The sequence below is a fragment of the Panthera pardus genome, unplaced genomic scaffold (genome assembly GCF_024362965.1).
Source record: "Panthera pardus isolate Hobbes unplaced genomic scaffold, ASM2436296v1 HiC_scaffold_17, whole genome shotgun sequence".
NCBI classification, from domain to species: domain Eukaryota; kingdom Metazoa; phylum Chordata; class Mammalia; order Carnivora; family Felidae; genus Panthera; species Panthera pardus.
In genome coordinates this window covers 106,083,089-106,224,420 of record NW_026526732.1, presented here as the reverse complement: position 1 = coordinate 106,224,420, position 141,332 = coordinate 106,083,089, and the positions used below count along the sequence as shown (strand labels likewise).

The following is a 141,332-nucleotide window of genomic DNA, read 5'->3' as shown; positions in this document are numbered from 1 at the left end:
TAGGGGACGTTGTGAGGGAGGAGAGTGCACTGGAGGGCCAGCATCCTGCACAAGCCACCTCTCCTGTTCCAGAAGAGAGACTGGCAGTACTGGTCTGATGGCTTCGAGGAGGAAGTGCTGGCCCTGGGGTAGGGGGCAGTAGAGGGGGAGCCCCCGCCCCTCCACCCACCTGAGAAGATGTGCCAGCGGGAAAGGGCTGAATGCTGGGGACCAGGTAGGGGTTCGGCATCCAGGGTGGACTCTGTCTCTGGGACTGGACCCGAGGCAACACTGGGGCTGGGTCCGCACGACCCTCTGGGGACAAAGAGATGGATTTCTGGACTGGTGACAGTGGGGGGCGAATTCTAGAGGGTTCCCAGCTTGATTTGTGCGTCAGGGTGGTAGCCGAGAGCCTGAACACTTGAAGGCGTGGTTGCTGTGACGTGGAACCAGATTTGTAATGTCGCGGAATTTTCAGTAACCACCAAAACTGACTCAGTGCCACCCACACACGTCTCCACTAAAGGCAAGCGTACTGATCGGGTAGGACTATATGTAACTGCAATCATTGGATCTGGATTGAGGTCCGCTGGTGTAAAATATATACCAGGTTTCAAAGACTCGGTACCAAAAAAAAAACCCCGAGGGGTGCCTGGGTGGCTCAGTCGGTTAAGCGGCCCACTTCGGCTCAGGTCATGATCTCACGGTCCATGAGTTCAAGCCCCGCGTCGGGCTCTGTGCTGACAGCTCAGAGCCTGGAGCCTGTTTCAGATTCTGTGTCTCCCTCTCTCTGACCCTCCCCCGTTCATGCTCTGTCTCTGTCTCAAAAATAAATAAATGTTAAAAAAAAATTTCAAAAAAAACCCCCGAGATGCTAAAATATTTCATTAATATCTTAAAAATATTGGTTAACTGGTTGAAATGGTAATATTTTGGATATATTAGATTAAATGAAATATTTTATTACAATTAATTTGGCCTGTTTCTTTTTTATCTTTTTAATGTGGCTACTAGAAAAAAATGTTAAATCACATGTGTGGCTTGCATTATAATTCTAAATTACATACATGGCTTGCAATATATTCCTAAATTATATATGTGGTGCTCATTCTACTTGTAAATTGCACACACGGCTCACATATATCTCCTGGGCTGGGCGGGCAGACAGCTGTCCTGCCAGGTGGCCAGAGCTCCCGCCTGTGACCAGGGCTCTCCCAGGAGCAGTGGGCTGGCAGCCAGCCCTTCTGGGCCTTCAGGGAGTCAGTCAGCTTCCTGACAGGGCTCAGCTGCTCCCGTGAAATTACTAGTCTCTTTCCCTTCGCTGCCTCCTGAGCCAGCCAGTTCACCCTGACAGGCGGACATTCTCCTGCCTTAGGACCTGGTGCCTGACAGGCGGACATTCTCCTGCCTTAGGACCTGGTGCCTGACAGGCGGACATTCTCCTGCCTTAGGACCTGGTGCCTGACAGGCGGACATTCTCCTCCCTTAGGACCTGATGTGGCAGCCGCTTTTGTCCTGTGACAATTGCTTGCTTCGCGGGTTCTGGCTGGGCCTGTGCTCAAGGAAGCCGGACACTCAGCAGACGAAGGGGTGGCCTCACAGGTCCCTCCAGTGCATGGGTTCCATTTTCCGATTGCATTGAGTTTGCACTGGGGACCATGCCCATCAGTGTGCTGGGGCGGACCTAGAGGGAAGGAAAGGCGAGGAGGAGGAGGAAGTCATTAAAGGACTTGTTGTGTGCTCGGTTTTACTTTTAGGTTGTTTATATTTTATGATTTTCGCCTTTGAGGACCTCAGTACCCAGTACTTAGTATCTAAGGGTCTAGTGCTCACATTTCCAGGGGATTTTCAGTTTGTAATCTGCTTTCCCACAAACCCACAAACCCCCGGTAAAGAGGCTGGTGGGTTTACAGCATCCTCATTTTCTAATGGGGGAGCCTCTCTCTAGTTAGTGGGGAGCTGTGAGGGGCACAGCTGGGTCCTAACGATGGTATTTCTGATTCTATGGCTGGCACCGGTATCCCTGGGTGGAGGAGACTGAGGCAGGAATACAAGACTGGATGTGGAAGGAGCTATACCCTGACCCACTCAGCCACCATTCTCTCTGCCCCTCCCAGCCTGCCCCTCCAACACCGCATCCCGTCCCAGTCTCTGAGTGTCCATTAGGGGGCTTTTCCTAAGTGGCCAGTGGGACAAGGGAGCCCCTGGGACAGGGAGACAGGGGGACCCACAGCCAGTTCTTCTACCGTGAAGACCTTAATCCTCTCACCTTCTTTGGACGGTGGCTTTTTCCTTTTCCTGAAAGTCCTTGAACCTGTGACATCGGCCCTGTGGGGAGAGAGTTTGGCAGGTGTGCCTGGAGCTCTCTGGGCTTCATTGCAGCGTCTGACCTCCCAGGATGGTGCTGAGCCTCACCAGGGGGAGTCCGGGGCCATTGCTAGCAGAGCCCCCTTGACCCACAGGCAACGAATGTTGTCAATTGTAACTAATTCGTTATGGCTAATGTTTGGACAGTGGTTTGGGATTACTTGGAACCTCCACAAACTGCCCTCATTTATCACACCAACAATCTGGAAGGTTGCTCTGGCCCCACGTGCAGGGTGAGGTGCTCCACTCTCGGGGAGGTGAAGCGATTCCATGAAGGTCACACGGTGAACTCAGGAATCTGAACTCGAGCCCAAACCTTCTGACTCAAAATTCCACGTCCTTCCCATTCTCCATTATGCCTTGATTTCAACAGGTCTCAGTTGTCTAAACTCTGACCTGTGAGCCGTAGAACCTTGGTCTGATGGGGGTTGGGGAAGGGTTAACTGGTTTTCCTGTAACACTGGCTGCTTCTACCCAAACTGTGTGGTCCTTGGACACGGCACACCTAACAGAGGAGCTTCTGGTGTTTGCCCAGAGCCTGTTCCCCCAGCCCCGGGGGCAGTCTGCCTTCCTTGGGGATTTCCCTCCTTCCCTACTGAGGGTCTGCGCCCCATTTTTGGTTTGGTCTGTGTTTCCTCCTGCTTCTCAGCGCTTCGCTGATCCCCACTGCCCTCCCATGTGGCGTGTCTGGACGAGGAAAATAGCAGCCTCACCAACCCTTCTCCTGCCCTCTGTGTTGAGGGAAAAGGGCCCCAATCAGAGCAAGAGCCAGAAGCCGAGGCTTTCAGAGATGTTATGAAAAGGGAGAGAGAGAAGAGACCTTAATCCTCTTAAACCTTTGAGGTTTAACTAAAGCATCTTAACATCTGTATAATATTTTACAGTTGAGACTCACCCTAACTTCTGGCCCCTGGAGGCAGAATTTAACTTTTAGACAGGTTTTGCTTGACTGGTATCATGATTTTAAAACTAATAATAATTTGAGGGGTGCCTGGGTGGCTCAATCAGTTAAGCTTCCCACTTCAGCTCAGGTCATGATCTCACAGTCTGTGAGTTCAAGCCCCGTGTCGAGCTCTGTGCTGGCAGTGTGGAGCCTGGAGCCTGCTTTGGATTTTGTGCCTCCCTCACTCTCTGCTCCTTCTCTGCTCATGCTCTGTCTCTCTCTCTCTCTCTCTCTCTCTCAAAAATAGATAAATGCTAAAAAAATTTTTAACAAAAAATAAATAAAATAAAAATAAAAATAATGATAATTTGGGGGGCCACGAAGGCCCGGTCCATTCAGCATCAGACTCTTGATCTCGGTTCAGGCTGTGAACTCAGGGTCGTGAGTTTGAGCCTCATGTTGGTCCACACATTGGGTGTAAAGCCACTTAAAAAAATAAATAAAAATAACGATAATTTAAGTGCCTTTAGAGAAGGTGGCTATTTTCCTCATGACTCCCTATTACCTCTTGTCTGCCCAGGCCCTGAAGGCATTTGACTTTTTTTCTCCAGCTTTATTGATATAATTGACATATTATATCCTCTAAGTTTAGGGTGCACAACGTTACGATTTGATACACGCATATATTGTGAAATGTTTATGACAGATTAATTAATGTTCTTCACCTCACATAATTAGCATTTTGTTATTGTTATGGTCAGAACACTAACAATGTACTGTTGCAGCAACTTTCAGGTATAAGGTAGATATTGTTGGCTACACTCACCAGCTGTACACACATCCCTGGAATTTACTCATCTTCTTTTCTTTTCTTTCTTTTTTTTTTAGTGTTTATTTAGTTTTGGGAGAGAGACACCGACAGACTACGAGGGGGGAGGGGCAGAGAGAGAGGGAGACACAGAATCCAAAGCAGGCTCCAGGCTCTGAGCTGTCAGCACAGAGCCCGATGTGGGGCTCTAACCCATGAACGGTAAGATCATGGCCCGAGCCAAAGTCAGACGCGCAACCGACTGAGTCACCCAGGTGCCCCTACCCATCTTCTAATGGGAGGATTGTACCTTCCCACCGACATCTTCCCATCCCCCGGCCCCGACTCCCAGCCGCCAACCACTGCCTCTCTGTTTCTCCAAGTGTGATGTTTTTAGGCTCCACATCCAAGTGAGACCATACGGGATTTCTCTTTCTTTGTCTGAAATTTCGCTCAGCACAAAGCCCTCAAGTTCCATCTACGTTGTTGCAAATGGCAGGGTTTCCTTCTTTTTTAAAATGGCTGAATAATATTCACATATACACACGCATGTAGGTCATTTTTTTCGAGAGTTCTGTACATTTTGCAGTGCTCACCGCTCTAGGTATAGTCACCGTGTGTCACCACACAACGTTTTTATGGTGTCATTCACTATGTTCCCCATGCTGTACTTCTCGTCCCTGTGACCCACTTACTTTATAACTGGGAGTTTGTGCTTCATAATCCCCTTCACATTTTGTCCATCCCCCCACCTCCCTCCTCACTGGCAACCACGAGTTTGTTCTCTGTATTTATGTGTATGCTTCTGTTTGTTTTGTTTTTACAGCGTGTAAGTGAAGTCATATGGTGTTAGTATTTCTCTGACTCCTTTCACTTGATGTGATACCCCTAGGTTCATCCCTGTTGCTGCAAATGGCAAGATCTCATCTTTTTAGTGGCTGGGTAACATTCCATCAGACACACGGCATCTTCTTTATCCACTCATCTGTCGTGGACACCTGGGCTGCTTCCGTATCTTTGCTATTGTGAATGATGCTACAGTAAACGTAAGAGTGCGTATGTCTTTTCCAATGACTGTTTTCATTTTCCTAGGGTAAATACTCAGCAGTGGAATTACTGGATTGTATGGTGTTTCTATTTTTAATTCTGTGAGGCACCCCTGTATAGTTTTCCACACTGCCTCCCGCCAACATGGGAGTCTCCTGTAGGCAGCATTGATCACTGGGTCTTATTTATTGATCCAGTAATGCCACTCTGGGCCTTTTGATTGAATAATTTAATCTGTTTCCATTTAAAATGATTGTTGATAGATAAGGAGTTAGTATTCCCATCTTGTTAATTGCTTTTTGGCTGCTTGATAGCTCCCCTTTCCCTGTCTTGCTTCCTTCCTCTGTAAACCGATGATTTTCCACAGTGGTACACTCTATTCCCTTCCCTACTACAAGTTTTTGTTCTGTGGCTACACTTAGGCTCACTTGAAACATCTTATAGATGTAACAGTCTAGTCTGTTTCATCTTATAATATCAACTTATTTTTGATATTTTTTAAAAATAACAACTTATTTTTGTTCACATACAAAACTCTACCCTTTACTCCCCCCTTCTATGTTTTTTGATGTCACATTTTGCATATTTTAATATTGTGTATCCATTAACCAGTTACTGTAGTTCTAGTTATTCTTTAATACTTTTGTCCTTTTTAAAATTTTTTTAAAAATTTTCTTTTTAATTTTTTTAAAATTTACATCCAAATTAGCATATAGTGCAACATTGATTTCAGGAGCACAGAGCCTGATGCAGGGCTCGAACTCACAATGCGGGGTTTGAACTCACAAATCATGAGATTATGACCTGAGCGGAAGTCAGACAGTCGACTGAGCCACCCAGGTACCCCAATACTTTTGTCCTTTAGGGGCACCTGGGTGGCTCAGTTGGTTAAGCATCAGACTCTTGGTTTAGACTCAGGTCATGATCTCACAGTTTGTGGGATCCAGCCTCATATCGGGCTCTGTGCTGACAGTGTGGAGCCTGCTTGGGATTCTTTCTCTTCTCTTTCTTCTCCACCCCAACTTGTGCTCTCTGTCAAAATAGATAAACTTAGAAAATAATACTTTTGTCTTTTAACCTTTATGCTGGCGGTAAGTGGTGAACACACCGCTGTTACATTGTGAGGATATTCTGAATCTGACTGTGTCTGCATCTTTCCCAGTGTGCTGTACGCTTTCATATGTCTTCATGTTACTCACTAGTGGTCCTTCCTTTCTGCCCTGGGGGACAAAGCCTCTGGTCGAAAACATCGGTTCTGTATTTATTCATATGGCAGGTCTCAAACAGTAACAAGCGTGAGGTCATTTATAGACATCTACAAACACACCATAGGGCCGTGGTTTCATGTGTATGCATAGGGCCGTGGTTTCATGTGTATGTGACGGAGGCACAGGTGCATGCCCAGGCAGGCACATGCTCAGTGCGCAGGTGCGTTTCCTCTTGGGGACAGAGGGAGAGGAGCAGAGCCTCCAATTTATCTCTAACATTTCATTTTATTTGACAAAAATCTAAAGCAAATTTGGCAAATGTTTACATTTGTTAATTCTAGCCTATGGTTACAAGGGTGCTTATTACTATTTTCTATTCTTCTCCATATTTTTTTCCAAAATAAAACAATTTAGTTAAAAAAGAAAAAACATAAGAAATGAATACAGGATATAAATATATATTCAAAGCAATTCTTAAATTTTAAAATAAAGAAGTTCAAACTCCCTACTACTCAGGAAAATACAAACAATGAGATATAGACATAATAATGAGATAAAACTTTGCACTCCCCAGATTGGCAATTTTTTTTTTAAACTTCCAAAGCTGTTAAGGATGTGGGGGGAAAAGGGCCCTTCATACATTGCTGGTAGGAATGTGAATGGTCACTGTCTTATATCAGAAAGCATGAAGGCAAGTGATATAAAATGCAATCAACTGGCAACTAGAAAGCATGTTATCGGAAAAGTAAAATGTAAGCCAGATTCCAAAAAGGGTTTCAGACTCCAGGTAAGTCAAGGACTGTGGAGTAGTAATAAGGTAAGAGGACAGAGACACCCTGCACCTGGTTTCCCTAGGAGAGAGAGATTGTGCTTAGCTAAAAATAGGAATTAGAAATTGAAATAAATAAAAACATCTCTGTTTAAAATACCTTGATGATTAAAATGACTTGGTAGATTGAGTGAGGTTATCATATGACCCCGCTTAACAGGAGTACAAAGTTTAAAGTCCTCTACAAAAACCAGGCCTGTTAAAACAAACAACAGAGAAAAACAACCCTAAAAATAAATGCATGGAGTAATGAAGTCCATTTGTAAGTAATAGTTAATGCATGCTATACAACATGGGCCTGAATTGCTCACAAACAAGATCAATCATGCGATTAAAAAAAATCCAACAAAATGTGACGTTCCTTTTACTCCCTTGAGAGACCCATTAAAAGATATGAGCATAAACGTAGGGGCGGCTGGGCCAGTGCAGGTGGGGAGACCTCCTGGCAGGCTCCCTCTTGCTGGGAGAAACCCCCAGCTGCCTGAACCCCCTGCCCCAGGTGCAGGAGTGGGGCGGGGGGTGAGGGGGAGAATCCAGAGAGACCTCGTCCTCACTTGACTCATTTGTTCATTTTTATTTTTTTTTCAGTTTTTAAAATTAAGTGTTTTATTCTAATTCCAGTTAGTTAACATAGTGTTATGTTATGTAATATTAGTTTCAGGTATACAATACAGTGATTCCACATGTCCATACAACACCCAGTGCTCATCACCGGAGCATCCTTAATCCCCATCACCCATTCCCCCCCATCCCCCCACCTCCCCCCTGGTCACCACCAGTATGTTCTCTGCAGTTAAGGGTCTGTTTCTTGGTTTGCCTCTCTCTCTTTTTTTCCCTTTGCTCATTTGTTTTGTTTCTTAAATTCCCCCTATGAGTGAAATCATAAGAGTTAGTATCTAAAATATGTTAAGAACTTATACAACTCAATACCTAAAACCCAAATAATCCAATTAAAAATGGGCAGAAGATGGGGCACTTGGGTGGCTCAGTCGGTTAAGCATCCGGCTTCAGCTCAGGTCATGATCTCGCAGTTTGTGGGTTCGAGCCCCGTGTCGGGCTCTGTGCTGACAGCTAGGAGCCTGGAGCCTGCTTTGGATTCTGTGTCTCCCTCTCTCTCTGCCCCTCCCCTGCTTGCACTGTGTCTCTGTCCGTCTCAAAAATAAATAAACATAAAAATTTTTAAAAATGGGCAGAAGACATGAACAGATATTTCTCCAAAGAAGGAATATAGTGTTTCAATCATTGGATTGGCCTACGTGAGGGCCTGGTTAATTAATTTCATGTGTCAATTTAGCCAAACTTCAGTACCCAGATATTTGGTCAAGGCTAGTGTAGATGCTGCTGTGAAGATACATTTAGGTGAGTAAAGCAGATGAGCCTCCCTAGTGTGGGTGGGCTTCATCAATCAGTTGAGGTTCCCCTGGAAAAGAGAATTCTGCCTCCAGGCGCTACATCAACGGGTCCTGGGGGCTCCACCTGCCGGCCGGCCCCACAGAATTCCAGCCTGCCAGCCCCACAGTGGTATGAGCCAGTCTTCTAAAAGCTCTCTCTATGCATCCTGTTGGCTCTGTCTCTCCGGAGAACCTGAACACAGTCTGCCTACCCTCCATAATTATGCTATTTGTGCAATATATGACATCAGAGAAAAGTGGTCAGAAATATAAATATGATTGCAGCTGAGGATCTAAACAGACCCCTGTCAGAAGACATCGGACTGGTTTAGCTTTTCGTACCACAGAATTGCTGTGCCCGGATCCCAGCACAGAGACCTTTGTAATTCCCCACTCTGAGAGCCACATCTTGACAAAGACACCCACAGACTGGACCGCCTTCCAGGAGGAAGCCAGGACAGTAGCTGGAAAATCCTGTGGCGGGAGGTGTTAGCGGAGGGGACTCAGGTGTGCAGGACACCTGCCTTCTGAACGCTAGGCTGGTGCCGAGGCCTGCCTCTCCCACGGCCTCCACACTTCAGATCTTTTGGGGCTGAAATGCACCTGGTGAAGCCCTAACCCTACTACTTCTCCATGCAGCCACCATCTGGAGGCATAGTAACACCGCCAGGGTGGGCTCTAATCTGGTCTGAGTGGTGTCCTCACGAGCGAGGATTAGGACACAGAGATATCAGAGATGCCCCGTACAGAGCAAAGTCCATGTGAGGACATAGCAAGAAACTGGACAGTGGCAAGCCAAGGGGAGGGGCCCCAAACCACACTGATCATGGACTTGTAACCCCCACGGCTGTGAGACAGTAAGTATGCCGCTTGCACCGCCCAGACTAACTCCTGTATGGCTCGGGAGCCATCCTCTGTCTCACCCCCAGCTCTGAGTTCCCAGGTCCTCGCCAGCGTGTGTGTGTGTGGGGAGGGGTTCTCCCCACCTCTTGCACCTCCCTCCAGACACATCACAAACTCTCCATGCAGGCAACTTCACGACCCTCAGGTGGGCGGGACCCTGGCAATCTCTCTGGGCTGCGTGCCGGCAGCTCGTGAGAACATTCAGAGAGAATGACTGTGCACCTGATCACAGGTGTTCAGCATTTCCACGTGCCAGACGCAGTTCTAAGCACTGGTGACATCACCCACCAGGGACAGCCAGACTGGGCTAACCAGACGCCATGCACGTTAGAAGATAGTACGGATCATGGAGGAAAAGTAGAGCAGGAGGGGGTAGGAGGTAGGGGCCCAGTTTTCAGTAGAGCGTGAATCAGGCCCAGCGGGTACTAACTACGCGACACCCTGCGGACAGTTAAGAGTCAGATGTCACAGCTGTCCCTGCTGCTTGGCGGGTGCACAGCTAACCTACACTCTTCTGTCCTGTCCATGTATATTGCAGTTGGCACACTTGCTTTTACAACTAGACAAACCCTCAATATTACCGAAAAACCAAATCACCTCCTATTTCCTCCAGGATGGAGTCTGAAGTTCTGCTGGTGTTTACAGGCCACCCGGGGCCCCTGCCTCCACCTGAACTCCCTCTCAGGACACACTACCTTCTCCAGTCAGACAGATATTCTGGACCCACATTTGACAAGTAGGCTTGCCAGATCTTGCACATAAAAGCACAGAATGCCCAGCTAGATATGAATTTCATGTAATAGTGCAATTATTTGAGACACACTTATACTAAAAAATTATCTGAAGTTCAAGTTTATCTGAGCATCCTCTCTGTATTTTATCTAGTGACACTAAGTAATCTTCCTTCCCCATCGGCTGGAGTCATCTTCTCCACCTTCCTGAATCTTAGACAAGCTTCTCTGCACGGTTGCCTGGGGGTGGGGTGGGCATGGGGGTAGTTAGGGGGCCTCTCCTGACCTTGGCCTGGGACTTTCCTGTACATAAAGAATGCATCTTGGATCAGACGCCGCTGACCCTGGAGAGTCAGGTAAAAAGGTCAATGTTTCCAAAGGGTCTGAAATTCTCCCCGGAAAAGAAACTCTTCCAGCTATCTTGAGGTCAAATGTCATTTGTCAATTTTTTTTAACCCAAGTGTCAAAATTTACATTTTATTGGTTTGCTTTACATGTTGGATAATTTAGGGGGGCTTTTAAAAGGACAGCTTCTGTTGCAAACAAGAATGCCTCCCTGTTTGTCTAGCTTACTCTTCAAAAAAATTTTTTACTGTTTATTTTTGAGACAGAGCATGAGCAGGGGAGGGGCAGGGAGAGAGGGAGACACAGAATCCAAAGCAGGCTCCAAGCTCTGAGCTGTCAGCACAGAGCCTGATGCGGGCTCAAACTCACAAACCGTGAGATCATGACTTGGGCCAAAGTTGGACGCGTAACTGCCCGAGCCACCCTGGCGCCCCTGTCTGGCTTATTCTTGGCTTCACAGTGTCCTGGTACCCCATTCATTAGCTCCCTAGGGACCTGATTGCCCCTTGCTGCTAGTCCCAGGTCAGTTTCATGGTCCAGTTTATGAAATCAACTTAAGACTTTCTGCTGAGTCTGCAGGGGCAGGCTGACCCTCCCCCTCCCCCTCCCCGGTCTCCAGTGATATCTCTGGCCAAGGTAGCACGGGACAGCTGCTGGCCCTGGCTGCCCAGACACTCCCAACTTAACATCCTGCATCACACCAAAACGTGGGAAAGGTGGCCCGGCAGCTGTCACAGGTGGGGAGGCAGCCACACACCACACACAGGGTGGCAGTGTAACCCTGCCCAGAGCCCAGTCCTGGGAAAGTTCTCCCTTTAACACTGAGCATAAAGGTTCTCACACGACCTTGTTTCCCCATCTGGCCATTGTCAGCACCCAAGCTAGTGCAAAATCGCTAATTTTTGTTGCTATATTAAACTGAGACATTTTATAGAGGCTTTGTGTGTGCAGGTGACAAAAATCTTCAGGCTATATTCTTAGGTAAAAATACAACAGTGTTTACTGTGCAAATTTTCCTTAATAAAAGGGAGAAATACAAATATATACTTGATTCACTCCTTTTATAAAGACATAATGAGAGGACACACAGGAAACTAATAAACGTGTTTCCCTGTGGGGCAGGGAGTGGGTCATGGCAGAGGTGTGAACAGAGACGGGGTGGTTGTAAATTTTTTGATGTACATCTTTTCATGTACTAATTTTTTAAAACATTTAAAAAGTATTTAGAGAGAGAGAGACAGAGGGAGAGAGGAGGGAAGCGCAGAGAGAGGGAGAGAATCCCAAGCAGCCTCTGTGCTGTCAGTGCAGAGCCCAATGTGGGGCTTGAACCCATGAACTGTGATATCACGACCTGAGCCAAAATCAAGAGTTGGTCACTTAACTGACTCAACCACCCAGGAGCCCCTTGTGTATTAATGTTTGAATCAAGTGAATGTATATAACCTTTTAAAAATTAAATTACATCGTAAAAATTACATTGCATATTTCACTTTTTTGGTTATATCATTTTGTCGTGAGAGAAGCTGAACTGGAAATAGTCAGCGACTCTCTCCACGAGGCTGTGATCTTTCCAATTCCTGGTCACAGATGCACCAGCAAGGCCACCACACCCCATTCCCATGACTGTATGACTGTCGTGCCCAGCACGGCCTCAGTCTTGCTCCCCTCGCTAAATCTGCTGTGCATCTTGTTGTAATTCCTAGTTCTCTGCTGGATCTTTCCAGCTTGGCCTTTATGTCCTCCAATATAGCACCGTCCGTGTCCAGTGACCCCAATGTCTTAAGTCCTCTGCGGGTCTCCTTTCTTCTCTCATTTCTGCTTCCCGTCCTGCTGGTCTCTTCCCCTCTGGGGCCCGGTGATTTCCACCTGTGAGCTAGATATGTGAAAACGTATCTGTATAAATACTAGGCCTACCACACTGTTCCTTTCTTCCCAGAAAGATGTCGTTTTTGACACTGGCAGTCTAGAGTCGCCTTAAACAAGTTCAACACGACATTTTAGGGCCTGAGACTTCACTTCTAGCTCCTTCAAAGGCTGCCGAAAATACAGCTCGGGAAGTCCACAACCTGCAGAACCAGCAAATGTCCCAGAAGCAGCCCCAAGCGCCCGGCTCACCTCTACAGTGCCCTTTCCTTCCCCAAACTTTCCATTTTTGGAGTACTCTGAAAATATTTTATCCAGATTCTTTAGTTGTCTGCACTTACAGGAAGCGGGAGGTGCTCAGCGCACCCCTGGCGGCCGGCGGAAACGGAAACGCTTCTGATCCAGGCCTCGGTTTTCGGGCGCTTTGTCCTCCTGTGGAGCTTCCTTTGGAAAACCTGTTTTCTTCAGCAGTCAAGTCCGCAGGGACTTTCCTTGTGCACGCCTATAGCCCCACCCCCACCCCGCACCCCCGTCAGGGCTGGGACTCATTTCTTGCTTCCAGAAGAGCTGGGCTCGGAGATGTCCTCCTTCCCAGGCTCAGTGCATAGGCTGGAACCCAAGAATTCTAGCTTCGGTGCAACACCAGCATAAGGGGATGCCCTGTGGCACCAGGGCCCCTGATAGGTCTCAGTTTGCAGACCAGGACGCGACGCGGAGATGGGAGCTGAGCCAGCTCTAGAGGCAGAAAGAGGAGCCAAACAGGACACACGCAGTGGTGATAATGATGCATTAAAAACCTGTAAGTGAACAAAGATTTCCGCGGGCTCCGCGTCTGAGCAAAGCTTTTCCATTCCATCGGTTTGGACCCCACGGTTCCTAGAGCTCTTGATAAATGGGCCAGAACCGGGGTGAGTTGAAAGGCTGAGGTCCTGCAGGGCAAAGTTCAGAGGCCGGTTTCTGAGGCTGCCTCTCTTTGTGGGAAATCAAGTGTTAATCTTTTCCAGAGTCACTTACGGAACTTGCTTGGTGACCACCCTCAGGGCGCTGGGGGGCGAGTCTCTCCGTCTGGAGGGTCGAGACCCAGCTTCACAGGCCTGCGGCGTCGGGCGGGCCGGGGGCTGCTGGCCCGTCCGGTGAGCGGCAGAGTGTAGGGTGGCCGGGTGGCCGTGGTCGGGTGACCGTCTGTCGTTGGGGGGCTAAGGTCGGGTGGCAGTTGGGAACGTTGGGGTTGTTAGGGCACGGACCGCGGTTGGGCGCGCGCGGGAATGAGCCCGGAGCGCGCCCTCCGCGCGTAGGGGACTGAGTGCGTTTAAAAAAACACAACGGATTTGGGGGCGATCCTGACTGTATTGCCCCACTTTCAGTGGAGGTAGAGCGTTGCCTGGAACTTGGCAGGTGCGCGGGTAGGACGGAAATCTGCGGGGAGCGCGGGCCGGATCGTGGTGCTGGGGGCGCACCTGCCTCTGCGGACCCGCCACCTGCCGCCGCACGTGCTGCAGCACCTGCCTCTGCGCACCCCCACTGCACCTACCCGGCCGCGCCGACCCCGCCCCCAGTTCTGCGTTAGGGCCTCGAGTCCGCGGTGCTGGCTGCGTGACACTCACCATCTCCCGACCGTCGTTGGGGCGGGGGGCGCCCCAGGTTTGTGCGCTGGAGCTGACACATCGTTGGGCCCTTTCCAGAAAAAGGATCCAAAAATGAGAATATGTAAAATTAGGAGCTAAAGTACATATTTACTCGCAATGACGACAAATTACAAATATTAAAAAGCTGACCACAAACATCAAAGCATCCACAAAAATGCTTCTAACTGCCGACCATGCCTATATTTTCTGTATATTTTTAACTCTATGCCTTTCGATTCCATCTTTATTTAACAACAGTTTTGTAATACATTTTCCCTGACGATTTCATATAGAAATATCTGAAATGTAATTTCATGTTATGCTCGTCTGTAGGCTGGACGTGGGCCTGACAGCCCCCAGGACTAAGACTATATGGTTCCCCTGGTTGAACTAGACATTTGGTGAGAAATGTCAGCAGGCTTTGCATCCCTGATAATTATCCTGCAAATACATGTATATTTTATGAGACTTTTGTAATCATGGTTTTTAAAATTTAAATTCCAGTATAGTCAACAGTGTAGTATCAGTGTCAGGTGTGCAATGTAGTGTGATTCCACACGTCCACCCATCACCCAGTGCTCCTCACAACAGGTGCATCCTTCTTCCTCATCACCCACCTCCTCTCTGGGAACCACCAGTATGTTCTCTGCAGTTAAGGGTCTGTTTCTTGGTTTGTCTCTCCCTCTCTTTTTCCTTTGCTCATTTGTTTTGTTTCTTAAATACTGTACCTGAGTGAAATAATATGGTATTTGTCTATCCTGCAAATATATCAAAGCCTGGAAATTAGTACATGATTCTGTCTTTCTCTTCCTCCTTCCCTTCCTCCCCCTTCCCTTCCTCCCCCTTCCCTCCCTCCCTTCCTCTCTCCCTCCCTTCCTTCCTTCTCTCCCTTCCTCCCTTCCTCCCTTCCTTCCTTCCTTCCTTCCTTCCTTCCTTCCTTCCTTCTCTTCCTTCCTTCCTTCCTTCTCTTCCTTCCTTCCTTCTCTTCCTTCCTTCCTTCCTTCCTTCCTTCCTTCCTTCCTTCTCTTCCTTCCTTCCTTCCTTCTCTTCCTTCCTTCCTTCCTTCCTTCTCTTCCTTCCTTCCTTCCTTCTCTTCCTTCCTTCCTTCTCTTCCTTCCTTCCTTCCTTCCTTCCTTCCTTCCTTCCTTCTCTTCCTTCCTTCCTTCCTTCCTTCCTTCCTTCCTTCCTTCCTTCTCTTCCTTCCTTCCTTCCTTCCTTCCTTCCTTCCTTCCTTCTCCCCCTCCCTACCTCCTTTAGTGGTTATTTTTATCCTATTCAATTTTTTTATCATAAAAGTTACATATTCTTGGTGATACATTCAGACAACACTGTAAGGTGTGAAGTAAAAAAAAAAAAAATCTTCCTGTTTCCCGGAGGTAACCATTGTTAGTTTTTTGTGTATCATCCTTCCAGAAAATTGTGTGTGTGAATCTACTCTTTGGAACACACACACACACACGGATTTTCTAATTTTTTTTCTAACTCATTTTTGTCATCTAAAAGTACATGTTGGAGGGGTGTCTGGGTAGCTCAGTGAGTGTCTGACTTTGGCTCAGGTCATGATCTCACAGTTCGTGGGTTCGAGTCCCATGTCGGGCTCTGTGCTGACAGCTTGAAGCCTGGAGCCTGCTTTGCATTCTGTGTCTCCTGCTCTCTCTGCCCCTCCCCTGCTCGTGCTACCTCTCTCTCTCTCTCTCAAAAAATAAATAAAACATTAACAAAATTAAAAAATAAAATAAAAACTAAAAGTACATGTTGGATATTTTCCCATTTTTCTATTAGTACATAAAGATGAATTCTTATGAATTCTTTTTCAACAACCACATGGTATTCACTTCTATGAGTGAACCACGAATTGGCAGACATTGAGTTATTTCCAGGTTACTGCTTTGTTTTGCGATCACATGGAATGTTTCAGTGAATGTCCTCCAACGTACGTCTTGGAACGTCCAGGATACATTTTGGTGACAATGTGATGTAACTTCCAAGTTCTGATCATTTTTTCCCACCACCTTTTCTCAAATAACCCAGAGTTCCCCACTGATTTGAATGCCAGCCCCACAGTATGCTTTATATTTATATAAATGTGCATATTTTCTCAACTATTCTCCTCTGTTCTTCTGTCTGTTCCTGCCTGTGTGCCAAACCATCTAAACACTGCATCTTTGTAATGTTTTAATGTCAGGTGGGTCTTAGAACCCTCAGGATACTCTTGTTTTTTAGAATTTTCGTGGATATACATTGTGCTTATTTTTCCCATTAGTTTTAGCATGATTTTTACAAACCTGCCCACCCTCCAGCCCCAATCCAGTGAGCACTTGCTTGGATGGAAAATTGACGTATTTTCACTATTGTGCCTTTCTTTTTTTTTTTTTTTAATTTTTTTTAACGTTTATTTATTTTTGAGACAGAGAGAGACAGAGCATGAATGGGGGAGGGGCAGAGAGAAAGGGAGACACAGAATCCAAGCAGGCTCCAGGCTCTGAGCCATCAACCCAGAGCCCGACTCCCCCCCCTCTCCCCCTCTCCCCCTCTCCCCCCTCTCCCCATCAACCCAGAGAAGGAGAAGGAGAAGCCATCAACCCAGAGCTCGAACTCATGGACCGCGAGATCATGACCTGAGTTGAAGTCAGACACTTAACCTACTGAGCCACCCAGGCGCCCCACTATTGTGCCTTTCTATCCAATAATGAAAGATGAATATCCAAAACCTTTTGCACACTTGACTTGTTGAGAACATGTTATAATTTAGGGTGAGGAGTCCAGATTGCAGGTGAAGGTGGAGAAATCATGCAGAAGCCTGAGGCCAGGTCTCAGCTGCCGACACTATTTCCCGTCCGTGCAGAGCACAGGGAGACCTCTCCCACCTACTGACCAGCCCGGTGCAGGATGGAAAATCTGTTCGCTCACCAGTGGCCCGTTCAGCTCCGTGCTCTGTGCAGCGTGCCGTGCTGGTGTAGGAAGTGCAGACATGATTCAGAATCCTCGCCCTCAGGGTGCCTTTACATTAGGACAGGAAGCCTGAAGTAAATAATAATGTTTGTTCACTTGCGAAAGACAAATAAGTTCCTAAAGTGTGTTAAAAATGACACCATATTCTGGGAATAGAGTGAACAAGACAGATGCCGTCCCTGCTGCTGGGGCCCTTGCAGCTTGGGGAGGGAGACAGACACAAAAGCTAGTGTTTTCTGAGCTATGAGGAAAGCAGACAGGGGTCTGAGATGGAGTCATGGGTGACCCACATTAGCACGGTTGGTGAGGGCCTCCTGGAGAAGGTGACTCCCAGCTGAGACCTAGAAGAAAAGCCGACCAATGGGAAGACCAGGCGTGTGTGCAAGTCCGGAAAAGCCTTGTTGTATTTGAAGAATTCGTAATTAGAGTTTGAATTTACAGGATGTCCCAATAGCACGGGGGTGGATGAAGGAAGGAGAAGGAACAGAGAGCAGGTGAGAAGGAAGCATCGGGTCATGTAGGACAAGTTGAGTGTAAGCTGGGTGTTAGATTTGCAGTTGGGTATGAGACGCAGGTCTCCAGAGAGCCTGGGGTAGAGTCCCCAGGACCCAGCACAGGATCCACCAAATGAAGTGCAAATTCAAGGAAATTGATGTGATATTCCCAAAGAGTGTCTAGGGAGGAAGAGCCTGCAGGATGAGGTCTTGAGAAGAGTTCCAGATGCTGAGAGAGAGAGAGAGAGAGAGAGAAGAAGGAGAAGGAGAAGGAGAAGGGGAAAGGAGAGAGAGGGAAGAGAGAGAGAGGGTAGATGTGGCAGAGTGGGTCGGACAATGCTGAGTGCCAGGCAAGGGCAGGAGAGGGTCAGCGTGGGGGTTGTTCTGGGACAAGGTACGCGTGAAGGGTTCGCCTCCTTAGTGCAGCAGGGACAGTGTTTGCGGTGTGGGGTGTGCAAGGTGTGCAGAGCAAGGAGGAGGATGTGTGTGTAGCTGAGGGAAGAGACGCCAGGGAGGAGTGAAGGAGGACCGGCAGGTGTATGGACCCCAGTGTGAGCGGTGAAACCAGGGATTCCGTGTGTTCATAAGGCCAAGTGAGGACGGTTTGTCCAGGGATGGGCTTGTCTGGAAGGGGCAGCCGCAGAGGCGGGATAAGGGATCCCAGCAGGGCCTGGCTGTTTGTGGGCGTCCTTGCACAATCCTGAAATCAGGCTTCACTGTGACTCTCACCTGTCTCTGTTTCTTTGAATGACGTTTTGTAAATTAAACAGAGACGGTGACCGCTTCCCTGTGCGGTGTCCGTGCTTGCTGGAGCCCTTGACGGCCGCCGGACTGTGAATATTGTTGGTGAGGCTTTAATCTCCAGGTCGACACACGGTCTGCACTTCACCCTGAAACCAGGGCACCGATGTTACGTGATTGCATCAAAGTAGTTTGTTCTTCGGGTAACAAACTGTATTTGCTATGTCTAACTTCCATTCTTCTTATTCTGTTTATTTCTTTTCTGTTTTATTGCGTTCTGGGGGCAAAAATTTTAGAAATTTGTATTTAAATCAGTTCTATTCTTTTAAAAAATGTCATCACCGTGTCCTACCCAGAAATTCATCTCAATGATTATACTGTTCTGTTTCATTTCATTTTAGAGATTAGTCAACTCTTGGGTTATTTGGAATCCAACACACTGTGTTATGTGACTTCATGTTAATTCTTCTTTGTTCTGGTTTCCAGCTGTCCCCGAATCGTTTCTGCAATAGTGGGTCTTTTCCACATCCATAGTTTGGCATAAACTAAGTTTTTATAGTAGCAGGATGTATTTTTTTGTTCCAGCCTGTTGATGATTTTTTTTTCTGTTCTGAAGTGATTATGTAGTTTTGATAATTGTTGCTTTATGGCATTTAAAAAACTCCAGCAGCATCTTTTCGTGTACTCATCCTTCGTAGATGGCTTCCCAGCAGAGGAGTTTTCTGACGCGGGCTGGCAGGTTCACAGAGAGACCCTCACTGCAACTGGCTCTGCATTAACCTGTTTGCATCAAGAATTATGACTTTTGAGGCCTCGTTTCACCTTTGCAACTAATAGCAGGGTATGTTGTGAAGCGTTTTCCTTTACGTTTCTGAATCAGATGTTAAATTGCCTTTATTTAAACCTTATATTGGCAGTACTTGTACATCTTATAAGGTTTATTTTTAGGCAGTTGGTGTTTGCAGATTCAAATGAGAGTCTGTTAAGCTTGTATTTCCCGGAAGCTAATTTCCTGACATTTTTCTAGACGCACGACTCTGTGGACAGGTTTCTTCATCAACACCTTTTCCCTCATAAAACGTAATGAGTGATTTCATTCTTTAAAAATTTTTTTTGTGTTTATTTATATTTGAGAGAGAGAGACAGAGTGTGAGCAGGGGAGGGGCAGAGAGAGAGAATCCGAAGCAGGCTCCAGGCTCTGAGCTGTCGGCCCACAGCCCAACTCGGAGCTTGAACATCTGAACCATGAGATCATGATCTGAGCCAAAGTTGGACGCTTAACTGACTGAACCACCCAGGTGTCCCCATGGGTGATTGCATTCTCATCCATATGTTGGGACACTTTTGGCCTCATAAGGAGCATACTCTTTTTTTAAAAAAAATTTTAATGTTTATTTATTTTTGAGACAGAGAGAGAGAGAGCATGAATGGGGGAGGGTCAGAGAGAGAAGGAGACACAGAATCCGAAGCAAGCTCCAGGCTCCGAGCTGTCAGCACAGAGCCGGATGCGGGGCTCGAACTCATGGACTGTGAGATCATGACCTGAGCCGAAGTTGGACGCTCAACCAACTGAGCCACCCAGGCTCCCCAGGAGCATACTCTTTGGAAGTTGTTAGTTTGTTTTGGCTAGTGTATCAGGGAAATGTACCTTTGGTCTGTTAACCACTTCTTCTGTTACACATTTTGTGAGTAAACCTTTTGGGAAGGAGGTTCAGTATTGCTAGGTTCTCATTTTTCATTACTATTCAAGGCCCTTTTCAGTCAGTTTTTTACTGTGAAGCCACATTTTATCTGATATCTGGTAGGATCACAAACCTTTAAAAAATATTCAATGTGACAAAAGAGGTGTAGCACTAATTCCTATATTTCAATCTGTCCTTTTCTCTCTGAGGTATTTTTAGGAAAGCAAACATTTGTACAATTTTGATTTTGATTTTTTTAAGTTTATTTATTTTGAGAGTGAGTGAGTGAGCAGGGAGGGGCCAAGGGAGAGAGAATCCCAAGCAGCCTCCTCACTGTCAGTGCAGAGCCTGATGCAAGGCTTGAACTCATGAACCGTGAGATGGTGACCTGAGCTGAAATTAAGAGTCAGATGCTTAACTGACTGAGCCACCCAGGTGCCCTCAATTTTGATTTTTAATTATAATGAATGCATATTCATGTGACATTCACCCACTAAATATTTATTTTTCTTTTTAAAATTTATTTATTTAATTTCAAGTTAAATAGAGTGGTATTGGTTTCTGAAGCAGAACCTAGCGATTCATCACTTAAGCATTACTTTAATGTAAAAATTGGATGGTTCCATTAAAAAAAAAGAGAACTTTACCATATCCATTTGAACATTATAAATGGTAGATCTATATTATCTTTGATTATTTCATGCATTTATCTTTATTACTATCTTTGCTTCCTGTTTTCATTCATACAGTGTTTGTACGTGACGTCAGACTCTATTAAATTTAAAGTGCACCAGGAGGAGAGACTGTGGCTTTTTGACCTGGACCTTGGGGACAGTCAGGCGCGATTCCAACAGGGAGGGGCAGATAGTGCTCCTGGCGGAGGGAAGGTGAGGCCACAAGAGTGTGTTCAGGCAGTGCACACAGTTCCTGTGGTTGGTGGGGAAGCACTGGGAACGGACGTGGGGGCAGGCAGGTCCCCGAGAGCCAGGCCGTGGGGTTAGGAGCTCTGGCTTATCTTTGGTAACGAGAGGCCCTTTGGAAGAGAGGATAACTCGGGTCGAGATGAAAATGGGACTGAGGTGTCAGGGACGATGGCAGCAGATGATGAGTCCAGGGACAGAAATACGGAGACCGCACAGCACAGCAGTGGGGGCGATGGCCTGACCGATCTGAGCCCCCCATGGTGCCTGAGAGACTTAGCTCTCGGCTGGAAACATGGGGTTGACAGTTTGGGGAATCAGGATGAAAATGGAGGGCATAGGCTGGAGATAGAGAAGCCTTAGGGAAGCAGCCCAGGAAAGCCTCCTTTCCCGGAAAGGTGAAGAAGGAGCTGGGCAGTGCTGGGGGGATGGGCGTGTGGGGGCAACCGGGTGGGACAGGGGACAGTCACCTCCATGAGTGGGGAGGCCTGGGAAGGAGCCCCCGGGGCCCTCATTCCCGGGGAGCCCGTGACCTTTGAGGCAGAGGCTTTGAAAGAGCGTCTGAGGAGGTGAGGCCCAGAAGGTGGGCTGTGAGGGTGGCCAGGGGAAGGTCTGCCGGCTTGCCGGAGCTTTCCATTCACACGGACCCCTCCCCGCCCACCTCAGCTCCGCTCTGCCATCCGCGGGTGACACCCAGTAACATCCCAGTCACCTCTGCCCACTGCCATTTTCCGTCTCCCTGTTTGGACGTCTCTGCCGACCTCTGGCCCTTGACCTGGATTTCACCCACAGACTCGGGCCGAAGTCACCTCTGAACTCCCACCCCCACCCGCACATCCCTTCTTCACCAACGCAATGAGAGTTTACAAGAAGAAATGAGGCCAAAAGAAAAAAAAACAGTAAAGATAAAAGACATTCCTCATAAACAGGCGACAGGAACAAAAGAATCTAAAATCTATTTTTCTGACCTCGGTGGGAGGATGTGGTAAATGAAGCCACACTCTTCAGTTAGCAGCACACCCTTATCTCCAGCCCACAACTGTCGTCTTGTTTTACTTGTTTTTCTGCTTAATTACCGTCCCCTGCCCGTGGCAACTCTTTGCTGGATTTTTATTTGTAGGTGGCTTGGAAAAGTGTACTTTTGCGTGGCGTGCTGAATTCACAAAATACTGCCATAGGCTCACCTATCTCTTGTGTTTCCACTCTGCACACTATTAGGGTCAGCCCACGTTCTGCGTGTCACATGGTCCCTGTGTCCACGAGCATCTGTCACCTTGCCCTCCCCCGTTCCCAGGGCTGGGCTGGACATGAACCCATGTCCCTGGTACCACAGTGATGCTGCCGTGAGCCTAGGAGCTCCCGGGACATCTACCCAGAAACCAGCCCCTGGGCACAGAGGGAGGTGTGTGCAGGGCAGTGCCCTCACCAGCACAGCTGTGCCCAGCCTGCTGGGTGGTCCATATGTCACAGATGTGTCCCCACGTCCCCCGTTATTCAGCTGTCTGCTCTTTGTTAGTTTTGTTGTGTTAGTTCCCATCTGTCTAATCACTGGTGAGTCTGCGTGTCCATTCACACGCACGTGGGCATTTCCGGGCGCTCCTCTGTGATTTAACTACTCGTGTTCTTTGCAAACTTTTCTGTCGGGTTCCTGCCTTCTTACTGATTTGTAGGCTTTCCTTTTTATATTCCACACCTGAGTCTCTTTGGCTTCAGACGTGTGGGTATCATCTCTCAGCCTGGCCTTTCCCTGTTAGCGTTGTCCCTGCTGTTGTCACTGGACCGCAGTATTGAATGCTGATGTAATCAAATGACTCCCTCATAGTTTGTGCTTTTGGGGTTCCTTTTCAGACATCTTTCCCTACCCTCAGGCCACAGTTTGTTCTCTAACATTAATTTCTACAAACGTTAAGAGTTTCACTTTTACACTTGGGTCTTTAACCCGTCTAGACGCTACCTTCACATATGGCTCCAGGGAGGAACTGGCTGGATGTTTCTCTATTGTTGGAAGCCAGTTTTCACAACATGGTCTTGTCCGGATTCTGTCACTTCTCTCACTGATTTATGTCCTAAATTCAACCTCCTTTGTAAACATAGGTCTGTCTGCAAGCTCTGCCTTCTTCTGTTTTCTGTGTGATCTTGTCCCAGTACCATACAGCATTACCACCACGGTTTTGTGGGTCTTCTGTGCCTTTGGTAACCGATCTAAAAAGGGTTACGAAAAGCATGTTTCCAGAGCCCTCAGCGACACCCCCACCTTCTCCTTCTCCTTTAATTCTTAAAGGCCTATGTCGATATCAGCACCAGATTTCTTCATTTTTGTTTATCAAAAACCTGGAAGCAAACTTTTTTAGGAACAGAAACCATTGAGTATGTCCCAAGCTTCAGGGACACAGGGACCCAACGAGATGCTGATTTAAGATTCAGACAGAGGCTGAGCCTCCTCAGGCTGTGGGTCTGTGTCCCACAGAGGCCGTGGTGTACCATCGCCAGGACCAGGGCGGCAGGGGGTACCTGGCACCAGAGGCTGCACAACTGCTAAGTCAGTCCCGCAAGACTGGCTTCCCTGGGGTGAAGAGTCTCGGGAATCAGCACATGGCATTTAGGTGTTGGGAGAATAACACCCTGAGTCAAGGGGAAAATGTTCTGTTACTATGTTCTCTTTGTGTAGTAAACACTTTAAAAAATTACCCACTGCTTTTTCACACCGTCCTCCCCTCAGTGAGCTCTGCTCCCTTCACCCCACTGTCCTCCACTCAGTGAGCTCTGGTCCTCTCACCCCACCATCTTCCCTTCAGTGAGCTCTGGTCCTCTCACCCCAAGCTTGGCGCCTCTAGGACTCTCTGGTTTTGGGCAGAATTTTATTCTTCCTCATCCCGGGCTCAGGGCCCCCATACCTGCCCCCTCCAGCAACCTGTCTCTCTGGGGCTGACACACAGGTGTGCACATCTCTCTAGAAGTGGTTCCACCATAGGAACCTGAAGCTAGGAAAAGTTATGGCGGAACATCATTGGCTAAGGGCACAGGAAGAGGAGAGACTGTCTGCAGGTCCGGTGAAGTTCGTGGAGTCTGGGGAAGGGCCCCCTCCAAGCATCAGTAGCGGGGGGTCTGGCTCCCTGTTCTGGCCCCTGTGTGTCTCTGGAGCAGCCTGGTGTGTGTGTTGGGAGGGGTGCTGTCCTGGGGCTTGCTGGCTGTGAGACTTGGGTCACATCATGCCCTCTGACCCTCATGTGGTGTCTAAGCATTTAAGGTAAACCTCTCTGACTCTTGCATGGCATGGAGTGGGGGCAGGGAGTAGGGGACCTGGGGCAGGGGCCTGAGAAGGCTCTGGTGTGGATGTTCAGAAAAGAGAGGGGACAGTGACTTGGCAGGAAGCTGTAGGAGTCAGAGGAACAGGAGACCTGGAACCAGGGAACAGGACGTTAGCCAAGAGCAGCCCTGCAGGTGACGCTGAGAACACCTGCATCATGGTTAGGACTAATGTCACACAGAATTGTCCACAAATATCCCACCAGGGCTGGGAAGAGGCTGGAGGCCTCAGGGTCTCACTCCCCCTGCAGGTGACTGCCCGGCTCTCTGTCCTCTACTGGCCCGACCAGCAGAGGCACGGCCAGGCCAGCCTGTGGGGTGAGGGATGATAATTCATTGCTCATCAGGTTCTCCTGGAAATTCAAAGTGGGACCATGATGAACATGTCACTAGGCACCGGAGGAGCCGTAGCGGAAGAAAGCAGAGCACGCAGCCACGTGTTGGAGCAAGTGTGGGGACACGTCCTGCTGAGTGGCCCCAGGGTCGCCCTGTCTCTGGGCCTCGTGTCCTGTTCTAGCAGTTCCAGACACACAAATGCAGTGTTGGGTGGTGGCCCTGAGCGTGGACGTGGAGCCACATCACCTGAGCCCTAGTGTGCGCCATGGGATGTGCCTGCTTGCCCTTAGCCACCTGCTCGTCGGGGACGGTTGTCAGCCGACCCTGCAGGGTTGTGGTGAGAGTCAGCATATAAAATACTCAATGTGGTGACAGGCCAGAGGGAGGGCTGCGTGTGTCTGCTATTATTATTATTATTAGCAGTTTAAAATCTCTAGTCCTTGCTCTGAGGCCTGGTTTTGTGCTCCCAGCGCCCCGGCCGTACCTTCCCATGAGGCCTGGGGTGGAAAATCCCATTTTCCTTATCTGCATGTCTGTTTTCCTAGTATTCTGAACTAACTTGAGAGAGCCTCCATTCTTGGTCGTGGAGTGGAGTGTAAGTTGTGAAAACTCAGGTGCAGACCTGTGGGGTCCTGGAGGAGGTGATGCGGAGCATCAGCCCTTCAAGGGGGGACCCCGAGAGCAGATCTGTGACTAGCAGAGCACGGAGCTTCACCGAGTCACCGTGTTTCAGGATCTACCCTCTTCCCCTGCACGGACACCACCCTCCAGGTCAGGTAAGCGTCACCAGCAGGGGTGAGGGGCGGATCGGCGGCGTGAGCGTTTTCACGCACGAGTGGTTGTATTTCTCAGCATGAGAAATACGTCCTGTCGTCCTGAGTCCCAGTCGTCATGCGAACTGTGGCCGCACCGACGCGCTCACTGGGACCCACCGCACCTGTCTCAGAACAAGGCGGTGCCGTGTAGGGGTTAAGACCCGTTAGTCAGACGTGGATTACGGCCCTGGGAGCACCACCTCTGCTGCACACACAGCCCAAACTCACCAGGCCTCGGCTTCCTTCCCTTGAAGACGGGACACGAAGGGGATGCGCCTTGTGGAGTGGCCAAGGTTAGGGGGCGTGACGCACGTCAGGCCCCCCGCAGGTGCGGACCCCGCTAACACCAGTAAAAGTAAACAGAAAAACACAATCCGCTTTCTGGTGGAACCCCGGGAGTTGGGGTTTTGGATGTGTATTATCATCATACAGAGACTTGTTATGTGTCCGTTGTTTTGAATATACAACACTTTATATGAAACACTATGAATGCGCCCGGAGGGAGCCATCAGTCCCCCCGCAGTTCCAGCTCCCGGTGCCCTCGCCTCTTCCACCTGCCGACCTGGGCGCCAGTGAGGAGGTGGCCCAACATTTAGTTGGTGTGGAAGCAGAGCAAACACAGCTAACACTAAGAGGTTGTGGTGAGGGCTATGTCCAGGCAGAAAGGAAGACAGTGACCAAAATGCATGAAGGCAATGCTTTTATTGCACACAGGAGTTAACATTCCACCCGGGGCGACTGAAGTCCTTCTCCACACTCTAGTGCTCGTGCCCGTCCCAGGTCCGCACCGGACGGCATCCCCCGTACCACGCGGCCCCACGCGGCCTGGTCTCTCCTGGCGTCCTGCACGTGCCCTTCCCTGAGCTGGCTCCCTCCTCTCCCCCTGATGCCTGGAGCTGCGTGAACTCTGGTGCAGTTTACCCAGCACCCCGCCCCCCCACCTGCTATTCTGCACCCCTGCATCTTGACTCCACAGCTAAGCCTCACCCCTGCCCACCCTTTCCAGGCCCCAGGTGGCGATCAGCAGAGTGGAGTAAGATTCTCTGTAGGGGAATGTAGGGTCCGTGGGTTATGGCCTCGCCTCCCAGCAAGGCCCACACCTTGGTCTCAGGCGAAAGAGCCCCCCCGGCGGAGGGAGGCCTCAGTGGCGTCAGGGTCTCACAAGGACCGCGGCCCAATATGGCCCGGGCCACCAGTCAGCCATCCCTCCTTCCCCCTCTGAACACACTCATCTCTCAGAGCCGTCCTTTCCAGAAAGCCCTCCCGGGGGGCCAGGCCCCATCCTCTGAGCTCCCCAACCGCCAGGGCGGCCCATCCCCAGCCTCTATCACTCCCTTGTCCTCTGTCTGGTGTGTGAGTTTCTTCAGATACTGAAGTTTTTCCTTTTCCTTTTCAGACCGCCAGGGGTTGCCATCCTGCCTGGTTCACGGTCAGCACACACTAAATGATTCTGGAGGGTGCGAGGGAACGAACCCGATGTTTTTGGGAGAAGACGTGACATAGGCCTGTGCCCTGCCTGCGATCACACAGCCGGTTGGTCTCAGGCTGGGGTAGAGCTCCAGACCTGGGACTCGCCAGGGTCCGCCCCCCGCATGCACTGGCCTCTGCTGGGGGTCCCAGAGAGAGGTGGGTCAGCAGACTGCAGGGCACTCCCCTGGTCCTTGCAAAGTCCTCAGCCGACACATTTCTGTTCCCCCTGGTGAGCCTGGACTTGGAGGAGGGCGGCCGTGCCCTCTCAGGAACTCAGGGAGAAGCTGGAGCCTCGGCCCCAGAGCCCGAAGAAGGGGAGGACCTTCTGGGTGAAGGAGGCAGTGAAGGTGTAGATGGGCTGCTGGCTGACAGCGTTGGCGAAGGTCACCCAGCCCACCTCGTAGTCCAGGGACACCCGCACCTGCCGGGGCTGCTCCTCCAGGGCCAGCCGCGTGGGGAAGGAGCCCAGAGCAGAGACGAAGCCCCAGGCCAGCCTCACGGCCCACACGCCCTCCTCGGGCCGCTGCCTCAACTCCCCCTTCCGCCGCACATCCTCACGGGCCACACCCACCGTGCAGCTGCCCCCGTGGGCCAGGTCCAGCTTTACCAGCCACGTGTGCCGCCCCCCCGTGAAGCCACCGCGGGCCAGGACGCAGGTGGCCCGGTCGAAACGCTCCGGGTTGTCCGGCGAGCTCTGCCATTTGTAGGAGAACTGAGCCCGCTGGTGGTCCTCAGACAGCAGGAGCTTCGGGTGCGAGGTCTGGGGGTCCAGAGAGAGGCACGCTGCGGGGAAAGCCCGGAGGGACAGAGATGGCCGCTCACTCAGCACCTCCAGAGAAGACCTGAGAGCCCTCCCTCCCACCTGCTGGAGTCACTGTGCACATCAGGCACAGCAGTGTGTGTGTCACCGGGTCACTTGTTAATTGTAGAACCAGATCAGAGTCCCGTCATCCGGGAAGCCTTCCCTGATACACCTTGTCCCAGTCCCATATAACCTTTCTCCCCCCCCCCCCACGTGTGGGCAGGGGACTCTGGCCGTGCCCAGCGTAGAGCCCTGCAAAATTTTCCGTTTCGATTTCAGATTCCCCATGCCCTCCCGTTCTGACACCCGCTGCTCACCTGGCTCATAGTCCAACTCGAAGCAGAGTTTCTCTGTAGAGAGGACACGAAACAGGATGAGATTCCCTTAGTCTCACAAAACCACAGAACATTTCACAAAGAGGAAACTGAGCCCCAGAGAGAGAAGGGACAAAGGTTTAGTGGTTCAAAACCTGGCCTCAGATCCCTGCAGCGCTTGCCAAAGCCTGACTGCGACTCGGACGGCCGAGGACATGGGCTCCTAGCAGGATCCCAGGGTGAGGTCGTGGGTCACCGCCCTTGCCCTGGGTGGACCTCACTGAGCTCAGGACGTGTGAGGTGCTCCGGAAACGTCTACTCCAAGAGCAGATAAGGGGTTAATTTATTTCTTGTTTTCCTTGTAAATGATTTCTGGAATAGGCAACGGCCAGCCTTTGATTAGGGTAAAATGCTCTTCATTGCCAGCCCTCTGGGCGGACTTGTAGGATGGACTGAGTGCAGGCCTCTTCCGGGCGGGCCATTCAGAGACCAGGGGCAGCGTTCCTGAGGTCCTGTGGGTGTGGGCTGAGAGCCACAGGCCTGACCCGCTTCTGAGCATTCACACCTTTTCTCGTCACCACAACCTTTCTGGGGTCTCCCACCCGTGTGCCCGGCCGTGTGGGAGGAAGGGGAGGGAGACAGGTCAGCCACGCAGGGCAGAGAGAAATAGTGCTCCTGGTTATTAACGAACAGCGTTCAGCACCAAAACCTTATGCAGAGGAGCCTGCATGGCTCAGTCAGCTGAGCCTCTGACGCTCATGGTTTGTGAGATCGAGACCCACGTCGGGCTCAGAGCTGACATCTTGGAGCCCGCTTGGGATTCTCTCTCCCCCCCTCTCTGCCCCTCCCCCGCTTTCTCTCTCCCTGTCTCTCTCTCAAAATAAATACATAAGCTTTATATAAGAAAAACTTATGCAGGGCACCTGTGTGGCTCAGTCAGTTAAGTGTCCGACTTCGGCTCAGGTCATGACCTTGCAGCTGGTGACTTCAAGCCCCACGTCAGGCTCTGTGCTGGTAGCTGGGAGCCTGGAGGCTGCTTTGGATTCTGTGTCTCCCTTTCCCTCTGCCCCTCCCCCACTAGTGTTCTGTCTTCCTCTCTCTCAAAAATAAACATTAAGAAAAATTAAAAAAAAACTTATCATGCATTACAAATGCCTCTTTTTTAAAGTATTGAGAATGACAGGTTTTGTTAACCATTATTTTTTATAGTGGTTAATGCCAATAGATCAGATTTATTTAATTATTTTTCAAATCAGTTAAATCTTTTCAGAAATCTTCATCTTCATTATCTCCTCTCATTGTCACGTTATCCTGACAAGCATATTTTATTTTTAATTTTTTAACGTTTATTTATTATCAAGAGACCGAGAGAGACAGAGCATGAGCAGGAGAGGGGCAGAGAGGGGGAGACACAGACTCTGAAGCAGGCTCCAGGCTCTGAGCTGTCAGCACAGAGCCCCATGCGGGGCTCAAACTCACGGACCGTGAGATCATGACCTGAGCCGAAGTCGGACGCTTAACCGACTGAGCCGCCCAGGTGCCGCTGACGAGCATATTTTATAAAGATGTGCGGATAAGACAGGAGAGGGGTATAAGCCTTGCCAGACATCACTCGAGCATGGGGCAGGGCACACGGAGGGCATTCCCAGCCCAGGCTTCACGGGTCCTCTTACCCAGAAACAGCTTCACCTCCCTCTGCAGTGGGACGGCCTGCTGCGGGAAGTCCCGAATCCTCTGGCCCAGCTCGGGGGACACAGCCTCTGGTCTCCGGCACTTCCTGGTCTCACATCTAGGGGCACACGAAGGTCGGGATTTGGGAATCGTCCCCCATGGCAATGTCCCCAGACTCAGCCAGCTGCCTGACGACCAGGCGTGAAGGTGCAGTTCCCATGGGCAGAGCTTCTTCCTCTGGGATGGACCCCACTACCTACTCTCGGCAGCTGCGTGTGGACATGTATTTGAGGGCTTTCGCCCCTGACGTGAGGGTGCCGTGTGTAGACATGGGGTGAAGCGTGCTTGTGCGCAAGCGGGAGTGGGGAGGGCAGCCCACGACTCACCTGAGCAGAGTACTTCTGATGTCCTGCGAGAAAGAGGGGAGAGATCAGTCCCCACTTCCTTATACCCAGAAAAGACAAATACTGTGTTCCCCGGTAGGCAAAGGGCCCCCGATCCCAGAGTCACAGAGCTTTAGGGTTTACAAGGCATCAGGATCCCAGACACCAAGCCCTGTATCTTATGGATCCATGCAGTTAAGCGACCTGGCTGCCGGCTGGAGGTGCTTTCTCAGCACCCCCAGCAGGGAGCCGCGTGTCTTCCCTCCTGTGTGCGGAAGTGAAATGCACCGGGAAGAACTTCCGGACCGGTGGGGGTGACATGGCACAGGATGCCCTGGAAAGAGCTCCTGGTACCTGCAAAGCACTCGATGCTTAGTGCCACGTCCAGCCGCACTTTCCTGTTGGACCCTCACAAACCACCCGAGAGGTCGGCACGAACAGAGCTCTCCCTGCCGATGGGCAGTGGGATGAACAGTCAAAGGCCTGTGAGGGAGGGGGTGCAGGTGCAGGGGTTCAGGGGCGAGCACGTGGGACCAGGCCTTACCGTCAGGAGCCCTCGCGCTGGCCTCTCATTCTTCTCCTCCAGTTCTGAGATCAGGCTGCCAAAGCGGCACATCTCCTCACTGACCAGCACGTCGAACTCCTCCCGTTGCCTCAAGATGTCCGCATCCAGCGCCTCCAGCTGGGCCAGGAGGACGCTTTGCTGTTCCTCCAGGAACTGGCTCAGATACGCAAACTCGAAAATCACTTTCTGCCTCTTGGTGGCCACCTGCGACTGAAGGGGCAGGAGGAGAGGCCGGGGGGGGGTCATTTCTCTTCCTTCTTTCCCTTCCTCAGCTTTCTTTTCCTTCCTTGGTTCACTGCCTTCTCCCTCTGGCCCAGGTTCATGCCCTCCAGGGTTTGGTGGAAAATCAGAGCCCCAACCCTCAGGTCCCTAGACAGTACGGCGTCCCTCCCGCGGCTGCACTGATCCCCCAGCATGGCTGTGGCCCCGTCCGCCGGGGCTTCTACGCGCACACGTGGCTGAGGGGAGGTGATGAGGAGGTGATGGGGACGCCCAATCCCCTGCCCTTCACAACACGCACTCCATGCACGGCACTGAGCTCATTATACACACAGTCTCATTCGGTTCTATGGCAATTCCATGAGGTCATGACGACTTTAATCTCACAGGAAGATAAATTCGGGACAGAGATTTGCACGACGGAGTCAGGGTTCACACGTAGAGTGACTTGGAAGCCCTCCGTGCCAGGCCACCTGGGTCCGGACGGAGGAGAGGGGTCTGGGAAGGGACACGGACCTACCAGCAGGACTTGGGTCCTCTGGTTTTCTCTTGCCTGGATTCTTTGAATCTCTTCTCTCTCTTTTCTTAGACACTCAAGACACTTCTGTATCTGCTCCTGGAGAGAAAGAGCATGAACCATTTACGACGGAAACATCGACTTGTAAAGAGAGGTCATCCCATCCAACCCCCTGCCTCCAGTAATGAAGCAGCCTGAGGGAAGTCATCCAACCACCAGGGGTTGGTGGCCTGAGGGGTCTTTTTCTTCTTGCTTCGCTTTCCAAGAATTGTGATCGAAGCTGTCCTCTTCACGTGTGCCAGCACCCTCTGTGCCTTGGTTTCCGCCCCCCCCCCCCCCGAGCCTTCCTGTCTTCAGGATAAGCACCCCGACTTTTTTCGTCTTTGGTAAGCTGTCTGTGGGACTGTCTTGAGCTTGACAAGTCCTTCTTTGAAAGTATTCCCACTTTCTCCCTGATCTTGAGGAAACGAATTCAAACAACTTTTTCTTGTGAATACAATCAATTTCCTGCGTATGATTCCGGAAGGGAGAGGAAACTCGGCTGATGTGAAAATAGTCCGTAATTGTTTTAAACATTGCTTGCTCTAGAACAGAGTTAGGTAGAGGTACACACACGTAGGTGTACGTTCGGAAGTACAGTTGGGACCCTCACCGTCCAATGCGTGCAGACACCCACGTTTGCTGAAACACAGTGTGTGAGTGACTCAGAGGTGCTCAGATTTAATGAAAGATAAAGCTGCACCCCACATACGTTTACCCAACCTGCGTGCAAACATTCATTTACTCACAGACATGACCACTCCCACAGTACACTTACACACTCAGTCAGCCGCCCCCCCCTTCCCACGTGCACTGGTGAACACGCAAACACTCCTACCTGTTCCGTACTGTTTGGGCCTCATTCCCTCACATACAAACCCTGTGTCCTGAGGCCCTGTGTGCAGACACACACTCTCACGTCATGGCCACTCCGTCGCTCAGTGCACGTTCACCGAGCCACATGTCGGCCGTGAGTGAACGACTCAGAACGTGCGGACGCACAAACACCGACCCTGCACCCGGAGCTGCCTGCATGCTGACAGAGTGGGGGAGACAGACTCCTACCCGGTAGGGCCCGGCTGCGTCCTCCAGGAAGCGCACGGTGTGGGCCCGGTGCGCCCAGGCCTCGCGGCACAGCACGCACAGCTGTGTCTCATCATCCTCGCAGAAGAAGTAGATTTTCTCCCCGTGCTCCTTGCACACGTCCTCCTCGTCCAGGCCCGGCGTGGGCGCCAGCCTGAGGCGCTCGATGTTGTCCACCACGCTGGCCAGCTGCCAGTTGGGCCGCAAGCCCGCCGGGCGGAAGGGCTGCTTGCAGAGCGGGCAGGCGAGGGACTCCTCTGGCTCCGGGCCCGGGACCTCACAGTAGCGGGTCAGGCAGCTGCGGCAGAAGTTGTGGCCGCAGTCGATGGTGACCGGCTCCCTGAGGGTGCCTTGGCAGATGGGGCAGCTGACCTCATCCACCAGACTGCTCACAGAGGCGGCCGAGGCCATGGTGCTGCTGTGCCCACTCGCTCCTCAAGGTCGCCCTCTCTGCTTGGCTGGGGAAGCGGTCAGGACACACGGGCACATCTCACACACGCACGGGCACCCTCATGGTCACCTGCACACACACGTGCCCAGAGGCAAGGCATCCGCCTACACGCCCGGGGTCTTCTGTCCCTGTCCCAAAGCCACAGATGCGACGGTCCGAGACAGACGGACAAGCAGCAGAGGAGAGGGGGGACGAAGAGCCCGCAGCTCCAGAGGTGACCCCAGTTACTCTCTGGGCTGGTGTCCGCAGCCTGGGGCTCAGCATTCCCTCCTGTTCATCCACACGCACGTCAGTGCTGCTATCTCGGCTGCCCACACTTGACAGATAGGTCCCTCCTTTGGGGGTGGGAGGGAGACTGAGTCAGAGAGCAGAGATGCCAGCCCAGCCCCTGCAACGTGGCCAGCTGTGCCCAGGGAGATTACAGGTATCAGCGGGCCCAGGGCAAGCAGTGGGCAGGCAGGGGGTGTCGGGACCCAGATAAGGCGGTGCTCAGGGGAACACAGCCCAGACGGCTTCCCCAGTGATGCCCCCAGCGGCCTGCCACAGGCTTCCAAGGAGGCTGCACCAAACCCCCCGTGGGGGAGACAGAGAAAAAGAGCAGCAGCCAGCACTCATTTATGGTGACTGCACACCCCACACTCCTACCCCCCAGCCCTATGACACCCATGCTGTCAGCGTGGAGCTTGGGCAAAGCTGGGTTATTCTTGCCCAAGGCAGCAGGAGGAAGGTGGACGGCCATAATATGCACTCAGAGCTGTGTGTCCCGCATAGAAATACAGCGTGAGCCACAGATGCAAGCAAACTTCCTTAGTAGCCATATTCTAAAAAGTGAAATTAATTTTAATGTTTTGTTAACCCCAAATACTATCATTTCAACATGTGATTGGTCTAAAGATAAGAAATGAGAGATTTTGTGCTCTTTCTAACTGGTGCTAAGTCTTTGAAATCGGGGTGTATTTTACACTGTGGCACATCTCAGCTGGTACTGGCCACACTTCCAGGCCCGGCCATCGCAGGGGACTGAGGGCTGCACCCTCCGGAGGGGGAAGGGGTGAACAGTCCGTGTGACAATGGGAGTTTTCTTTGGTTTTATCCAAGGATGCAGGGGATCGGATGAAGAACCATGGTTGTTTGACTGTCACCTGGGCCTGGGGCTCAGGAGGAGCACCTGTCTGGAGGCCAGGAGAGGAGGCTGGGAGAGGAGGCCAGGAAAGGAGGCTGGGAGAGGAGGCTGGCACTGGAGGCCAGGAGAGGAGGCCGGGAGAGGAGGCTGGGAGAGGAGGCTGGGAGAGGAGGCTGGGAGAGGAGGCTGGGAGAGGAGGCTGCGACTGGAGGCCAGGAGAGGAGGCCGGGAAAGGAGTCTGGGAGAGGAGGCCAGGAGAGGAGGCTGGGACTAGAGGCCGGGAGAGGAGGATGGGAGAGGAGGCTGGGAGAGGAGGCTGGGACTGGGGGCCGGGAGAGGAGGCTGGAAGAGGAGGCTGGGACTGGGGGCCAGGAGAGGAGGCCGGGAAAGGAGGCTGGGAGAGGAGGCTGGGAGAGGAGGCTAGGACTGGAGGCCAGGAGAGGGGGCTGGGAGAGGAGGCTGGGACTGGAGGCTGGGAGAGGAGGCTGGGAGAGGAGGCCAGGAGAGGAGGCCGGGAGAGGAGGCTGGGAGAGGAGGCCAGGAGAGGAGGCTGGGACTGGAGGCCAGGGGAGGAGGCTGGGAGAGGAGGCTGGCACTGGAGGCCGGGAGAGGAGGCTGGGAGGGGAGGCTGGGAGAGGAGGCTGGGAGAGGAGGCTAGGAAAGGAGGCCCAAACTGGAGGCTAGGACTGATCCCAGCCCCATAGCTTCCCAGCTTCGTGACTTCACATGTCTTCTTCGTAAAAAGAGAGTAATCATCCCTGTCCCAAAGGGTTGGTATTAGATTGGACACAATAATATGAAAATACTAAGCCAACACAAATGTCTGCTACCTTTGGGGCTGGGTTTTGTAAATTTTATCAATACAAATCATTCATATTGCAGTTTCTCGCCTTCTCTCACCTGAAGTTAGAAAGTAAAATTGAAGCACAACGTGACCCAGCGTCATCCTGTTGGGGACACTGGCTCTGGGGCTGGCAGGGCGCACAAGCCAAGGAGGCCAGCCTGGGCAGAGGAGGGGCCCCCGAGAGCACCTCGTGCCCCAGGATGGACTTTGCCGCCCCGGACACACCTCAGAGCCGGAGGTTTATGGCTCCCACCTGCTCTGCTGGACAGGAAGTGGAGTCTCTTCCCAGGTCTCTCCACCCTCCGTGGTCCAGGGAGTGGTTCCAGGAAACCGTGCTCGGCTCCCCAGCCCAGGAACAGAGAGCAGGCTGACCAGGCTGGGAAATGCTGGGTGATTCGAGCCATGCTGGAGTTTGAACCCACTCAGCTGATGGGTGGTTCCGGGGAAGCACACGTGGCTTCCCTGTCTCAGCCTCCCGTGGTCTTCCCTCAGTGACTCACGCAAACGTGACTCATTTTGGGGAAGGACATTCGTGTGGCCTGAGGTAGAGGCCTCAGTGGACAGGCTGGGGAAGGCACCGTGATGCCCTCAGCCCCTTCCCACGAGGAGGCCACCAGTCCGGCCTGCAAGAGGCCCCACAAAGGGCCTGTGGACACAACTCCTGCTGGCCGTGCCTCATCTGCCCTCTGGGATGGGGGCCCAGCCCTCCTGCAAGGTCCTGCTGTGTCCATGGTGCAAGGAGGAGGGGCACACAGACCCTGTCACAGTCCCCGTGCCGCTGGGCACTCTGGAGGAGATGCATTGTGAGGAACACGGGGAGAAGGTATGTTTCTTCTGCGGACATGATGCTCAGCTCCTGTGCATGCGCTGTCGAGAGGGCCCCTCCCACCACACCCACGCCGTGGGCTTCCTGGACGGGGCCTGCCAGCCCAACCAGGTAAGAAGCACGGCTTTACCTCGGGCCTTTGGGGGTGGGACAGTGTCTGGTCACACGTAGTGGAGGGAACGGGATAGGGGTCCAGGTTAAGGCCCTGGCTGGCACATCAGGGGACTCCAGCGTAGGGACACGGGGGACACTTCCAGATGGAGAGGGCCATGGGTCACTTGGATGTGTGGCTGTTCACAGTCTTGCAGGAACTTCAACTCCAGCCTCAGAGGCCCCTCGGTGATGGATGCCAAGAACCGTAAGCATGAGTTGGCTGCCCTTGGGACAATCCACCCACTGTGTGCAGGCTGAGCCAGGCCTCCCGGGACCCAAACTGGAGACTTCGCAAAGCCCTGGCTGCTGGACTCAGAGGGATGAGGCGGGAGGGGCCAGCAAGGGCGACTGGCAGGCAGGGCTCCTCCCTGTGAGAGTGGGCATGACCTGGCCCATCCAGTCTCAGGGAGGCTGCCCCCTCTGTCTGCCTCCAGATCCCTCCCACCATCCAGTCACCAGGTCTGCAAGCGATTTCTCAGAGGCACCTCTTGGGTCTTTAACTCGGCCTCATCCCCACAACCGCCACCAAATCCAGGGCGTCAGTGCTTCACCCAGACATTGGACGGCCTCGGACGTGCTCCCTGCCTCCACTCTCTCTGTCTCCGATCACCCTCCAACCCTCCACGAGGTACATCTTCCGCAAACGCACAGCAGACCACATTGCTCCCCTGCTCAAAACCCTCCTGTGGCTCCCTCGTGCCCCTCATCTCCCAGCCGCCCCTCCCAGGACCTGAGCATCCAGCTGGACTGGCGGCTGGGCACCTGCTCCTTCCTGCTTCCGGCTCCTTCTCACGTAGCTACTTCCTCCGACACTGCTCTCTCTCCCCCAACTCCTTTTTAAACCATTTCAGCAATTTCCACGTGTGCAGTCCAGGGACACACAGTACACTCCACCTCTCTAGACCCACTGTACGTGCTTTCTGTCTCTGAGATCCCCCCCTGTGCCCTTTGTGTTCCCACCTCGGCTGCCAGTTTCGTCGTGACTGACTCATCTCAGGTGCTGGTCTGTTCAGGTCAGCCCTTTCCACTGCTGAACCCCTCAGTGGTCAGCCGTGTGCCTGGGACCCAGCAGACAACTTGTATCTGTGAGTTAAGCCACCCCTTTCTGCCCATTCTTCTCCCCACAGGACGGTGTCAGGACTCAGTTGGAAGCCCTGAGGGTGGAGGGAGAAGAGATTGAGGACATAAAGAGTCGGGAAGACCAGAAGTTCCAAATGCTTCTGGTAAAGAGCGTCTGGGCATCTTGTCTTCTGGGGGTTTTCTTAGCAGACTGGGGGCCTGGCAGGTGAGAAGAGGCAAACTGTTCTCATTCACTTCCCTATGTGTGCACAAGGGCATTTGGGGTCAAGGTTTTGGAGTCCCAGAGCATCACAGCTGGAAATGGTTCTGACGACTTCTAGCCCAAGATCCACTTATCAGCCACTTTACAGAGCAGAAAGCTGAGGTCCAGGAAAGTGATGCTCCCAAGGCCACACAGCAAAGCCCACGTTCACGCTGACATGGCTGTAGAACCTTGGCCCTCAGCAACCCTTCCCATCCCAGTCTCAGTGCCTGAAAGCATCGCCTTCAGATGGGAAGCTTGGGGCCAGGAAGTGTATACAAGGGTCTGCTCTCTAGTCTGGCCGTGAGGCTGACCCTAGACCATGAGGGTGTCCCTGGGCATGGTAGGTGAATGGTGGGGCTCCCTGCTCCCAGCTACATGGTTATTTATCCAAGACGAAAGCTGCAGTATGAGAATTTCTGGTACCCTGACCAAGAGACAAGTTTTGGGACAGGAAGGGATCTCCAGCATCCTTGTGCCCCCCTCAGAGTGTGCCCCACAGGAGGCAATGTCGGAGACCAAGACCAATGCCACACACTCTGCGTTGCCTGTAACCTCACTTGCTTCGCTTGCGTGGCTCTCCGATTAATGACTACTGCCATCTCCCCTGGGCCCTAGGGGAGGTGGGGTGAGGTTAGTGTGAAAGTTCAGTGTGGCTCAGAGGATATAACATGTATGACAGGTAGAATCTCCAGGTAGGACAAGAACAGAGCCCTCATCACGTTAAGTTTACCCTGAGACCCATCATATTATACGAGAGACTTAGTTAGTCCTTATCACTCTTAACAGTAAGAATACCGATGACCCTCCTGGAACCCAGCTTCTGAGCTTCCTCCTGGCCACGTCTGTATTTTTGCCTCTCACAGACTCACATCGAAATCAGGAAGCAGCAGGTAGAAGCCGTGTTTGAGAAGTTGCAGCAGGAGCTGAGGGAACAGCGGGGCCTCCTGCTGGCCAGGCTGAGGGGGCTGGAGGTGCAGGTCTGCGAGGAGCGAGAAGACTACATCTCCAAGTTCTCTGAGGAGGTTGCCAGGCACAGAGCCGAGGCCAAGGAGCTGGAGAACTGCCAGCAGCTGGCAAGTGTCCTGCTACATGTGGGGGGCTCTCCACAACCTGCCTCGTGGGATGGGAGAGGGATTGCTCATGCAGGGACAGCAGCTGAGGTTGGGAGATGCTGCAGAGGGGCAGGAGAGGGGAGCAGAGGTCTTCTGCTAGGAGGGACCGGTAGCTGTCGGGTTTCTTCAGCCCAGAGACGCTACAGAGGGGCAGACTCCGGAAGGCTGGATGACTTGACCCCGCACTGCGGTCGTGTCAAAGACTCTGGAATCAGCCGTTCTTGGGTTTGAGGGCAGGCTCTTCCAGCCGTGTGGCCTCAGCGAGCCTTGCGCCCGCCTAAACATGGGGATAACAGTAGCACCTCCTTCCTAGAGCTCCTGCAAAGACGATAAACAATCCGTGCCAAATGCCTCACATGGTCCTGGTTCACAGAGAGAACTCCATGGTGGCATCTGTTTCGATGGTCCTCACGTTACCCTGTGTCACATCAGGTTCGGCTGGTAACTCAAGGCCTGGACCCTGTTCTCCACCATCTCTCAATCACTGGAGGCAGAACACGCTCCCAAGATGAGGCTAAGACAAAGAAGTGAGCTTGAATGATCTGGCCAGAGTCCCACATTAGTAGGGAGGCATGGTGCAAAAGAATAGTCTGATGGGCAGGTAATTAGACACACAGAACTTTCTTCAAGAGGAGAACTTTGAGCCAATGCGTTAAGAAGAACGGATGTGCAGGCTCTCCGGCGGGAAGGACCTGAGGACACTGAGTGCATGTTCTTTTTCTTTTGTAGGATGTGGGCGTCAGCCAGAGCAGGTAGGGCCTCCTCCCAGTCCTGCTTCCTTCACACATGGGGTGTATACTTTGTATCCGTCACCTGTGTCCGCTGGGCATGGACATTGGGGGTCACTCTGACCTCGCCCTCCAGCGGGCTGCGCGGAAACACAAAACTGCTTTGGCAGACACACACACAGGCAGCCTCCACTCAAAGGTTTGTGTCCTAAGAGTTCATTTTTAAAACTGATTGTTTGGTATCAGGGACACATTTTCCCCTTAAAAGTGAAGAAACAAACAATAATCAGGTTTTTAGGCTGATCCAGGAACATCCATTTAATTCCCGAAATTATTAGTACTCGAGGCAGTAGTAAACACCACGTAAAACGTAATTCTGAGGGGAATATCTTCTATCAAATACAGTCAGCACGGAACGTGGAAAGACCGGCAGCCTGCCTTCAATCATTTCCCCCCTCAACTGCCCCATTTCCTTCAGAATTTACAAACACTACTTTCAAGGGGCAGCTGCTGGAATTGTGAATATTAGCTCCTGTCCCTTCCTCTGCTCCAAGTGCCTGCGCCTTCCCGGTGCTCTGCTAGGGAGCAGCTGTCACAGCCATGGGTCATGCATCCACAGGGGGCTGAACCCCGGGGGGTCTACCCTGGGGGCCCATGGGCCAAGAAGCATCTCCAAACATACTTTTCAAGTTGTGTTAGAGATTCCGATCTAGATGGGCTTTGCAGGCCTTCTGGTCTGCGGAGGAAGCTGAGACCAGGAAGTGGGGGAAGGGGTTTGGGGGGTTGAGGGGTTGGGGGAGGGGGTAGGGGTGCTGTCAAGGTCATGCAGCGGGTGACCCGCAAGGACACATTTTCTTCCATCCCGCTGTTCTCCCCCATCCCCTTCCCCTAGTAATGAGCAGCACACAAGTCACAGAGGAGTTTAAGCGCCTTCTCCTTTTCCTAGTGACCCTGTACTGTCCTCTAGAGGCAAACAGGGTAACGACCTCTTGCAGCCCCCACAAGCCCCAAACATTCTCCTAAAGGACCTTCCTCTAATTCTGGAGGAACTGGTTGTAGGTGTGAGAAGACTTTTGTGAGTCCAGAGACCATTTCTCCTGCCCTTGTCAAGAAGATCCGAGACGTTCACAGGAAAATCCTGCCCCTCCCAGAGATGCTGAGGACCTTCTCAGGTAAAGGGGAAGGGGTAACAGATTTCCCCATGCTGTTCCCTCCCCCCTCCACCGCTTGCCCTTCTGCCCACCCCCCCATCCCTCTCCACCTTCCCCTGCCTTCCAAGCCTGGCTCCAGTTGTCTTCCGCCCAAGCCTTCCCTTAGTGACCCTGGCTCTGCTCAGAGGGACCGTTCCTCAGAGATCTTCTCTCCCCAGGGACATGCACTGGCAGGTGGGGGCTGCTCCTGTGCCATTAGAGCACAGCAGGAGGCATGGAGCAGATGCCTTCTCCTCCTTCCCCACGGGGTCCCCAGGTCTGCCCTGGGGAGTACCTGTAAGAGATGGCAAGTCACATACCTTTCTATTTCTGCTTCGCTCAGAAAGCCTGGTGCATCATCTGGAAACAGACTCAGGTAAACAGCTGGGGGTTTCGGGAGCCTTTCTCTCATCCACCCACTCAACCCAAGGCAGCAAACAGAGCAATTAAATACACCAAGTCTGGAGCCTGGTTACTGGGCTCTCTGCTCCAGCTCTCGCTGGGTATGAGGCATCCGGCAAGCCATTAAGCCTCTTTGTTCCAGTCTCTTCACTGGAAATGGAAAGAGACAATGGAAAACACACTGGTTCTAGCCCCATAGGTAGCCACCAGGTAAATGAGGCAGTAGATGCAAAAGCCTTAGTGTAGCACCTGGCACATAGTGAGGGCTCAATATTTGTTGCTTGTGTAGGCATTATTTCCCCCCAAATATTTATGAAGTTCTTGGTTGTGTGTGTGTGTGTGTGTGTGTGTGTGTGTGTGTGTGTGTAATGCCCGGCACTGTGCCAGACTCTGCTGACTTGAACAGATACTGTATAATTTAAAACCTAGCATTTACTTTGAGATGGGTGCTTAAAGAAGAAACTATTTACACAAATATCACCACATTCTGCTTTTCACACTTAATGTGCAAGAAAAACCACCCGGGGGATCTTGTTAAAATGCAGATTCTGGTTCAGTAGGGATGGGGCCCAAGATTCTGCATCAAAAAAAAAAAAAGTTTATTTATTTATTTTGAGAGAAAGCAGGGGAGGAGAAAAGAGAGAGGGAGAGGGAGAGAGAGATCCCAAGCAGGCTCCACAATGTCAGTGCAGAGCCTGATGTGGGGCTTGATCCCAGGGCCCTGTGAGATCATGACCTGGGCTAAAACCAAGAGTCAGACGCCTAACCGAATGAGCCACCCAGGCACCCCCAGGATTCTGCACTTTTACAAGCCCCCTGGCGAGGCCGTTCAGGGGCTGCACTTTGAAAACCAAAATCTCACAGCTGAGCAGCACTTGCGTGTTGGGTAGCATTGCTCCCGCCTCGGTCCTTACAGAACAGAAGGGGAAGCCGAGGTTCAGGACAGAAAGGCGCTGGCGGGTGGCACCTACTGGAGCGCTTTTTGCCCCGCCCCGAGCGGCGCATGCGCCCCAGGGCTCCCCTCCACGCCCTGCTCTCCTCCCCCCAGGGGCCGGGACCCGGGACCCTCCGGCCGCCAGCTGGAGCACGGCCCTCTCCGAGGACAGGAAGCCGACGAGGTTCACCCGGGACCAGCAGGACCTGCCTCACTGCCCCTGGAGCTCCGAGGGTGTCCCCTTGGCGCTCGGCTGCCCCGGCGCCACCTCCGGGCGCCCCCGCGGGCACGTGCAAGTGCAGCCCAGAGCCCGCCGGTAGGCGGTGGGCGTGGCGGGCGCGTGGGCGGGCAGCAAGGCGGGGGGTGGCGGTGGGGGTGGGGGTGGCGGTGGGGGTGGGAGCGCCTGAGCTCGGCCGCGCGCTCACCGGCACCAGGCCTCCAGGGCTTCGCACCTGCTGCACCCAGCGCGCAAGTGCCCTGCCCCGTCCCGCCCGCCGCGGAGCGCGACCCCGCCTTCGCCACCTCCTTCGGTCGGTCGGAGCTGTCTGGGAAACAGGCTCCTGCCCGAATGAAGGGCCGAGGGGGGAGTCCGAGGGGCGCTGGGGCGGAGAGCGGCCGAGCTTTCGGGAGCCCAGGGGCTGCTCCCGGACACACGCACGGCTCGGGGAGTCAGCGCGAGTTTGAAAAACGAAACCAAACACCAGTACAATAGAAACTGCCAAAGCTTCAAAATAACCGTCGTGGGGAAAAACAACGCCCTTGGGCCTGCATTAATTTGTTCCGTTGACATGCGCGCAGACATGCTCCCGTCTTTGCGGGGCGCAGGGTGGACCCAGACTGCCTTCGGTTCTGACATTCGGGTCGTTTCTTTCTCGTAGAGGGCGTCCTGATACAGTGTACGACGAACCAGCCAGACGCTGAAAACTTGAAAGGCAACGGAATCTGTGACCGCGACACAAGCCTGTCCCTCCTTGTAACTCCGAGTTTCCTGATTTACCAGACCCCACTGTTCAATAAAGTGACATTTGCTTTCAGGTCCAACTAACCTCTCAAATGTGTATTATCATCCCCGTTCCTGTTGGATGATGAGGCTTTGTCTCACTTCCCCTGCACTCAACTCGTGTTCTGGGCAGGCCAGGCGTTTTGGCCGCGTATGAAGTTGAGAACACAAATGAGCTGCTTACACTGTATTTCCACGTCTAGTGCTGCTACTCTCACGGTGAGTGTCCAGTGATTTAGGCTGTGGGTATGCATCTAGGGAGGCCCTGGGCCAAAATTAAATTGCCCTGCATAAGGAAGAAAGTAGGATTCAGAGGCTTCAGGGGAAAGTTGAGTCTGAGGACTGGAGCTGCCTCGAGGGAAAGAATCCACTCGGTGGCCCCACTGGAAAATCTGAAAATATTTGTGTTGCAATGTTCGTGATGTAAAACCGGCCTTTATCGTCTGCACAGGAGCCTCAGCCTAGTTGACCTTGGGCTCGATGCTTCTGGAAGCCTTGCTGGGCTCCGGGAATCTGGAATGTGAGAGGCTGAGCACTGTTCACTACCGGGCAGGAGGCAGAGACTCCACAAAACAAGTGTGTGTGGCTGCTGGTTTACGTGAGGAGCTGTCACACACTGGGACGTGCCCCTGAGGACCAGGGCGGCCCAGGTGGAGTCTTTCCAAAGCCCAAGAACAGTAATTACAGCAGGCAGGATGTGACAGACACCCAGGCCAGAGCACTGCCTCTGTGCCCTGGTCGTGCTCCGCAGGCTTGCTGGCTTTCCTCATGCCGTTTTCCCCACGCATCTCCGTTCTTTCCTTTTCCTTGGACCCCAGTGCAGACAGCTGACTCAGTCATACTCCATGGTTCCGGGTGCAAAACCGTGCAGGGTCTTCTTGTTTTATTTATACTTTCTCCCCTGTCTCCAAGTCCCATTCCCATTCTCTTCACCCCGTGGGCAGTGGCTCTCGAATGTTCTCACATACCATCGTATACAGAGGGGTCCTTGCACACACAAGTAATACAGGATTGTTTCTTCCTTCTTTAAACCTAGTACCACGGTTTTAAGATCTAGTCATGTTGCTGTATATACATCTAGTTTATGGCTTCTAATCGCTGAATAGTATTCTGTAGAACACGTCAACCACGTTTACTTTGCTTTCTTTTGGCAAAGAATGTCTGGGTTACCTCCGTCTGCCTGTGACAATGAGCAACATTGATGATGAACAGCCTCATGCTTTTCCCTTGTGAACCTAAGATATACCCCAGGAGGGGATGGCTGGCGTTTGCACACTTAATTTCCTTAAGTACCACCAGATTGCTCCCCAAGATTGCTGTACCCACTTATACTTCTGCTGGAGGGGCACAGAAGTTCCTGCTTCCCAGCCCCCCCCACACAAATGGGTGCCATCAAACTTGCTCATTTCTGCAAATCTGATGACTGTAAACTGATAACGTATTTTTAAAATGTTTGTGTTTTTCTTCCTGTAAAGTGTGCGTTTCTTCTGGACTTTTCTATGCTGTTTCCCTATCTTTCAGGTTCCCCTCTTCCTTTCATTGACTTCCAAGAATCTCTTACATATTCTAGATGTTAATCTCTTGCTCATCTTAGGCTTGAAAATACCACTCATTTATTAACTTTGCTGGTGGTGTTACTAATTAGATAGAAATCCTGAACTTTCATGATAAATTTAATAAATTTTCACTTTGTGATTTATGTTTTTGAGATCTTTTTCACCACCACAAGATCATGTGTGTGTTTATATATATTTCCACTAGTTTTATAACTTACTGTGCACATGAAATCTTTAGTTTATCTGGAGTTAGGAGGACGCCGCCTTTCTCCATAGAGTAAGCCAGTTCTTCCAACTCCATTTACTTAAATAATCCATCTTAGTCCTACTGACCAGTAGGGCCACTTCTGCTACACCAGCTTCCCATGAATGAAAGAGCTGTTTCTGAGTTTTCTACTCTGTTGTCTCAATCTATTTGTCTTCTCCTGGGCCAGTTCATGCTGTTTTTTTTTGCGACAACCTTGTAGTGCAAGTTAACGTCTAATAGGACGGCTCTACCCCCTTTAGCTTCTTTTTCAGATATATCTCAGTTACCTGTAGACATTTATGCTTCCATATGAACTTAGAATCAATTTGTCAGATTCTTTAAAAAAATGCTGGTGCTCTTTTAACAGAACTTACATTGGCATTGATTGAAATTTTATTGAATTGGAGGATTGAGGGAAATTAATTTGGAGAAAATGCACATTGTCATCCTATCCATAAACGTGTTCTCTCCCTTCAGCTGTTTGGATCTTGTTTTGTGTCTTTAATGGGATTTTGAGATTTTCTCCAGAGAACAGTTTGGCAACATCTAGTAACATGCCTGTCCTTTGACCCGAAAACTTTCCCTCGAGAGAAACGTTCACACAAATATGCAATGAAACACCTCATGATGGTTTGTCACAGCACAGTTTATTTATTTATTTATTTTATTTTTTTAAATATATGAAATTTATTGTCAAATTGGTTTCCATACAACACCCAGTGCTCATTCCAAAAGGTGCCCTCCTCAATACCCATCACCCACCCTTCCCTCCCTCCCACCCCCCATCAGCCCTCAGTTTGTTCTCAGTTTTTAAGAGTCTCTTATACAGCACAGTTTAAATTACAGAACAGATAATCAGCTGTGGTCTATTCATATAATACAGTACCATACAACAGTGAAAATGAATGAATCATAGCTACACGAATCTGTATGGATACACTTCAAAAGCACACCTGGGCACACACCAAACCCAGCCAGTGGGTCTTTCTGGTCAGGAAGGCAGGAGGTTTGTGATTGGAAAAGGACTGTGCACACAGGGCCTCTCAGCTGTATGTGTAATGTTTTATTTTCTGGGGGGTGGGGGGGGGAACTAGATCATGTTCATCAAGGGATAAGAGTTTGATGGAGTTGAGTGGTGACTATTCCTTAGGTTACTTAGAACACTTTTCTGCAGATCTGAAATACTTCATAAGGAAAACCAAAACTTGCTCTTCCTAAAACTTGTACCTTTTGGGGAAGCTATGATATTTACAAGGCTCACATTGCTATTATAAAACTTTCCTTTAAAAAATTATAATTTGTCTTGGTTATTGCTGATATGAAGGAACAATATTGATTTTGATAATCATTTTAGTAATTTTGCCACATTCTTATGAATTCTAATAGTTTGTTAATTCATAGGGTCACTTACATAGAAAATCGTTACTATTTTATCACCTGAAAATAAATTTTGACTCTTTCCTTCTAATCTGTGTAACTCTTACCGCCATTTTGCACCCTGCTGTGTGGGCAGGGGACCTGCAACATGCTGCTGAGTGGTGTTAACAGAGTCCACCCTTGGTCCCTTTTTAACATGAGAATAAGCTCTCTAAGCTTTCTCCGTTAAGTATACTGACTGTGGATTTCTTGGTAGAGAGCCTTCATCAAGTTAAAGAGTGGTTTTCTATTCCTGGTTTTCTTAGAGTTTTTCAAATAATACCTGGGGTTTAAGCTTTATCAAATACCTCTTTTCACGTTTTGAGATAAGCGTTGTGATTTTTCTGTCTGTCCATGGATGTGGTCATCCCACGTCAGATCTTCTGATGTTAGGCTATCATTGCCTGTCAGAGGTGAACTCTATGTGATAACAGTGTAGCCCATTGTTGAAGTGTTTCACAATCACATACACATTCTTTAACCTGCGCAGGACCCTCTGGGCTGAGCTGCCACCATCTACCCGCCCCTCCCCTGCCCTGCTTTGCAAACTTTAGTGTTTAAACTAAACACTTTAGTGTTGACTTGTTCGAGTGCAAGTTCTGATTCACAGGTATAAGGAGGACTCTACTCTAGCTAGGGCTTTAGATCACAGCTGCCACCGGCAGACCGAAACTTCAAATCCCGAACTCCTGAGAGGCTCTGGTCGTCTCTGTACTGACTTTTATGCCAGATTGCAAGTCACTAGCCTGTGAGTGTCCGGTGACCCTTGAAAATGACCTCAGGGCTGATCATGTGGCCGGCAGGACCTGGTATGGTTCATAGCCCTTTGGCTTGGTTATTAGGAGTTCAAATCCTAGCTCAGCCAGAAGCAAGTTACTTAATTTTTCTGAATCTTAGTCTCCTCATGTGAAGAAGAGATCAAAATCCCTATTCTATAGGACTATTGTGTGGTTTACATGGATTGATACATGTAATATGATGCTGGAACCCAATCCCAAAGTAGGTACATGGGTTTTCCTGACACCAGCTCCAATTATCTTGACCCCAGCTGGGTGTCCCCCAATTCAGCCCAATTCTGACACTATCTACCCAGATTGCACAGGGTAAGTCAGTGCTAATAGACTGTCCTCCACTGCAGACGCCAATCACAAACCCCGGTTGACACCTATGCTTCTGACTCACTGGCCGTAAATCAGAAGTTCCCAGGGTACCTGGTGGCTCAGTTGGTTAGGCTTCCGACTTCAGCTCAGGTCATGGTCTCGCAGTATGTGAGTTCGAGCCCTGCGTCGGGCTCTGTGCTGACAGCTTGGAGCCTGGAGCCTGCTTCAGATTCTGTGTCTCCCTTTCACTGCCCTTCCCCCGAAGGCTCTCTGTTTCTCTCTCTCTCTCTCTCTCAAAAATAAACATTAGAAAAAAAAAGAAGTTCCTATGACCCTCTCCTTGGGCTCAATTAATTTTCTAGAGTGGCTCATAGAACTCAGGAAACCTGTTCACTCACTAGATTATTGATTTATTGCAAAGGATATTAAAAGATCTGAATCAACAGCCAGATGAAGAGCTGTATAAGTCAGGTCTCAAACAAAGGGACTTCTGTCTTTGTGAAGCTTGGAGACCAGTATGGTAGCACGTGGGAGCATAACTGATTAGATCACCGGCCATCAGGGACTGGAGTCAGCTTCCAGCCCCTCCCCTCCGCTCCCCAGAAATGAGGTTGCTTCCTGATTCATGGTTCTTCCCTCTGGCAAACAGCTCTTGTCTTTACATGCTTCCCAAAAGTCCCTCATTAACAGAAGCCCACTTGTGGAGGAAAGGGGCCTGTTATCAACCACAGGACACCCATTTCTCCTTTACGACTCTGAAGAGATTTCAGAAACTGAGCATAAGAGAGCCACCATTGTAACAAAAGATGGCTCAGGAAATTGCAAGGTTTGGGGAGCTGTGAGCCAGGAACTGTGGACAAAGACCAAATATATATGAGAACTCTATCTTGGTTGTATGACTGAATCGCATTATCACAACATGTAATGGGCTTGGTACCATGTTTGGCATTTAGTAAGCATTTAATGCCGGTGTTTGGACTTGGGACAAATTCTTCTAGGATGAGACCCTGCCAGGAGGCTCAGTGAGTGGTCTTCAGAGTCAGGGTCAGACTGGTGTGAACCTTTAAATGTGCACCAAAAAGGACCTATTTAGGAGCAGGGAGATCTCCACTTATCCATTCTTTTTCTCACATGTAACTGAAAAGTCCGTGGTCAAAATAAAAAATCTGGCCTAAGTTAGTCCAGGCAACACTCCAGACGGAGAGAACTGGGTAGCAGAGCTCACAGCCCCACGGAGGAAGGAGAGAATGGGGCCAGGGGTGGCCATGCCCAACTTTCCTGTGTCTCTGGGTCTGGTTATGTCCTGAATTCAAAGAGCGGTGCGGCTTCACTGACTGAGAGTCATAACAGGGAGTTAAAAACGTACTCAAACCTACAGAAGAGCAAAACCATTATAGTGAGAACTGCTGTGTACATTACCTTTGGTTTGGACTATGTGGCCTTTGCCAGTGAGTATTATCTTTGTATATTCTCTCCTTCCCGCCCCCTTCAGAAGGAGGACACAGAGCTAATTATCCTCATGACAATAAAGCCATTGCCACCAGTGTCATCTGCTCACAGAAGTCTCTTTGTATAGATTCCTGAGAGTGGCTGGGTGCCCCCGAGAAGCATGCAGAAGTGACGGTGAGTATGCACACAAACCAGGGTGCCTGCCTGGGGATGTGAGGGCCCTGCTCCAGGCTTGATGATTCAACCTCAGGGATGGATCCTCCCATCTGCCCAGGGCCTAACAACTAGAGGATCCCTCCCATCTGTGAGTCTTAATGCCTATCATGGAGCTGTGCACTTTAGGGCCTGAGGAGTGGGCCTCTACCCCCTAAAGTGCCACCTTGCTTCTCCTAGGACTGGGGACCAAGTTCATGCACTTTCACCCAGGTCCCCTGGCGAAGCAATGACCTCATACCTTTGTGCTCAGTGGAAACCATGGGCTCTAGAAACAGGGAGACCCTGGTTCAAATCCTGACTCACGTTTTACTGGTGTGAGCTTAGGGAGGTTTACTTAATCTCCCTAAACTTCTACTCTCCATGTCTGAAAACTAGGAACAAATGCCTACGTTAGGGTTGTAATAAGGAGGGAATGAGACGATACATGTGCAATGAGAAATGCAGATTTTTCCTTCTATGGAGAGAAGCATGCAGCTTTTCCCTACCTTGAGTCTCCGTCCTACTCACATGTAACAACTCACTTCTGGCCACCAGGTGTGTGGAGACTTCTCCCTGCATCAAACAATTCTGTGCGACACCAGCTGGGTGTCGTATAATTTAACTCAATTCTGATCCTCTCCACCTGGAGACAGCATCAGATCCCACAGGTTAGGGGAGGGCTCAGTCCCGCAAGACTGTCCCTCCACCCCCACTTCAGATGCTGAGATTATCACCTGTGCTTCTGACTGACCACTCCTTGGGTCCCATTAATTTGCTAGAGTGGCTCACAGAACTCGGATAAACACTGATTTGTTTGCTAGTTTATTTAGGGACATGATAAAGGGTTCATATGAACAGCCAGATGAACAGACACAGGGAATGCATGGGGTCCTGAGCATGGGAGCTTCTGTCCCCATGGACTTGGGGTGCAGCACCCTCCAGGTGTGGGTGTATTCACCAGCCTGGAAGCTTCCTCAACCCTGTACTACTGGGTTTTATGGAGACTCCCTCATGCGGGTAGGATGAATTATTAACTCCATTTCCAGTCCTTCTTCCCTTTCTGGAGAGTGCGGGATGGGTCGAGGATTCCAAGCTTCTAATCATGGTTTGGCCTTTCTGGTGACCAGCCCCCACCCAGAAGCCCACCCAGAGTCCCCTCATCAGAACAAGAGGTGCTCCTAATGCTCTTTGCACTTAGGAAACTGCGAGGGTTTTAGGAGCTCTGCGCCAGGAACTGGGGGCAGAGACCTATATATATGTGTCTTACTATCTCACCACACGTGATGGTGCTGGGCACACTGCCTGGCTCAGGGTAAGACTCGGCGATGCTGCTGCTGCTGCCGCCAATGTTGTCTGGCAGCTCAGAACCGGTAAACATGAGCAAACATAAAGAAGCATTAATTCTATAGACCAGCGGTAACAGGGACTACTTGGAGGCATTCAAAACAAAGAGTGCACACGACTGTTTTCAGGTAAGTTACACATCAAAGTGTGAGGGAAATGCTGTAAAACGTTTACAAGGTAAGACAGGAGAATATCCCCAGGACCTGGGGGTAAGGGAAGATCTCGTAAGACCAGTAAGTAAATAAGTGAATAAAGCACTCACCACAAACGTACAGATCTATCAATTCCCCAGCATTACCGTTAAGAACTTCTGATCATGACAGCCGATGAGAGTGAAGAGGTCAGTCATAAACTAGGAAAAGACACTGACTATATACATGTAACTGACAAAAGACTAGAATCCAGAGTAATAAAAACTGCATGTCAAGATGCAAGAGAACTGCAGAGAAACATACAAAAGATGTGAGCAGGCAGAACCCAGAGAGGAAACCCAAAGCCACCATCTTTAGCAAACCAGGAAGCGCAAACGACAACCACAGTGAGATTGTTACACCTGCCGCTGGGCACAGGCTTCCAGGGCTGATGCTACCAAACACGAAGAGCAGTGAGGAAGTTCAGATACCAGCGTGAGTATGAACTAATGCAACCACTTCCAAAACCACTTTGGCATCACCTTGGTAAAGCCAACATACACCTGGTAAAGAAAACATACCACATTATGGCCCAAATTCCACTTATGTGTATATCCAGATAAACCCTTGCATATACATCCGGAGGGATGCAGAAATATACTTAGCGGCAGTGGTTTTTTATTTTATTTTATTTTTATTTTTGAGAGAGAGAGAGACAGAGCCTGGGCAGGGGAGGGACAGAGAGAGGGAGACACAGAATCTGAAGCAGGCTCCAGGCTCTGAGCTGTCAGCACAGAGTGGAACGTGGGGCTTGAACCCACGAACTGCAAGATCATGACCTGAGCCAAAGTCAGACACTTAACCGAGTGAGCCACCAAGGCGCCTTTTTTTTTTTTGTTTGTTTTGTCTTGAGAGAGAAAGACAGGGTGTAAGTGAGCGAGGGGTAGAGAGAGAAAGAGAGAGAGGGAGACAGAGAGTCTCACAAGGGGGGGGGGGAGAGAAAGTGGGGCTCACACAGGGCTCCTGTTTTACCAGAAATGGGGCTCCAGCTCACCCAACGCAGGGCTCGAACTCACAAACTTGCAAGATCATGACCTGAGCGAAAGTCAGGTGCCCACTTAGCAGCACTGTTGTCACAGTGCGAGACTTGAAACAACACAGATGTGGGACAAAGCTGTGAATCATGTAGATGAAGGTGTGTTCCCAGTTAAAACTTTCCAAGGTCTTCTGTTGCTGGAAGGACAGAGGGACATTGATATGCTTTATTTTTTGTTAATTCAAGTATGCATGTAAAATTTTACAGATAAAGAGAAAGAAAATATGTAACTTCCAAACCAGGAGAGGAGAAACAATGGAATAAAGAAAAGTTAACCAACCCAACAAAGATAAAAAAAAAAAAAAGTACAAAAAAAGATTAAAAATAATATACTGGGCAATGATAGTGATGGGAAAGTTGATGTAACTGTATTACTATCAGAGAAAACATACTTCAATGCAAGAAGTATTATTTGGTGCAAGAAACAGGGACACTGCATTCTGGTAAAAGGAACAATTTATCTGGAAACTAACAATTCTAAGCTCTAACACATCTAACAATTCATGGTCAGTTACAAAAAGAACTTAATAGCAGATTTTAAAACATATTTCTTTCAGTCACTGATACTCAAAGGCAAAAAAAATTGTAAAGATATATAGAATATTTGAGGCACAAAATAAGATTTTTGGAATAAAGATACAGTGTATTGGAATAACAAAATAAAGTTCATCTAATGATCACATGTGGAACCGTAGACTTAACAGGAAACAGTCTTTTTGAACATTCGTGGAACATTAGGAAAAGAGTGACGAGGACCTAGGTACCAAAGCCAGACATGAGTATCATTGTCAGAGCAAAACATTGCATGCCTGCCCCCCCCCCCCCCAATTTGTTTCAAACTTTTTTCCATGTCTAAGTTCTGACCTTCTCTTTCTGCCCTGTTCCCCTGCTCCTAACCTGTGGAATCCTCGTGCTAGGGCTTGGGGACCTCTCCTGCCTGTTCTGAGGGGGGTCTGGCCATGGGTGTCCACGGCAACATCAGCATTCAGGGTGTGGGGCTGCAGGGAAGCCTCTAACCACGACCACGCGCTCTGTGCTCTGCTGTCGTAGAGCTGATCTTGCCAATGTTGGCCGTAACAAGGCTTTCTTCCAGGGTTCCTCAGCTCCAGCTGTTACGACTGCAGTCTGTAGAATCTGGTGAGACTTTTAGTCTGTACAGTGCCTGCTTTATTACATGATTTTCTTGCCAGACAATAACTGCTCGGGTAATAACTGAATAATCATGTTTTCTAAAAGTATAAATGCCTGAAAGGTTTATTTATTAATCCGAAGCATCTAACCTCTCCAGTTCCACCTGCTGCTTCGCTGGGCTCCTTCTCACCTGGCTGGCTACTGCGTCCTTCCTCTGCCTGGCCCTCTGGCAGGTGCTGGGGCACCCCAGGGGCCAGCACGGCCCTCCCCCATGCTGACTTCACTCTCACCCAGGGGTCAGCTCACCCTAGGGTCAGCATGGCCCTCCCCAGTGCTGACCTTCACTCTCACCCCAGGGGCCAGCACGGCCTTCCCCGGTGCTGATGTCACACTCACCCCAGGGGTCAGCACAGCCCCTCCCCAGTGCTGACTTCAGGCTCACATGGTCCGACATGAGTCGCCTCTGCTGACCTCTCCCTGCTCTCCAATATCACACTCCAGACACCCCATCTTTCTGTGCCCAGCTTGTCCCTGCCTTGTGACTCTGGCTGGTGCCATCCTCGAATTCCTTCTCAGAATTTGGATTTCAGCTTTAATGCCACCTTCTGAGAGAGGCGCTGACCATCTGGCTTACTACACATCATCCTCCTATCTCAGGTCTCTGCAGGGTGCTAACTGCTGTTGTATTTTCTACTCTCACTCACTGCCCATTACCCTCCACTAGAATATCAACTCCATGCAGGGACTTTGTTTACTTTATTGCTATTGTAACCTAGACACATCCTGGCTTCTCACAGGCACTCAGTAAATGAATTCAGGAGCTATACGAAGGCGGCAAAGAATAGACTTGAGAGAACAGAGAAAATGAAGGAGAGAAAAACCATCAAGAAATAATTCAGTAATGTTTCCCAGAACCGAAAGCTTATGAATTTCTAGAATGACAGGGTCCACTGAGTTAATTAGCACCATGGTGGGGGAAGGTTGGACACATACATCCCGACGTTTACATATTCAAAAACTCAACTTACATGCCCCATTTCTCAGGAAGCTAGGGGGTGATGTTTCATCAGAAGGAAGTAAATGAAGAAGAGGGAAAAAATAGGATAAGAAAACGAAACCAAAGCCAGGGTTCCAATATGGCAGAGAAGGGAGAGCCAGGAGGCTGGGCACAGGTGAGGGGCAGCCATCCCAGACTGAAGGTCAGGAGGCGGCAGAAACAGCATTGAGAAGAGAACCTGGGAAGTGGGCACCCTGAGGGACCCTGACGCCCAGCCAAGTCTTTGGGGTTCAGTTAGTAACAAGGATGTAGGAGATGAAGCAAAAGGGGAGAAAAAGGCAATTACAGCAGGGAAGACGAAGCCGCACAGGAAGGAAAAGCAGCCACGTCTGCCAGTGGTCCAGGCGTGAACTGCTTTCACAGACACCGGACTCAGCTGCCTGAGCTCAGGGTGGGTGGGGATGGGAGCCCAGAGCTCGACCCCCTCCTGCCGTGGGGGGTGGGGGGGCAGGCAGTGTTCTTTCTCCTTTGTGGGAACACGGAAGGTAGATTGGACCACATGTGTAGTCGCAGCTCACGTATAAAAACTACTTACAAAACAGAAAGGTTCAAGAGAACTTGCTGAGTAAGTACCCTGCTGGTAACTTTCTGTTCTAAGACGGTGTCACCCAGTATGCAGTTTTGTTTATGACTTTGCAAGGCCGTTTTACGTTGAGACTTGGTCGTCTACAGATTATCCTGGAAGTATGACCCTTGTGAGACTCGGTAAAGCAACAATGACCTGAAAGCATTCATATTTTGTTCAAATGGAAATGTTCCCTATTTAATAACTATGCGCTTTTAATTATACAATGATCACCTTAAAACATTTCAGAAACCTCATTATATAAAAATTCTTTCCAAGAAAGGAGAAAAGGCATTTTGAGAATTATGAAAATTTTCCATAAATAAAAGATTAGTAGAGTATAATTTCAGGGAACAATTCACATCAATCAACAAAATAAATTTTCAAGAATTTCAAGAATATGCTGGTGATTATTGTCTCTCAGGACTCAAATGCAGATTAACTGACCTTATTATAATTGATACCGCACATTGTATGTCTATAATTGACACATTTTGCATATCTGTATTTGGAAAGAAGAGTAAAAAGAACAATTAAAATAAAAAGGGAGAACCCAAATGAGTCACAAACGAGATCTTGAAGGGGCTTTATCCCACTCTTCCGTTTCCACCTTTAATATGGCAGTTTAAAAAAATCAGAAACAGGCCGGAACCAGAGAGTTGAATGTGTCACACAGCAGGACAGAGTCTCTGCTGTATTTCCTTTGGGCACTGCTTATTTTCTGAGGAAAGATTCTGGGAGTGCCACCAATGTCACCTTCTCACGGCCCCATCATGCACTCTGCGGATGCTGGGGCTCAACCAAGGGCTGGCCCCGTGGGAAGGGAGGTAAGGGGGCTTTTGTCTGGGGGAGCAGAAATGACAGCGCGTGTGCAACAGCGTGTGAGCAAGCAGTGTGTGAGTAAACAGTGTCTGCAAACAATGTGTGAGCAGTGTGTGCAGACAGTGTGTGAGCAAACAGCGTATGTGCAAAGAATGTATGTGCAGACAACAGCGTGTGTGCAAACAGCCTGTGAACAAAGAGTGTGTGTACAGAGGACAGTGTTACGTGCAGAGTGTGTGAGCAAATGGTGGGCAGAGCTGCAGGTACACGTCCCAGAAGGGGTGGGGGAGCAAAGCCTGGGGCCACTGTCCGTGGAACCTCTCTGTAGCCAGACTAAGAAGGTCTGGGGGTATCTGAGTTATAATAAAATATGTGTAAACCCAGGCTGCTCATTCATCAAGTTTTTATTAAGCACCTACTATGTGCCCACACTGCAGGCGGTGCCGCAGGGAGTGCAGAGGAGAAGACACGGTCTCCACCCTCCAGGACCTTACAAACCTAGAGGCAGGATCAGGTGGATGTGTGACCCGGCAGCACGAGACACATGCACGGGGCAAGTCCCAGACAGTGTGGAGGCCAGTGGCTGGGGACACGTGGTCTCTGGGGCAGGCTGCTGGCAGGCTGTGGGGTTGGCCACGAGAGGGCCCTGGACACCGGCTGGGACAGGGCTGGGCCTGGGCGTATGAGGCCAGGCTCTAACCTCCTCCTGACCCGAGGACCCGGTGACCTCTCCTGTGCCCACCACCGCCCTTCTCCCAGGAGAACAGACTGTGTGTGTGGAGTCAGGCGCGACACAGGCTTCCTGCTTTGTAGCCTGCAGCAGACTTGTCCAGGCTTCCAGGGAGGGGACCGGATTCCAGGTGTGGCTTCAGCGGATATTTGCCCTGGTGCTTTTACAGGACTGGTCAAGAGGAGGATATTCTGGACGCCCTGGACAATCTGCCTCCTGTGGCCACACCCACGGGTTATATTGATCACTGGTCACAAGTGGTGAACCAAAGCCACACGTACGCAGATCCTTCCCCCAAGTCCACAGGTCCTCCAGGGGGTCCCGCCTTCTTCAATGCACACACATCAGACGCTCAGCTCTCTCCTGGAGAAGCATGGAGCCCATGCTGACCCCCGACTCCGCGGCACTCCAGGAGGCTTATTACGCAGCCCGGAAACCGTGGCGGGCTTTTGCCCTGTCCACTTGCGTGCGTGTGGGTGCTTGAGACTCTTGAGCTGGGGGGCAGTGCGGCTGTCTCAAGTGCTGGGGAACGCAGGCAGCAGAGAGGGTCTGGGCAAGCGGGAAGCATGTGGATTGGGCCTCACAGTCACCTGCTTTTTCCTAGGAAGAGTCAGCGTGGGATGCTGGACGGGGCAGCAAAACACTGCTTCTCCTCTAACTCAGCATGGAGAGTGCAGAGCTGGGTCAAAGGCAGTGGGCAGAAGAGGGGCCCCGTGGCCCTCGGGTTGGAAGTGTGCATGGGGAGCCCCGGGGGCTGGGGGAAGAGCCTGACTACGGCTGTATGGCACAGCAGCAGCACTGAGCGAGCCTCCACGGGCCCCGGCCATGGGGGGGCGGGGCCCACCTGCTCCAGGTGCGATGGCCAGACACCCCGTTCCCAGCACAGTCCAGGGCTCCCAGGGGAGGGGGGCGTCGGGGGTCATGGGCTGGGGGAGGCGCGGGGCTCAGGGTCTCAGCAGGAGGCGTGTCCCAGGCCACTTGAGCCACAGGAAGGGCACCAGGCGCCGGGTGAAGGTGGCCGTGAACGTGTAGATGAGCTCTTGTGACTCGGCGTTGGTGAAGGTCACGGTGCCCCCCTCGTAGTCCAGGGCGATGCCCACCCTCCGTGGCCGCAGCGCAGGGAAGAGCTCAGCCTCGGGGTCAGTATTGGCCCAGATGCCCGCAGACGAGAGGCGCAGGGCCCATACCCCGTCCTCTGGCCGCAGGGACACGTCTCCCTTCCTCTTCACAGAGTCTCTGGCCACCCCCACCATGCAGCTTTCCAGGACCTCCTCCCCCTCCTCCTCCTCCTCCTCCTCCTCCTCCCCCAAAGACTCCTCGTCCTCATCTGTCTCCCAGTCTTCGTACCCGTCCCCGTAGCCGGCCTCCTCCTCCTCCTCCTCCTCCTCCCCGTCCTCCTCCTCCTCCCCGTCCTCCTCCTCCTCGGACCAGCCCTCCCTGTCCACCTCCACCTCCCAGTACACCTTGCCCCAGGTGAAGCCCTTACTTCCCAGCACACCCGGCTCACAGTCAAACTGATGTGGGTGCAGGTAAGTGCTCTGGTACAGGCCGCTGTACGTCACACACTTCCAGTCCTCTGACAGCTGCAGGTACCCGCTGGCCGACTGCGGGTCCAAGGTGACACTCACTGCGGGGACGGCAGAACCAGGAGTCACCGGTAGGTGGGAGGCAGGTCTCCAGGGCTGCCCACTGAATAAGCCCAGGGGGACCAATCCCAGCTCAGGGGCATGCAGGACACGACCTGACAGCAGGGCCTGGGGCACACACGGCCTCTGGCCAGTTGCATGTCTTGCAGAGGAGGGTCAGACGATCAAGTACAGGCCTCTGTGGCTGATTACAGACACAACGCGGGGGCTCAGACCAGCAGCTGGGAAATCCCGCTGCAAGAGGGAGGGGCCAGGGACAGCAGGGACCAGGGTGCCTCTCTGGGGGGAGGGCGTTCTTTTTCTCTACAGGAGGTGAACTGGGATAGCTCTTTGGACACTCACCCGTCTTGTATTCCAAGTCTCTAAGCAGCTTCCCTGTGGAGGAAAAACACAGCAGTGACCATCGAGCCCCACACACGTATGGGCCTGTGTCCTACTAGGACAGGAATCATTTCCTGACAGGCCCCCATCACTGAGACCCAAGAAGAAAAGAGAAAAGAAGCAGCAGACCCAGGAGTAGGGCTGAACAAGGTGACAGCAAGGAGCTGGTTCCACTCCTCCAAACAGAGCCCTGGCTCCGGACTCGATCCGCGACTCCCAGCTCCTGACCCCCCACCCCCGTGCCCTCCCTGCCCGGCTCCTGACTCTCACCCCAGTGCCCTCCCTGCCCGGCTCCCGACTCGATTCGCGACTCCCAGCTCCTGACCCCCCACCCCCGTGCCCTCCCTGCCCGGCTCCTGACTCTCACCCCAGTGCCCTCCCTGCCCGGCTCCCGACTCGATTCGCGACTCCCAGCTCCTGACCCCCCACGCCAGTGCCCTCCCTGCCCAGCTCCTGATCCCCACCCCCATGCCCTCCCTGCCTGGCTCCTGACTCGATTCGCGACTCCCAGCTCCTGACCCCCCACCCCAGTGCCCTCCCTGCCCGGCTCCTGACTCTCATCCCCGTGCCCTCCCTGCCTGGCTCCCGACTCGATTCGCGACTCCCAGCTCCTGACCCCCCCACCCCAGTACCCTCCCTGCCCAGCTCCTGATCCCCACCCCCGTGCCCTCCCTGCCCGGCTTCTGATACCCACCCCTATGCCATTTCTGCCCGGCTCCCGACTCTCACCCCAGCACCCTCCCTGCCCGGCTCCTGACTCTCACCCCAGTGCCCTCCCTGCCCGGCTCCTGACTCGATCCGCGACTCCCAGCTCCTGACCCCCCACCCCCGTGCCCTCCCTGCCTGGCTCCTGACTCTCACCCCAGTGCCCTCCCTGCCCGGCTCCCGACTCGATCCGCAACTCCCAGCTCCTGACCCCCCACCCCAGTGCCCTCCCTGCCCAGCTCCTGATCCCCACCCCCATGCCCTCCCTGCCTGGCTCCTGACTCTCATCCCTGTGCCCTCCCTGCCTGGCTCCCGACTCGATTCGCGACTCCCAGCTCCTGACCCCCCACCCCAGTGCCCTCCCTGCCCGGCTCCTGATCCCCACCCCCATGCCCTCCCTGCCTGGCTCCTGACTCTCATCCCCGTGCCCTCCCTGCCTGGCTCCCGACTCGATTCGCGACTCCCAGCTCCTGACCCCCCCACCCCAGTGCCCTCCCTGCCCAGCTCCTGATCCCCACCCCCGTGCCCTCCCTGCCCGGCTCCTGATACCCACCCCTATGCCCTTTCTGCCCGGCTCCCGACTCTCACCCCAGCACCCTCCCTGCCCGGCTCCTGACTCTCACCCCCGTGCCCTCCCTGCCTGGCTCCCGACTCGAACCGCAACTCCCAGCTCCTGACCCCCACCCCAGTGCCCTCCCTGCCCAGCTCCTGATCCCCACCCCTATGCCCTTTCTGCCTGGCTCTTGATTCTCACCCCAGTGCCCTCCCTGCCCGGCTCCCGACTCGATCCGTGACTCCCAGCTCCTGACTCCCCACCCCAGTGCCCTACCTGCCCAGCTCCTGATCCCCACCCCGGTGCCTTCCCTGCCTGGCTCCCGACTCTCACCCAAGCGGCCTCCCTGCCCAGCTCCCGACTCTCACCCCAGTGCCCTCCCTGCCCGGCTCCCGACTCTCACCCCAGTGCCCTCCCTGCCCGGCTCCTGACTCGATCCACGACTCCCAGCTCCTGACCCTCCACGTCAGTGCCCTCCCTGCCCAGCTCCTGATCCCCACCCCTGTGCCCTCCCTGCCCGGCTCCCGACTCGATTCGCGACTCCCAGCTCCTGACCCCCCACAACAGTGCCCTCCCTGCCCAGCTCCTGATCCCCACCCCTGTGCCCTCCTTGCCCAGCTCCCGACTCTCACCCCAGTGCCCTCCCTGCCCGGCTCCCGACTCGATCCGTGACTCCCAGCTCCTGACTCCCCACCCCAGTGCCCTCCCTGCCCAGCTCCCGACTCGATTCGCGACTCCCAGCTCCTGACCCCCCACAACAGTGCCCTCCCTGCCCAGCTCCTGATCCCCACCCCTGTGCCCTCCTTGCCCAGCTCCCGACTCTCACCCCAGTGCCCTCCCTGCCCGGCTCCCGACTCGATCCGTGACTCCCAGCTCCTGACTCCCCACCCCAGTGCCCTCCCTGCCCAGCTCCTGATCCCCACCCCGGTACCTTCCCTGCCTGGCTCCCGACTCTCACCCCAGCGGCCTCCCTGCCCGGCTCCCAACTCTCACCCCAGCACCCTCCCTGCCCGGCTCCCGACTCTCACCCCAGTGCCCTCCCTGCCCGGCTCCCGACTCGATCCACGACTCCCAGCTCCTGACCCCCCACGCCAGTGCCCTCCCTGCCTGGCTTCTGATCCCCGACCCCAATGCCTCCCGGCCTGACTCCCATCCTAGTGCCCCACCCTGGCCCTCACCTTGGAACTCTCTTAGTCCTCGCTGCAGAGACAGCACTTTTTCTGAGAATTCTCCTGTCTTTTTTTTTACCACTCGAGCAATGGGTTTCCCAATCCAGAACTTCTTCCGCGGATACCTAGGGAAATGACACAGGGACGCTGTTACTTAGGTCCCCCTGCATTTCTTTCAATTCTCACAACAATTATGAAGTGGGAAGGACAGGTATGACCATCCCCACTCAAATGACAGAAAACCAGGGGGTTAGAGGCAGAGGGAACTGCCTGCAGCTGAACCAGGACTTGAGACCACCTACAGACTGGACATCCGTGCTGCTGTGCACTGGGCCCCTGGTCACCTGTCCCGTCTCCACCCAGCACAGCTGGGGTCACGCAGAACCCGCAAGCCTGCACTTCTCAAGGATGTGCTCTTGCTCCCCAGCAGGGAAGGTGGTGGGAAGAGCCACAGGACACGGACACCATCAATTCAAACAGGTCAGGTTAGCAGAAGGGCAGGGAGGACACAGGGCGCTCTCTTACCTGTTCAAGAAGTCCCTGCTGTCCTGGAAGGAGAAAGCACAGCATCAGTGGGATTCGATCAGACCCCACTCACAGGCCACAGGTCTGTTAGGAGCCAGGGCACCCATGTACAGTCCCTTCCCCATGGCTCTGGCACCCAGTGGCATGGCTGGTCAAAGGTTGTGGCTCATGATGTGTGTGGTGCCTCCTCCCCTTCTTCCATTTTTTTGTTTGTTTTTTTTTTTTTTTTTTAGTTTTTAAAAAATGTTTATTTATTTTTGAGAGAGAGCATGAGCAGGGGAGGGGCAGAGAGAGAGGGAGACACAGAATCCGAAGCAGGCTCCAGGCTCTGAGCAGTCAGCACAGAGCCCGATGTGGGGCTTGAACTCATGGACCTCGAGATCATGACCTGAGCTGAAGTTGGACGTTTAACCGACTGAGCCACCCAGGCACCCCCTCCCCCTATTTCCTTTGAAGAGCAGAAGCCCTGGGATCACAGTGGGCAGACTGCCACCCAGCAGAAGACTACACTTCCCAGATGACTTTGTGGTCAGGCCTGGTCACATGACTGAGTGCAGCCAATGGGATGTGAAAGGAAGCAGAGAGGAAATTTTGGGGTGCTGTCCTAGCTGAGACCCACACCCCTTGAAGCAGGTGGAACCAGCAGGTAGAGGCACCCAGCCTCCAGGATAACCTCACGGTTGGCCGCCCGGTTCCTGGAAGAAGGGAAAGTGTTCTCTCTGAGCCAGGGTATTGGGTTTGACACTGCAGCTGCCCTAATGCCCCAGTCTTGCAGACTGGGGCAGAGGGGGCGACGGGGACACAGACGGGGACACAGACAGGACACTGATGGCAGGCAGGGGAGGCCAGGCCCCGTCCTTGAAGCGATTGTCCAGAGACTAGCTGTGAGTGTCCAGTAAATCCTTCTAATCTGCGCCCCCCCCCCGACACGTACACCACGGCCAGCTCAGAGAGGCCACGAATGCACCCGCGTGGCCAACAGGTGTGCCAGCATATGGGCACAGGGCCACGGGTCCAGATTCATGGGGCAGAATCCCCAGCAGCACAGAGGCCGGCCAAGGCCATCTCTTCATACACCTGGAGAGCCTGCCTTGCTGTCTCTCCCTGAGGCTGCTGGCCCGGAACAGACAGCATTTTCCTGGAGGAGACCCTGGGGGCTCCACCACAGACACACAGGCCCAACTGCACACCAGCAAGTGAGACCATCCCAGGCCTCCTCCTGACTCGGGGAGGGGGAGGAAGATCAAGCACACCCCTCCAGAGGCCGCTGAACCCTGGTCAACGGGTGGGACTCTTCCAGAGGCTCTGAGCCCTGATTAGGGAGGCAGGACACCTCAGAGAGGCCGTGAGCCCTGATCAGGGAGGGGGCACTCCTCAGAGAGGCTGTGAGCCCTGATCAGGGAGGTGGGACACCTCAGAGAGGCTGTGAGCCCTGACCAGGGAGGCGCGACACCTCAGAGAGGCACTGAGCCCTGATCAGGGAGGGAGCACTCCTCAGAGAGGCACTGAGCCCTGATCAGGGAGGCGGGACACCTCAGAGAGGCTGTGAGCCCTGATCAGGGAGGGGGCACTCCTTAGACAGGTTCAGGAGCAGGGAGTCACAGAGTTGTTTCAGGTCAGGACTCTCCCCCTGACAGCATCCAAGCTGCCTCCTCCAGGAAGTGCTCCAGAGGCTCCCTGCCTGCTCTCTGACTTTTCCTCTGGGGGTAACTACAGTTGCAGAAAAAAACCTCGCCCATCAGTCTCCTTCCCCAGCTGCCCATCTCCTCCAGTCCTTCAGGTCCCTGAGAGGAGCTGCCATTCAGCTTGTGCTCAGCCCCCCACCCAAGCTACGTCTGCTCCAAACCACAAGAATCAGCCCCCACTGGACTGGCTAGCAGGCGGACTTGTGAACGGTAGAATTGAGGACAGGAGCAGACATGGAAAGAGCAATGACCTTCCCTTCCACTTCCACAGCACTTTCTAAAATTCTTACACTTTTTTGGTAGAAAATTTGCTTTTTGAAGTGACAGCACACGCCAGTCATGTCATCTTACACTCACCTGACTGCTGGAATACGTGGGGCAGTGGGGTTATCCTGCTCACGTTTTGGGAGAGAAAACCCAGGCCTGAGAATCAGTGAGTGTCCCTGGTCCCCCAGGTGAGCGGTGGGGCAGAAACCTAGCAGTGAGTGTCCCCAGGTCCCCCAGGTGAGCGGTGGGGCAGAGACCCAGTGGTGAGTGTCCCAGTTCCCGCAGGTGAGCGGTGGGGCAGAGACCTAGTGGTGAGTGTCCCAGGTCCCACAGGTGAGCGGTGGGGCAGAGACCCAGTGGTGAGTGTCCCCAGGACCCGCAGGTGAGTGGTGGGACAGAGACCCAGTGGTGAGTGTCCCAGTTCCCGCAGGTGAGCAGTGGGGCAGAGACCCAGTGGTGAGTGTCCCCAGTTCCCGCAGGTGAGCAGTGGGGCAGAGACCCAGTGGTGAGTGTCCCCAGGACCCGCAGGTGAGCGGTGGGGCAGAGACCCAGTGGTGAGTGTCCCAGGTCCCGCAGGTGAGCGGTGGGGCAGAGACCCAGTGGTGAGTGTCCCAGTTCCTGCAGGTGAGCGGTGGGGCAGAGACCCAGTGGTGAGTGTCCCCAGGTCCCGCAGGTGAGCGGTGGGGCAGAGATCCAGTGGTGAGTGTCCCAGGACCCGCAGGTGAGCGGTGGGGCAGAGACCCAGTGGTGAGTGTCCCAGGTCCCGCAGGTGAGCGGTGGGGCAGAGACCCAGTGGTGAGTGTCCTCAGGTCCCCCAGGTGAGCGGTGGGGCAGAGACCCAGTGGTGAGTGTCCCAGTTCCTGCAGGTGAGCGGTGGGGCAGAGACCCAGTGGTGAGTGTCCCCAGGTCCCGCAGGTGAGCGGTGGGGCAGAGATCCAGTGGTGAGTGTCCCAGGACCCGCAGGTGAGCGGTGGGGCAGAGACCCAGTGGTGAGTGTCCCAGGTCCCGCAGGTGAGCGGTGGGGCAGAGACCCAGTGGTGAGTGTCCCCAGGACCCGCAGGTGAGCGGTGGGACAGAGACCCAGTGGTGAGTGTCCCCAGGACCCGCAGGTGAGCGGTGGGACAGAGACCCAGTGGTGAGTGTCCCAGGTCCCGCAGGTGAGCGGTGGGGCAGAGACCCAGTGGTGAGTGTCCTCAGGTCCCCCAGGTGAGCGGTGGGGCAGAGACCCAGTGGTGAGTGTCCCCAGGTCCCCCAGGTGAGCGGTGGGACAGAGACCCAGTGGTGAGTGTCCCCAGGTCCCGCAGGTGAGCGGTGGGGCAGAGACCCAGTGGTGAGTGTCCCAGGTCCCGCAGGTGAGCGGTGGGGCAGAGACCCAGTGGTGAGTGTCCCCAGGACCCGCAGGTGAGCGGTGGGACAGAGACCCAGTGGTGAGTGTCCCAGTTCCCGCAGGTGAGCAGTGGGGCAGAGACCCAGTGGTGAGTGTCCCCAGGACCCGCAGGTGAGCGGTGGGACAGAGACCCAGTGGTGAGTGTCCCCAGGTCCCGCAGGTGAGCGGTGGGGCAGAGACCCAGTGGTGAGTGTCCCAGGTCCCGCAGGTGAGCGGTGGGGCAGAGACCCAGTGGTGAGTGTCCCCAGGACCCGCAGGTGAGCGGTGGGACAGAGACCCAGTGGTGAGTGTCCCCAGGTCCCCCAGGTGAGCGGTGGGACAGAGACCCAGTGGTGAGTGTCCCCAGGTCCCCCAGGTGAGCGGTGGGGCAGAGACCCAGTGGTGAGTGTCCCCAGGACCCGCAGGTGAGTGGTGGGGCAGAGACCCAGTGGTGAGTGTCCCCAGGACCCGCAGGTGAGCGGTGGGGCAGAGACCCAGTGGTGAGTGTCCCCAGGACCCGCAGGTGAGCGGTGGGACAGAGACCCAGTGGTGAGTGTCCCAGGTCCCGCAGGTGAGCGGTGGGGCAGAGACCCAGTGGTGAGTGTCCCAGGTCCCGCAGGTGAGTGGTGGGGAGAGACCCAGTGGTGAGTGTCCCCAGGTCCCGCAGGTGAGCGGTGGGGCAGAGACTTAGTGGGTGCGTGTCCCCGGGTCCCGCAGGTGAGCGGTGGGGCAGAAACCTAGCAGTGAGTGTCCCCAGGTCCCACAGGTGAGCGGTGGGGCAGAGACCCAGTGGTGAGTGTCCCCAGGTCCCACAGGTGAGCGGTGGGACAGAGACCCAGTGGTGAGTGTCCTAGGTCCCCCAGGTGAGCGGTGGGGCAGAGACCCAGTGGTGAGTGTCCCAGGTCCCCCAGGTGAGTGGTGGGGAGAGACCTAGTGGTGAGTGTCCCAGGTCCCCCAGGTGAGCGGTGGGGCAGAGACCTAGTGGTGAGTGTCCCAGGTCCCCAGGTGAGCGGTGGGGCAGAGACCCAGCGCCCTGGCCTCCCGCCCCTACCCTGGGAAGGTTGCTCACCTGCATGAGCTCTGCTGCTGGCTGCTGGGCCTTGCCCTCCAGCTCAGAGATGAGCAGCGCTAGCCGGGCCAGCTCTGAGACACCCTTGGTCTTGTACTTCTCTCTACCCTCCGTGAGCTCCTGCTCCAGTTTCGCCAGTTGGTCCAGCAAGTGCCGCTCCCGCTCCCTCAGGAACTGGTGGCTCTGCTCAAACTCAGCCACTATGTCCTGCCTCTGGTCCTGGAGCTTCTTCTGCGGGCACAAGAAGGAGAGGAGGGCATGACTCCTCTGCTGTGGGGTAGAGAATCCCCGCAGGCTCTGCTCCTGCCCCCATCCAGGCCCCCCCCCCCCAGCTTATGTCTGACGTACAAAATATGTCCCCGAGCTCTGCCTCATTGGACTGTATCCTATTCCCTCAGTGAAACCATGGAATATCTGTGTTCAGGGACTATGTCCTTTCCTGCCTCCACATCTCCCTGCTTAGTGCAGGCTGGAGTCTGGCCAGAGTCAGAACCCCTGTTGACTGATGTCCATGCACAGTGAGGGCACAGGGGCTCCTTGGACTTGGGCCAGCTCCTGCCTCACTCTTCTCCCCCAGGATCTCATCATTCACTGTGGGGCCTCCATATCCCTGCAGCACACAGCTCCCTGACACTGACGCTCCCCCAGGAACCTGGAACATGTCCTCCTGACCCGTTCCTAATCATGCACGTGCTGTGCTGCTTCTGCATTCTGACTGTGGGCAGCGGTCCTGGGACAGGACTCAGCATCCACAGTGTTCTCAGAGCCGCTCAGGCCGTCCCTGGCCTCCTCCCTCTTCCCAAACCCTCCGGCTCCCCTCCACCGTCAGAATCTCCTCTCCCTCCCCCTCTGACAGGAAGGACTCAGCCAGGACCTCGTTGGTCCCTTACACTCTGGCCATCCCTATCACAACAGCGGCAGCTGCCAGACGGGACCCACAACTATGGTGAGTCACACAGAAGGAACCTTAGCTGACACAGGGCCACTCCTGCAGCAGATGAGGACGCCAGCCCAAAGCCACCCTCCCGGCAGGGTTTCCACTGCTCACCCTCCCCTGCTTAGCCTTTGAACAGGGCCTCCCCTGCTCAGCCTTCCCAGCACAGCCTCCCCTGCTCAGCCTCTCCTACTTGGCCTCCACTGCTCAGCCTCCCAGGCAGGGTCTCCACTACTCAGCCTCCCAGCAGAGCCTCTCCTGCTTGGCTTCCACTGCTCAGCCTCCCCTGCTCAGCCTCCCAGCAGAGCCTCTCCTGCTTGGCCTCCACTGCTCAGCCTCCCCTGCTCAGCCTCCCAGCAGAGCCTCTCCTGCTTGGCTACCACTGCTCAGCCTCCCCTGCTCAGCCTTCCAGCACAGCTTTCCCTGGTCAGCCTCCCGGCAGGGCCTCCCCTGCTTGGCCTCTACTGCTCAGCCTCCCAGCATGGTCTTCCCTGCTCAGCCTCCCAGCACAGCCTCTCCTGCTTGGCCTCCACTGCTCAGCCTCTCCTGCTTAGCCTCTGAACAGGGCCTTCCCTGCTCAGCGTCCCCTGCTCAGCCTCCTGGCAGAGCCTCCCCTGCTCAGCCTCTCCTGCTTGGTCTCCCCTGTCAGCCTCCCAGCATAGCCTCCTGGCAGAGCTTCTCCTGCTTGGCTGACACTGCTCAGCCTCCCCTACTCAGCCTCCCAGCACAGCCTCCCCTGCTCAGCCTCCCGGCAGAGCCTCCCCTGCTCAGCCTCCCAGCACAGCTTCCCCTGGTCAGCCTCCCGGCAGAGCCTCCCCTGGTCAGACTCCTGGCAGGGCCTCCCCTGCTCAGCCTCCCAGCACAGCTTCCCCTGCACAGCCTCCCAGCTCCCCCTCCGCACAGCCAGCTGCCTCAGGCTTTGTGCTGACAGCCTCACTTACCAGGGCGGTGAGGATGTCGGCTTCTCCCTTTGCCTGAAAGCCCTGAATCTTGTCTCTGTCTCTCCTGAGGGTGCTCAGGTGGTTCAGGATCTTCTCCTGTGGGGAGATGGGCGGTGGGGACAGGTGGGTGCTCCGGGTTGGGGAGGGAGGTGGGGCTGCGGGGCGTGTGGGGGAGGGGCGTGGAGGGCTCACCCTGTGGGGCTGGGCAGCCTTCTCCACGAGGACGGCCGAGTGGGGCCGGTGCTCCCGAGACTCGCGGCACATGACGCACAGAAGCTTGCCGTCGTCCTGGCAGTAATAGTGCAGCTTCTCGCGGTGCCGCTCGCACAGCCTGCCGTCCGCCTGCTCCCGGGCCCCCTCTCCGGGCTGCCTGTCCTTGTCCACCTGCAGCCGCTCGATGTTCTCCACCAGGCTGGCCAGCTGCCACACGGGCCGGATACTCTCCTTCCTGAAGGGCTTCTTGCAGAGTGGGCAGACGGGCCGGCCGCCCGGGGCCGGGCGCACGTCGCTGGTGCAGACGCGGCAGAACACGTGGCCGCAGTCGATGGTCACGGGGTCCCGCAGGTAGTCCAGGCAGATGGAGCAGGTCACCTCCTCCTCCAGGCTGCGCAGTGGGGCCGACGTGGCCATGGCGTCCTCGGCTCACGGGGGCTTCTTTGCCTTGGGGAACAGACACGGTGTCAAGAGCGGGCGGGGCTGGGGCGCAGAGTGGCAGCCCGCACTGCCGGGGACAGTCAGCAGAGGCTTACCAGAGCCCACAGCATGCGGGCGAGAGGACCTCACCCACCCTCCAGGCCAGCCCCACATCGTGCACATGAGGAAAGGGAGGCCCAGAGAGGGCACTCTGGTGGGCTGGGGAGCACAGCACCAGCAGCCCAGGCCATGCTGCTGGGGCAGCGCTCCGGCCTAAGACCCTCTCCATCCCTTAGTGTGGGGAAAGTGCTCTGACGTACCGAGTGCGACAGAGTAAGACGCGTGTTAACTATGTGGTGGAAGTGTGTTGTAACACACAGAGGCCTGTGGTGTCTCCTGTGTGCACGGTGCTCCCTCAGCTGTGCACCTGCTGCACAACCATTCCTGGGGGTGCTCATGCAAGACACTGATGTGGGAGGAGTCCCCGGGTGGCTGGAGACGACACTGGTCCTGTCTACCCATATGGCCAGGCCCACCTCCTGTCTGGGGAAGGAGCCTCGGCATAGCTGATGAACAGTGGCCCCCTGCCCCTGATTCTGTGTGACAACAGAGACGCCTCTCAAGCACTCTGAGCCTCGGTCTGTTCATCCATAAAATGGGGACACTGATGCTTACCTAGAAGTTTCTACATGGGCGGAGACAAAGGATTGGTGAGGGCACAGGACACAGAGGCGGGCACAGAAGTCAGAACCCTTGGTTCCCAAACCTGGTGACAGTTCGAAGCACGAACAGAGCAGGAGAGGAGGTGAGGACGCAGCAGCCACAGTGGCACGTGCTTCAATTACAGTCCCTGAGGGGCAGGGACCAGGACAGGCTGGGGAAGACAGCCGGCCCACAGGGCACATGGGTCACCGCAAGGCTGGAGCAGGCACCTGCAGACACAGGTAAGTCACTACCACTAGTGGCTGTGTGCGGGGAGAGTGTGTCACAGCCCGGTGACGGGGAGGCCCTGCCCTGTGGTGACGAGCTGGGACGAGTTGGAGATGAACCCCAGAGAAATGACACGGGAATAAGGTCTTGTCCCCAAGATGCGATGCGACAATTACAAGAGTGCCTCATAGGCTGTGAGTACTGTGTGGACGTAAGGGATGCTCCTAATGCTGATGACCAACAGCAGCATGGATTCAGAGGCTGTGGCCTCGAGGGACGCCACGCACACACAGAGCTCACGGGAAAGAACAGACGGCTGTGTCTGGGGTGTCAGCGAGGCTGCGACAGACCCTGGGAACTGCTGGTCCCTCACCAAGAGGAAGCTGGTCGGTGCCGGGCTCTGGCAAGGGGCACCGTTACTGTTACTGCTGCTGGGGACGGAACGTGCTGTCCTTGGGGCTGGGACGTACGGTTGCAGCTTGCTTTGAAAACAGCAGACCGCAGGGAGCTTGGTGACAGCCCCTCCTGCACACCTGACCATGGTCACAGCCAGGCCCCATGCCGACACTGCATGAAAATGCCCACACACGTAGCAGATGCATGAGGCTGTCCGGGGGTAACAGAAGACCACCACATTGCAACCCGCATTATCAGTGGATGCTACAGGCAAGAAAGGTATTAGGGAACACGGTAAGTCCCATGGTGCTGAAGGCCCTCCCTGTGGATGACCTCCCAATGTGCCCTGATGAGGGGAGTATCTGGTGATCACCCCAAGCAGTGACCAAACCCAGCATCGCTCAGAGAGGTACAGACTGGCACTGGCTTCCCAGTACGGCACCATATGGAACACTCGGCATCCCCTGTGAAGGAATCCTGCCAAAAATGTTTGACCTGAAAGGATCTGATGAAGCCTGTAGACCTAGCTTCCAACATACAGAAAAGATGAGGGACAGAGAAATGAGCTAAACCACAGGATGAGGAAACAATCTGATAAATTCAGACTAAACCACAGTATTAAGAAACAATCAGATAAATTCAGAATATAGGACCTTCCACAGGACAACTGGCCCAGCCTTTAAATCAGTCAATGTCATGGGGAAAAAAACAAAAAACAAAAAACTCTTCTTGACGTAGACTGAAGAGAAATAACAGCCAAATGCAAATACCTTGACTGGATCCTGTTTGTTTGTTAAAAAATAATTTTTTTTTAACATTTGTTTATTTTTGAGAGACAGAGAGAGACAGAGTGTGAATGTGGGGGTGGGGGTGGGGCAGAGAGAGAGGAAGACACAGAAGCAGAAGCAGGCTCCAGGCTCTGAGCTGTCAGCACAGAGCTCGATGTGAGGCTCGAACCCACAAACCATGAGATCGTGACCTGAGGCGAAGTCTCAAACCCACGGACCGTGAGATCATGACTTGGGCTGCAGTCAGATGCTTAACCGACTGAGCCTCCCAGGCACCCGTTTTGTTTTGTTTTTTTTTTAAAGCTACAAAAATAGTTTTGGGACAACTAGAGGAACTCTGACAAAACACAGTACTAGGGGCACCTGGGTGGCTCAGCCGGTTAAGTGACTGACTCTTGAAGTCGGCTCAGGGCATGATCTCATGGTTCATGGGTTTGAGCCCTGGGTCAGGCTCTGAGCTGACAGCATGGAGCCTGCTTGGAATTCTCTCTCTCTCCTTTTCTCTCTGTCCCTTCCCCATTTGTGCTCTCTCTCTCTCTCTCTCTCTCTCTCTCAAAATAAATAAACATTAAAAAAAGCCCGGGTTCTGGATCATAAAAAATCATCATTAATTTTTAACAGTGTTTACTGAGGTGATGAAGGGGAACACACGTTTAGGTGATTCATCCTGCCGTATTTGGGGCTAAGGACTATCACTTTTAAATGGTTCAACAAAACATCATACAAAGTTAGAATCATTTCCTGAGGAGGGCGTTCTGGTTTTCTATCACTTTTAAAGGAATGTGTACAAGGGTCTGGAATGACCAAGGCCGCTGCCCCCTTGTGGATGCTCAGTGTGGGCACACAGGCGGTGGGCCCGGACAAACCAAAGGTGACGTGAATTGTGCGAACCCCATGTCTGTGAGCCTGGCCTGAGCAGGCAATCGAGGCTCGGTGTCTCCATGCACCGTCCCACACCCGGTTACATGGATTCCATCCCAAACACACAGCTCACGCTGCCGGTTGCACACACGACTGGATGTGTAAACTGGTCAGTCCAACAACCGAGGGTCACGTCTGGGGCCCCAGAGCCGGGTGACCAGCTTCTTGAGACACTCTTCTGGGAAACTGAGGTTCAGTGAGGTCAAGCAGTGTGCCCAGGGGCACCGGGCTACGGCGGCTCGACTGCATCCTCCTCCTCGGCTGGCTCCCTGGGAAATGCCAGGAGCTCAGGTGAGGCCACCCACATGGAAGCGCTTTGTGAGCTGCCCAGTGTGTGCACTGACCAAAAGCACAGCAGCTCAGATTCGGAGAGGGCTCCAGTGCAGGAGCCTTGGCAGGCTGGACCTGCTCACGCCAGCGAGACTCTGCCCTTTGTCTTGTGCAATGCCTCTGGAACATTCTATGTCATTGGATTCCACAGTATGGAGGGGCAATGGTCCTGCTCTGGGGCAGAAGGAACCACGGAAAGAGCTGGAAACCCTTCCAGGCCATACCATCCACCCAGTCCCCATTACCCTCAGTGAGAATTCTGACACTTGAGATCATTTCGTGGCCTGCCTGGTACCAGCGGCCACGCACCACTGCTCTGGGGTGGCAGGCACACCCCTCGCTCTGCCCCTGCCCTGGCCCAACTGCCCCTTGTTTCTTCATGGAAACCGTCTTCCGCCCCCGCAGGTCCTAACTTCCCCTTCAGCTGTCTGTAGTTCAGCTGCCCCACACTGTCCTCCCTGCCTCCCACTGCCTTGGGCTCCCGGATGCCACTGAAAGGGACCTGGAAGGCACCAAGTCCCAGCTGTGGGCTTCACGGCCCAGAGCTGCCAGTGGCCTCCAGGCTGCTTGCCAAGCCCACGCGTGGGGTGTAAACAGGAGCCCCTTCTTGCTTGTAATCACCAAGCACTTAGCTGATGGCTCCATTCCCCATGGGAATCCCATTTAAGGGCTCCTGGGGCCCCAGGCTAAGCCCCATTTCTTCATCCGAAATAAGCCAATTCTCCTAGAAGTAAACACCTGTGATGCCTTATAAATCTGGAGACGACAGAATTCGGGGCAAAACCCAAGTGATCTGGATCTGGCTGCGGAGAAGTGGCTGCATCTTGGCTGACGATGGAACCCTCAGGTCCTGCAGCCCTGGCTGTGGCTGGCAGGTGGGCCACAGTGTTGGGGGACACAGGTTGTGCGGCCAGTGCACTCCTGAGGTCACACGTGGGCTACTGTCCCCACAGGACCGGCGTCTGTGGTGCTCTGACGCGCAGTGGGGCTGGGCTGAGTTGCGCTGTGAGCAGTGGAAACCCCAGGGCTCAGGGGCTGTGGCAGCCATGGTGGTGGATGGGACCGGCTGTGACGTGCCACTGCAGGCTGTAGGTAGCAGGCTGTCATGCTTCCCCCACGTCCCGGACACCGGCTACGTGCCAGGCACCGAGGATACGGCACAGGACAAACGTGGCAAAGTCCCTGCCCTCCCAGAGCTCCGACCAAGTGATGCACGTGCGTGACCCTTTGGAAGCTGAGACTGGAGCTGACTGATACACAGCCCTGCAGGGTTTCCCAGCACCTGCTGCCTCCGCGGCCTGTGTTCTGGTCCCCCAGGCCGGCCTCCCGTCCGGCACGCACATTCCACCGCATGTTCAGATGCAGGTGTGCCCACGCGACCAGCCCGGTTAGCACCCTTCGGTGGCTTTCTTCTGGTGCCCCAGGGATCAAGTCAAAACCCCTTCCAGTCCTCCCTGAGGCCAAGGAACCTAGGCCCAGCCCTTGTCTGCAGTCTCATTTCCTGCCACCCCCCACCCTAACCCGACCCCATAGCCAACTCAAAACCCTCTCCATGTCTCCCAAAATGCTATGCTCCCTCCTGCCTGAGCCCTTAGAAAATGCTACTCTCTCTGCATTGAACGCTATTCCTTTCCCGCTTAGCTGAATGCCACCTCCTCTGGCCATTCTTTCCCGATCAGACAGACTGAGACCACAGGCTCTTTCCCTTACAAAGCCTGAGAGCGTCCCACGCTGTGCCCTGCACTTCTTTGCAGTGCTGAGTCCTGGCTAATGAGCCTCATTACATCTGGACAGAGACTGTCTGCCTTATGCCCAGAATCCAGCCCAGGGCCAGTACCTCCTAGCCAGGAGGTGAAGAAGCACGGGCACAGGGCATCTGATGCGCACAGATGCTTCCTACATGTCTGTACAAGGGCAAGCAATCGCAGCCACCTGTCCTTTCCCCTCCGCCCAGACGGCGAAGTAGCAGAGGGAGAGAGGGGTGATTTCTCCACATTCTCCACAGCAAGACCAGCAAGACCACATCACCAGCACCCTCCTGTCACGGTGCCTGGGTCTGGCTGCAGGGATGCAGACACTGAGGGAGGAGGGAGAGCCATGTCTGGGGAGACAGATGCCGTGGCATATGTGACACAGGTGACAAATCACTGCCCTCTCATCCTACAGATGCTACCTCTTCTTGCAGGGGTGGGTATCAACAGCATGTTTGTAAGGTGCATTTATGTGATTGTGAGCTGATGTCATTCATGTCCACTGCTTTTTGACACTATAATTCTACCTCTGACGAACAGGCACACCTTGGAGATTTGGGGGTTCGGTCATACACTCCCACAGTAAAGTGAAGATCACAATAAAGCAAGTCAAAGCAATCGTTTTGTTCTCCGCTGCGTGAAACAGTTGTGTTTAATAAGTCATACAGAGAAAGACAGATACCATACGTTTTCACTCTTACGTGGATCCTGAGAAACTTAACAGAAGACCAGGGGGGAGGGGAAGGGAAAAAAAAAGTTAGAGAGGGAGAGAGTCAAACCATAAGAGACTCTTAAAAACTGAGAACAAACTGAGGGTTGACGGGGGTGGGAGGGAGAGGAGGCTGGGTGATGGGCATTGAGGAGGGCACCTGTTGGGAGAAGCACTGAGTGTTGTATGGAAACCAATTTGACAATAAATTTCCTATTAAAAAAAAAGTGTGTTTACACTATACTGTCGTTTATGAGGCGTGCAGTCACGTTATGTCTAAGAAGCAACGTACGTTCCCTAATTAAAAATACCGTATGTAAACAATTCCAACTGTTGTCTGAGCTTTCAGGGTAAGTGTCCCCGCTGGTCACAGATCACCACAACAACTGTAATCATAATGCAAAGGTTGGAAATACTATGAGGATTGCCAAAATGTGACGCCAACATACAAAGCAAGAAAAGGCCGATGGGAAGTGGCACTAAGAGCCTTGCCTAATGTGGGCTTACCTCAAACTTTCCGTTTGTGATAATGCAGTATCTGCAAAGAAAACAAGTATGCATGTAGTCTGCTTCTGATGGCCACCTGGACCGTTTCCTGCTCGGGACAGTTACAAACACGGTTCTGTGAACGTTTCTGCACCCGTGTCCTGGTACACACAAGCAAGCAAACGCATCCTTAAGCGGATCAAGCCACACTGTTTCCACACTGACTGTACCACTGTATGCTGCCACCAGCAGGCTACAGGCATCCATGCTGCCCCACGGCCCTGTCGACACCGGGTACTATCAATTTCTAAACTGTTGCCAGTGTGGAGGATGGGAAACAGGATGCGTGCATATACGTGCGTGACGTGTGCATATGTGTGTGATGTGTGCATATATGCGAGTGACGCTGAAGGCAGAGGGAGGAAGCAAGACGGAGCGCAAGGGAAGCAGCATGAGAGAGGCCGAGCACTGGCTGAGGAGTCCCACCACAGCAGACAAGAGCAGACGACGGCACGGCGCTCCCTGGTCCCGGCGGTAAGTGCTGCAAGAGCTTGGTCTTTGGGCGAGCGGTCCCCCTAGCTTCCATTCTTCCTTCCTTTGCTAACTCTTCCCAGTTCCCTTCTGGGGATTATGTGCTTAGGGCAGAGCTCTCCCTCAGCTCAAGGGTGGAGCGAGAGAGTGCATGCGATGCCTCCTTGGCCACGGTGCCTGCTTCAGAGGTGAGAACATGACTCAAGGACTGATAGTCACAAGGAGACCTAGTTTAGATGGGGAAAAGATTCTGTGGTTTCTCGAGAACGTGCAAGAGGTGAGGTCATATGGTTTGGAGCTACATGAGCAATTTTGCTAAGTCTGTTTGAGAGTGAAGCCAACCCAGAGAGGAGGTACGAGAAACTGGTTCCTGATGACATCCTGTAAAACCCTGTATCAGGCTGTGCCTGAAGCTAGATTGACCCTTGAGTTCTGCCATCACGTGAGCCAATAAATGCCCTTTATGCCCAGCCAGATTGGACTTGTGTGTCATTTGAAAAAAAAAAAAAAAAAAAAAGGAATCCTGACTGATACAGCACAGGAAGTTGCTGAAGGTTACTAGGCTGAACCATACAAAGCATTTGTGAAAAAAAAAAAGAACAACCAAAAAAACAGCCTATTCATCTAGAGAAGGGCAGACACTGGGCAGCAGTTCCCTCTCTGGCCCCACAGGTGGAATACAACCTGCCAGGACAGCCAGGTCTCCAGCCTGCTCTGGCCCACCACGGCCCTTTCCCACGGCTCCTGGATGGTGCGAGGAAACACCATCGAAACCTTCTTTCACCCCGGGCTGTCCTTCTAACCAAAGCCGACAGTGAGGACTCCTGGATCAGCACGCAAACCCGGATTTTCACCCAGCTGCAGTCACTCAGATGTAGAGCTTGCGGCTACATTCTTGACCTCTACACAGCTCGGTATCTCAGGAAGACATGGTGGGGGGGAGCGGGGGGAACATCCAGGCCGCTCACAGGGCAAACTGAAACAGACGTTGGCCGAGCACAGCAGCATATTTGATGTGCCACACAAAGTCATGGCCGTTAACAGGAGCAAGCAACGCAGAATAAGCACGGATGAAAGACGGAGGCCAGGCGTCCCCTGTGCTGGTTTTCCACAATTTGGCTATCAGGCAGGAAAGAGCCAGTGACGGGTTAGTGAGATGGAGATATCCTGACCGTTCACTTCCCAGACGGCGGAGGGATCTGAGCAACTGGTGAGTGATTTACAACTTTCCGTCAAATTTCAGATGCCCGTGGCATCACATTTCAGTCTCTCAAGTGTGAACAGCAGCACATCCTGATTCAGCTGGCAGGATGTGTGTTCTGTGTGGAACATACCTAAACTGACAGCACTGACGATTTGGTGGAACGTAGCAGATGTCCTACAAAGGGCCACCAGGGCCATCCTAACACAGCTCTCGACCTGGGGCTCTCCCGCACTGCACGGCAAACAAAGCCTCCTGCAAGCTGGCCCCCCTGCCCTGAGCCAGGAACACAGCTGTGCCCTCAGGGCCCCTGCTCCCCACCCCTGGTCCTTGTCCCTGCCCCTGCTCATCCCTGAGGACTTGACACAGGCCAGCCCCTCGTGAGACCTTCCCTGTGCTCAGAGCTTAATGGCTCTGCCCAAGGACCACTCCTCGCTGACCCTCTCGGCTCCAGCACTGGGCACAAGGCAGGAGGTCTGTCGACTGTCTCTCGAGCACCACCCTCTTCATGCTCCCCCCACACTTGCCCACCCCTCCCTCCCCCTCAGATGAGACGCTCTGACCACAAACACTTCCCAGATTGCCCCTCGCCTCCCTCCACACACACCGGCTTGGGGACAAGTTCAACCTTTCATGTCTACCGATGTGGCAGGTGGTACTTCCTCCTGGATGCCACTCAAATTAAGCCTTTATTTTCCAAAACCATTATCTTCCCATTCTCCATCTTTTCTGTTCTGATCCTGGGGCCGAAGGCTGAAGTCACCCCAAGAAACCTCAGCTTGGACTACGGACTTCCTTCTGCGGTTTGCAGGGTTTTCTGGGGTGGTCAGCCCTTGTCTGAGACCAGTCTGTCACTCCCTTGCAGGGAAGTGACATCTAAGAAGTCATTCACTGCTCCTGGGCCTCAGTTTCCTTACCTCTTAATGAGGAGAATAATAATGTCTTGTCAAGTCCACTGCACTGTGTGAAGTTCAAGTGAAGCCACATAAAGTGCTTTCAACAGCAAGAAGCTCTATAAACACATGCTAGCAAGGACACAGGAGCCAACTTGACAGGGCACCCAAAAGCCAAAGCTGCAACAATTTGAGCATCAAAATAAAGCAGTATTGGATTATAACCCAAAGTATAAAACAAATATCCACGAGTCCATGCTGATACAAATAAATGACTGACTTAATAAATAAGGAACACGAGAGACTAAACTCCCCTGCAGAATTCCAAGTAATATATGTAGATACTTGTCCTCAGGGAGGAGGAGCACGCCCCCCTCCTTGCAAGTGGGCTGCACACAGTCGCTCATTTCCAGAGAGTTCAGTATGAAATGTAGTAGAGTGACTTTACACCTGAGGGGCCTGGCTACACGATGCCAACGGGTCACAATCAACAGCACGTCATACATCATGTTGACACTGTGGGCGGCCTTCCTCTGGGGTCCTCCACCCAATCACCTGCAGCCGGTCTTAGGAGAAACACATCACAGGGATTCCAGCGGAGGGGCGCCCAGAACACAGATCACCGGCAGGCAGTGAAACTGTCAACATCATCACAAACAAGTCTGAGAAACTGCCACAGCCAAGGGGGCTTTAGGGAGCCATGCTGACCAAATGTCACCTTGTGACCTGGATGGGATCATGACACAGAACAAGTGCTTAGGTGAAAACTCAGTCACTCGGAGTAACTATGGACTCTGGCCAATAAGGTATCAATATCGGTTCATCAGCAGTAGCAAATGTGCCACATGTAAGATGTTAATAGACGGGGGGAAAGGGTTAGGACCCGTGGGAAGTCACAAACAGGGGTGCACAGGCGGAGCGTGCGGTGTCACAATCCGGGGCGCACACGGGGAGCTTGCGGTGTCACAAGCCGGGGCGCACACGCAGAGCGTGCGGTGTCACAATCAACCCGGGGCGCACCGGGAATCTGGAAGTGCCTGCCCCCCCCCCCCACCCCCCACTTGCTCCTCCAGGATGAACTGACACAGCCCGTTCTCTGAGGCGACCGAGGCATGAAGTCAACCGGGCAGCGCGAACCGGCTGCAGGATGGAGTGAACGTGCAGCTCCAAGCCCGGAGCCTAACCTGGTTCATTCCGACCAAACCCTCCCCCGCCTGGCGGACGAGCAGACGGAAGCAGTCTCGACGCGGGCCCCGGGCCACCTGCCGGCGCCAAGAGGGCCCGGGAGGGCAGTGGCCCCGCACCCAGGCGCACCGCACCCCCCCTCCCCGCCGACTCACCCCACCGTCGATCTCCACGCCGCGAGCTCCGGGCCGGGGGCGCTGCTCTCGCTCGGCGGACGGTTCCGGATCGCGATCTCCGCGCGTCCCCGCCGCGCGGTCTCCGGGATCCGCCGGGCGCGGCTCCGAGATTTCTCGGATCAGCGCCCGGATTGGCTGCTGCCAAACTCCGCCTCCCAATGGGAGCCCGCCGCTCTGCTACGTCACTGATCACTGGGCAAATCCGCGGGTCTCTGCAGGGGGCGGGGCATCGGGGGCCCAGCCCGGCGGGGGGAGGGGAAAGCCTGCGCGCGGGCGGAGCCCAGGTACGCGGGGCGCGCTCCCGGCGACGGGATGGCGGGACCGGGTTCCGAAACCTGGCGGCTGGTTTGCAGGATTCCGACTGGATCCCTTGCCTCCCCCAGCGCTGGGTCGGCGTCGGAGGGGGCTCTGCGGCGGGGTGGCGCGCACCAGGCGCTCGGCCTCAACTAGGCCTCCTCGCCCCCAACGTGGCCTAAATTCGCCTCCGGAACCCGGAAGGCCCTTAGCAAGCACAGACTTAATGGGCGCTGTTTACAAAAATTAACTGCTGTTTTCGAAGCGCCTGCGACGAGTGAGGGGCCGTACACAGAATACCCTTGAACAGGACGGCGTTACTGTTCCCACCGGACAGAAGGGAACACCGAGTTTCCCAGAGCTCCGGTGCCCGGGCCCCGCTCAGGGCGGCTGTCTTCCTCCTCGGGGCTGGATGCGGGACACTCGAGTCCCTGAGACCCCGGTGGGGAGGGTCCGTGGCGGCTCCGGCGCGTGCGCCCAGGCTCCGCGCCAGCCGCCAACGTGTCTCCGCCCCTAAGGGCGCCGGAAGGTCAGGGTAGGGGTAAGAGGGTGGCTGGCGGGGTCCTAAACCTTAGCACCTGCCCGCCCCTGGCCCTCTCGCGGTGGGCCATTCAGACCTACGCGGCCTTGTTTCTCCACCTCCGTGTGCGCCCCCACCCCCACGCCAGGCAGTCTTCTCTCCCTTTCTGCCGCGGTGCCACTGGAAGCCCCTCTCTGGGGTGGAGGGGTGTTGGCCTCACCCTCTGAACAGGACGCGGGCCGGCCTGGGCTCTGGGTGTGGTCTCAGCACAGCCTGGACACTGCTGCCACCTGGTCTTGTGGTGGGTGTTGTGGAAGAAAGCGTGCGTAAAATGCTCCTTAAGTGTTTCCGTGCTACTGGTGTGTCCTCTCTCTGTCCCTGACCCTTGCCCCACTCAGAGGCCATTCTGTAGCCATAGAGGTCCCCTGCCGTGCTTCAAATTATATGATACCTTCCCTGCCCACTTAGAGACGCAGGAAGACCGTACTTATCTCTCTGAGCCACTTCTGTCTCCGTCCCTGCGCTTCAACCCCTCTGCCCTGAAACACTCTGCCCCTGCCCCTCACACAGCTGCCCTCTTCTTGTTAGCGGCTCAGTTGGCGTCTTAGACAGGCCTTCATTCTGTCACTGTCTTCATGCACGTGTCAGCATTGGAAAGCCTCTTACTCTCCTGTCGGTGTCTCTGCCCGCCCCGCTTGTGCGTCCCATGAGAGTGGACACGTTCCCTGCCTCCTTCCGGGCACCTGCCTGCCACTCAGCAAATGTATGTTGAATGAATGATCTCTGCTTGGGCGTTTCTGGAAGCTTTCTGAAGCTGTGTCAACCGGCCTGGCTGCAGTATTGGTCATGCACTTCAGCACACCATACCTTCTCAGGTCTGAGTTACAGCAGTGGAAATGCTGACTCCAGGCCTTGTTTGGTGGTTAGAGATGGATTTGTAGCAGCATAGGGTAGTACTATCCTCTCTGGCTGCTGCATGTTCAGACTTACTGGCCTCCCGCCTTTCTCGGAACACAGCCAAAATTCCTTCTTCCGGTTCTCTGGTCCGGTGCTCACACCAGAAGGAGTCCAGTGCAGTAAATGCGGCTGATTAGATGTCTGACTTTGGAGTCCAGTCTCTGTTTGGCTCTACATGCGCTTGAATCCTACTCTCAGCTACTTTTGGTGTGACTTTGGAGAGTTGCTCAAACTCTATGTGCCACAGTCTCTTTCTCTGCAAAATAGAGATGGTAGTTCACAGAGCTGCTGTGAGGGTTAAGTAAGATAATACATATTATACCCACTTCACAGAGATGCTGGGAAGATTAAATAAGATAGTACATATAAAACTTCTGGAACGGTGAGTGTTGGGAGGCCAAAGGGTGTAGTATAATTACTTCCATCTGAAATGAGAATCTTTTTTTTTTTTTTTTTTTTTTTTTTTTTTTTTTTTTTAAAGTAGGCTTTATACCCAGCACAGAGCCCAGTTCAGGGCTTGAACTCAAGACCCTGAGATTATGACCTGAGCTGAAATCAAGAGTCGGAAGTTTAACTGAAAGAGCCACCCATGTGCCCCTGAAATGAGAATCTTAAGCAACAGGATGTTGTAAGTATGTTCCTGGAGCAACCCAGGTTTAACCTCAGGAAGAACTAGGGGGTCCCCTCTAAAACTGACTTTGCACAGTATAAATATATTGAGTTAAAATGTGGCATCTGGAAATCTCAAGGCTTTAAGAATATTAGAGTGCTTGCAAAGAGGCCTCCAAACAAAAGTCCTTGAAAATATGAGGTTTCCATTGGTAAAGATGCAAAGCATTTGTCTGAATCTTTCATACGAAGGATGCCTTTGCATCAGGACCAGAATAAATGACTATCTTAAAAAGCTAGAAAAAGCTATCTAAAAAAGCTTAGAAAAAGTTAAAAGTTATCTCTTTTAACCACGGGGATTTCATTTGCTTACATCACCAAAATGCCACCATCTCACCAAGTAAAAGTATTCATGTAATCAATATTTTCAATAATAGCTTTTAGCACCCAGACTATATTCAAACTTCCTGATTTTCTCAAAGATGTCTTTTTACAATTAAGTTGTCTCAATCCCGATGCAAATAAGGGCCACACTATTAAGGAAAAAAATCCCAAACTTGGAAATGGGCAAAATGAAGACTGTGTATGCTTTCTGAGCAACACTGGAGCATTTTCCAACAGGCCCACAAAGCAACGATCTAATTCTCTAGCACAGCCCTGTTGGACTTACCATGGCAGGATTTTTGGAGGACTCTCTATGGGCAGATGTTAGCTTATGGAAAGTGACGTAGATGCAAGTGATTCTTGGTCAGAAACAATGCCAATGAATATTGTTCAGTAGAGATATAAAATACGTGCACTCAATGTGCACGTGTGCTCTGATTTTTGAAATGTCTTTGGAATAGTTCTTTTTTTACTGGTCCCCATGTCAATATAACTTTGATACATGCTCACTTTATATTTGTATAGGACCATTGTTTTTAACTTTTTGAAAATTATCCTTTGACAATATATGGCATTTTATTATTATGTCTTTTAATGTTCTTTTTATCTATAACAATCCTTTAGTTTCACACTATTAATTTGTTGGAGAAACCAGTTTATTTATTCTGTGTTTGAAGGAAGAAAATGATTTTTGCTTCCTAGTTCTGGTGTGCTCCATGCCAGGCTCCTGCAGCTGGCACCTCCCAAAGCACCAGAAACTTCGCTAACATCCAGTGTCTGCAATGCATGATGGTCAGCAAGACACAGCCACCAGCAGCTTCTTGGCACCCCCGCTTGGGTGGCTTTATATTGGAGTGTTCCTGGTGTGAACGGCTTTCTCCTGCACCCAAGACGGTGGATTTCGGGGAAGTTCCAGCAACTTCTCCTGCAGCAGAACCTCTGTGACTATTGTGCCGTCCTGGGAAACACCACACAGACAAGCCTGGAGCCATCTTGGGAGACACCACCACAGACAAGGCTGGATCCCATCCCCTCTGTTTTCTGAGATTCTGCATCCACAAGTATCCCATCTCCTGCTCCAGCATTTTCTACCTTTTCACTAACTCGTGAGCGTAAACATATAATATCTCCTGTTAAGAGAAACATTCCTTGATATCTAAGTTTTTCAATCATTTTTCCTCAGCCAGCCCTTCTCTCATGTCTGTTCCTTATAACTTGAAAATCTTGTCTGTACCTGCTCTCTGCATTTCCTTTCCTCTCAGTCTGTTAAAAACTGTGAAATATACCATGTGTTCAAGAGTATACATAATACGTTATATGTTTTAAAGCGTTAATGGTAAGGTAATAAAGTAGGCTCTGGCATTCATCTCTCATTTAAGAAGTCAGACATTCCCAGTACCTTTCACTGTGTGTCCCTAAGCAGTATTTCACTCGTGGTCTCCCCCAGACATAAGGATCAATCTGCACTTGTGTGATCATCATTCCTTGGTTTTTCTTTATGCTTCTTTTTTATACATGTTTGTAACTCTAAATAGTACCTTGTCTGGTTTTGCCTGTTTTTGAAGTTTCTGTACCTGGAAATCCCCCTGCACGTGTTCTTCTGTGACTTGTCTTTGTTTTTGAGGTTCACCATCTTGATGCATTTAGGTTTGATGCCTTAATTTTCATTGCTGTGTAGTATTTCAGATATGAACAATTTGCATTTTTTTCTTCTTCATTCTACTGTTCCTGGAATTTGGTCTGTCCCCATCTTTTTGCTATTATGGTCAAAACTGCTATAAACATCATCCCACATGTATCCTGGCACATGTACCCATGTGTCCATCAGTTTTGGACCTCTCCCCCATTCATGTATTCACACAATGGAATCCTATTCAATGAAAAACTAATCTCAGCGCAGTTCTCTGTGTACTTTTGGTAAGATCTCCAAGTACATTCCTAAGTGAAAGCAGCAAGATGAGGAACAGTGTATGATAGGCTACCTTTGTATTAAAAAAGAGGATGGAACAAAGACTCTATTGATATTCTCATAAACTAGAAGATACGCAAGAAACTAAAGAAAGATGCTATGTGTCTGAGGACGAGAAGTGAACTGCACAAATGGTGGACAGGAGCAGGGGCAGGACACTTTCCTGTCCCTACTGAGGCAGTGAGTGTTCCTTACAGCAAATGAATAAGTAGGGGAGTGTCAGCAAAGTATGGAAGCCGCACTGTGCCACACGCAAGCGTCCCAGCTCAGCAAAGTACCAAACACAGCTGAACAGAGCCGGCCACGGAAGAACAGGGCTGTGTGTGATGCTGTTCACCCCTCCTCCATCCTCCTCCCTCTTTTTGGACACAGTCCCTGTTTAAAAGTTTTTAAATGTTTATTTAGTTTTGAGAGAGAGAGACAGGCACAGAGCATGAGCAGAGGAGGGGCAGGGAGAAAGGAGACAGAATCTGAAGCAGGCTCCAGGCTCTGAGCTGTCAGCACAGAGCCTGACGTGGGGCTCCAACTCATGAACTGTGAGATCATGACCCGAGCTGAAGTCAGACACTTAGCCGACTGAGCCACCCAGGAGCCCTGATACATCCTCCATTTTGAAATGCTTACTACGTACCCCCCCTAATCATCATGCACCTTTTTTGGGAATGAGAGTATTAATATGCTGCTGCAGACCCTTCCTGCATGAGAGCAGCCACAACTCACTCTGTGCGGGCCCCCAAAAGTGCAGCAGGAAGTCTTCATTAGGCTGCCCCCCAGGAGCTCTGCCTGCTGTCTTCCACGGGAAATGTGCACAGGACGTGTGTCCACTGGAAGAAGTGACCGCTGCTGGGCAGACTACACTTCTGGGGTAAGGTTGTGTTTGGAGCTCTCTAAGCTGCTTCTTAAGGAGAGAAGGTAGCAGGACAGCAAAATGAACCCAGATGTCTTTTTTAAGCCAAACAGAAACAAGCACAAGGTGGTGAGCCAGAGCCTACCATCACTGGCAAAACCTCAACTGCTTATCCCAGAGCTGTTTTTTTTTTTAAATTTTTAACATTTTATTTATTTTTGAGACAGAGACAGAGCATGAACGGGGGAGGGTCGGAGAGAGAGGGAGACACAGAATCTGAAACAGGCTCCAGGCTCTGAGCAGTCAGCACAGAGCCCGACGCGGGGCTTGAACTCACAGACCGCGAGATCGTGACCTGAGCCGAAGTCGGCCGCTCAACCGACGGAGCCACCCAGGTGCCCCAAAGAGCTGTGTTTTAAAAGGAGGCTTCACACCGGGGACAGAGCCTGGCTCGGAGCCCACCTCATCACCCTGAGATAACACCTGAGCTGAGGCAAGAGTCACTTAACCCATTGAACCACCCAGATGCCCCTGTCCTGAAACACAAGTGGTGATGTCCCTCTGCCTGTCTCCATGAACCAGCAGCTTCCTTCTTCCCTCATACTCTCAAGAGATCTTTAGTTTTGCCTTTTATATCAGTAAAGCCCTTTATTTCATGTTATAATCTTTATCTATTAGGAGTTTAACACGTCTTTCCCAAACTGTGCTGGGAATTGTTATCATTTTGTTGGTATTGTGGTCACAGAGGTGTGTAGATTTTGAGTTGGCTGCCAAAACACTATTTTCCACTATAAACCCTATTATTTCTGGGGATGTTTTGCAACTTGTGAATTTCTTTCCCCCAGGGATACATACATAACATTAGGGCAGAAGTATCTGTAAAACTTTTTACTGTTTGTAGAATCATGTGACTACCTTGCTACTAAAATTTTTTAAGACAAATTTTAATAAAATCTCCTGAAGTGGGGGGCACCTGGGTGACTCAGTCGGTTAGGCGTCCGACTTCAGCTCAGGTCACGATCTCACAGTTTGTGAGTTTGAGCCCCGTGTCAGGCTCTGTGCTGACAGCTCAGAGCCTGGAGCCTACTTCAGATTCTGTGTCTCCTTCTCTCTCTGACCCTCCCCCACTCACGCTCTGTCTCTCTCTGTCTCTCTCTCAAGAATAAATAAACATTAAAAAAAAATTTTTTTTTTTTTTAAATCTCTTGAAGGATACAGGGACCCCAATGGCAGCCTTGTTTTACAGCAGCTTGGGCACCTCCAAAGCTTTTTGTCACCAGGGTCCTGTTCAAATGTTGCTTGCTAGGAATTTGGTGCAGATTCATGGGATGTTCTACCTCTAATATCCAAAGAGGTTAGTCAGGTTAATCAGGAGGGTGGGGGCACTTTTCCTTTCTGATTGGAGGCTATAAGACTAACCATCTAGCCTGTCTACATTGTGCAACATCTCTGTGGGCTCTATCTGCATGGTTCCTAAGAAGGACACAGGGCCCTGGATATCATCCTCCCTCAAGGACTACCCAGCTTTAAACAGGTATGCAATGTGATCTTAGTGGGTTCTTCACGGGGGCTACTTCGTGATCGTATCAGTAGCTCACATTGTGCTGAGGTTTATTTAATCCACTCTTGGCATATTACAGACTACCTTGAAACCCTGAGGAAGTAGGGCAAGAGGACATTGCATGACTAGTAACTAAAGGAGCGCTAACCCTGATGAGTAGTCTGTAGAAAAGCAGGTGTTAGGAACGTCCAAGGTTGCATCCCAAGTGTCAGAAAGGCAGCACCCACAGCAATGATATGAGGATCTGCAGGAATAAAGTTGTCCTCTGCTTGTGTGAGCTTCTCAGTCTGCTTTCCCTGGCCAGATGGGGTGGGGGCTGGGTTGTATAGTATCTCATCCACTCTAATTGAATGAAAAGGAGAATTCCCTTTTCACCTTTGGGTTCACAAATCAGTTTCTTTAAGTTTTTCTTTAAATTCTAGTTAGTTAACTTATAGTATAGTATTGGTTTCAAGAGTAGAGCCCAGGGGTTCATCACTTACATATAACACCTGGTGCTCCTCCCAGTAAGTGCCCTCCTTAATGTCCATCATCCATCTAGCCCATCCCCCACCCACCTCCCTCCATCGTCCCTCAGTTTGTTTTCCATCTTTAAGAATCTCTTATGGTATCTTTCCCTCTCCTTCCCCACCCTTCCCCTATGTTCATCAATTTTGTTTCTTAAATTCCACATAGTAAAATCACATGGTATTTGTCTTTCTATGCCTGACTTATTTCACTTAGCATAATACACTCTAGCTCCATCCATGTCACTGCAAATGGCAAGATTTCATTCTTTTTTATGGCTGAGTATATATGATTCCAGTGTGTATGTGTGTGTGTGTGTGTGTGTGTGTGTGTATGTGTGTGTGTGTGTGTACACACACACACACATACACACATATCTTCTTCAGTTGATTCATTAGTCAATGGACAATTGGGCTCTATTCATAACGTGACTATTGTTGGTAGTGCTGCTATAAACATTGGGGTGCATGTGCCCCTTCGAAGCAGGATATTTGCATCCCTTGGATAAATATCTAGTAGTGCAATTGCTGGGTTGTGGGGTAGTTCTATTTTTAGTTTTCCGACAAAACTCCATACTGTTTTCCAGAGCAGCCACACCAGTTTGCATTCCCAACAGTGCAAGAGGTTCCCCTTTCTCTGCATCTTCACCAACATCGGTTGTTTCCTGAGTTGTGAATTTTAGCCATTCTGACAGGTGTGGTGGTATCTCATTGTGGTTTTGATTTTTATTTCCCTGATGATGAGTGATGTTGAGCATCTTTTTATGTGTCTGATTGCCATCTGAATGTCTTCTTTGGAAAAGTGTCTGTTAAAGTCTTTTGCCCATTTCTTAACTGGATTATTTGTTGTTTTTGTTTTTGTTTTTGTTTTTTGTTTTTTTTTTTTGGTTATTAAGTTTAATAAGTTCTTTATAAATTTTGGATACTAACCTTTTATCTGATATGTCATGTGCAAATATCTTCTCCCATCTGTCATTTGTCTTTTAGTTTTGCTGATTGTTTCCTTCTCTGTGCAGAAGTTTTTATCTCGATAGTTCATTTTCGCTTTTGTTTCCCTTGTCTCTGGAGACATGTCTAGTTAGAATTGCTGCGGCCAAGGTCAAAGAGATTTTTGCTTGCTCTCTCTTCTAGGATTTTGATGGCTTCCTGTCTTATGTTTAGGTCTTTCATCCATTTTGAGTTTATTTTTGTGTATGGTGTAAGAAAGTGGTCCAGGTTCATTCTTCTGCTGTCCAGCTTTCCCAACACCGATTGCTGAAGAGACTGTCTTTATTCCATTGGATATTCTTGATCTAAGTGCCTGTTTTTGTGCCAGTACCATACTATCTTGATGAATACACCTTTGTAATACATCTTGAAGTCTGGAATTGTGATGCTTCCAGCTATGGTTTTCTTTTTCAAGATTGCTTTGGCTATTCGAGGTCTTTTCTGGTTCCATACAAATTTTAGGATTGTTTGTTTTAGCTCTGTGAAGAATGCTGGTTTTATCTTGATAGGAATTGCATTGAATATGTAGATTGCTTTGGATAGTATAGATATTTTAACAGTATTTGTTCTTCCAATCCATGAGTCTGGAATGCTTTTCCATTTTTTTCTGTTTTCTTCAATTTCTTTCATAAATGCTTTGTAGTTTTGAGAGTACAGGTCCTTTACATCTTTGGTTAGGTTTATTCCTAGGTATATTATGTTTTTTGGTGCAATTGTAAATGGATTGGTTCCTTGATTTCTCTTTCTGCTGCTTCATTATTGGTGTATAAAAATGCAACAGATTTCTGTATGTTGATTTTGTATCCTGTGACTTTACTGAATTCATGTATCAATTCTAGCAATTTTTTGATGGAGTCTTTTGGGTTTTCTACATAGAGTATCATGTCATCTGCAAATAGTGAATGTTTAACTTCTTCCTTGCTGGTTTGGATGCCTTTTATTTGTTTTTGTTGTCTGATTGCTGAGGCTAGACTTCCAACGCTATGTTGAACAACAGTAGTGAGAGTGGACATCCCTGTTGTGTTCCTGACCTTAGGGGGAAAGCTCTCAGTTTTTCCCCATTGAGGATGATATTAGCTGTGGGGTTTTTGTATATGGCTTTTATGATGTTGAGGCATGTTCCCTCCAATCCTCAAAGGTTTTTATTATGAATAGATGGTGTACTTTGTCAAATGCTTCTTCTGCATCTATTGAAAGGATCATGTAGTTCTTATACTTTCTTTTATTAATGTAGTGTATCACGTTGATTGATTGTGAATATTGAATCACTCTTGCAGCTCAGGGATAAATCCCACTTGATCATGGTGAATGATATTTTTAATGTACTGTTGGATTCAGTATGTTAGTATTTTATTGAGAATCTTTGCATCCATGTTCATCAGGGATATTGGCTTATAGTTATCTTTTTTAGTGGAGACTCTGTCTGGTTTTGGTATCAGGATAATGCTGACCTCAGAGAATGAAATTGGAAGTTTTCCTTCTTTTTCTATATTATGGAACAATTTGAGAAGAATAGGTATTAACTCTTCTTTAAGTGTTTGGTCGAATTCCCCTGTGAAGCTATGTGGTCCTGGACTTTGTTGGGAGATACTTGATGACTGATTAAATTTCTTTGCTGGTTATTGGTCTGTTCAAGTTTTCTGTTTCTCCCTGTTTCACTTTTGGTAGTTTATATGTTTCTAGGAATTTATCCGTTTCTTCCAGCTTGCCCAATTTGTTGGCATATAGTTTTTCATAATATTCTCTTATAATTGTTTGTATGTCTGTGGTGTTGGTTGTGATCTCTCCTCTCTCACTTGTGATTTTACTTATTTGGGTCCTTTCTCTTTTCTTTTTGATAAGTCTGGTTAGGGGTGTATCAATTGCATTAATTCTTTCAAAAAAAAATAGCTCCTGGTTTCATTGACCTATTCTGTTGTTTTTGTTTCTATATTGTTTATTTCTTCTCAAATCTTTATTATCCCCCTTCTGCTGACTTTAGGCGTTGTTTTTTCTTTTTCTAGCTACTTTAGGTGTAAGGTTAGGTTGTGTATTTGGGACCTTTCTTACTGCTTAAGATAGGCCTTAATTGCACTGTACTTTCCTCTGAGACGGCCTTTGCTGCATCCCAAAGGTTTTGGGCTTTTGTGTTTTCATTTTAATTTACATCCATGCATTTTTAAATTTCTTAATTTCCTGGTTAACCCATTCATTATTTAGGAGGATGTTCTTTAACCTACATATATTTGTGGTCTTTCCAGATTATTTCTTGTGGTTGATTTCAAGTTTCACAGCACTGTAGTCAGAAAATATGCATGGTATGACCTCAATCTTTTTTACTTGTTGAGGGCTGTTTTGTGTCCCAGTATGTGATCTATTCTGGAGAATGTCCCATGTGCACTCGAGAAGAATGTAAATTTTGCTGCTTTAGGATGAAATGTTCTGCATATATCTATTAAGTCCATTTAGTCCCATGTGTCACTCAAAACCATTGTTTCCTTACTGATTTTCCTTTTAGATGATCTGTCCACTGCTGTCAGTGGGGTGTTAAAGTCTCCTAGTATTATTGTACATTGTATATTGTAATATATATATATATATATATATATATATATATATATATATATATATGGATTTTTCAAGTTGGGGGCATAAATATTTACAATTGTTAGATCTTCTTGATGGATAGATCCGTTTATGATTGTATAGTGTCCTTCTTGGGAAGGATACTTCTTTGTCTCTTTTTATGGTATTTGTTTTATTTTTATTTTTTAATATGAAATTTATTGTCAAATTGGTTTCCATACAACACCCAGTGCTTATCCCAACAGGTGCCCTCCTCAATGCCCATCACCCACTTTCCCCCCCTCCCACCCCTCATCAACCCTCAGTTTCTTCTCAGTTTTTAAGTGTCTCTTATGGTTTGGCTCTCTCCCTCTCTAACTTTTTTTCCCCTTCCCCTCCCCTGTGGTCTCCTGTTAAGTTTCTCAGGATCCACATAAGAGTGAAAACATATGGTATCTGTCTTTCTCTCTATGACTTATTTCACTTAGCATAACACTCTCCAGTTCCATTCACGTTGCTACAAAAGGCCATATTTCATACTTTCTCATTGCCATGTAGTATTCCATTGTGTATATAAACCACAATTTCTTTATCCATTCATCAGTTGATGGACATTTAGGCTCTTTCCACAATTTGGCTATTGTTGAAAGTGCTGCTATAAACATTGGGGTACAGGTGCCCCTATGCATCAACACTCCTGTATCCCTTGGGTAAATTCCTAGCAGTGCTATTGCTGGGTCATAGGGTAGATCTATTTTTAATTTTTTGACGACTTCCACACTGTTTTCCAGAGTGGCTGCACCAGTTTGCATTCCCACCAACAGTGCAAGAGGGTTCCCGTTTCTCCACATCCTCTCCAGCATCTATATTCTCCTGATTTGTTCATTTTAGCCACTCTGGCATGAGATGGTAGCTCAGTGTAGATTTGATTAGTATTTCCCTGATGAGGAGTGACATTGAGCATTGTTTCATATGCCTGTTGGCCATCTGAATGTCTTCTTTGGAAAAGTATTCATGTTTTCTGCCCATTTCTTCACTGGATTATTTGTTTTTGGGTGTGGAGTTTGGTGAGTTCTTTATAGATTTTTGATACTAGCCCTTTGTCTGATATGTCATTTGCAAATATCTTTTCCCATTCCATTGGTTGCCTTTTAGTTTTGTTGATTGTTTCCTTTGCAGTGCAGAAACTTTTTATCTTCATGAGGTCCCAATGGTTCATTTTTGCTTTTAATTCCCTTGCCTTTGGAGATGTGTCAAGTAAGAAATTGCTGCAGCTGAGGTCAGAGAGGTTTTTTCCTGCTTTCTCCTCTAGGGTTTTGATGGTTTCCTGTCTCACATTCAGGTCCTTTATCCATTTCGAGTTTATTTTTGTGAATGGTGTAAGAAAATGATCTAGCTTCATTCTTCTGCATGTTGCTGTCCAGTTCTCCCAGTACCATTTGTTAAAGAGACTGTCTTTTTTTCCATTGGATATTCTTTCCTGCTTTGTCAAAGATTAGTTGGCCATACTTTTGTGGGTCTAGTTCTGGGGTTTCTATTCTATTCCAATTGGTCTATGTGTCTGTTTTTGTGCCAATACCATGCTGTCTTGATGATTACAGCTTTGTAGTCGAGGCTAAAGTCTGGGATTGTGATGCCTCCTGCTTTGGTCTTCTTCTTCAAAATTACTTTGGCTACTCGGGGCCTTTTGTGGTTCCATACAAATTTTAGGATTGCTTATTCTAGCTTCAAGAAGAATGCTAGTACAGTTTTGATTGGGATTGCATTGAATGTGTAGATAGTTTTGGGTAGTATTGACATTTTAACAATATTTATTCTTCCGATCCATGAGCATGGAATGTTTTTCCATTTCTGGTATTTGTTTTAAAATTCATTTTGTGCGATATAAGTATTGCTACTCCAGCTTTCTTTTGACTTAATTTGCATGACGTATTTCTCCACCTTCTCACTTTCAGTCTGCAGGTGTCTTTAGGTCTAAACTGAGTCTGTTGTAGGCATCATATAGATGGATCTTGATTTTTTATCCACTCTGTCACCTATGTCTTTTTTTAAATTTAAATTTAAATTCCAGTTAGTTAATATGCAATGTAATATTAGTTTTACGTGTACAATTTAGTGATTCATCACCTAAATACAACATCCGTGTCCTCCTTAATACCCTTATCATAACACGTGTCCTCCTTAATACGCTTCACCTCTGTTTTTTGATTGGAGTGTTTAGTGCATTTACATTCAAAGCAATTATTGATAGATATGTATTTATTGCCATTTTATTATTACTTTTGTTTTCGCTTCTGAATTTTTCTCTGATTCTTTCTTTCTTTTATGTTTTGCTTTCTTTAGTGATGTATTTGGATTTCTTTCTCTTCATTTTTTGCATGTTTATTAGTGGTTTTTGATTTGTAGTTACCATTAGGTTTGTATATAACATCTGCATATAGCAGTCTATATTGCATTGATGATTGTTTAAGTTCGAATCCATTCTTTATTCCTCTCCTCCCCAGGTTTTAGGTATGTGGTGTCATACTTTACATTCTCTTATTTTGTGTTTCTTGGCTGATTTTTTAAATAGAAATATTCATTTTACTGCTTTTGTGTTTCCTACTGTTGTGTGACTTTTGGTTTTTCCACTCAAAGAGTCCATCTTCAAATTTCTTGCATACTGGTTTAGTGGTCACTAAATTAGTGGTTTTTGTTTGGTAAACTCTTGATCTCTCCCATTCTGAATGACAGACTTGTTGGACAAAAGATTCTTGGTTACAGTTTTTTCCCATTCAGCACGTTGAATACATCCTGCTATTCCCTTCTGGCCTGCCAAGTTTCTGTGTAGAGATCTGCTGCTAACCTGATGTTTTCTTTTGTAAGTTAGTGACTTCTTTTGTCTTGCTGCTTTTAGGACTTTTTTATCACTATATTTTGCCAGTTTAAGCAAAATATGTTTTGCTGTGGGTCTGCTTTTGTTGGTTTTGATGGACATTCGATGTGCCTCCTGGATCTGATGTCTGTTTCCTTCTCCAGATTAAAGAAGTTTTTAGCTATTATTTCCTGAAATAAATATTCTGCCCATCCCCCCTTCTCTCTCTTCTTCTTCTGGGACTCCTATGGTATGAATGTTATTATGTTGGATTGAGTCACTGAGGTCCCTAAATCTATTCACGTTTTGCATAATTATTTTTTTCCTCTCTTTTCCTCAGCTTGATTACTTTTCATTACTCTGTCTCCTAGGTCATTAAGTCATTCCTTTTCTTCTTCTTTGCTGCTGTTCATTCCATCAGGTGTGTTTCTCATTTTGTTTATTGAGCCCTTTATCTCTGCTATGTTGGTCCTTATCTCTGTGTTAAGGGACTCACTCATATTCTTCACTCTTTTCTCAAGCCCAGTGAGTATCCTTATGATCATTGCTTTACATTTTCTATCAAGCAGGTTTCTTAGATCTGTTTTGCCTAGATCTCTGGCTGTGGCTTGTTCCTTTCTTTCATTTGGGGTAAATTTCTCCCTCACCCTGTGTGGTTTGCCTCTCTCTGTCTGTTCATGTGTATGAACTCACTAAGCTGTGTCTCCTGCTTTTGGAAGTAGTGACTCAGTGAGGAAGAGGTCCTGGAGTGCCTGCAGTGCAGTGTCTCTGTTCACCATGACATGGAGAGCTTTGGTCTCTATCCCATGGTGTTGCTCCTGCCCCGCTGTTACCCCAAGAGTAACACACTTTTCCTTTCTGCCTATTGTGGGCTGTGCTTCCTGTCTGTGGTGTGAGCGGGACCCAGGCAGGCCAGCCCTGAGGGGATGTGCTCACTAGAGATCTTATATTGGGCCACGAATCCTATGCTGGATCCCCTGAAGTGCTGGGTGGCTGGAGGCTGCACACCAGGGTGGCTGGGGGCAGGCAGCTGGGCACAGTGTGGTGGCTGAGAGTGGCCCTCCACTCAGCTGTGTTTCTGACATCTGGGCCTTACACTTGATGGTGCCTGGGGGTGCATGACTGAATGTGGCTCTGGGGCTGGGTGGGCTGCATGCACTGCTTTAGCAACATTTTCCCATAGCCCTGGACAAAGGTGAATAGTGTCTGTGCATCCCTGCCTCCCCCAGGTAGTCCTGTGTTAATGGGGGGGGGGGCGGTGGGAAGGGAGAGGAAAATGGCACCTGCCAGCTTCCTTGATTTTAGAGAAATCAGTACTAGCAGATATGTCTCTTGTTTGCCCCTGACATTGTGTAAACTGCTCTTTGCATATTGTCTCTCTGTGCAGGCTGCTGTCTCTTCTAGGGCGATGACCCAGCTATCACTCACCCTCCAGGCTTGCCTGGTGATGAGTCAGCTGACTTTTAAAGCTCCAGGATCCAAGTCCCACTGGCTTTAAAAACTCAGCCTGTCTGGTTTTTAAAGCCAAACATTATGGGGACTAGTTTTCCCCATATGAGCTTCCTCCCGCAAGGACCAGTTTCTCTGCCCTCCTCGTGTGCACAAGGCCCTCCATCTGCCTCCATCTCCGACCTTCCAAAACCTTCAGGTGCAGCTTCTTCTCTAATTTAGTTGTGGACTTTGTTCTCTCAGTGTTTGCATTGTGCTCTGATTTATTGACTTGGGTGTGCATGATACCTGGCTGTAAACGTGGGATGGGGTTACCTCAGGGTCCTCCTACTCTGCCATCTTCCCAAGCTCCCCAGAGTGGACTTGTGATCCAGGGTGGTCATATCCAGAGACCACTCATACCAGCTTTCATGATTTAGATTATGACAGTTGGGTCTTTGGAGCTGATGATATAGAGATGAGATTTTGAACTTGAGTTGATGATGTAAGGGCTTGAGACTTTTAGGAATGTTAGAATGGGGTGAATATATTTTGCATATGGAGTGGACATAAATTTTGGGGAGCCAGAGGGTAGAGTGTGGTAGGTTGAATAATGGGCTTCAAAGGTATCAATGTCCTAATCCCCAGAACCCGTGACTGTTCTCTTTGATGACAAAAAGGACTTTGTGGATGTGATTAAGTCAATGATCTGAAGATGAGGAGAATGGCCTGGATTGTCCAGGTGGGCCCTGGATGCAACCACAAGCGTCATTGTACGAAGAATGAAATTTGACTGAGGAAGAGAAGACTTGAGTGGTGTGAGCATGGGAGGAGCCATAAGCTGAGGGACACAGGTAGCCCTTGGACTCTGAAAAAGGTAAAGAAATGGATGCTCCCCTCAGAATCTCTGGAAGGAAGCAGCTCTACTGACATCTTGCTGTCAGTCCTATAAGACTCATTGTTATGGCTTTAAAGTTAACTGCAACACAGAATGGATGTTCATTACACACATCCAGGGATGCAGATGTATGAAATGTGCATCCCTAAAGCACATTTCATGGCAAATATTAGCCAAGGATACATACAGTAAATTCATAACAGATGTGTAGCTCCCTGTAAGTTGCATTCTGACCCTGTCACATATGTGTCATCAAAGATATTAGTGACTATTCAGATAAGCTCTCAACATCAAGATGGTGATGTTAGAGAATCTAGTATAAATGGAATTTCACAGATTCTAAATTAGGAATGATTTTTTTTAAAATTTATAATGTTTCTGTTTTTCTTTTTTGGAGAGAGCCTGAGGGAGGGATGGGGGAGAGAGCAGGAGACACCGAATCTGGGGCAAGCTCCAGGCTCTGAGCTGTCAGGACAGAACCTGACGCAGGGCTCAATCTCATGGGCTGCAAGATCATGACCTGATGGGAAGTCGGACGCTTAACTGACTAAGCAACCCAAGCGCCCCAGGAATGATAGTTTATTGGCAAAAAAAGATAAATTAAAGATAGCGTAGAGGATGTCAACTTTTCATTGAAATATTCTTCACACATTTGTTGTATTAGTTTTAGGCATACTTTGTAGTCATTCCATATGTCTATAAATTATGTTTTACTTCAGCACAAGTGTAGCTATCCTGTGAAAGCATGCAACAATATTATTACAGAATTGACTCTATTCCATTGGCTGTCTCTTGTATCCCTAGGACTCATTCGTTCCATAGCTGGAAGCAGTTGTCTCTCTCTCAAAGGTGTCAATTCTTTATCTAACCTAAATACTCTGGTGGTAAACACAATTACTTGCTCAGCATGTGTAAGTTGGCAGTCTATTTTTCTGTGGACATTGTTTAAAACATTACAAATGATGTCATTATGTTAATAAATTCTGTTTCATTCTTCACTCAAAAAAAAGGAGAAGGAAAAGATTTCTTTGTGTCCCAGGCCCTGTCACTAAGACCCTTCCCATTGTGGAGAACAGGCGGAGTTGCCCAGAGCACCTTCAGTCCCTCAGCTGAGCGGCCAGGGCCTTCAACATTGCACGAATTCCCATGGTATCCAGCAGAGAGAGCTCAAGCACCACAGACCCGGAGGGGCGGGCTCCTCTGCCTAGGCAGTGATGGCCAGCAGAGGGCGCACCATCGGCTTTTCTGTCCCAGGGCACTTCAGAGCAGGAAGGGCTGCTGTTGCTCCCAGAGGACACAGGACCTCTACCGCTGTCTCAGGACAGAGAGCAGAGCTGCGTTTCCAGCGGCTTCTGCCGCCGGCCCCAGGGGAGACCTTGGGAGCTTTGCAGCAACTTGGCATCTCCTGAGTCGCCAGAGAGAAGCTACCTTGTACTGACTGCTGAGGAGGGGGCGCTGGGTGGCTTCCCTGGGCATGATGGTTGCTAAACAGCACAGGCCCTTGCATTTTCTGGGTTGTTCCCGTGTTTCATTCCTCAACTTCCTGGACAGTATTTGAACAAGTCGTATTTTACTAAAGGATTCGTGGATTGCGGGGTTCCAAGACATCACCTCATAGATACAGTCGATGGTTTGTTCCAGATTCAGGCTTGTTTCTGGGAAGAAACCCTGACAGAAATTCAGAAGAACGGGAGCTGCACTCCATCAGGACTTGAATACACGAAATGTTTGTCTCAGGACCTTCTAGAAGAATGAGCTGTGACCCACTTTCCGAGTCCTGCTGGAACCAGTGACCGAGGTAAGGGCACAAACTGTCCCCCACAACATACATGCTTTTTTAAAAAATTTATGGTTATTTTTCCAACCTAATGAAGTGATTGAAAACTACAGAAAACCCCGTAGGTAGGTGTCTTAACCTTCTGATATCTATTACTTTAAATTGCACTTAGTAAACATACAGTGTAATATTAGTTTCAGGTGTACAATGTAGAGCAACACTTCCATGCGTCACCTGGTGCTCATCCCAGGTGCACTTCGTAATCCCCAGAAGCTGTTTCATCCATTCCCCCACCTCATTGTGGAACCCCTCAGTTTGTTTTCTAGTTAAGAGTGTTTGTCACTGTCTCCTCCCCCCCCCCCCCACTTTGTTTTGTTTTATTTCCATGTGTTAGTGAAACCATCTGGTATTTGTGTTTCTCTGACAGGCTTATTTCACCCAGCATAACATTCTCTCCATCCACCTCGTGGAAAATGACAAGATTTCATGTTTTTATGGCTGAATAATATTACTTTCCATATACTACATCTCAGTTTATTCATCAGTTGATGGATGCTCGGTCAGTTTCCGTAATTTGGCTTTTGTAGAAAATGCTGCTGTAAACTCATGGTGCATGTATCCCTTTGAAGAATTATTTTTGTATTCTTTCTGTAAATACCTCGTAGTGAAATTGCTGGATCGTAACATAGTTCTATTTCCATTTTTTTTTTTTTTGACGAATCTCCATGTTGTTTTCCGGAGTGGCTGCACCAGTTTGCATTCCTTCCCACAATGCAAGAGGGTTCCTCTTTCCGCACATCCTTGCCAACACCTGCTGTCTCATCATTCATTGATTTTAGTCATTTTCACAGATGTGACGTGTTATCTCATTGTACTTTTGAATTGTATTTCCCTGAAGACGAGTAATGCTGAGCATCTTTTCATGTGTCTCTTGGCTATGTTTATGTCACCTTGGGAAAATGTCCATTCGTGTCATCTGCCCATTTTTAATTGGATTTCTCATTTTTTGGGTGCTGTATAACTTTATATATTTTGGACAGTAAACCTTTATCAGATGTCGTTTACAAATATTATTCTGTAGGTGTTTTAGTTTTGTTGATTTTTCCTTTGTGACAGAAGCTTTTTATTTTTATGAAGTCCCATTATTTTTGCTTGTGTTTCCCTTACCTCAGGAGATATATCTACAAAGATGTTTGTACAGCCAATGTCAAATAAGATACTGCCTGTGTTAGGTATCCTCTGGGATTTGTATGGTTTCAGGTTTCACACATAGTTCTTTATTCATGTTGGATTTATTTTTGTGTATGTTGTAAGAAAGTGGTCCGTTTGTGTTTTTGTTTTGTTTTGCAGGTTGCTGTCTAGTTTTTCCAAAACCACATGTTGAGGAGACTTTTTTTATGTATTTATTTTTGAGAGAGAGAGAGAGAGAGAGGAGAGAGAGAGAGAGAACATGCAGAAAAGGGGCAGAGAGAAATGGAGAGAGAGAATCCCACGCATGCTCTGCACTGCCCTGAGATCATGATTGGACCTGAATCCACAGTCACACGCTGTGGAGCCACACATGTGTCCCAAGAGTATCTTTTTTTCCCCATTGGATATCCTTTCCTGCTTTGTTGAGAATTAATTGACCATATATGTATGAGTTTATGCCTGGGTTTCCATTCTATTGGTCTCTGCGTCTGTGTTTTTGTTGTTGTTGTTGGTTGCCAGTACCATACTGTTCTGTTCAGTACAGCTTTGTAATATAACCTAAAGTGTAGAAGCGTGATGTCTCCAGCTTTAGTTTTGGTCTTCAATTTCTTTTGGCTGTTTGGGGTCTTTGTCACTCCATACATATTTTGGGACTATTTGTTCTAGTTCTGTGACAAATGTTTTGTTTGTGTGATAGGGATTTCATTACATGTGTAGATTGTTTTGTGGAGTGTAGACCTTTTAACAGTATTTTGTTCTTCCTATCCGTGAACATGAAATGTATTTCCTTCTCTTTGCCTCCTCTTCCATTTCTTTCATCAGTGTTTCACAGCCTTTAGAGTACAGATCTTTTACCTCTTTGGTTAGGTTTACTCTAGGTATCTTGGGGTATTTGGTGCACCTGTCAATGGGATTGATCCCTTACTTTCTCTTTCTGTTAATTCATTATTTGTCTACAGAAATGCAATAGATTTATGTACATTGATTTCTGTATATTTTGATTTATCGAATTCATGTATCAATTCAAACAATTTTGAGGGGAGTCTTTCATGTTTTCTATAGAGAGCATCATGTCATTTCCAAATAGTGAAAGTTCTATTTCTTCCTTGCCAATTTGGATGCCTCTTATTTCTTTTTGTTGTCTGATTGCTGTGGCTAAAACTTCCAGTACCATGTGGAATAACAGTGGTGAGAGGGATCATCCCTGTCTTGTCCCTGACCTTGGAAGAAAAACTTTCAATTTTTTCCACATTGAGGATGAGATGAGCTGTGGGTTTTTCATAGATGACCTTTATTATGTGCAGGTAGGTTGAGTACCAATATACTTGCTAGGATGTGACATTTTGTCAAATCGTTTTCCTGCATGTCTTGAAAGCATCATATTGTTCTTATCCTTTCTTCTATTACTGTGGTGCATCATGTTGATTGATCTGTGAATGTGGAACCACCCTTCCAGTCCGGGAATATATCCCACTTGATTATGGTAAATGATTCTATTAATGTATTATTGACTTTAATTTGAAGGTATCTTGATGTGAATTTATGCATACATATTCATCAGGATATTGGTCTGTAGTTTTATTTAAATTTTTTAAAACATATTTAAAGTATTTATTTACTTAGAGACATAGGGTACATAAAAGTGAGGGAGGGGCAGAGAGACAGGGAGAGGGAGAATCCTGGCCATGCTCCACACTGTCAGCACAGGGTCCAACGTGGGACTCGAATCCATGCGCTGCAAAATAATGTCCTAATCCAAAATTAAGATTTGGACACCAAACCCACCGAGCCACACAGGAGCCCTGGCAGTTTTCATTTTTAGTGGAGGCTTTAACTGGTTTTGGTATCAAGGTAATGATGGCCTCATAAGATGAATTTGTAAGTTTTCCTTCTTTTTTTATTTTTTGTAATAATTCGAGAAGAATACATATTATCTCTTCCTTAAATGGATGGTAGAATTCATTAGTGAAGCCATCTGGCCCTGAACTCTTGTGTTGGGGGGAAATTTTTTATTACTGATTTGATTTCTTTCTGTTTTCAGATTTTATGTATCTTTCGTTTCAGTTTTGGTAGTTTGTGTGTTTCTAGGGATTGTTCCATTTTTCTCAGAGTGTCCAATTTGTTGCATATAGATTTTCATAATATTATCTTCTAACTGTATTTTTGTGGTGTTGACTGTTATTTCTCCTGTGTTATTTGTGATTTTATTTGAGTCCTTTCCTTCTTCTTTGTGAAAAGTATGCCTAGGAGGTTTTCATGTTGATTACTGTTTTCAAGGAACCAGCCCCTGGTTTCATTGATTTGCTCTAGTGTCTTTTTGGTTTCTATATTCCTTATTTCTGCCTTAATCTCTATTATTTCCTTCCTTCGGCTGTTCTTCTCATTCCTTTAGTTATAAGTTAGGATTGTTTGGGATTTTTCTTGCTCTTTATGGTAGGCTTGTACTGCTATATACTTCCATCATAGACTGCTTCTGCCGCATTCCAAATACTTTTACCAGTGTATTTTCATTTTCATTAGTTTCGGTGTATTTTCTCATTGATTTCCTGTTTGACCCATTCATTTGGTAGCATGTTATTTAACCTCCCTTTAATTGTGGCCTTTCCCCCTTAGTGTGTGTGTGTGTGTGTGTGTGTGTGTGTGTGTGTGTGTGTGCGCGCGCGCGCACACACACGTGGTTAACTTCAAGTTTCTTAGCTTTGTGGTCAGAAAAAATGCTTGGTCTGATCTCTGCCTTTGGGTACCTGTTGAGGCCTGATTTGTGACCTAGAATGTGATCAATTATGGAGAATGCCCCATGTGCACTTGAAAAGAATGTGTACTCTGTCATTTTAGTATGGAGTGTTCTGAATATATCTGTTAAACCCATCTGGTCCAGTGTGTCATTCAAAGCCATTGTTTCCTTGTTGGTTTTCTGTTTACAGGTTCTGTCCATCGATGTGAGTTATGTGTTAAAGTCCTCTAATATCGTTATATTATTATAAATGAGTTCTTTTATTGTTGTTGTTAAATGTTTTATGTACTTGGTGGTTGCATGTTGGGGGCATCAAAATTTACAATCATTGGATCTTCTTGTTTGGTTGTCCCCTTTAGTATGAGATAGTGTTCGTCTTCATCTCTTGTTACAGCTTTATTTATTTTTTAAATTTAAGTCTTAGTTGACATACAGTGCATTCTCGGATTCGTGAGTAGAATTCAGTGATTCATCCCTTACATACAACACCCAGTGCTCATCACAACAAGTGCTCTTCTTAATACAGGTCCCCCATCTAGCCCAGAGCTGACCCATCTCCCTCCATGAATCTTCACTTTTTTTTCTCTATCATTAAGAGACACATGTGGTTTGTTACCACTCTTCTCTTTTCCTGCCCCCTTCCCATGTTTTCATCTGTTTTGTTTCTTCAATTACACATGAGTGAAATGATATATTTGTCTTTCTTTGATTGACATATTTCACTTAGCATAACACATTCTAGATCCATCCACATCGTTGCAAATGACAGGATTTCATTCTTTTTGAAGCTGAGACATATTTGATTGTATATACGTATGTATGTATGTATGTATGTATGAATATATACACGTACACACACACACACACACACACGCGTATACATGAATACACAGACACACACATACACAGACCCCACAACTTCTTTATACCTTCATCACTTGTTGGATACTTGGGCTTTCTCCATAATTTAGCTACTGTTGATAAAGCTGCTATAAATATTGGGTGCATGCAATTTTACTACTAGGTATTGACCTAAAGGGTACCAAACTACAGTCTCAATTTTAAAGTTTTTTGCCCGATATAAGTATTGGTACTGGGTTTCTTTTGATATTATTGGCATGATAAATGTTTTTTCATTCCCTCAATTTAAATCTGCAGGTGACTTAAGTCCAAATAAGGCTTTGTAGGCAGCACCTAGATAGGCCTTGGTTTTTTTGTTTGTTTGTTTGTTTGTTTCTTTTCTTTTTCTTTTCTTTTCTTTTCTTTTCTTTTCTTTTCTTTTCTTTTTTTGTGTCCATTCTGTCTCCCTATCCAATGTCTTTTGATTGGAGCATTTATCGATTTACATTAGAGTAATTATTGATAGGTATATATTTAGTGCCCTACTAGTTGTTTTACCATTGTATCTTGATGTTTTCTCTGATCCTTTCTTGTCTGTAACAATTTTGGTCTTTCATTTCCACTAAAAGAGCCCGATTTATATATTCTTTACTTTTGACTGGTAGTATATTTCTTTACTTATTTTTAATATTTTTTTCTTTTTTAAAATTTAAGCCCAAGTTAGTTACCTTATAGTGGAATACAGTTTCAGGATTAGAATTTAGTGATCCGTCAATTACAAAATATATCCAGTACTCATCCTAAGTGCTGTCTCTAATGCCCATCACCCATTTAGCCCATACCCCTATTCAGTAACCCTCCAGGAACCCTGAGCTTCTTCCCTCTATTTAACGGTGTCTTATCGTTTGACTCCATCTCTGTTTGTATCTTATTTTTGCTTTCCTTTCACTACGTTCTTCAGTGTTATGAATTCTCTCATCTGTGGAATTTAATATGATGTGTGTCTTTCTCTGACATATTTTGCTTATCATAATAAAGTCCAGTTCACTAAACGTTGTTGAAAATAGCAAGATTTCACTCCTTTTGATCGCCGTGTAATATTCCATTGTATGAATATACATCTTCTTTATCCATTCATCTGTCAATGGTCATTTGGCCTCTTTGCATAATGTAGCTATTGTTGATAATGCTGCTATAAACATTAGAGTGCATGTGCCACTTGGAGTCAGCATTAATGCATCCTTTGTGTAAAAACCTAGTAGTGCAATTGCTGGGTCCTAGTGCAGTTCTATTTTTGGTTTTTGTAGCGAATCTCCATACTGTTTTCCAGAGTGGCTACACCATTTTGCATTCCCACCAGCATTGCAAAAGCTTTCCCTTTGCATCCTTGCCAACATCTGTCATTTCCTGAGATGTTAATTTTAGCCATTCTGATCGGCGTGAGGGGATATCTCATTGTGGTTTTGATGTGTATTTCACTTATGAGGAATGAGGTTGAGCATCTTTTCACGTGTGACCAATCTGGATGTCCTGTTAAAGTGTCTCTTCATGTCTTTTGCCCATTTTTTCTCTGGATTATTTGGTTTTTGGGTGTTGAGTGTGATAAGTTCTTGATAGATTTTGGATACTAACCCTTTATCTGATATGTCACCTGTAAATATTTTCTCCCATTCCATTAAGTTTCCTTTTAGTTTTCCTGATTGTTTCCTCTGCTGTGCAGAAGCTTTTTATCTTGAGGTCCCAATAGTTTATTTTGGTTTTATTGCCCTTGCTTCTGGAGAAATGACAAGCAAGAAGTTGTTGCGGTCAGGATCAAAGAGGTAGGTTGCCTGTTTCCTCCTCTAGGATTTTGATGGTTTCCTGTCTTACATTTATATGTTTCATCCATTTTGAGGTGTGTGTGTGTGTGTGTGTGTGTGTGTGTGTGTGTGTGTGAGAGAGAGAGAGAGAGAGAGAGAGAGAGAGAGAGAGAGAAGTTTAAGAACATAGTCCAGGTTCATACTTGTCACTGTCCAGGTTTCCCAGTACCATTTGCTGAAGAGACTCTTCTTTTTCCTTTGGATATTCTTTCCTGCTTTGTGAAAGATTATTCAGCCATATGTTTGAGGCTCCATTTCTGGGTTCCATATTCTGGTCCTTTGATCTATGTGTCTGTTCTTGTGCCCGTACCATACTGTCTTGATGATTGCGGCTTTCTAATGCACCATAAAGTCCAGAGTTGTAATGTCTCCATCTTTGTTTTTCTTTTTCAACATTACTTTGGCTCTTTGGGATCTTTCCTGGTTCCATACAATTTTAGGATTGTTGTCTCTAGCTCTGTGAAAAATGCTGGTGTTATTTTGATAGGAATTACATTGAATTTGTTGATTGCTTTGGATAGTATTGACATTTTAACAATATTCTTCTAATCCATGGGATTACATGGGATTTTTTTTTTCATTTCTTTGTGTCTTCTTCAACTTCTTTTATAGACGCTGTATGGTTTGTTCTTTTAATTTTTTAATGTTTATTTATATTTGAGAGAGTGAGCGAGCAAGTGAGAGCGCGTGAGCGGGGGGTGGGGGGAGGGCAGAGAGAGAGAGGGAGACACAGACTCTGAGGCAGGCTCCAGACTCTGAGCTGTCAGCACAGAGCCCGTCAAGGGACTCAATCCCACAAATGCAGGATCATTCCCAGAACCGAAGATGGCACTTAACTGACTGAGCCACCCAGGAGACCCTCTATTGTTTTAACTGTACTGATCTTTTCCCTCTTTGGTTGGGTTTATCCCTGGGTATTTTATGGTTTTCAGTGCAGGTGTAAATGACATCAATTCCTTGATTTCTCTGTTGATTCATTACTGGTTTATAGAAATGCAATCAACTTCTGCATATTGATTTTATATTCTGATACTTTCCTGAATTCCTGTATCAATCCTAGAAGTTTCTTGGTGGAGTCGTTCAGATTTTCCATGGAGAGTATCGTGTCTGTGAGCAGGGAAAGATTGATTCCTCCTAGCCAACTTGGACACCTTGTATTCTTTTTGATGTCTAATTGTTGAGGCTAAGACTTCCAACAGTATGGTGAATAACAGTGCTGAGAGTGGACATCCCCGTCGTGTTCCTGACCTTAGGGGGAAAGCTCAGTTTTTCACCACTGAAGATGATATTAGCTGTGGGACTTTCATATCTGGATATTCTCATGTTGAGGAATGATACTTCTATCCCTCCTTTCATGAGGTTTTTTTTTTTTTTTTCACCAAGAAAGGATGCTGCTGCATTTTGTCAAACGTTTATTCTGCATCTATTGAGAGGATCATGTGGTTGTTATCCTTTCTTTTATCAATGTGATGTATCACATCAGTTGATTTGCAGATATTGAATCTATTGTGCATTCCAGGAATAAAATCCACCTCATTGTCCTGAATAATCCTTTTTATGTATTGTTGGATCCGGTTTGCTACTTTTTGTTGAGAATTTTCGCATCCAGGTTCATCAGGGAAATTGGTCTGTAGTTTTCCTTTCCGGTGGGGTCTTTGTCCAGTTTGGACTCAAGGCCATGCCGGCCTCATAGAATGAGTTTGGAAATGTTCCTTCCATGTCTCTGGCCATGACCTTATCTTGTTCTTTCATTTGGGATGCATTCCTCTTATCTTGGCATTTTGGTTGAGTATTTACCTTCTCTGTTACCAAAGCTCATTATGTTACCTGCCTCTGGGATGAATGGCTTTATGAAGAGGAGATCATCTAGTGTCCAGGGCCTGGCACAACATGGAGTGTCTGTGGTGTGTGTTGCACGCACTGTTTTGTGTTCTGGCTGCACTATCCTTCAAGCCAGTTGTATGAGCAATGTATGGTCCTTGGCCAGAATGTTGTGAGACTTTTCTAGGTCTGCTCCGATCTGCTTGTTAAGTGAGACTTGAAATGATTGCCACTAGAAGTGAAGCCCTGCATAACTGTCTGGTCAAGAGAGGTGGTATGGTCATGGGCTTCCCCTGGTCTTCTGGGGAAGGGGCCAGCTCCATTGGGACTGAAGCAAGATCGAATGACCTTGAAGGCCAGTCTCGCCAGAACACAGGAAGTTGGGGTTGTCGTAAGCAGCTTAGGCACCCAGTGTGGGGATTGCCTTGGTTCCAGCAGATGGCTCTGTGTTTTTTTTGCTGGGGGGGTGTGCAGAGCAGGGTAATGGCGCCACGCAGCTCCTCTGTCCTAGCTCTTTGTCCCCTCATTGTGAGCACTGCTTCACAGGGATGCTCTCCACGATGAGTGTATAATCTCCCCCAGTGTGTGCACCAGGTGTTGTACAGATCACTGTTTCAATGCCATCTGCCTGCAAGTTGTTTGCGCTTTCTCTTCAGGAGTAGGCCAGTGCCCTCATGGCTGTATCCCAGCCAAGACTGCTAACCTTTGAAACTCCACATTCTCAGGGTGCCTGGATGGCTTGGTTAAGTGTCTGACTCTTGATCCTGGCTCAGATCATGACCTCTTGGTTGTGGGATTCTCTCTTTCCCTGTTGTCTTGCCCCTCTTTTGCATGTGCTCCCTGTCTCTAACTTGAATAAACTTAAAAAAAAAATAGTGGCATGGAATACCTTATTTAGGCAAGACTGCCTCTCTGAGGGGAATGGCAGGGATCTATCAGTTAAATTTCCAGCACTGACTAGGAAATTCTTTGCTTACTGGTTAAAGGTTACATTCCTGCAGGAATGAAATTAGGTTTAGTGACATGTGGCCTTAACGTAAGTAACTCCATGATGGGCCTGTGATTTTTCTTAACATTCCAAACCCAAATTTTTACACATACATTTTTTTCATTAAATGTATAGCCCTAAATAATATTTTAGGCATCTACTGCCAGCCCAAAGATCATACCCTGTGAAACTGTGACCATCTCCTAATCATAGGTGAAGATCGACTCTGTGGTTCTAAGATCTTTGTGGCTCTAAGTTACTTTGATCTATGTTACTAAGATCTTTGTGAGTATAGGTTACTGCTGACCTTTTGAAGTCTTTGACGCAGGGACCCCCAGCCAGGTTGCTGACCCATCACTTAGGCACAGAAGCACCCTTTACAAGTCACCCCGCCCTAAAGCGTTGTCTTTCCCTCTTGTACTTCTGGGACTTACCCTTTGGCAAGTCACATATCCTCATGCAAACATGTCAGTGTGGACCAGAGAAAGCTCCTTGCCTGTGACTCCCCCTTCATGGTCAACTCTTATCCTTCTGAAACCCTTTGAACTCCCTATCGTTCTTCCAGTCTTTGAATATCTCTTCAATTTGGAAATATTTGATTCTCTTGTATTCCTGCTAAAAATATACGTGAAAATATTAAAGCAAGGGTTCTTTACAATAAGTGAGCCAGTCACAATGCTTCATCTGGCCGCGTGTATGTTTTTATTTTTGACAATGTTCAGGCATGATGTGACGTACATCCTGTAAAATCTGAGTATCATTCATTATCTAGCATAACCACCTTTATGGAAAGCCATTCAATGACATGCTCGTTCAAGATCAGAAAAACATTTACATACCACATAATAGAGTGGTATATATACGTTATTATCTTAAAATATGTAAAGTAGATGTTTCTATGAAGTGTTTATCATGCATTCAGTTTTCTGTACCATGAATGCTATTATTTAAATTAAACAATAGTAAGAACAAGAATAGGTACATGTACATCACTAGTAACTAATACTGGAACTGGTTATGTAATCTTATGTGTAGAAAAACCATGATTACTAATAATCTATTCTTTCATGATGGGTTTCTAGTTACCAAAAAAGATTGGGAGCATAATACTGACTATCCACATACATCAGACTGTTTTGTCACTATTGATGTCATAATGGTTGGTACATGATCACAATCAATGTATCAAAGAGATATGGTAGTATGAAGTAAAGTTTATATTTGTATTCAGATTGCTTCGGTTTTAACCTCTCCTAGCCCAGACTCATCCCAGCTGGCACATTACAGTCATCCTGTCTCCTTAGGCTCCACTTGGCCATGACAATTTTTAGATTTTTCCATATTTTTCATAAGGTGCAAAGTTTTGAGGGTACGTTTGTAGAATGTATTTTGTAGAATGATCCTTGGTTGGGATATGTCTAACGTTTGTTCAAATGCTTAAGCCAGAGTTATTGTGTTTTGGAGCAGAAGATCCAGAGGCATAGTGCCATCCATAATTATCACTTCACATAAAGATTGTTTACTCTGAAGATTGGGGTCTTTTTTGGTTCCATACAAATTTTAGGACTGTTGTCGTTCTGTGAAAACTGCTGTCGGTAATTTGATGGAAATTGCACTAATTCTGTCAATTGCTTTGGGAAGCATAGACATTTTCACTATATTTGTACTTCTGATCCGTGAGTATGGAATGTCCTTCCATTTCTTTGTGTCATCTTGAATTTCTTTCATCACTGTTTTATACTTTTCTGAGTATAGGTCGCTCACCACTTTGGTTAGATTTATAGATATCTTATTTTTGTTGTATGACTGTAAATGGGACTGTTTTCTTAATGTCTCTTTCTACTGCTTCTGTATGGTCTACAAATGCAACAGATTTCTGTACAATGATTTTGCATCCTGTGACATTGCTGAATTCATTTATCAGTTCTAGCAGTTATTGGGTGGACTCTTTAGGGTTTTCTATATATAGTGTCATGTAATCTGCAAATAGTTTCATTTTGTTTGTCTGCTGGCTGTGGCTAGGACTTCCAGTAATTTGTTTACTAAAAGTGGTATGAGTAAACATCCTTGTCTTCTTCCTGACCTTACAGGAAAAGCTCTCAGATTTTCCCCATTAAGGTTGATTATAACTGAAGGGTTTTCATAGATAACCTTTATGATGTTAATATATGTTTCCTGTAAACCTACTTTAGGGGGTTACATGCATGAACGGATGTTGTACTTTGTCAAATGTTCCTTTCTGCATGTATTGAAATGACTGTATGCTTCTTTTCTTTTAACGTTTACTAATTTTGAGAGAGAGCGTGAGCAGGGAGGGGCAGAGAGAGAGGGAGACATAGAATTCGAAGGAGGCTCTTGGATCTGAGCTTTCAGCACAGAGTCTGACGCAGGACTTGAACTCAGGAATCATGAAGTCATGACCTGAGCTGATTTCAGACTGTTAAAGGATCAGCCACCCGGATTTCCTGATCATCTGGTTCTTATCCTTTCTCCTGTTGATGTATTGTATCATATTGATTGATTTGCGAATATTGAACCACCTTTGTAGCTTGGGAATAAATCCCATTTAATTGTGGGATATATTTACAGTTGTTATATCTTCTTTTGGGATTGTACCATTTACTGTTATATACTGTCCTCCTCTGTCTCTTGTTATGTACTTTTTTGAGTGTATTTTTTCTGATACAAATATTGCCACCCCAGCTTTCTTTTGACATTCATTTGTGTGATGTTTCTCTATCCTATCATTCTTGAGGTGTAAAGTGGGTCACTTGTAGGCATCAGAATCTGTTTTGTTTTGTCATCCATTCTTAGACCCTACCTCTCTAGACTGGAGCATTCACTCCATTTCCCTTCAAAATTGATTGCTATGTATATATGTATTGCCATTTTATTGCCTGTTTTGTTGTGGTTTCTAATGATTTTCTCTGATCCTTTCTTGCCTTTGTTTCATGTATTGCTTATTTTCTTTAGTGATATATTTTGATTTCTTTATTCTTAGCATATTTATGACTGGTTTTAGGATATGGCTACTGTTAGGTGTTTATATAACCTCTTCTGCATTTAGCAGTTTGTATTAAGTTGATGGTCATTTACCTTTGAACCCATTACTTTCTCCTCCCTAGGTTTTTGGCAGATGTTATTATATTTCAGATCCATTTCTCTGAGTATTTTAACTGATTTTTTTCCAGAAATGTTCATTTTTTACTTGAACTTGTCTTCTACCTCTATACTGTCACTGTTGGTCTCTCATTTCCACTCAAAGAATCCCTCTTAATATTTCTTGCAGGACTGGTTTAGTGGTACAAACTCCTTTAGTTTTTCTTTGTGAAAGTCTGTGTCTCCTTCATCCTGAAAGATAGCCTTGCTGAATAGAGTATTCTTGGCTGCTGATTTTTCCATTCAGCACTTTGAATATGTGATGTCACTCTGGCTTGCCAAGTTTCTTTTCAGAAATATGTAGCTAGCCTCATGGGTCTTCCCTTCTAAGTTAAGGACTGTTTTGCTGCTTTTATGAGTTTTTCTTTACTCTCACCCTAACTTGTAAGTTTCCTTACAATAGGTTTGTGTGTTGGCCTGATTTTGATGGGAGTTCTCTAGTTTCCTGGATGTGGATGTTTGTTTTCCTCCCCCAATTAGGGAAGTTTTCAGCTATTGTTTCCTCAAATAAATTTTCTTCCCCATTTTCTCTTCCTTCTGGGACTCCTACAATATGAATACTATTATCTTTCCTGTAGTTACTGAGTTCCCTTAGTCTCGTCTCACGTTGCAGAATTCTGTTCTCTCTCTTTGGTTCAGTGTGATTAATTTCCATCACTTAGTCTTCAAGGTCACTAGTTTGTTCGGCTGCTTCTTCCATCCCTCTGTTGTTTCCAGCAAGCATGTTTCTCCTTTATTGTGTCCTCAGTGTGTAACTATGTTATATCTTACCTCTGTCAGGGGTCTCACTCTTCTACTCATTCCACAACTCCAGTGAGTATCCTTATGATCATTGCTTTAAATTCTGTATCAGGTATGTTACTTATATGTCTTTGGCTTAGATCTCTGGCTGTGGCTTTGACTAGGTCTTTCACTGTGGATAAACATCTCTGTGTGTCCATTTTGTCTGTCTCTCTGGCTCTATTTCTCTGTGTTAGGAAAGTCAGCTGTGCCTTCTGATCTTGAAATTAATGCCGTTATGAAGAAGAGGTCCTGGAGTCCTCAGCAGTGCACATCTCCATTTATAGAACCTGGACCTTCAGGAGGATATCGTATGGGTATTGCTCACTCCCTGCTGTTGTGTCTGGGTTACTTTTCCTTTCAGTGCGGAGGTCTGCACTGAATGCGTGCCTGTTGTGGGCTGTGCTTGCTGTCAGTGGTGTCAGTGGGACCCAGGCAGGCCAGCTGAGTCAAGAATCAAGAATCAGCACGAATACATGTGTCTCCTGTGGCCTAAGCATTGTGTGAAATGCCATGTTTACGTTGCCTCTCTACACAGGCAGGGACCTGGCTGTCACTCATCCTCCTGGATCACCCAGTGCTGGGTCAGCTGACCTCCAAAGCCCAGGATCTAAACTCAAGGGAATTCAGCCCCCCTGGGTTTTAATGCCCAATGTTATGGAGATTAGTCTTCCCTGGTGTGAGGGCTCACTTTTTCTGCCCCTTCTGCAGGCAGCCAGACTCCACCTTTCTGATGCAGCTTCTATTTAGGTGTGGAGTTTGTTCTGCCAGTCTTTGGATCGTTCTCTGGTTCATGGACTTGGATGTGGATGTTATGCAGTTGAAAACATGGGACAGTGTGAGCTCAGGGTCTGCTTAGTCTGCTATTAATTTTTTAAGGGTCTTATTATTTTGGATTTTTGAGACATGGGCAGACAGACTCATTTCACCCATGCACTTCAGGATTTGAAAGGAACGTTCCCACATTTGCTTCTAGTATTTTGTGCTTTGAAACTCTCTTTAATGAGGTATAATTTACATATAACAAAGAGCCTCAAATTAAAGGGTATAATTTGATGAGAATTGATCTCATGGATACAGCACCATGAAGTCACATGCTTTCTCTCTAAACCTTAAATCATGATCCCTTTGTGTCTAGAGCTAATGTTGCTTTTGGAGTAAGGACTTTTTTTTTTTTTTTTTTTTTTTTACATTTTCAGATATTGCCCAGGTGTCTGAAGGCCTGCACTAGGGTACCTACCTCCTTTTCTGATAGACTGTATTCCCGAAAGTATTGCAGTCATTCTACCTTTGGACTTTATCCTGTGTTGTATCTTTCAGTCTGTTCACTTAATTTTGTTGGAGTACTTTAATGCTGAGGGATGCATAATTGGATTGATTTTCACTAAATGGTATGAGCTGCAGTTCCAATCATGACAGAAAGCACGTGCTTCCTGTGTTAGGTACTCAAGAGCAAGGCAGATACCCTGGGCACTTGAGCTGAGTATGTCATTCTGTCTTTTTGCCAGCCCTCTTCCCTTCCCTGGGAGACAAGCGGCTCATTTTGGTCACACAAAAATGTAGGTGAAGTCAGCAGAGAAGGGTCCCTTCTCTTCTCTTTCCTGTGTCTCTCAAACTCCCTGTTGCTGCCTTCTGCCTGTCCCTTTCCCTGACTCAATCCCCCAGGCCCACTGCTCCACTCCAGCCATGATCAGGGTGTCCTCCAGCTGCTGTCCTTCTGCTCTGGCCATCGCTCAGTGAGGAAACTGCAGGATGATTATGTAGTCCATGGGTCTGATCAAGAAATCTCTGCTCCTCAGAGTCCTCCTACACGTGGTGCTGTCTGTGGACACCTGGCATCCTGGGCATGGGTCTGACCCTCACTCCTCTACCACAGTCACTGCTGGTCCCTCATCCTTCTCCACCATTAGATCTCAGCCATTTCCTAAGGACAGATACCTATCTGACCCGAAGGCATCATGGACTCAGGGAATATTTCCAAAATAAATGAGCATAAGCACCTAGATATAGGAAGGTCCCATCACCCCAGAAAACTCCCTCCACCATTTCCGGTACTTTGTTACCTGTGTGTACAGGAACCCCACTGTGTGCACCAATGGGGAGTGAGAGTAGATGGTCCTAGAAGCAGACGCTGACACAGAGACATAACGATGAAAGGTGGATTAGGGGACAGTAGGAAGGACAAAGTGGAGGGGACAGGATGGGCATGGAAAGCATTCAGGTAGATCTGACACATTCTTAAAATGTATATACAAACATGATAGTCTGTCACCATGCACAGTCCTCTTCAAATTTCAAAAGAGTTGTCCTACAAGGCAAAGAGATTTGGGTTTATTTCCCTGTGATCTTATGTTTTCCTACATGCATTCTGTCTTCTGTAGTTTATCTGTGGCTGTGGCCTCAGATGAACACTGTAGTGTGTGGCTGCATCTGTGAGATTATGTGTAATAGAAAATGATTGTCTTCAGATCTAGGTCTCTGAATGTACACATTCTCATAATTAGATTTTTTTCACTGTGTGGCAGGGCCCGAATTCTAATAGAAAAACGAGGGACATTGTCTTATTTTTTAAAACCGTGATTCCCACTCCCTGGGCTGAGTTGTTAACAGTCCTAGTTTAATGAACTCCTGTGACCATCTTTTTTGGAGGATCATTGTGTGGAGATATCTTAACTGAAACTGTGAGAAGCGTGTTCCCAGAGATTTTGCAGATGCTTTATACACTGAATGTCTTCTTTTTCTCTTGTTCTTAGAAACAAATATTACCCCTGTTTTCACAGATAACACAGCTGAGGCTCTGTGTAGGTCCCACTGAGAACTGTTATTAGGGCTGAGACAGCAGGAACACAGGCAAAGCCTCAGGATATTGTGAGAGAAGTTTGAGGAGATGCAAAGCTCTAGTCAGGGTGATGACAGGGGTCCAGCAGGGGTGGCATCTGGCCAGCCCTGAATTGTAGGATGACTCAGCTGATCTAGAACCTGTCTCCACTTTTAGTCTCACTGAGGGATATGAACTTGGGCATACAGCATTTTCATAAGAACAAGTTAAATTCCCCATATCTCCAGGGCTCTTTTCCCCCCACAAATATGTAGAACCTTCAGGAAAATCCAGGGAGACAAGAATCTTTTTAGGTGATTACCTGCGTGCACTTTGGCAACACACTGACATTTTGGAGATGAACAGTGCATTGTGCACTGAGAGCGGTCCCACATAGCAGCTCCGTATGGACCTCACACTCCCTGCTCAGGCTGTGGCCAGGAATGACCTCCAGCTGCATCTCACTGACCCCCAACACCCTCCCCTCTGCACCTCCTCAAACTCTGCTTACTGTGCTCAACTTCCCTTCTATTCCTGTATGATTCAAGTCTCCCCCGGTTTTGCACTGGATCCTTCACTGGTGTTTCCATCATGGTGATCACAAGGTCTGCATCGTTTAATGAATGTCCCTCTTTCACACAGGACACCTGATGCTCTAAAAGTTAGAGAACCCAACACATTGTGTCTCCAACATACGCCCCAGTACTGCTGATACGTCTGCTTTTGTGTAAAAACTCCTCTTTCATTTGACAAGAGAAATGTATAGCTCACTGTATTACAGGGACATGACACTGCCCATTGTATGTATGTCCTGAGAAACTTGAGATATGCTACGGTGTCCTCAGGCAGTTTGTAGTTGGATTGCCAAGACTCACAACCATCTCTACATCATTGCCACAAAGTCAATCATGAAGAAGATGAATATACTTTACCAGCCACTCATCCAGTTCAGGTCATCTTAACAAATAGAGTAGGTGGAGGAGGGGGATGTGGCCTATAGCCCATGACTGGTGGTGAAGGGTGGTCCACAGGGTACAGCCTGCAAGGCAATCCTGGGAAAGGACCAGGACTCTTGCATACAAAATAGCCTGCGGAAAAGAAATGAGAGGTATGTTCATAGGACAGAACCGAGCACCAACACCAGCAAAAAGCGGAAACCCAAAGCAGCAGTGCTCATATCCTACTAGCTTCCCCACCACCAGGTTCCAAGAGGGCAGCATCAGTGCCAAAATCTCTACCCATACTTTGGGTTCCACTTACAGCTTTGGGGTGGGAAGAGGATGTGATTGGGGTAAACTAATGTCCCCACGTGTCTGGAAACGTAGAAACAGCAAGCGTCCTTTTCCTAGAAGATTTATAGGCTGAATACTAAATTAACAAAGTAGCATATTCCAGATAGGAAGTCAACTATGTCCAGGATCACACTCCACCCTTCATCCCCTCCACCACAGAGGCTGTTTATTGTGTATGTGAAGAACTACAGAATGAGAAGGAATGACAAAGCCAGTGTCCACACATGGAATCATAGCCCTCGTGGCTCAAAGTTCTGCCTCTAAGCCCCTGCCTGTGTCCAAACTACCGTCCCGACAATGGGATCTCCTCCTCTCTGGAAGTGCTATCCATGGGCACAGTGAGGGCCTGTAGAGGACCTGGGAAAGCATGCTCTTAGAGAAACAGGTAGCCTATACATGTTAGTTGGGTTCAGCTAATTTATTTGAATTCAGAGGTACTTCTCAGCTTAAGTGCAGTACACTTGGCAGGGTAATTGTGTCCTCTGGAAAAATGAGCTGAAATTCTAAAAGACAAAATTAACACAAATGCACTTTGATGTCTGGTGTAAGTTTCCATGTTTTAGCTGTACCTGTGACACAGGACACGAGAGAATGTGCTCATGTGAACACAAGTGAAGGACACCGTGGGGACTTGACACACAGGTAATTTTGGATTTTTTCTCTTCACAACTTAAGTTTCAGTGCATGTTTTCTATGGCAAATATGCCACCTCTTATAGTTCAGATATTTGTGCCCAGGGCACACCTGAAGGGACTCTGGACAGCATGTTTACCAAAATGCTGATGGGTATGAAATTTACTTTGTCTAAGACCATTGTAAATGACACATACAAAAATATAAGTTGGAGTGAAGGCAGTTTGCATTTTCAAATTGTAAGGACACCCACAGATTTTTCTGAGCACGTTAAAACCCTCAATAGAAGGAAACAGGAGAGGAAGAAACAGCAAGAGCAATGATTCCACATTGAGGAGATCCACAAAGAATGAGGCAAGGTAGGAGACTTCCAAGTGGAGTGTGGTGTCATCCTCCTTGATTTATTCCAGGAACACATTGGAAAAGCCCTATGGTTCTCACCCTTAAGCACGCTTAGCCTCTAAAGTTACCACAAAGAGATGCCAGCTGGAAAATAGGGAATCCCATAGACTCGGTGGTAAAGGTTTTGCATTTGGGAAAAAAAAACAAAAACAGCAGACAGGCCATACTTCACACAAACCAGAGACAATGGCAGGAGAGTGTCCTGTACAGAAAGATGTGGCTGTCCGTAAAGACTTAGAACTGAAAATGGCCACAGCACTTACTTTGTGCTTGACGGCAGTTTTGGCAGAGCCAGTGTCGATGTCACTCTTGGTTGTGACACCTACTTCTGGACCTGCAAAAAGCTCTAGAAGGGATGGAGGTTTATTCTGACTTGAGTAGACTGTTTGGAGGTCAAAAACAAAACAAAAAACCCTCCCCTCATACTTCCGTCAACTTAAACTCTTTGTCCCAGTGAGATCCCAAATTACATGCACAGGGTGTCCCACATGCCTCCGGTGATACCCAAAAAGAACTTGAAGAACCATCCCTTATAACTTGATGAAGACTCCTAAAAGCCCTGATTCAGATGTATTCATCACTCATAGAACAACTATGGATGGCTGTGAGCACAACTAGATGGACGTACGTTACATTGTGCCTCATGCCTCACAGATCCCAGCAAGTGGACTGTGTACAGGGCATTTCTGCTGAAGCGCTATGTCTGCTTTCCTGCATACGGCCCCATTCCTTTTCCACAAGAGATGCCTGTACCAACCCATGGTGGGGGAAAGGACAAAGATGAGATCCTGAGCAACTTGAGGAATATGGTAATGGCAGCAGACACATTCCCCTTGCATCACAATGGTCTGTGGTACCGCCTCTGCACCTTGGCCCAAGACCTAACAGCAACAAAATAAGGTGAGTGTGTTTTAGAGTCAAATCCTAGTGCTTAGATCATCTTACCAAGTGTTGCAGGTGGAGGGGTTCCGGGTGGCCTCAGGGCCACTAAGGTTCAGGAGGTGGACGTGCCTAATAGTCCATGGGGGTGGGGCATGTCTAGGGTAGGGCATGCAGAATCATCCAGTTAACGGAGGAGGTCCCCAGGATCCAGACTGCCCTGCAGAACAGAAGTGACAGCTACATCCATATGCCAGACAAGAGAACAAATACCAAAAGCAGCTGTAACCCAGAGAAGAAGGTGTCAGCACCTGCCACCTCTCTACCACCAGGATCCAAGAGAGTAGCATCAGTACCTGAAAAGTCTGTCCCTGCCACTGGATACCACCTACAGCTTGGGGTACTAGATGCAAGAGGTTAACCTATTGCCACCACACATCATTGCCCATGTCTGCGGAAGTAAAATGGCAAGGGTCCTGTCCTAGAGGGTTAACAGAAGTAATTACAGATTAATGAAGTAGCATTCTCCCGACAGGCAGCCATCGATGTCCAGGTTCACCCTGCATCCCTCCTCTACGGCGACTCCAGATGCTCTGCTTTTGCTATATTAAGAACACAAAAAAAAAATGATTGGGAATAAACGACTCATATTCTGCTCATGGAATCACAGCCACTCCTGGCAAAACGTTCTGCAGCCGGACCCTCACTGTGCCTCCTCTGGTCCTCTCCCTGAGAAAGGAGTCTTCCCTCTTGAAGTGTTGTCAAAGGCCTCGGAGACCTCTGGGGAGTGGAGGATGCCTGGAATCTTGCAGGGGAATGAGAGTCTTCTGTGAAGAACGAGTTACTTGTGGTGAATGTCTACAAAGTTCAGATGTGTTCATCTTAATTCATAGGGAATTCTGACTTTAAGCATACTAAAGGACACAGAGTAGTTATGTGCAACGGAAAAAAAGAGGGAGAAATTCACATAACAGATTTCATGCAAGTGTTTTGGTATAAAACTGGTATGTGTCATGAGATTATATCAGCTCTAACAGTGACTGGGGACACAACCAGAAACTGCTCATAGAAACACAACTGAAGGACACAGTGTTCAAATTGTTTTTTACCTAAGGTATAGCTGGAGGATTCCAGACAAGTCATTTACCAACAAAGACAGAAAGGTGATGACATTGGCTTTCTCTATGACCACTCTAAATGGCACAGGGCACATAATAAAAAGTTGGAGTCATGATGTCGTTTCTAACAGGTTCATCTCCTAGCCAGAATCAAGAAAGGAAGACACAGCAGCCACACTGTTCCCACAGAGGTGAGGTCTGGAAGGGATCACCCAGGCCGGGAGACCTCTGTTTGGAGTGTGCAGTCATCCTCCTCTCATTATTTCCTGAAACTCGTGGAAAAACCTTAAGGTACTCAGTCTCTAAGCGCTTTTGGCTTCTAAACTTACCACAGAAAGCTGACAGACTAAAAATTGAGAAGCCTGTGGGCTCCTGGGTTATGAGTGTGCATTTGGAAAAGAAAGAACAAACAGACATATCACACAACACGCAAAATGAGACAAGGCCGGGGGAGCATGTTGTACATAAAGATGAGGGTTTCCCAAAAGAGTTACAACTGAGAATGGCCCTGGCATTTACCTTGTCCTTGTATGCATTCTTGGCACAGTCAGAGCCGCTGTAACCCACAAAGGTTTCAGCAGTTTCTCGATCTACTAAAGACCCTAGAAGGGACAGAGGTTTATTCTGCTTTTAGAGGACTGTGCGGAATGAAAACAATCCCTCAACTCATTCCTCAAATATCTTAAATTTTCCCTATGGTCAGGTCCCCAAGGATAAGGGGGAGAACCATCCCCTCACCTTGATAAAGACCTCATGGTGCCCTAGTTCATGTTGTTTCATAATTAATCACATAACTGTGGACAGGCCAGGCAAACTAGCAATTTAGAATTCACCAGTAAAACAGTTTTCTCAGTATACATCATGGGAAATCACGATTCCATTACAGATCAAGAATTAATCTGAGGATGCTTGGATTCAGCATCCAACTCTTAATTTTGGCTCAGGTCACGATCTCACAGCTTGTGAATTCAAGCCCAGCATTGGGTTCCTCACTGACAGTGTGGCACCTGCTTGGCATTCTGTCTATGCGTCTCTCAAAATAAATAAAATTAACAAAAAAGAATAACATTGAGAATACTGGTTTGGTGTATATCCTCAATGAGTCCTCAAGAAGGGTGCATTTCTTCAGGCTTCAGGCAAATTGTTCAATCTCCCAGCTTATCTACAAGCTGCCTTCCACATGAGAGCAGTTAGTATATAAGGAAAGACTAATTTGACACTATCAAGAAAAGGAAAACTGTCAGAAGTTAGCAGTGAAGCTGCAGAGTTGCACTGATACCATCAGAGGACTAAGCTAAGCTTTATGGAACTTGAAATGAGGGATTTAGGGCTACAGTTCCCAAAACAAACAAAAAGAAAGACTGTTAAAACTAGTGAATAAATGACCTTCTCTTCAAATAAACTAAAGTCTTCGTATTGTGTCCGGGTGGGAAGAAGGTTTCCAGGCTCTTCAGACACCGGGATGTCAGAGGAGGTGGGAGGGTCACCGTCAGAGGAGGGGCATGAGCTCCGCCAGTCACAGGGACAAGTGCCTCACTGTCTGCGGCAGCAGAGGAGAACACCCTTCTGTCACCCCTTCAGACCACCTGCCGTCCTTACTGCTTGTGATTCTTTCCAGACCACACGATGATCACACACAGGAACAGGCTGCACAGCAGAAATTAGACTGTGGCACATCACAACGTGCTCCTTACCTCTCCGTGGAGGGTTCTTGCAGTGATTGGTTTCTGCCTCATGTATCCCTCAGGCAGCCTCTTTGCTTCCATCCCGTCCAGTCTTGGATACAGAAAAATAATGGACTTCTATAAGAGTTGCAACACCGCGTCGTCTACTAGACAACAAACAGTGCAGGCGTCATCCCTGGAAACACCCATAAAAACGCAAGTCAAATGACCACACCTGTATTTCAAGTAAGCGACCTCCCTGCCCTGCTCCGCCATCTCCCTGTCCCAGATCTGAGTCTTGATCTGGGGGAGAAAAAACACATCCACCTTCAGTCGGAAGGTGGTGCCACACTGTGCACCAAAGAAAGAGGAGGAAACAAGAAAACACTTACCTAGTTGTCCTGAGCATTCTTCTCATGAACTGCAAGCTGAAAAAGCCAACAATGAAAAGCCCGTGGTCAGGGATTCCAAGGGCCACTACACTCACCCGCGTGAGGCGCTAAGGGTTCAGTATGTCAGGCAGAACTCAGGTTACCTGGTGTCTAAAGGGGAGCTCTGCCTGCTGCAGCTGTTCCCGTGTTTGTTCAATTTGTTGCCTGTGAGTTACAATTGCTCTTGTCAGATAAGGCCCGATATTGGGTATGATTTTAAATAAGCTGCCCACGTTCCCAACAACCTCATATTTGTCCCAGGATACAATTTATTCTTACACATGAAACACTTTGCACATGATTATCAATGACCAGTAGGATCAAAGCTATTGTTACATCTTTTCCTTACTCATTATTCCATGCCTGTAGGGTTCAGAGTTCATAGAATTCCTTCCCATTTTCAATCTTTCTCTAACTCATCATGTGACAAGTGTCTTTTATCATAAAGATCTATTCTTCTATAACTTATATCCTCACCATGTTTCCCAGGGTTGCAAAGATGAGGGCCATGAAATGGCACTACCATGTTGATGGGTATGATTCATTGTATGACACACTGCTTTCCTACATATGATGACAATTGACACCACCTCCGAGGAATGTTAGCATGGACAAAGTTTCCACACAGTCTGGCCACTACTTGAGATCTGCAAATGTTTAGAAACTTAATTGTTTTATTCTTTCTAAACTTACCTTTTTTATCTGTTAATACTCTATGCATATGTTGACTTTAAACACTGCACAAAGATTAAAAACCAAAAAATGAACAGCGGTTTCATGAGCTGCTGGTAATTACTAGCTGAACTCACTTGTACTTGTTTATTTCTTCTGTAGCTATTTTCTTTTTTTTTCCTAATGTTTATTTTTGAGACAGAGAGAGAGTGAGCACATGCATGAGCGGGGGAGGGACAGAGAGAGATGTAACAGAATCTGAAACAGGCTCCAGGCTCTGATCTGTCAGCACAGAGCCTGACACGGGGCTCGAACTCCCGGACTGTGAAATTATGACCTGAGCTGAAGTTGGACGCTTAAACGACTGAGCCACCCAGGCGCCCCTTAAGTAGCTATTTTCAAATTTTACCTGCAGCTGCCAGCTGATTCTTCTTTGCCATCAGTTCACAGTGTCATTTTCAGCTTCCTATGATGGGAAAGATACATACACAGTCAGGAACAAGGTCCAGAGGTTCTCCCTTTTTACCTCCCAGCACTCTTGAAGTCCTATGCAAATATCCCTTCCCCCACTTCTCCCATAAATGCACAGACTGACAACCCAATCAGAGAAATGAAGTGAACACCCCATTTAAGTTCAAGAAAATTCAACTTCTGTCTGCTGCCACGTCTCTACTATTGGAACTGTCTTTCTAGTTCTCGTTTCCTCTCCTTTATCATAAAGTCATCAAATAACATTGTACTTTGTGCCTTCCCAGAGTTGGTCTTTTGTTTGAGATGGTGAAGACTCATTTCATCAGTGAGTGAAAAACCATATCTGACCAACTGTACCCATTAGGATGAAGCAGGGGATCATCACTAGTCTTACACCTCCATGGGGAGCCCTGATTCTCAGTCCAAAAGTTGTACCATGACACAGGCAATCACCTGAAAGACGACCTTCCAGAACATGGTTTCACTAACATTGCAGCTCACTCCCAGACATCGCTAGAGTTCAGGACTGCAACCCCTGCCTCCACCTTCAAAAGGCCAATCTTAGAACAACATCATCTCCTGACGTACAACATGATATGAACTGTCACACAGTCTGGGATTACTTCCAGGAAAGAGATTTCAGGTGGAAAACTCTCAACTTCATGGAGCCAAATCTACTTTAACAAGACTCATTCCATTGATAATGAAGGCAGCAAAAGGCAATGCTTGGCAAGGCTGGGTTGCTGTGTTACCCTCAGACTATTTTCTTTGTGGTGTTGATTGAGATGGTTTCATCTTGACACTTGATGTACTCAAGAATCACATGCAAAATTGAAAATCTCTTAGAAAATGACACAAAAGCACTAGACAGAGAAAGGCACATGCATTTCCTTCTGGCCTCTCAGGCAGTCCTTCGGCAAATGCTCGCTGGAGTGGTTGTAATGTAGTGGCTCTGTTGTAAGGGGTTGAAGATAGAGAGGTGGTCAGGGTGCTGCACCCACTCACAGAAAGTGCTTACGAGTTAACAAAAACAAGATGCCAGTGAGACAGAGCAAGCCCTAACCCCAGCCCCAGCTGTGGGAAGGACAAATATAAGGTGAGTCTCCAGGGAAGAGAAGACTTCATTTTCCAACACGAGTGAGGGACTCTAAAGTCCCGCATCTCCTCCTGAGAACAAAAGGAAATACTGTACAAAGGAGGAAACATGTTACTGAATGCACCAAGTGTCTGACAACCCCACAAAGACACACAAGACCAAGATGGAGAAGAAGGAAGCCCAGGAAAAAGCCAGCCTGGCAGTTGGACCCAAACTCCCTAGGACTCATCATTGAGGTGGGGGGCATACATTTGAATGGCAAAGAAGCTGAACAACTTTATGGGCACAGACTTAGAAGTAAACAAGTGTAGTTCAGGGGCGGCCAGCAAAGATGAGCCCTAGTGAAGCTGCGGGCTTTGGCCAAGACTCAGAAGAGTTACACTTAAAAAATCAGGGGACAGGAAACAACTTGACTTTCTTAGGGATTGGGCCTGCAGTGAGCAATCTCACTGGCAGAATGGATGCAGGGATCCAGTACTGCTGGTACCCCTACCCACTTTCCAGAAAGCAACTTCCATTGTTTCTGCAGCAAGATAATTCATTTTTTTTCCCCACACATTTTTGACCCATGTCTGGTCCTGAAGAAAAATGACCTAATTGCTGGGTGACAAAACAGTGTGATGCGATTGAAACCTGTAGGACAGTGTAGGTGGATCCAGAGTGGATCCAGGTATTAAAGTTATTAATGATGGTACCTTCCCTCTTCCACCCCCAAAACATGACACAATGTGTGGCAAGCACTTAGGACAGAAAGGAAAATGCAGGTTACATTACAGAAAGCAAGGTAGGAAGGGAAGGTCCAATACTACTGAATGCATTGGGAAAAAATACTCTGGACCCAGTTCCAAAAGAAATACAATTATCTCTACTGGCTGCCATCTTCTCCCATACAATCCGGTCCTTGTGACAGTTCTCACATGAACATCTTACTTTTCTAAATTTTTTTAACGTTTATTCATTTTTTGATAGAGACAGAGTGCGAGTTGGGTAGGGCCAGAGGAAGATATAGAATCCAAAGCAAGCTCCAGGCTCTGAACTGTCAACACAGAGCCCGACATGGGGCTTGAACTCATGGACCGTGAGATCATGACCTGAGCCGAATTTGGACGTTCAACCGACTGAGCCACCCAAGCGCCCCCATGTTACTTTTTTGTAGGCACTTTTCTTTGTTCATAGAATTCTTCCAGGTTATGTGCTTTCTCCTTCAGCTGTTTGACTTTTGCTTCCTTTGTGGCTTTCACAGACCTCAATGCATCACACTTGTCTTCCAGGGCGTTTTTATTTTCTGGAAAAAAAAAAGGTGTTTTCTTGATAAACGTGCACATGACCTGAGTCTTGATTTTGGTGAGACAGAAAAAAGGCAAGAACCACGAAGGCATGAAAGTATTCTTTCCCTTACCAATGCAAAGTCATTGCCATCATATGGGGATTTCTCCCCAACAGAAAATATAACTTCTAGTTGACAGTTATTGGACCTGAAGGCTCTTAGCTCTACATCCTTGAATTCAACATTTGCATCTTGTGGTTAAGACAGATATGAGGAAAGACTTTCACGGAAAACTGATCACACAACAATTTGTACCTCACACAGCAAGATCGTGCATTGCAATCAACAAACACCTTGAGGCATGAATATAACTAGAAGACAAAGATGATGGAAAATAGTTCATGTCTAACAACTCATGGCTTTCTTAGTGGTGTATGTATGTATGTATGTATGCATGTTTATCCCCCATTCACGTTGAAAATTTACTATTCAGCATTCAGAGAGAAAGAGACTATTGAGCACCTGGGTGGCTCAGTCAGTTGAGCATCAGATTCTTGATTTTGGGTCAGGTCATGATTGTAGGATCATGTGACCCAGACCTGTGTTGGGCTCCACACTGAGTGTGAATCCTGCTTAAGATTCTCTCTCTTTCCCTCTGCCCCTCTCCCCCACTGGCATGCCCCCTCACTAAAATTTAAAAAAAATCATAAAGCATAATTTAAACATATTTTTTAAAGGGAAAGGATTATACACTTTGGCTATCACCCTTTCTCTCTCAACTATATTTGGGTATTTTCTACATATCTTGGAGGGCAAAGTTGAATGATGTGATAATTACCTAGTTGTGAAAATAAAAGATAACTCCTAGTCCTTGAAATAGCAAATCTCATCTTGGTGGTCCTAGTAAAATTCCAACTCATTGGTCAGAAAGAGTTTTGGCTCCCAGAGGCCCATTGTCTACTGTGGTAAATGGCAGGCAAATATGCTGTGCTCACTTCACCCAATGAACAAAAACCCTCCAAAGCCAAATTACGGTAAAACTCAGCAGCCAACTCTTAACCACTTCCTGATTCTTCACATTTCTTTCTCTCTCTCTGAGTTTGCAAGGTAGCAAGTGCACTTTGAACGGTGTCATTTAAAATTTCATTAAAGTGGGTGCCTGGGAGGCTCATTCAGTTAAGCATCTGACTTCAGCTCAGGTCGTCATCTCATGGTTTGTGAGTTTGAGCCCTGTGTCGGACTCTGTGCTGACAGCTCAGAGCCTGAGGCCTGCTTCGGATTCTTTGTCTCCCTCTATCTCTGCCCCTCCCCCGCTCATGCTGTGTCTCTCTCTCTAAAATAAGTAAACATAAATAATTTTATGTTTACTTGTATTCAACAAGTACAAAAAGATAGAGATCATACCGTGCACAGTTTCAGACCCCAATGCTATGAAACTCGAAATCAACCACCAGAAAAAATTTGGAAAGATAACAAATACTTGTAGAATAAAGAACATCCTACTGAACAATGAATAGTGGAATGCAAGCTGCTGCAGCCACTCTGGAAAACAGTACGGAGGCTCCTCAAAAACCTAAAAAGAGAACTGTCCTATGATACAGCAATTGCAATACTAGGCATTTATCTAAGGGACACAGGTGTGCTGTTTTGAAGGGACACATGCACCCCCATGATTATAGCACCACTATCAACAATAGCCAAAGTATGGAAAAAGCCCAAATGTCCATCGATGAATGAATGGATACAGACGTACATACACACACACACACGGTATGTATATGTGTGTGTGTGTGCGCGTGTGTGTGTGTATACACATACATACATACACACACCCTGGAATATTACTTAGCCATCAAAAAGAATAAATTTCTTGCCATTTGAAACTACATGGATGGAGAGCCTCCTGGGACCTAACACTAACCGTAAACATAACCCTAACCATAACCCTCACCCTACACTTAACCCTATCTAGCACATGAAAAGTAAACCGGATCCACAGCCGCACATGTGCCCTCATTTCAGACCTCCATGGAATTAACAACATTGGTGTCGCTTCAGCCTTAGCAACTTCCCTGTACCGAACACTTACCCTAGCTAAGTGTCTATCCCCATGGAGACCCAATTCCAAAGTCTGACAACAGCACGCACACGGGTTCGAGAATCGGTGCAACAATATCCGGAATTGAACATGGAACATCACCACCATTTCTTTTGCAAGGTGTGATTGCAGCTGCACGACAGGATTCCTGAGGCCTATTCCAAGGGTGGCCCAAACATCTCTCTGGTCTTGGATCTTATGAACTGATACTGACCGGCACGCTCCCTTATGTACTCCACTCAGCCCTTCGGGGAGACAACTGCACTGTTGTGGGTTCAGTGCCTGGAGCCTCCTGGGACCTAAAACTAACCCTACCCATAACCCTAAACATAACCCTCAACTTACACCTAACCCTATCTCTAATTGAACCCTATACTTGACCCCCACCTTCTCTAGGGCCCTCAACACAGCCCTCGAGGGAGATCATTAGACTGGAGTCGCTTCAGCCCTGTCGACTTCCTTGGACTGAACCCTAACCCTAGCTAAGGCTTTCTCCCCATGGGGACCCAATTCTAAAATCTGACAACAGCACCCACAAGGATTCGAGAATCGGTGCAAAAATACTCAGCATGGAACATGGAACATAACCATGTCATTTCAAAAGCACGACTGCAGTTGCACAAGAGGATTCCTGAGGCCTACCCGAAGGGTGGCCCATACATATGCCTGGCCTTGGAACCCAAAGACTAATCCTGACAGGCACCCTCCCTTGTGTCCTACACTCAGCCCTTCGGGGATACAATTGTTCTGCTGTGCATTCAGTGCCTGGAGCTTGCTGGGTTAGGACCTAACCCTAACCCTAATCATAACCCTAATCGTAAACTTCAACCTACACCTAACCCTATCTCTAACCCAAACACTACACTTGACCTGCACACTCGCATGGACACTCAATTCAGCCCTCCAACGAGATCATGAGACTGGAGTCTCTTCGGCCATGGCCACACCGCTGGAACGAACTCTAACCCTAGCTCTGGCTCTGTATGCATTGGGACCCAATTCCAATGTCTGACAACAGCTCTCACACTGGTTCAAGAATTGGTCCAGAAATAGTTGGCATGGAACTTGGAACATAACCATGTCATTTCAAAAGCACGACTGCAGTTGCACAAGAGGATTCCTGAGGACTACCCAAAGTGTGGCCCATACATATGCCTGGCCTTGGAACCCAAAGACTAATCCTGACAGGCACCCTCCCTTGTGTCCTACACTCAGCCCTTCGGGGATACAATTGTTCTGCTGTGCGTTCAGTGCCTGGAGCTTGCTGGGTTAGGACCAAACCCTAACCCTAATCATAACCCTAATCGTAAACTTCAACCTACACCTAACCCTATCTCTAACCCAAACACTACACTTGACCTGCACACTCGCATGGACACTCAATTCAGCCCTCCAGCGAGATCATGAGACTGGAGTCTCTTCAGCCATGGCCACACCGCTGGAATGAACTCTAACCCTAGCTCTGGCTCTGTATGCATTGGGACCCAATTCCAATGTCTGACAACAGCTCTCACACTGGTTCAAGAATTGGTCCAGAAATAGTTGGTTGGCATGGAACTTGGAACATCACCATGTCACTTCCAAAGTGCAACTGCAGCTGCACGGGAGGAATCCTGAGGCCTACCCAAAGGGTGGCCCATACATTTGTTTGGTCTTGGAACCCAAATACGAAGACTGACGGGCACCCTCCCTTGTGTACTACACTCAGCTCTTCAGGTTGACACCTGCTCTGTTTGGGGTCAGTGTCTGGAGTCTCATGGGACCTAAACTTAAACCTAACAGTACCCCTAACCATAAATATCACCCTACACCGAACCCTATCTATCTCATTAAGTCTACACCAGACCCACAGCTGCGCATGTGCCCTGACTTCAGAGCTCCATGGAATTCACAACACTGGAGTTGCTTTGGCCCTGGTGACATTCCTGGACCAAACCCTAAACCTATATAAGTGTCTCTCCCATGGGGAAACAAGTCCAAAATCTGACAATAGCACACACAAGGTTCGAAAACAGGTGTAGAAATACTTGGCATGGAATATATATCATCACCATGTTATTTCCAAACCATAACCCTAACTGTACCCCTAACAATTACCCTCACCCTACACCTACCCCTATATCTAACCCTACCCTACATTGAACCGCACCCTCGCATGTGCCCTCAATTCAGCCCTCGAGGGAGATCACGAAAATGGAGTTGCTTCAGGACTGGCAACTTCCCTGGACCAAACCCTAATGCTAGCTAAGGCTCGGGGACCCAATTCCAAAGTCTGACAACAGTACACAAATGGGCTCGAGAATCAGTGCAGAAATACTTGGCATGGAACGTGGAACATCACCATGTCATTTCCAAAGCGCGACTGCAGCTGCACGAGAAGCTTCCTGAGTCCTACACGAAGGGTGACACATACATTTCTCTGGCTTTGGAAGACAAAGGCTAATCCTGACCGGCACCCTCCCCTGTGTACTCCACTCAGCCCCTCGGGTTAACACCAGCTCTGCTATGGGATCAGTGTCTGGTGTCTTCTGGGACCTAAAACTAACCCTAATCCTAAACATAATCCTTACCCTACACCTAACCCTATCAACCTCAATAAGCTACACTAGACCCATAGCCACGCACGTACCCTCACTTCAGCCCCCCATGGAATTCACAAAACTGCTATGGCTTCTGCCATGGTGACGCCCCTGGACCGAAACCTAAACCTAGCTGAGGCTCTGTCCCCATGGGGACCCAATTCCAAAGTCTGACAAGAGCACGCACAGAGGTTCGAGTATCAGTGCAGAAATACTTGACATGGAACGTGGAACATCACTATGTCATTTTCAAGGTGGAACTGCAGCTGAACGAGAGGATTCCTGAGGCCTATATGAAGCTTGCCCAATATTTGTTTGGCATTGGAAACCAAAGACTAATCCTGACTGACACCTTCCTTTGTGTACTCCACTCAGCCCATCGGGGAGACAACTGCTCTGCGGTGGGGTCAGTGCCTAGAGACTCCTGGGACCTAACCCTAGCCCTAACGTAACCCTAACCATAACCTTCACCCTACACCTAACCCTAACATTAACCCAAATCCTACACTTGACCCGAACTGTCGCATGGGCCCTCAATTCAGTCCTCGAGGAAGATCACAAAACGAGTCGATTCACTCCTGCTGACTTCCCTGGACCTAACACAAACCCTAGGTAAGGCTCTCTCCCCGTCAGAACCCAATTCCAAGTCTGACAACAGTATGCACACGGTTTCGAGAATCTGTACACAAATACTCGACATGGAATGTGGAACATCACTATCTCATTTCAAGCGCGACTGCAGCTGCATGAGACGAATCCTGAGGCCTACCTGAAGGGTGACCCTTACATTTGTCTGGCCTTGGAACCCAAAGACTAGTCCTGACTGACACCCTCCCTTGGGGACACCACTCACCCCTTCGTGGAGACAACACCACTGTTGTGGGTTCAGTGCCTAGAGCCTCCTGAGACCTAACCCTAACCCTAATCATAACCCTAAACACAACCTTCACCCTACACCTAACCCCATCTAGCACACTAACTCTAAACCAGATTCACAGCCACGTATGTGCCCTCACTTCAGCCCTCCATGGAATTCAAAACACTGGTGTCGCTTCGGACTTGGAGACTTCCCTATACTGAACCCTGACCCTAGCTAAGTGTCTATCCCCATGGGGACTCATTTACAAAGTCTGACATCAGCACATACATGGGATCGAGAATCAGTGCATAAATACTAGGCATGAAACGTGGAACATCACCATGTCATATGCAAAGCACGACAGCAGCTGCACGAGAAGAATCCTGAGGCCTAACCGAAGGGTGGGCCATATGTTTGTCTGGCTTTGGAACCCAAAGATTAATGCTAACGAAAACCCTCCCTTCTGTACTGCACTCAGGCCTTCAGGAAGACAACTGCTTTGCTGTAGAGTCACTGTCTTCACTCACCTGGGACCTAACCCTAACGGTGAACCGAAACATAACCCTCACCCTAAACCTAATTGTATCTAGCACACTAACTCTGCAGCAGACTCACAGCCACACATCAGCCCTCCATTGAATTCACAACAGTGGTGTTGTTTCAGCCTGGCGACAACCCTGGATGGAACCATACCCTAGCTAAGGCTCTTACCCATGGGCACCCAAAACCAAAGTCTGACAACACCACACGCCTGGGGTCCAGAAGCAGTGCAGGATCATTCCGGATAGAACCTGGAACCTCAGCATGTTGTTTCTCAGGCCCGGCTGCAGCTTTCCGAAAGGATTGCTGAGGCCTACACGACCAATGGTCCATACAGTTGTCTGGAATTGGAACGGAAATACTAAAAATGACCAGCATCCTCCCATGTGCCCTCAACCCAGCCCTTCGGGGAGACAACTGCACTGCTGTGGACTGAGTGCCAGGAGCTTCCTGGGACCTAACACTATTCCTAACCAGAACCCTCAACCGAAACCTAATGCTACACTTGACCCGCACCGTCACATGGGCCCTCACTTCAGCCCTCGAGGGAGATCACGTGACTTGAGTCGCTTTGCATCTGGGGACATCCCTGGACCGAACCCTAACCCTAGCTAGGGCTCTCTCCCCATGGGGACCCACCAACGTCTCGCAACAGCATGTGCTTGGGGGCCAGAAGCGATGTAGGATCATTCGGCATAGAAACTGGAACATCACCGAGTCATTTCCAAGGCCTGAGTACAGGTGCACAAGAGAATTCCTGAGTCCTAACTGATGAGTGGTCCATAGAATTGTATGGTCTGGGACCCAAAGACTAATCCTGAGCGGCACCCTCCCTTGTGCCCTCAACTCAGTCTTTCAGGGAGACAACTGCTCTGCTGTGGGTTCAGTGTAGGGAGAATCCTGGGACCTAACCCTAACCCTAACCAGAACCCTCAACAGAAACCTAACGGTATCTCGAACCCAAACCCATGACTCACACCGTTGCATGGACCCTCAATTCAGCCATTGAGGGAGATCACGAGACTGGAGTCGCTTCGGCCCTGGTGTTGTCTCTGGACCGAACCTTAACACTAGTTAAGGCTCTCTCCCCATAAGGACCCAATACCAAAGTGACAACACCACGCGCCTATGGTCCAGAAGTGGTGCAGGATCACTCAGCATAGAATCTGGAACATCACCATGTCATTTCCAAGGCCCGGTGGCAGCTGTCCAAGAGTATTCCTGAGGCCTACCCAAACACTGGGCCACAGTGTTGTCTGGCCTTGGAATCCAAAGACTCATCCTGAGGGCACCCTCCCTTGTGCACTCAATTCAGCCCTTCGGGGAGTCAATTGCACTGCTGTGGCTTCAGCGCCTGGAGCCTGTTGGGACCTAATGCTAACCAGAACTCTCAAGCAAAACCTAACCCTAACTCGAAAACTAACCCTACATTGAGCACACCGTCACACGGGCTCTCACTTCAGCCCTCGAGGGAGATCACAAGACTGGAGTGGCTTTGGCCCTGGCGACGTCCATAGACCGAAACCTATCACAAGCTAAGATTCTTTCCCAGTGGGGACCTCATACCAAAGTCTGACAACACCAAGCGCCTGGGGTGCAGAAATGGTGCAGGATCACTCAACATATACTCTGGATCATCACCATGTCGTTTCCAAAACCCGGCTGCAGCTATCTGAGAGGAATCCTGACGCCTACCCAACAAGTGGCCCATAGAGATATCTGGAATAGGAACCCAAAGACTAATCCTGACCAGCACCCTCCCTTGAGCCCTCAACTCAGCCCATTGGGTAGACAACCACACTGCTGTAGGTTCAGTGCCTGGAGCCTCTTGGGACCCAACCATAACCCTAACCCCAACCAGAACCGCCAACCAAAACCTAACCTAGTCTCGAACCCTAACCGTACACTTGACCCGTACCATCACCTAGGCCCTCACTTCAGCCCTCGAGGAAGATCACAAGACGGGAGTTGCTTCAGCTCTGGTGACGTCCCTGGACCAAACCCTAACCCTAGCTAAGGCTCTCTTCCCATGGGGACCAAATACCAAAATCTGACAACACCACGCGCCTGGGGTCCAGAAGCGGTGCAGGATAACTCCACATAGAACCTGGAACATCACCATGTCATTTCCAAGGCTGGGATTCAGGTGCTCGAAAGTATTCCTGAGGCCTAACCGACCAGTGGCCCATAGAATTGTCTGGCCTTGGAACCCAAAGACAAATCCTGACCGGCACCCTCCCTTGTGCCCTCAACTCAGCCCTTCAGGGAGACAAGTGCACTGCTATGTGTTTAGCGCCTTGAACCTCCTGGGAACAAACCCCGAACCCTACTTCTAACCCTAATCAGAAACCTCAACTGAAACCAAACCTAACTCGAACCCAAACCCTACAATTGCTCCGCATCGTCATATTGGCCCTCACTTCAGACCTCGAGGGAGATGACAAGACTGGTTTCACTTGGAGCTGGAAACGTCACTGGACCGAACCCTAACCCTAGATAAGGCTCTCTCGCTATTAGACCCAATAACAATGTATGACAACACCACATGCCTGGGGAACACAAGCGGTGCAGCATCACTCCTCATAGGACACATAATATACTATGTCCTTTTGAAGGACCAGTTGGAGCTCCAGAGAGATTTCCAGAGGCCTACCTGACTGGTGGCCCATACAGTTGTCTAGCCTTGGAACTCAAAGACTAATCCTAATCAGCACCCTCCATTGTTCCTTCAAATTAGACTTTCAGGGAAACAACTGCACTGCTCTGGTTTCAGCGACTAGATCTCCTGGAACATAACCCTAAACCTATGCCTAAACCTAACAGAACCCTCAACCGAATCCTAACACTATCTCAACCCTAACCCTACAGTTGAGAAGCAACGTCGCATGGGTCCGCAATTCAGCCCTAGAGGGAGATCACGAAACTAGAGTCGCTTACGCCCTGGCGGCGTCCGTGTAACAAACCATAACCCTAGTTAAGGCTCTCTACCCATGCAGACCCAATAACAAAGTATGACAAAACCACGCCCTAGGTACAGGAGTGGTGCAGGATCACTTGGCTTAGAACCTGGAACATCACCATGTCGTTTCCAAAAGCTGGCTGCAGCTGCCCGAGAATATTCCTGAGGCCTGCTAGAACATTCTCCCATACAGTTGTCTGGATTGGAACCAAAAGACTAATCCTGACAGGAAACTGACCTTGGAACCTCTACTCAGCCCTTTGGGGAGACAACTGCAATGCTGTGGGATCAGTCCCTGCAATGTGCTAGGACCTAATCCTAAATACTATTCCTAACCCTAACCCAAACACAAACCTTAACCTGAATCATAGCCCTAAATCCTATCCCTAACACAAACCATGGCACTGACCTACGCTAACCCAAACCGCAACAATACTAACCCTAAACCCTACACCGAAACGCTGAACCCTAAACCCCAAATCCTAATCCAAATCCTAACTGTAACCATAAACTTAAACCCTAGACCTGAACACTAAACTCTAACCCTAATCCGTAAACCATAAATCCTAAACACTAACCCTAAACCAAACACTGACCCTGACCATAACCCTAAAACCTAACCACTAACACGTAACCACGAAAACCTAAAACCTACCCCAAAACCTAAAACCTAAACTCTAAACAATAAAACCTAAATCCTAACCCCTATCCCCTGACCCTGACGCTACCCTGACCATGACCCTAACCCTGAAGCTAATGCTGATACTAACACTAACACCTAAGTCCTACCCTAACACTAACCATCACCCCAACCTTAGCCCCTAAACCCTAAACCTAACCTTCACCCTAATCCTAACATTTAAATCTAACCATCTAATCCTAATCCTAACCCCGAACCGCTAACCCTAACCCCTAACCCTAACCCCATGGAAAGTCCTTCATCACCAGTCATGGGCTATGAACCCCCCCCCCCATCCCCCGCCTCCTCTATTTGGGTAGATAAACTGAAGTGGTTAGGGATTTCTAAAGCATATTCATCTACTTCGTGAAACACTTTGTGGGAAAAATGTAGAGATGGTTGTTAGGGCTTGGCAATTCAACTGCAAAACTGCCTGAGGACTTTGTAACATATCTCAAGTTTCTCAGGACATATGTTCAATGGACTGTATCATTTCCCCATAATGAGGTCAGCTTTAGGTTTCTCCTGTCAAAAAGAAAGAGGATTTTTACACAAAGACAGATGTATCGGGCGTACTGGTGCATATTTTACAGACACAATGTTTTGAGTTCTGTGAAGAATGAGATGCACCCCTAAGTGTAGGTGCCTTAGGTGTCCTGTGTGAAATGGGGCACATGCATTATATGACACAGACCTTGTGGTCACCATAATGGAAGCACCAGTGAAGGAATGGGGGAAACTTGAATCACACAGGAATAGAAATTTGAGAAATTAGAGGACAGTAAGCAGAGTTTGAGGAAGTGCAGAGGGGAGGGTCCTGGGTTCAGTGAGATGCAGTTGCAGGCCATTCCTGACCACAGCCTGAGCAGGGAGCATGAGTTCCACACGGAGCTGCTATGTGGGATCACTCTCAGTGCACAATGCAAGCTTCCTCTCAAAAATGTCATATTTGTCAAAGTGCACCCAGGTGATCATCTAAAAAGGTTGTTGTCTCCCTGCGTTGTCTGAAGGTTCTGGATATTTATGGGTGAAAAAAATGCCCTGGATATATAGGAAATTTAACTTGGTCTTAAGGAAATGCTTGTCTGCCTAAGTTCATATCCTTCAGTGAGACTAAAAGTGAAGACAGGATCTAGATCAGCTGAGTGCCTGCATTGGCCTTTAGCCTGGGTAGACCTACAATTCAGGGATGCCCAGATGCCACCCCTGCTGGACCCCTGACATAACCTGACAACGGCATTGCATCTATCTCCTTAAACTTCTATCACAATATCCCGAGGGTTTCCCTGTGTTCCTGCTATCTCAGCCAGAACACCAATTCTCAGTGGGACCTACACAGAGCCTGAGATGGGTTATCTGTGAAAGAGGGGTAATATTTGTTTCTAAGGACATAATGAAAAGAAGACATTGAATACAGAATGCATCTGCAAAATGTCTGGGAAATGTCCACTCACCCTTCTCACAGTTTCAATTAAGATATCTCCACACAAATGATCATCAAAAAAATATGGTCACAGAAGTTCATTAAACCAGATGGTTAACGCCTCCGCCCAGGGATTGGGGATTGCCACTTTAAAGAAGACAACGGCACACTTATTCTATTAAGATTCAGGCCCTACCAGACAAAGAAAGAAAAAGATAATTACGAGAATGTGTATATCAGAGTTCTACATCTGAGATCTGAAGACAATCATATTCCATTACATATAGACTCGCAGATGCATCCACACACTAAAGTGTTCATCTGAGGCCACAGATTAAGTACCGAAGAGGGAATGCACGTAGCAAAACATAAGACCATAGGGAAATAACCCCAAATCTCGTAAATCTCACTGCCTTATACGACAACGATTTTGAAATTTGACTAGGACTGTGTCAGGTGACAGAGTATGGTGATTATATATCTTAAAAATGTGTCAGATCTGCCCGCATGCTTTCTCTGCTCACCCTGCGCTCTCCACTTTGTTTTTCTTAGTATCCCTTAATAGTACTTTTACTGTTCTGTCTCTGTTTCAGTGTTTGCTTCTAGGAGGACCTACTCTCACCCCCCATCGAATGCACACAGTGCGGTTCCTATACACACAGGTAACAAACTAGCAGAAATTGCAGTGATGGAGGATAGTAGCAAGATCACCCTTTTTGCAGAGGAGCCCGAGAGAGTTTTCTGGGGTGATGGTAACTTCCTATATCTAGATGCATGGGGTGCTTGTGCTCATTTATTTTAGAAATATTCACTGACTCCTGGTGCTTGGGGTCAGATAGACAGGTACCTGACCCTAGCATATGGCTGATTTCTAATGGTGGGTAAGGATCAGGGACCAGCAGTGACTGTGGGAGATGAGTGAGGGGGCCACACATGGCGTCAGATCCTCACCCAGGATGCCATGTCTCCACGACAGCAACCTTGTGCAGGAGGGCTCTGAGGATCACATATTTCTTGATCAGTCCTGTGAAATGCATAATCCTACTCCAGATTTCTCACTGAGGGATGGACAGGGCAGAGGCCAGCAGCTGGAGGACACCCTGATCATGGCTGGAGTGGAACAGTGGGCCTGGGAGATTGAGTCAGAGAAAGGGAAAGGCAGAAGATAGTGGCAAGGATTTTGAGATATAAAGGGAAGAGGAGAGAAGGCAACATTTTCTACTGACTTCACCCACATTTTTGTGTGAACAAAAGGAGATTCTTGTCTCGCAGGGAAGGGAAGAGGGCTGGCAAAAAGACAGGGTGACATTCTCAGCTCAAGTGCTCAGGATATCTGCCTTGCTCTTGAATACATATCATAGGAAGTCTGTTCCTTCTGTCATAAGTGGAACTGCAGCTCATACCATTTGGTGAAAATTAAAGCGATGATGAAGACCTCATCATTAAAGTATTGCAACGAGAGCATGTGAACATACAGAGAGATACAATAGAAGCAAAAGTCCAAAGGTAAACCGACTTCAAAACTTATGGGAATATAGACTATCGGAAAAGGAGATACCCCAATGCCAGCTTTCAGACACCTGGGCAATATGTGAAAACGTGGGGAAAAAAAGTAGTCCTTACTTCAAAAGCAACATTAGCATTAGACACAAAGGGATCATGATGGAAGGTTTAGGGAGAAACCATATGATTTCATGGTGCTGTACCCATGGTCCTGTACCCTCAATCTCATCAAAGTATACCCTTTAACTTGAGGTTTGTTATATGTAATCATATCTCATTAAAGAGAGTTTCAAAACATAAAATAATAGAAGGAAATGTGGGAAAGTTCCTTTCCAATCCTGAAGTGCATGTGTGATATGAGTTTGTCTTCCTATGTCTCAAAAATCCAAAATAATAAGACATTTAAAAAATTAATAATAGCAAAGTAAGAGGACCCTGAGCTCACCCTGTCCCATATTTTCAACTGCATAACATCCACATTCAAGTCCATGAACCAAAGAGTGATCCAAAGACTGGCAGAACAAACTCCACACCGAAGTAGAGAGAAGCTGCATCAGAAAGGTTAGGAATGTCAGAAAGGTGGAGGCTGTCTGCCTGCAGAAGGGGCAGAAAAAGTGAGCCCTCACACCAGGGAGGTCATACAGGGAAGACTAATCTCCATAACATTGGGCATTAAAACTTAGAGGGGCTGAATGCCTTTGTGTTCAGATACAGGAGGTTTGGAGGTCAGCTGACCCAGCACTGGGAGATCCAGGAGGATGAGTGATAGCCATATCCCTGCATGTGTAGAGAGGCAATGTAAACATGGCATTTTACACAATGCCGAGGAAACAGGAGACAGATGTATTCATGCTGATTCTGGAGTGTGTTGGAGGACTTCTCCAACAATGAGGGAGCTCACAGGCACCACTCTTCTCCCCCAGCCTCCCAGAATAAGCATAGAAGCACCCACAAGAGGGCGAGGCTGCACAGACACTTGCTAACTAACCCATTAGCAGTGCGCCAGTCCCAAGGGTTCACTAGGGGACTCACCAAACCAAGCCTGCTGGTCTCAGGGCAAACATTTTTCAAACCACAAGGGCACCCTGTCTGACAAGCTGCATGCATAGCTGCCACAACATGCTGTGCACATCTGCACCTCACCCAGCTGTACATATCCAGGCACCCTCATCTGTCTCACTAAGCCACATGTCCCCAGGCACAGACATGCTCTGTGCATATCCTCAAGCCCCTAGCTTCCACCGCTGGGCCACAGCCCCCAGCCACCAAAGGACATCGGGAAATCTGGCATAGGACTTGTAGCCCTGTGAAATTTTGCTAACACTCCTGCCCTGTGCCCAAGTTATCCAGCGGACATACCACCCCACAGCTGGCCTGCCTGGGTCCCACTAACACCACTGAGATGAAGCACAGCCCAAAACAGCACGCAGTCAGTGCAGACACCTGCACTAACAGGAAAAGTAACCCAGACACAGCAGCAGGCTGTGAACAGTACCTATACGATAGCCTCCTGAAGGTCCAGGTCCTATAAACGGAGATGTGCACTGCTGAGTTCTCCAGGACCTCTTCTTCATAACGTTATTAGTTTCAAGAGCAGAAGGTACAGCTGACTTTCTTAACACAGACAAATAGAGACAGAGAGACAGACAAAATGGACACACAGAGATGTTTATCCACAATGAAAGACCTAGTCAAAGTCACAGCCAGAGATCTAAGCCAAAGAGATGTAGGTAACATACCTGATACAGATTTGAAAGCAATGATCATAAGGGTACTCATTAGAGTTGTGAAATGAGTAGAAGAGTGAGACTGACTACAGATAAGAAATAGTACAGTAGACATTGAGGACACGATAAAGGAGAGACATGCTTGCTGGAACTAACAAAGGGATGGAAGAAGCAGAGGAGCAAACCAGTGTCCTCGAAGACTGAGTAATGGAAATTAATCACATTGAACCAAAGAGAGAGAACAGAATTCTGCAACGTGAGATGAGACTAAAGGAACTCAGTGACTACAGCAAAGATAACAATATTGATATTGTAGGAGTCTCAGAAGAAAGAGAAAAGGCGGCGAAAATTTATTTGTGGAAACAATAGCTGAAAAATGCCCTAATTGGGGGAGGAAACAAACATCCCCATGCGGGAGGCTAGAGAATTCACATCGAAATGAACAAAATCAGGCCAACATCCAGACATATTGTAAGCAAACTTGCAAATTACAGTGACAATAAAGAAAAACTCTTAAATGTAGCAACACAAAGAGACCTTCACTTAGAAGGGAAGACCCATAAGGCTAGCTACCAGATTTCTGAACAGATACTTGGCAAGCGAGAAGCAAGTGACATCACATATTCAAAGTGCTGAATGGAAAAATCAGCAGTCAAGAATACTCTATCCAGCAAGTCTATCATTCAGAATGGAAGGAGACACAGACTTTCCCAAACAAAAACTAAAGGTGTTTGTACCACTAAATCAGTCCTGCAAGAAATATGAAGAGGGACACTTTGAGTGGAAAGGAGAGACCAAAAGTGACACTATAGAGGTAAAAGACACAAATCAAGTAAAACATGAATATTTTCGTAAAAAATAGTTAAGGAACTCAGAGATATGGATTTGAAATATAATAACATCTACCAAAAACCTAGGGAGAAGAACATAATGGGTTCCAAGGTAAATGACCATCAGCTTAGTACAAACTGCTAAACGCAGAAGAGGTTATGTAAATAACCCAGCAGTAACCATATATCAAAAACCAGTCACATATATGCTAAGAATAAAGATAAATAAATTAAAATACTTCACTAAAGAAAATAAGCAAAACATGAAAGACAGACAAGAAAGGATCAGAGAAAATCATTAGAAACCACAAGAAAACAGGTAATATAATGGCAATACATACATACATACATAGCAATCATTTCTTTGAAGGTAAATGGAATGAATGCTCCAATCTAGAGACATAGGGTGTAAGAACGGATGAAAAAAAAAATTAGAGTAGCAATACTTGTATCAGAAAAAATACACTTAAAACAAAGTACATAACAAGAGACAGAGGAGGACGTTATATAACAGTAAAGGGTACAGTTCAAAAGGAGATATAACAACTGTAAATATATCCCACAATTAAGTGGGATTTATTCCCAAGCTGCAAGGGTGGTTCAGTATTTGCAAATCAATGTGATACAATATATCAACAGGAGAAAGGATAAGAACCATATGATCGGGGCACCTGGGTGGCTCAATCCTTTAGCAGTCTGACATCAGCTCAGGTCATGACCCCATGATTCGTGAGTTCAAGTCCCCCATCAGACTCTGTGCTGAAAGCTCAGAGCCAAGAGCCTCCATCGAACTCTGTGTCTCCCACTCTCTTTCTGCCCCTTCCCTGCTCACACTCTGTCTCTCTCAAAATTAATAAACGTTAAAAGAAAAGAACCATACGGTCATTTCAATACATGAAGAAAAAGCATTTGACATACTACAACATCCATTCATGATTATAACCCCCTAAAGTAGGTTTACAGGGAACATACATCAATGCAATAAATGTTTTCTATGAAAACCCTGAAGCTATAATCAACCTTAATGGAGAAAATCTGAGAGCTTTTCCTATAAGGTCAGGGAAAACACAAGGATGTTTACTCTTACCACTTTTAATAAACATAGCACTGGAAGTCCAAGCTACAGCCAGCAGATAAATCAAATGAAATGAAACTAAACAAAACGAAATGAAACAAAACAACGTAAATTAAAGTAAAAGAAAAGAAAAGAAAAAAAAAAGAAAAGAAAAGACAAAAGAAAAGAAAAGAAAAGAAGAAAAGAAAAGAAAAACTAATCCAAATCTGGAAGAAGTGAATCTTTCACACTTTGCCGATTACATGACACTATATATAGAAAACCCCAAAGAGTCCACCCAATAACTGCTAGAAGTGATAAATGAATACAGCAATGTCACCGGATACAAAATCATTGTACAGAAATCTGTTGCATTTCTAGACAATAATGAATCAGTAGAGAGAGAAATTAAGAAAACAGTCCCATTTACAGTTGTACACCAAATAATAAGGTATCTATGAATAAAGCTATCCAAGGTGGTGAGTGACCTATACTCTGAAAATTATAAAAAAGTGATGAAAGAAATACAAGATGACACAAAAAAGTGGAAGGATATTCCATACTTATGGATCGGAAGTACAAATTTCATGGAAATGTCTATACTTCCCAAAGCAACTGACACAATTAATGCAATCGCCATCAAAATAGCAACAACATTTTTCATAGAACTAGAACAGTCCTAAAATTTGTACAGAACCACAAAAGACCCAAATCTTCAGAGTAAACAACCTTTATGTGAAGTGATAATTATGGATGGAACTATGCCTCTGGATCTTCTGCTCCAAAACACAGTAGTCAGCCTAAGCATTTGAACAAACGTTAGACATATCCCAACCAAAGATCATTCTACAAAATACATTCTACAAACGTACCCTCAAAACTTTTCAGATCATGAAAAATATGGAAAAATCTAAAAATTGTCATGGCCAAGTGGAGCCGAAGGAGACAGGATGACTGTAATGTGCCAGCTGGGATGAGTCTGGGACAGAAGAGGTTAAAACTGAAGCAATCTGAATACAAATATAAAGTTAGTTAATACTACCATATCTCTTTGGGATATTGATTGTGATCATGTATCGACTTAGAGGACATCAATAGTCAGAAAACACTCTGATGTATGTGGAGACTCAATAATATCTTCCCAATTTTTCTGGTAACTAGAAGCCCACCACGATTGAAAATATTATTAGTAATCATGGTTTTATGTTTTCAACACCTAATATTATATGACTAGTTTTGGTATTAGTTACTAGTGATGGCCATGTACCTAGTCTTGTTGTTCTTACTATTGTGTAAATAATAGCATTCATGGTACAGAAAACTGAATGCATGATATACGCTTCATAGAAACATCCACTTTACATATTTTAAGATAATAACGTATGTATACACCACTGTATTATGTAGTATGTAAATTAAGTGTTTTTCGGATCTTGAATGAACATGTCATTAAATGGCTTTCCATAAAGGCGGTTATCCTAGATAATGAATGATACTCAGATTTTACAGGATGTACTTCACATCATGCCTGAAGAGTGTCCAAAAAAGAAAACATACGTACACATGGCCAGATGGATCATTGTGACTGGCTCACTTATTGTAAAGAATCCTTGCTTTAATATTTTCACGCATATTTTTAGCAGGAATACAAGAGAATGAAATATTTCCAAATCAAAGAGATGTTCAAAGTCTGGAAGAATGATAGGGTGTTCAAGGGGTTTCAGAAGGAAAAGATGTGACAATGAAGTGGCAGTCACAGGCAAGCAGGTTTTTCTCACCCACTTTGACAGGTTTTCATGAGGGGATGTCCATCACAGCATGTGATCTGCAAAAGGGTAAGACCCAGAAGTACCAGAGGGAAAGACACACTTTAGGAAGAGGTGACTTGGAAAGGGTGCTTCTGTGCCTAAGTGATGGCTCAGAAACCTGGCTGGGTGTCCCTGGGTCAAAGATTTCAGGAGGCCAGCAGTAACCTAGACTCACAAAGATCTAAGTAACATACATCAATGTAATTTAGAGTCACAAAAATCTTAGAGCCACAGAGTTGATCTTCATCTATGATTAGGAGATGGTCACAGTTTTACAGGATATGATCATCGGGCTGGCAGTAGATGGCTAAAATATTATTTAGGGTTATGTTTTTAATAAAAAAAATTGATGTGCAAAAATATGGGTTTGGAATGTAAAGAAAACTCACAGGACCATCATGGAGTTACTTACGTTGAGGCCTCATGTCACTATCCCTAAATTCATTCCTGTAGGAATGTAACCTTTAACCAGTCAGCAATGAAATTCCTAGTCATTGCTGGAAATTTAACTGACAGACCCCCGCCATTCCCTCAGGGAGGAAATCTCGCCTAAATAAGGTATTCCATGCCACTAAATTTGTTTTAAGTTTATTTATTTTGAGAGAGAGAGAGAGAGAAAGAGAGCACATGCAAGGGAGGGGCAGGAATAGAGGGAGAGAGAGAAGCCCATGACCACGAGGTCATGATCTGAGCCAGGATCAAGACTCGGACACTTAACCAAGCGATCCAGACCTCGAGAATGTGGAGTTTCAAAGGTTAGCAGGCTTGGCTGGGATATAGCCCTGAGGGCACTGGCCTAATCCTTGAGAGAAGGCAGCAAACTACTTATAGGCAGATGGTATGGAAACAGTGACCTGTACATCGCCTGGTGCACGCAGTGGGGCGATTATACACTCATCATGGAGAGGATCCCTGAGAGGCAGTGTTCACAACAAGGGGACAAAGGAGCTAGGACAGAGGAGGTGTGTGGGACCATTTTCCTCCTCTTCCCCACAGCATAAACACAGAGCCATCTGCTGGAAACAATGTCATCCCCACACTGGCTGCCTAACATGCTTACATCAACCCCACATTCCTGTGCTCTGGTGAGACTGGCCTTCTAGGTCAATCAGGCTTGCCTCAGTCCCAATGGAGGTGTCCCCTTCCCCAGGAGACCAGCGGAAGCCCAGGACCACACCACCTCTCTTGACCAGACAGTTCTGCAGAGCTTCACTTCGAGTGGCAGTCATTTCAAGTCTCATTTAAGAAGCAGATCGGAGCTGGCCTAGACAAAACTCAGCACATTCTGGCCAAGGACCATACATTGTCCATACAACTGGCCTGAAGGACAGTGCAGCCAGAACACAAAACAGTGTACGCAACACACACCACAGACACTCCCTGATGTGTCAGGCCCTGGACACTAGATGACCTCCATTTTATAAAGCCATTCATCTCACAGGAAGATAACATAATGAGTGTTTGTAACACAGAGAAGGCAAAAACTCAGCCAAAATGCCAAGACAAGAGGAAGGCATCCCAAATGAATGAACAAGATAAGGTCATGGCCAGAGAAATGGAAGGAACACTTCCAAACTCATTCTATGAGGCCAGCTTGGCCTTGAGTCCAAACTGGACAAAGACCCCACCAGAAAAGAA

The 141,332-nt window shown here is 48.6% G+C and overlaps 3 protein-coding genes and 4 long non-coding RNA genes across 10 annotated transcripts; 3 read left to right on the top strand and 4 right to left on the bottom strand.

The window, feature by feature from the left end:
• Positions 1-25,908: 25,908 nt before the first annotated feature.
• Positions 25,909-33,013, bottom strand: LOC109260831 (tripartite motif-containing protein 10). The gene is made up of 7 exons (XM_053904825.1): positions 32,271-33,013; positions 31,170-31,265; positions 30,410-30,640; positions 29,869-29,891; positions 29,485-29,600; positions 27,815-27,847; positions 25,909-27,478 (listed from the first exon to the last, which is right to left on the bottom strand). Exons 1-7 carry the CDS (start codon positions 32,697-32,699, stop codon positions 26,961-26,963), a joined length of 1,446 nt encoding a protein of 481 aa, XP_053760800.1. The 5' UTR covers positions 32,700-33,013; the 3' UTR covers positions 25,909-26,960.
• A 2,106-nt stretch (positions 33,014-35,119) lies between these two features.
• On the top strand, positions 35,120-42,416 carry TRIM15 (tripartite motif containing 15). 2 transcript variants are annotated; one of them, XM_053904824.1, is made up of 8 exons: positions 35,127-35,643; positions 36,813-36,908; positions 37,873-38,100; positions 38,851-38,873; positions 39,909-40,021; positions 40,383-40,415; positions 41,490-41,691; positions 42,254-42,416. In XM_053904824.1, the coding sequence occupies exons 1-8, from the start codon at positions 35,398-35,400 to the stop codon at positions 42,294-42,296; spliced, it is 984 nt and encodes a 327-aa protein (XP_053760799.1). In that variant the 5' UTR covers positions 35,127-35,397; the 3' UTR covers positions 42,297-42,416. The 2 variants fall into 2 exon arrangements, with proteins under 2 accessions (XP_019294863.2, XP_053760799.1); XM_019439318.2 differs by lacking the exons at positions 38,851-38,873; positions 39,909-40,021; positions 40,383-40,415; positions 41,490-41,691; positions 42,254-42,416 and adding exons at positions 35,833-35,890; positions 36,120-36,313 and having other exon boundaries at positions 35,120-35,643; positions 37,873-38,653.
• An 8,839-nt stretch (positions 42,417-51,255) lies between these two features.
• Positions 51,256-53,216, bottom strand: LOC128777699 (uncharacterized). The gene is made up of 2 exons (XR_008423000.1): positions 52,431-53,216; positions 51,256-52,384 (listed from the first exon to the last, which is right to left on the bottom strand). It is a non-coding gene; the product is annotated as an uncharacterized LOC128777699 (long non-coding RNA).
• A 1,654-nt stretch (positions 53,217-54,870) lies between these two features.
• LOC109260847 (tripartite motif-containing protein 26) lies at positions 54,871-77,495 on the bottom strand. The gene is made up of 8 exons (XM_019439316.2): positions 77,365-77,495; positions 66,648-67,115; positions 66,456-66,551; positions 64,581-64,811; positions 60,194-60,216; positions 59,678-59,793; positions 57,203-57,235; positions 54,871-56,841 (listed from the first exon to the last, which is right to left on the bottom strand). Exons 2-8 carry the CDS (start codon positions 67,083-67,085, stop codon positions 56,159-56,161), a joined length of 1,620 nt encoding a protein of 539 aa, XP_019294861.1. The 5' UTR covers positions 67,086-67,115; positions 77,365-77,495; the 3' UTR covers positions 54,871-56,158.
• Positions 77,496-77,678: 183 nt separating this feature from the next.
• Positions 77,679-83,778, top strand: LOC109260849 (uncharacterized). Of its 2 annotated transcripts, none has more exons than XR_002077177.2 (4): positions 77,679-79,452; positions 79,503-79,538; positions 79,641-79,784; positions 80,852-83,778. It is a non-coding gene; the product is annotated as an uncharacterized LOC109260849 (long non-coding RNA). The 2 variants fall into 2 exon arrangements; XR_002077178.2 differs by having other exon boundaries at positions 79,638-79,784.
• Positions 83,779-95,060: 11,282 nt separating this feature from the next.
• LOC109245495 (uncharacterized) lies at positions 95,061-117,893 on the top strand. 2 transcript variants are annotated; one of them, XR_008422999.1, is made up of 7 exons: positions 95,061-95,541; positions 113,552-113,644; positions 113,726-113,788; positions 113,891-113,994; positions 114,779-114,937; positions 116,166-116,325; positions 117,782-117,893. It is a non-coding gene; the product is annotated as an uncharacterized LOC109245495 (long non-coding RNA). The 2 variants fall into 2 exon arrangements; XR_008422998.1 differs by lacking the exon at positions 95,061-95,541 and having other exon boundaries at positions 113,465-113,644.
• LOC128777698 (uncharacterized) lies at positions 111,030-118,194 on the bottom strand. The gene is made up of 5 exons (XR_008422997.1): positions 118,091-118,194; positions 117,729-118,001; positions 114,983-115,136; positions 112,643-112,798; positions 111,030-111,200 (listed from the first exon to the last, which is right to left on the bottom strand). It is a non-coding gene; the product is annotated as an uncharacterized LOC128777698 (long non-coding RNA).
• Between the last annotated feature and the right edge of the window lie 23,138 nt (positions 118,195-141,332).

Coding starts and splice junctions, on each gene's coding strand:
- LOC109260831 (XM_053904825.1), bottom strand. CDS start 32,699: ATGGCCTCGGCCGCCTCTGTGAGCAGTCTGGTGGATGAGGTCAGCTGC. Junction 31,266..32,270: donor ACGCAGCCGGGCCCTACCGG/GTAGGAGTCTGT, acceptor CTTTCTCTCCAG/GAGCAGATACAGAAGTGTCT. Junction 30,641..31,169: donor AGAGGACCCAAGTCCTGCTG/GTAGGTCCGTGT, acceptor CTGCCCCTTCAG/TCGCAGGTGGCCACCAAGAG.
- TRIM15 (XM_019439318.2), top strand. CDS start 35,398: ATGGGGGCCCAGCCCTCCTGCAAGGTCCTGCTGTGTCCATGGTGCAAG. Junction 35,644..35,832: donor GGGCCTGCCAGCCCAACCAG/GTAAGAAGCACG, acceptor GGCTGTTCACAG/TCTTGCAGGAACTTCAACTC. Junction 36,314..36,812: donor ACCCTCCAACCCTCCACGAG/GTACATCTTCCG, acceptor TTCTCCCCACAG/GACGGTGTCAGGACTCAGTT.
- LOC109260847 (XM_019439316.2), bottom strand. CDS start 67,085: ATGGCCACGTCGGCCCCACTGCGCAGCCTGGAGGAGGAGGTGACCTGC. Junction 64,812..66,455: donor CCGACATCCTCACCGCCCTG/GTAAGTGAGGCT, acceptor TTGTGCCCGCAG/AAGAAGCTCCAGGACCAGAG. Junction 60,217..64,580: donor CAGCAGCAGAGCTCATGCAG/GTGAGCAACCTT, acceptor TTCTCCTTCCAG/GACAGCAGGGACTTCTTGAA.